At 47.4% G+C, this 104,404-nt stretch overlaps 2 protein-coding genes and 1 non-coding gene across 6 annotated transcripts; 2 read left to right on the top strand and 1 right to left on the bottom strand.

Annotated features, from left to right (window-relative positions):
• The first annotated feature begins 711 nt into the window (after positions 1 to 711).
• Positions 712 to 22,168, top strand: SDR42E2 (short chain dehydrogenase/reductase family 42E, member 2). The gene is made up of 12 exons (XM_055409648.2): positions 712 to 766; positions 1,343 to 1,527; positions 2,008 to 2,103; positions 3,605 to 3,662; positions 4,319 to 4,437; positions 5,105 to 5,180; positions 9,149 to 9,231; positions 11,013 to 11,150; positions 11,681 to 11,746; positions 13,273 to 13,336; positions 15,356 to 15,429; positions 20,386 to 22,168. The coding sequence occupies exons 1-12, from the start codon at positions 712 to 714 to the stop codon at positions 20,623 to 20,625; spliced, it is 1,254 nt and encodes a 417-aa protein (XP_055265623.2). The 3' UTR covers positions 20,626 to 22,168.
• A 2,525-nt stretch (positions 22,169 to 24,693) lies between these two features.
• On the bottom strand, positions 24,694 to 24,775 carry TRNAL-UAG (transfer RNA leucine (anticodon UAG)). Its single transcript has one exon. It is a non-coding gene; the product is annotated as a tRNA-Leu (tRNA).
• Positions 24,776 to 34,179: 9,404 nt separating this feature from the next.
• Positions 34,180 to 104,185, top strand: EEF2K (eukaryotic elongation factor 2 kinase). Of its 4 annotated transcripts, none has more exons than XM_055409651.2 (18): positions 34,180 to 35,091; positions 52,079 to 52,394; positions 68,317 to 68,417; positions 71,259 to 71,319; positions 72,208 to 72,245; positions 72,570 to 72,741; positions 77,289 to 77,438; positions 77,662 to 77,794; positions 78,020 to 78,147; positions 78,819 to 79,017; positions 80,985 to 81,052; positions 85,655 to 85,732; positions 86,551 to 86,613; positions 87,958 to 88,092; positions 88,205 to 88,393; positions 94,593 to 94,717; positions 99,450 to 99,628; positions 100,907 to 104,185. In XM_055409651.2, exons 2-18 carry the CDS (start codon positions 52,155 to 52,157, stop codon positions 101,014 to 101,016), a joined length of 2,169 nt encoding a protein of 722 aa, XP_055265626.1. In that variant the 5' UTR covers positions 34,180 to 35,091; positions 52,079 to 52,154; the 3' UTR covers positions 101,017 to 104,185. The 4 variants fall into 4 exon arrangements, with proteins under 4 accessions (XP_055265626.1, XP_055265624.1, XP_055265628.1 ...); XM_055409649.2 differs by having other exon boundaries at positions 34,233 to 35,091; positions 78,816 to 79,017; XM_055409650.2 differs by lacking the exon at positions 34,180 to 35,091 and adding an exon at positions 46,243 to 46,376 and having other exon boundaries at positions 78,816 to 79,017.
• The last annotated feature ends 219 nt before the right edge of the window (positions 104,186 to 104,404 follow it).

Here is a 104,404-nt window from a genome sequence, read left to right as displayed (position 1 = left end):
GCAGGAGGTAGGGGTTGAGATGATGGTGACAGTGACTGACAGCCTGACTCGCTTTAAGTCTTGAGTGAGGAGGACAGGATCCTCAGAGCCGGACCCCAAGGACCACAGACCTTATCCTGAAGCCCGCAGGGGCTTGGGCAAGCCTTGTGGTGTCAGCCAGCTGTGCTACTGGGGCCTCTGGGAGGCAGCAGTTGCCAGGGCAGAGGTGGTCCAGCCCTTGTAAAAGTTACCAAGGCCCTTTGGATCCCATGTGGCTCCTCCCTTCTTTCCTCCTCCAGGAAGCCCTCCCCATTTCCCCATCAGAAAGCAGTCACCACCTCCACCCCCAGCCCCGCCCCAGTCAGGTGGCACAATTTGATCCATCTCCCTCTAATACTACATGGGAACCGGGCTTTTAAGGAGCTGGTAATGCGTGGTGTAAATCTCAGCCATGTGGTGTGGCTTTGGGCCTTGGGTTCCTGAACTGTGACTCCCAAGGCCTTGGCTGTTTTGTCCATGACTCTCTGAGGGAGGCAGCAGCCACCTTGGAAGTTCTCAAGATTCCAACAGGGATAGGTTTGGGGACTCAGAGGGTCTCTAATGCCCACCAGCAAGTCCCCTAAGCCCCCAGGAGTCTGATAATCCACATGACTCGAGACAACTCTAGAGCATATGCTCTTCTGTTTTTCTCTGCAGGTGGATAGACCCCAAATCCACGTGGCTCAGTAGAAGATGAAGCCCAACCTGGCAGGCTCCTCCCCAGAGGCCTGCAAAGCTGTAGGACAGGGCCAGCAGAGCTGCCCTATCTGTCAGGCCTGGGGTGGGGTCTCAGGCCTGGGGAATGTGTCTGGACCTGGGCTGGGATCTACTGTAGTTCCAGAATCTGTATCAAGACCTGGTGCTGCTACAGAACATGGACCAGGGACTGGGGCAGTGTCAGGCCCTGGGCAGGGGCCTAGTGATGTTCTGGGACCCAGACAAGGGTCTGGAGTAGTGTCTGGACCTGGGCTGGGATCTAGTGTAGTTCCAGAACCTGTATTAAGACCTGGTGCTGCTACAGAACGTGGACCAGGGAATGGAGCAGTGTCGGGCTCCGGCCAGAGGCCTAGTGATGTTCTGGGACCCAGACAAGGGTCTGGAGTAGTGTTGGGCCCTGGGCAGGGGCCTAGTGATGTTCTGGGACCTAGACAAGGGTCTGGAGCAGTGTCAGGCCCTGGGCAGCGGCCTACTGCTGCTTCAGGAGCTGGGTCAGTGCCTGATTTAGAAGCTTCACCTTCCCCTGGCCGAGAGGTAAGGCCTGGACCCAGGCGGGGATCAGGGGCTGGGCAAAGACCCAGTGAGTCAATAACAGTCCCAACACCAGCTCAACAGCAGAAGACTCAGGCCACCCCTGGGCAGGCCTCAAGGCAGAAGGTTGTGGTCACCGGAGGAGCAGGCTACCTGGGCTTTAGCCTGGGCTCCAGCCTGGCCAAGAGTGGCACCTCTGTCATCCTGCTCGACCTCCGCAGACCCCAGTGGGAGCTGTGCCCAGGGACTGAGTTCATCCAGGTGCAGTGATGAGGTCTTGGGGGACGGGTGGGGGGCAGGCTGGCGGTGGAGGTCAGGGGTTGGTGTCTGATGTATAACCGGTGGCTGGTAGTGAAAAGCACAGGCTCCAGAGTCAGACTCTAGCTCCCAGCTGGGCCACCACGGCCCCAGGGCCCCACATCTCTGAGCCTCATGTCTTCATCCACAGAAAGGGGACACCAACAGTATCTGCTTCACTAGAGACGTGGGGAGTTGAGGAGACAGTGTGTGTAAAACTCTGAGCACATTCTCTGTGACTTAGCTCCTTAGAGGGGCTGATGATGATGAAGACGGATGCTCAGGGGAATCATCTAGTAAATCCTGCCCCACAGCTTGTCCGGGCTCTGCCAGTGCTGGGCCTGGGTGGGGTCAGGGGGCTGGCTCTGGGACCTGCCACAGCTGTTATGTCTGATTACCTTGGGCCCAGACCTCCTACCTCCATGTCTTCCTTCACTGTTTCAGGCTGATGTCCGCAATGCAGAAGCCCTGCACCGCACCTTCGAAGGGGTGGACTGTGTTTTCCATGTGGCCTCCTACGGAATGTCTGGTGCTGAGCAGGTGAGACCCCACACACACACACACACACAGAGCTTAGGGCCTGGCTCTGCCTGCCCCCCCAATGCCTGGGTGTTCATTATCCTCTTCACCTTTTCCAGGGAGGATTTGGGCTACACCCAGCCTACATTTGGCCCATGAGACCAAATGCCAGTTCTGCCATTTTCTAGCTGTGTGACTAGGAAACCTCTCTGAGCCTCGGTTTCTTCATCTGTTAAGTGAGGACACAGCTAGAGCTAATATCACAACCTCCCCAGAGAGCAGCATAACAGTGTCTGTCAAAGCACACAACAGCCTTGACTCAGAAACTACACTTACTTATATACTTGCAGCATTGGTTTTAATAACACAACACGGACTAACCAAAATGCCCATCCACTGGGGACCACTTAAATAAATTGTGATATAGCCTAACAATGAAATTCTATGCAGCCATTCAAAAGAAGGTGAAAGAATGAGGTAACTCAATATGTGCTGAGAATAGAACAATTTCCAAGGTACGAAAACAGCATTTGACACTTTTTTTTTTTTAATAAAAGGCATATACTCACATTTGTATTAGAAACGGGAGGGAAATTTCTTCTTCGTTGCATACTAGTTTTACTGTTTGAGTAGTTTTAACCTTGTGATTGGAGAAGGCAATGGCAAGCCACTCCAGTACTATTGCCTAGAAAATCCCATGGATGGAGGAGCCTGGTGGGCTGCAGTCCGTGGGGTCGCTAAGGGTTGGACATGACTGAGCGACTTCACTTTTCACTTTCACACTTTGGAGAAGGAAATGGCAACCCACTCCCGTGTTCTTGCCTGGAGAATCCCAGGGACAGGGGAGCCTGGTGGGCTTCCGTCTATGGGGTCACACAGAGTTGGACACAACTGAAGTGCCTTAGCAGCAGCAGCAGCAGCAACCTTGTGATTATATTACCTGTTGAAAACAACTGCAACAAGAATAAATATAGCTTGAAAATCAAAATGGAACCCACTTCCCTGTGTGGTTGTAGGGATTAAATGAGATGTAAAGGCCTCGCTGTGTCCCTGATACACAAGCAACTCTCACTGTGGCCCAGTTGTTTTAATTTTTCACAGCCCTGCCCTCTCACTTGGGTAGAGGGCAGTATTACTGTCTCTGTCTTATGGATAAGGAAGCTGAAACTTCTAGAGCCAGGAAGCAATCCAACAAATTTGAGGCTCTTTTCTGTGTGAAGCCCTGCATCAGGTCCTCTCATGGGACTTATTAAACCCTGCCAACCATCCAAGGGACTCTTCCCTCACTTTATAGGTGAGGGTGCTGACTGCCAGATGGGGGGTGGAAACTCCCCGGTAGCCCAGGCAGATGGGAGCAGAGAGGGGCACTCCAGCCCAGGGCCCCCACACTACCAGGGGCCCCTCAGAACCCCTGCCTCCAAGCTGCAGCCCCTCACCCTGCCCCACCCAAGCCCAGCCACACAGCCTCAGCTACAGGGCTGAGACAGCACCTCAACTCTTGCACCTCCGTCTTGCCTTTTAGCTGCAAAAAGAGCAGATTGAGTCTATAAACGTTGGAGGCACCAAACTAGTGATTGATGGTAGGCGCTCAGAGCAGAGTGTGATCTGCTGTGTGTTTGCCGCTTCTTTTCTCGCCTGGGCTGCCGCAGGCCCAGCTCGGGGGACAGGGCAGAGGGACAAAGATGGGACCCTCCTCCCACCCCCTGCCCTCCCCCGTGGAGGGCCTGTGGGCAGCACATCCTGCGTGTTCTGCAGGCATGCCCAGGCCCTGACATGGGGCTCAATGTGACCTCAGTGTGTCTGGGGACACGGGAGTGGAGTTTTCACAGAGGGCTTAGCGGTTGGGAGCAAGAAAAGTTGCTGAAGTTCCAAATGAGAAGACCCTCCTCTGGGCTCTCTGGGCATGTCCTGCCTTATCCTCCATCCTGTTTTTCTCTCTGATTCTCGAGTGTGTTTTCCTTATGTCCCCACCGAGTGAGACTTTCTTCTGACCTGTCCCTGGCGAGGTAGCCACGCTGGGAAGGAAGAGTGAGCCAGCCTGGCCCCCAGGGACTCTCAGAGCAGGGGCTTGACCCCTCCCCAAGTTAAGGGAAGGAGGCCCTTCCCTCCTGAGGCAGGATGTGTGCTGGAGGGTTGGTGGAGGACTCATCCAAGGCGGTCCCCATGGGCACCCCTCAGCCAACTCCCTGCTCACATCAGCTGTGTGTGTGTGTTGCTGTGTGACCTGTCACTGCAGTTTGTGTCCGCCAGCGGGTTCCCAGGCTTGTCTACACCAGCACCGTCAATGTTGCATTCGGCGGGAAGCCTATAGAACAAGGCGATGAGGACTCTGTGCCTTATTTCCCACTGGAGAAGGTATCTGGCTTCCGGGAGAGGTGGGCAGGGCAGACCTGGGACCCACAGTTCAAAGGGCAGGGATGGGTAGAGCCAGGGTCAACTTCACAACTCAGGGTGAGACCCAGGAGCAAAGAGTCCCCAAACGACATGGCTCAAGCCCTCTCCTACTTCAGTCATGCCAGCAAGGGCTTTGAAATCACACAGACCTGGCCTTGAACCAGCAAAGCGACTTTCTGCTGTGGGACCCTGAGCAAATCACTTCACTTGGAGGCTCTCCTTCTACAGCTGGGCATGATAATACCACTCTGTGGGGATGTGGAGAGCTGGAAATGAGAGGATTATGTGAAAATGCCACGTGAGCACAAGGATTTCATGTAAACGGTCCATCTGACACGCATCCAGCATCCACATCCCAGTGCAGCCGATGTCCCAGTAAAGGCGATGCGGCTGACGGGAATTGCCATTGTTACTGCTCTGAACTCTCTCCTCTGTTCGTGGCTCCCATCCAGAGAGAGAGGAGCGGCGGTAGGGCTCAGGGCTTGGCCATTTCCCAGTAGGGGTCCCAGAAGTGAACTCCCATATGGTCAGAAGAAAAGTGCAACCCTGGGACCAGGAGGACTGGGCAGTGTGATCAGCAGTGTCCCTGACCCCATCTGGTGTCTCTGTTCTCCCTGTCCTTGAACAGCACACGGACCACTACTCCCGAACCAAAGCCATCGCTGACCAGTTGATCCTCATGGCCAATGGGACTCCTCTCCCAGGTAAGTACTGGGGGGCCTGCTCACAGCCAACATGCGTGTCCCCTACTGCCTCCCTGAAGCACATGAGCAATTCTTGATTTTAGTTGGTATGTTTCTGAGGCCCAGCTTCCTTCTAAACACTTCCCCAGGGCCTTGGACATTCATCATCCAACAAATTCTGAGCACCCACACCCAACAGGGATACAGCCTGGAAAACATCAGACCAGTCTCTGCCCTCACATTGCTCATGGTCTGGTGGGGAGACTCTTGGGTTAGCCCAAGTCTAGCCCTCTTTTCTGCCACATAGGAGGGCATCCAGTTTGGAGGAATCTTCTAGATAAAAAGAGTACAAATTTATGAATATGCAGTGAGGCGTGGTGCTTTGGAAGGGCTTTGCAAGTGAGGGATGCTTCAGGAACTCCCAGAAATATTTGCCTCAGCTGCCCAACTGGATTGCCTCTTCTTATCATATTGTCATAAAGAAATAATAGTAGAATAAGGACAGGTGGCAGCATGGTGCAGTGGCTAAACACCCACATACCGGCATCAGCCTGAACTGAGTTCAAATCCCAGCTCCACCACCTTTCAGCAAAAGTCTCCTATCTCTTGACAGCATCTGCATAAGGTAAGAGGCCCCGTTTCTTTCTGAACTCAGGGGTCAAATATATTCAGGTAAAGTCCTTGCTATCGAAATCATATTTGCTTTCTGAAACTCAGAAACTAAAAAGAATCGGAAAAGCTGGTTTCTCTCACTGTCTAAACTCAGGAGCCAAGTGGATTTAGAGGGTGAAGCTTGCTTGGAATCATAATCCCCAAATTTACAGGATAGAACACTGAGGCTAAGAGGTTAACTGACCTAGATCAAGGTCACACAGCTCTTAGGCGGCAGAGGTGGGGTTTGAAAAGCACCCTGTCTCCCCAGGGGAGTCTAACACCAGAGCCTGGGGCTTAACCACTGTGCTCCACTTAGCTGTGGCTGAGTGGCCTCTGAGCATGAATGCTTTCCCTCCAAATCCTCCCCACCTCACCCCCTCACCCTGGACCTGTCAGGCCTCAGTTATTTATCCCAGTGGGAACATCCAGCTGGGTTTCCCAGGAGTTTGAGCCTGTGCAATAGAACTCTTTTCTCTATCAGGGCCTCCCCTGGCTGGACCAGCACTCCTACAAGTCAGACACCTAATCCTCCAGCTGAGAATTATTTATACAAGCATCCCCAGCTTTCCATGGTCAGGACAGTCATGGATACCCTGGGCCCCACCCCTCTGTGACGTAGGCCGCCCAGTGTCCCGCTGGCCAACGTCAGCTGCAGCCCGAGCCTTCCCCCCGGCCCCCACCCCATGCCCAGGTGACCCAGAGTTTAAAATTAGCTCCAGGCTGTCTACAGAAAAGCTCACTTGATACCTGCCTCGCAGGAGGCCTGCCACAGTCTCCCTGGGTGATTTCCAGTCCCTGCTCCCCAAGCTGGTCCCTGAGAGACTCTGCTTCTAGCCTGGCATGGAGCAGCCTGGGCCCTGTAGCAGGGTCTTGAGACATGCAGACCCCAGCTCCGTGTGAAGGCGCTGTGTCTTCGTGTCTCTGGGTGTGTGAGTGTCCTGGGGCCACCAGCACAAATTACCACTAACCTGCTGGCTCGAAAGAGCAGGAATTTCTTCTCTCACGGTTCCCATAGCTCACAGTCAGATGTCTGAAATCCATGTGTCGTTTGGGCTGCGCTCCCTCCAGAAGTGTGTGGGAGGATCCTCCCTTGACTCTTCCAGCTTCTGTGGCTCCAGGAGCTTGGGGTCCTTCTTTGGTGTGTGGCCGCCTCACTTGGCGTTGGTCTCTGCCTCTGTCTTCACGTGGCCTCTCCTCTTCTCCCGCCGTCTCTTCTCTGTGAGTCTCTTATAAGGACACCTGACATTGGATTTAAGGCTCAACAGGATAATCCAGTACTCTTGCCTGGAAAATCCCATGGACGGAGGAGCCTGGTAGGCTGCAGTCCATGGGGTCGCAAAGAGTCAGACACGACTGAGTGACTTCACTTTCACTTTTCACTTTCATGCATTAGAGAAGGAAATGGCAATCCACCCCAGTGTTATTGCCTGGAGAATCCCAGGGACAGCGGAGCCTGGTGGGCTTCCGTCTATGGGGTCGCACAGAGTCAGACACGACTGAAGCAACTTAGCAGCAGCAGCAGTATAATCCAGGATGGTTTCATGTTTAGATCCTTAATTACATCAGCAAAGACCCCTTTTCCAAGTAGGGTGGCATCCACGGGTTCCAGGATGCAGACATAACTTTTCGGGGGCCACCATTCAACCCACTACACTGGGCTTCATTGTTAAGTGAGGGTGTTGGAGAAGGAACACTCAGTGTGGCTATGGAGCAGTCAGGAGCAGGCTATGACCTGGTGACACCGTCCCTGGCTAATTTATGAAGAAAAGGGAATTTATACTGGAAGGATATGTGATAGCTTCTGGAAAATATCATCCAGAAAAATGACCACCAGTGTTTAGAAATGACAGGGTCGGGGCGATTCCAGGAACCTGGGAGGCAGGAGCTGGTGATCAGTCTCTCAGGGTGAGCCCACTCTTAGGATTTTAGATCCCACGTTAGTGGGATGCACAGAGTTATGTTCCTGGGTGAGAAGATGGCATTGACTCAGCCTGGGTCCTGGAATGCCACCTCAGAGAAGAGAGGTGTATCCAGACTGACCGTGCAAGTGACCCCCAGACGCGGTACAAAGGGGAAGGAGCTCCCAAAGAAAGGTGGGTTCCTGGTCCCAGAGGATGGCATACACTCAGCTCCCCAAACTGGGAGCAGGCTGCCTGGGGAACCTGAGCCTTGGGGGAGTGAAATATCTACCAGGAGGCACTATCTCAGTTAAGGAGATAGGGGTGGGAGTATAATAATTTACAAATAGTAACTGAAAAAAAATTTTAATGAATTAGAATAAATTGAAATTTTTGTATACTTTCTTAAGACTTGAATATGTTTGGGGCAGCCCTTCAGGCTATATACCCCTAGACCTCCCCTCAACAGGGTGACAGGCTCCCATTTACACCAATGGGGACCCCTCAGCAGAGAATTTGGGAAGCCCTGGACCAAGCTCTATCTTAGTCTGGAGACTCTGCTGACAGCAGAGAGGGGGAACAGACCTCCAGCTCTCATGCTGATGGCTCTAGCCTTCTCCTTTCTGGTTGTCTGGAAAGGGTAACTGCAACCACTAGTTACAAAGCATCCGTTTTCCAGGTGAAGAGACCAAGGCTGAGAGAGCTGAGGGTCTGAGAGAGCTGTTATTAGTATTGTGTCACCAGAGGTGTTAGTGGAAAGAGCTTGAACCTGGATCTCCATCTCAGCTCCACTAGGTTGAGCTGTGTGCCCTTAGGCAAATCACATCTCTTCTCTGAGCCTTGGTTCCTTTATCCATAAAACAGGGATAATAACAGCTCCCACCCTATAGAGCTGCCTGGAGAGGAAAATTCCAGGCTTACCAGAGTACCAGATACATAGTAAAACCTCTCTGAGAGCCCTATGGACCTTACCTAATGACTAGAAGAAAGAAAGAGCTACAGCTATTGGCATGAGGGCATGTGGGTCTGTGCACATCTGTAAAATGGGCACAGTAGGACTCTCGTGGGAGTCAAAGGCGATCACATCTATCAGAGCTGGTTAAACTCATGGGCCATGCACATAGGTGTTGCCTCTGTTACTGGCCTGTGAGTTTTGTGAGTTCAGGGACCATTTCTTAGTCCTCCTGGGATTCTTCACAGCATCCATCCCAGGACCCAGTGCAGAGGGAGTGGGGAGGTGGATGATTCTTAATAGTGTTTGTTGAATGACTAGCTGATCTACTGAGAGAATAATTAATTGAATGAGGAAACTCCAAGGACCTGCCTATCCCACCAACCTGTCCAGGTAAGGACCAGGAGATGTGGACAGCCTTTCTATCCCCCTTCCTGCTCATCCACCCCTTCCTAGGCCCCTGACTGCCCTCCTCTGTGTCATAGGAGGAGGCTTTCTGAGGACATGTGTGCTCCGACCCCCAGGGATCTATGGCCCTGAAGAGCAGAGGCACCTGCCCCGTGTGGCGGTAAGTTCTTCCAACCTGAGGCCAGAGGCATGGGAGGAACCTGGCTGAAATTGTGTGAATGAGGACCCATGGTCACCATGTCAGTCTTGGGTCAGTGCCCCAAGCGGGGCACCCTCAGTTCTGGGAGAACTCCTGCCCCAACCAGGCCCACCAGGAACAGAGCTCTTGGGGGTACTCCAGCCAGGCCTGGTACCCATAGAGAAAACATGGAGTTACAACCCCAGAGAGGCAGAAGAAACTGTTGCCCTGCTCAGATGTGGGCTCCCTGAGGGCCAGAGGGCTCATCTCATGCTGCTGGCACCAGGGTCTTCACACAGAAAGCCTCTCTCCAAACAAGGCTGGGTGCCAGGGATATGGCTGCAAGGGGCTCTGGATCCTGTCCTCAGATTTCTCACAACCTAGTCAGGGAGACAGATGCCATAGTCACAGATTCAGGCTGGTAAGGGCTGAGGTGAGAGGGAGAAGATGGGAGGACAGCAGAGAGGGCCTGGCAGGGGAGGTCCAGGAGGGCTTCCTGGAGGAAGTGACACCTGTGCTGTTTGAATAGGGAATAAGCTAACCAAGCAAAGGGGGTAGTGGAAGAAGGTGATCCAAATAGAGGAGAGAGTTTGGGCACAATCCTGGAAATGAAAACGGGTTCTAGGTTTGGGGATGTACTTCCCCGATGGCTCAGACTGTAAAGAATCTGCCTGCAATGCAGGAGACCCAGGTTTGATTCCTGGGTCAGGAGAAGGGAATGGCTACCCTTTCCAGTATTCTTGCCTGGGAGATCCCATGGACAGAGGAGCCTGGCAGGCTACAATCCATGGGGTCACAAAAAGTTGGACACAACTGAGCGACTAACACTAACAGTGAACAAAATAGACAATTCTGCCCCCTTCCTGTGGGCTTTATATTCTCACAGGAAGGGAGACAGAATAAACACCTTACATGACAAGGAATATTCAAAGTTGCTGGGGACTGTAGAGAAAGAGGAAAAGTGCTGTGGGGTGGGGGAAAGCTAGGGTGCCAACAGTCAGGGAGCCTCTTCGAGCAGGGAAATTGAGCACCTTGAGGTGCCCCGGTGTATCACACAGGTAGCAGAACCTTCCAGGCAGAGGGCATGAGAGGTCCAAAGCCCTGAGGTGTGAACCTGCTGGCATGTTCCAGGCAGGAGGCCAAGTGGCTGGAGCTGAATGAGACCAACGACTTCAGTGGGAGACAAGTCAGAGAGTTGCTGGATCCAGAGCAGAATGGTCTCCTTAGCCATCTGACCTGCCGGAAAGGCATCCCAAAGGTTCTGAGCGGAGCAGACGTGGTTTGACTTAGGATTCAAAAAGATCCCCAGCTGCATGGAGAACAGCCCACAGAGGCTGAGGGTGGAAGCGGGGGACCAGTTAGGAGGATATTTCAGTGTCCAGGTGAGAGATGAGGGTGGCAGTCAAGGCAGTGAGGAGTGGCTAGATGCTGGGCTGATTGTAACAGCTGAGACAACTGGGTTTGCAGATGGGTTGGGGCAGAGAGGGAGGGAGGGGACAGCCAGAGGGGGCTGCAGAGCTTTGGCCTTAGCCTTGGGTGCTGTGGGCCAAGGGGAAGCAAGGGTGGCCAGTTGCAGTCAGGCACTCACAGGACAGGGCAAGTCTGCCTTGTCTATCTGGCAACCAAATGGGCAACCAAGCGGAGACGTCTGTCAGGAAGGTTTAGTGGGGCTAGGACAAAGAGGTCTGGCCTGAAGCTAGAAACTAGGGAGTCATCTGCACGGAGACGGAATTAAAAGCCATTCCCTGTCCCCCCTCCACCAGAGCCACATTAAGAAGAGGTTGTTCATGTTCCGATTTGGGAACCGAAGGACGCGGATGAACTGGGTCCACGTTTGCAATCTGGTGCAGGCACACGTGCTGGCCGCCGAAGCCCTCACCGCCGCCAAGGGCCACGTGGCTGTGAGTCTCCTGCAGTGCTCCCCTTCCTTACCCCCAGGCTGCAGGTAGCACCCCCCCATCCCTAGGGGATTCCTGGCTCACACACAGCAGATCTCCCCAACTCAAGTTGCCTCATGGGCTTGTCAGCCCAGAAAAGCTGGGGGGTGGATGACACTTTTTAGAGCATCGTTAGCTCCTTGAAATGACTCTGGGAGGCAGGTGTTGTTGATCCCAGAGTGACAGTCACCAAATGCTAAGTGTCTTACATGCATTGTTATAGTTCACTTTGAGAACAGCCCAAGAAGGAGATCCCATTATTATGCTCCCATTTCTCAGATGAAGAAACTGAGGCACAGAGAGTTTAAGTGACTCCGTCGAGGTCACACAGCTAGTCAATTGGCAGTCCTGGAATCCAAAGGGATTTGTTCAGATCTTTCTCCAGGGCTGCTCGGGAGAACGGGGAGTTGGGGCAGCTGCTAGGAGCCATCAGAGAGGATGGGGTCAGGTGATGGCCCTGTGCCTGACATCCCCCTCCCTGCGTGTCCCCTCAGAGTGGGCAAGCGTACTACATCAATGACGGGGAAAGCGTCAACCTCTTCGAATGGATGGCTCCACTGGTAGGTGCCCAGACAACACCACCAACCCAAGTGAGAATTCCGGGATCTCCACATCTTCTTTCCCTCCTTCCAAAGGCTCAGAAGGTTTCACATTAAAGGCCAGCTCTGGCAACAGTGTCCACTTGGGTGACACTGGAACTGGGTCATGACCACCCATTTAGGAGGCCAGGAACTCCCCGAGTTTGCCACAGTGCCTCTCAGCCTGCTTCCTGATTTATGTTGATGTCTTGTGAAGTTTGGCTTTGGGCCCCCCACCTCCGTACTATATAGGGAGGCCCTGAAAGAGGTCAGCAGGAGGTGGACAAAGCACAAAGGGAGGTGCCGGCCTTCACAAAAGGAGGCACAGCCCCCACCCTGAGAATCCCGGCCTCCTCTCCCAGCAGCCTACAGACTCCTTGAAGGGGTCGACCAGAAACCCCACACTGGAGGCTATATCTTTAGGGCATTCAGGCCCTTTGCATGTCAACTTTTAACAACTTTATTAAGATATAATTTATAGGCCATACAGTTCACCTATTGAAAGCATACAAGCCAATGGTTTTTAGTATTTTAAGAGTTGTGTGACCATCATCGAAACACATTTTTGAACATTTTGTCACCTTCCCCAAAAAGAACCCCTTCAAAAACCATACTCTGGCTGTCATTTCTGTTTCCGTCTCATCCCACCCCACCCCTAGCCACAGGAAACCTCTAACCTCCTCCCTGCTTCTATAGACTTGCCTGGACATTCTATAGACTTTCTGGACATTTCCTATGAACAGAATCATACAACATTTGGGCTCTGTGTTAAGTTTCTTTCATTTAGCATAATGTTTTCAAGGTTCGTCCATGTGGACGTGTCATTTTTTTATTACCAAAAAAAAAAAAATACTCCATTCAGTGGATATTGCCAAATTTTGTTAATCCATTCATCGGTGGATAGAAATTTCAGTTTTCCATTTGGGCGCTGTTATCAGTAATGCTATTATGAACATTTGTGTGTAAATAGTTGTGTGGCCATACGTTCTCATTTCTCTTGGGTCTACACCTGGGAGTGGAATTCCTGGGTCATACATTCCCAGGTGGTGCTAGTGGTAAAGAATCTGCCTGCCAGTGCAAGAGATGTGGGTTTAATTCCTGGGTTGGGAAGATCCCCTGAAGGAGGGCATGGCAACCCATCCAGTATTCTTGCCTGTAGAATCCCCATGGACAGAGGAGCCTGGCGGGCTACCATAAATTCTATATGAGTGCCGTAGAGTGTGTTTGGGTAAAGCAGACGTAAAACATAACTAAACGATGGGAATGAGCCCGAGTTAAAAAACCCACTCTGTGCAGTCAGTTCCCACTTAGTTTTCCAGGTCATAGCGTGGATTTCATTTAAAGGCTGGAGTAAACTTAGGGCTGGCTGTGGGGTCTGCCTGCTCTGATGGGCAGCTGAGGAGGGGCCAGGAGGTGCTCTGATGACTCTGGGGTAAAGGCAGTTTGTGGCCTCTGCACACAAGCCCTTCAGGTTCTGTTTTCTCGCCTCAAGCCATGTTTCCTTGCAGTTTGAGAAGCTGGGGTACAGCCAGCCGTGGATCCATGTTCCTACTTCCTGGGTTTACGTGTCAGGTAAGGAAGGGAGTGTGTGTGTGTGTGTGTGTGTGTGTGTGTGTGTGTGAAAACCCTCCATGTGCCAGATGTACATGGATTGTTGTTGTTGCTGTTCAGTCACCCAGTTGGGTCCGACTCTGTGACCCCATGGACTGCAGCACGCCAGGCTTCCCTGTCCCTCACTATCTCCCAGAGCTTGCTCAAACTCATGTCCATCCAGTCAGTGATACCATCCAACCATCTCATCCTCTGTCGACCCCTTCTCTTCCTGCCTTCAGTCTTTCCCAGCATCAGGGTCTTTTCTAATGAGTTGGCTCTTCACATCAGGTGGCCAAAGTATTAGAGCTTCAAGTTCAGCATCAGTCCTTCCAATGAATATTCAGGATTGATTTCCTTTAGGATTGACTGGCTGGATCTCCTTGCAGTTGAAGACTCTCAAGAGTCTTCTCCAGCACCACAGTTTGGAAAGCATCAATGTATTACCACATTTTAAACCCAGAGCCAGGACCTAGCTGAGATGGGTGGGGCCATGAGGGCACAAAATTTAAGGAAACCTGCACTCTCAGGAGTCAAATGCTCCAAGCCTGATCTGCACTTGCCCAGGCCTGAGGGCAAGTGCCTCCTTAAATTTGCCCTCAAGGCACCTTACTCCCCTCACCCTAGTCCGGGCCCTGTTTAAACCCTATCTCACTTGCCAGGTGGGTGTGATTAGGCCCATTGTAAAGATGAGGCAACTGAGGCTCTGAGAGGTTAGCAGCTTGCCCACAGCGCCATGCTCAGAAAGCAGGAGAGGCAGAATTCACACTGGGCTTGGCTGACTCCATACCCCACTCCCAGCCCCACTGCTGTGCTGGAAGGTGCTAAGCCAGGCAGAGGAGAGGCTGCCCCATCTACCAAGGTCAACCTGGAGTTAAGGCTGCTTTGGGACATGTGGAGCTTCAGTTTTGACCCTGGGCCTTTCCTGGTGGGTCAACCGTAAAGAATCTGCCTGCAGTATAGGAGACACAGGCTTGATCCCTGGGTCAGGAAGATCCCCTGGAGAAGGGAATGATGACCCACTCTAGTATTCTTGCTTGGAGAATTCCATGGACAGAGGATCCTGGCAGGCTACAGTCCATAGGGTTGCACAGAGTCGGACACAACTGAGCGACTGACACTTTCAGTTTGCCCTCCTCACCCTGAAGGTCAGTCTCTTCTCACACCCCAGTGTCTCTGCTGGCCTCCTTCCAGCTGGAATGCTGCGCGTGTGTCAGGCATGCAGTGATCAGCCCCAGGGGATAAGTGGCCCTCCAGTCACAGATAACTGAGTTCCTGGAAAACCTCAGCTGGATCTGTTGCTCTTTAAGACCACTGGGATGCTTGCCATTGAAAGCTGGGGTTTGCAGACTTCTGTCCCCCAGGGCACCGGCACAGAATGGCTTCCCCTGCACAGCATCGCCACCAAGAGTGACACTCCTGACTCCCAGCTGAGAACAGTTCAACTGCAGGTTCTGGCAGTTTTAGTGAATTATCTATAAATTCCCAGTTCCCAGTGAGCTAACTGTAACTCAGTGTTTCTTACCCTTGGCTGCACAGTAGAATCACCTGGGAGCCTTTAAAATCTAGAAATGCCTCAGCCAGATCCCAGACCTATTATCTCAGCATTCTGCAGGTACAAGGGGGTTGGGGAAGCTGGAACATTTTTTAAAAAGTGATCCAGTACAAAGCGCATGTTGAGTTCAATCACTGCCCCAACTTCTTTCTCTCTGACTCAAGAGAGCATACTGGAATAGAAGTGAATGAGAGAGACATGATTGTAGATATCACTTTGAATCCATTCAGATTTATTTTAAGATGTCAGGCTTTTAATATTAATAACAACTTATAGGCTGTGCTGAGAAACTGATTTAAAGGAATCCCAAGGATAGGAAAATGTTGGCAAAGTAAAAATAACCCCTAGCAAAGCAAATAATGCCCCCTACTGCCTTGCCCCTGAGAGCCTCCCTGGAGTTTGTGAAAAGCAGGCACCTGTTCACTGGTCCATCTCTCCCCACACAGCCACGGTGATGGAGTATTTGCATCTGGCCCTGAGGCCCATCTACAGCCTCCCGCCGCTGCTCACCCGGAGTGAGGTAAGCGGGCTGCTGTGAGGGGAGCCCCTGTGCCCTGGTGCCCTTCACTTGCCTTCCTGCCCCTTCTCCACTCCCACTCTGACACCATAACTGGACGCTTGTCTGAAGTCTCAGAACCTCCCATGTGTGTCCAAATCTAGGGCCAGCTCCTTTATCATGTCCCAGCCTCTGGACTTTGGCTTAGGCTGTGCTCTCTTGGTCTGAAGGGTGTCAGCTCCAAGCCCACTGTCATTTCATTCATAAGCAGCTTGCCTTACCAGCCAGACTGGAGGCTCCCAAAGGCAGGTTCCATGACATTCACCTTCTGGAATGTCTCTGCTGCTGCTAAGTCACTTCAGTCGTGTCCAACCCCATAGACGGCAGCCCACCAGGCTCCCCATCCCTGGGATTCTCCAGGCAAGAACACTGGAGTGGGTTGCCATTTCCTTCTCCAATGCATGAAAGTGAAAAGTGAAAGTGAAGTCACTCAGTCGTGTGTGACTCTTCGCGACCCCAGGGACTGCAGCCCACCAGGCTCCTCCGCCCATGGGATTTTCCAGGCAAGAGTACTGGACTGGGGTGCCATCGCCTTCTCCATTGGAATGTCTCTACTTCCCAACAAATGTCAATATGCACACACAGCCTGTTGATTCAAGGCTCACAGTTTGAGGCTCACAATTCCTGCTCACTGAATAAGTATAAATTAAGGACCTACTGTGTTAAGAACATTGTTCTCAAATGATGATGCATTTTCTATTTGCATATAGAGTTTAAAAGAGATGTTTTGTTTTTATTTAAACATTACTTTTTCATTTATTTCTTTCTTTATTCTTAGATCCATTAGGTCTTCGTTGCTATATGCAGGCTTTCTCTAGTTGTGATGAGCGGGGGCTACTCTTCCCGAAGAGCACCGGCTCGAGGTGCAGGGCCTTCAGTAGTTACAACACACAGGCTCAGTAGTTGTGGCTCATGGACCCTAGGGTACATGGGCTCCAGTAGTTGTGGTACATGGGCTTTAGTTGCTTTGAGGCATGTGGAACATTCCCAGACCAGGGCTTGAACCCATGTCCCCTGCATTAGCAGGCAGATTCTTAGCCACTGTACCACCAGGCAAGTCCTAAAAGAGAGGATGTTTTAACGCAGATTGTAAATAGCAAAGCAACACTGGTGTTTGGTGTTACTTACAAAATCCTTCCTCTCTCATTTGACTGTCCCTGATGCACTGCTAAGTTAGGAAGGCCAAAAAGATTAGTATCTTATTTAGTGGTGAAAACTGTTAGCACGAGAGTGAACCAATCACTGATTGGTTCAAGGCTTCCCAGGTGGCTCAGTGGTAAAGAATCCGCCTGCCAATGCAGGAGGCACAGGAGACATGGGTTCGATCCCTGGGCAGAGAAGATCCCCTGGAGGAGGAAATGGCAAACCACACTGTATTCTTTCCTGGAAAATCCCATGGCCAGAGGAACCTGGCAGGCTACCGTCCATGGGGTCGCAGAGTTGGACACGGCTGAGTATGCATACACACACCAAGGTTCCACCATTCTAAAATTGGCTTCACATTCAAAGCTCAGTGCTCCCCACCTCAGAGAATCAAGAATGGGCCATGGAAAGAAGCAGTTCCCTATGGTTTCTCCTTTTAACCATCCGGACTAGCAGAGAGAAGAGAAAAATAAAAATCGGGACCATCTATTGAGTGGTGATGAAGTGCCAGGCACTGTGTTTATCTCATTTAATCTCGACAACCACTATACACCGTGAATTCTGTTGTCACTTCCATGTACAGAGGAGGAAATGAAACACACAGCTAGGGGAGGAGGAGAGGGTAAAATAAACTGCCCATCACCATTTGCTTATGTAGTAGCGCTGAGATTTGAACCCAGACCAGATCTCAAAGATTCCAAGCTTAATCACTAGCTTGTGAAATGTCAGGAATCATATTCACATAAAATAACTGCTAAGGTACTGCTGAATCGTGGTAGGGCTGGGAGCTGGCTCCTCTTTCTCTCCCCTTACTTGAGGTTTCCTTATTCAATTTTGGGGGCAAAGGATCCCTACTTAGTTGTGAAGTTTCTGGGCACCGTGGTTCTGGCGCCCTCTGCTGGCCAGTCTATGACATACTAACCAGCCCGCTGCTGCTGCTGCTAAGTCGCTTCAGTCGTGTCCGACTCTGTGCGACCCCATAGACGGCAGCCCACCAGGCTCCCCCACCCCTGGGATTCTCCAGGCAAGAACACTGGAGTGGGTTGCCATTTCCTTCTCCAATGCATGAAAGTGAAAAGTGAAAGTGAAGTCGCTCAGTCGCGTCCGACTCTTCGCGAGCCCATGGACTGCAGCCCACCAGGCTCCTCTGTCCATGGGATTTTCCAGGCAAGAGTACTGGAGTGGGTTGCCATTGCCTTCTCCGAACCAGTCCTCTAGTTGACTTCATAGCCTTTTTTCATTCATTTCACTTGTATTGAGCACCCACTGTTACAGCAGACATTGTTCTGAGGAATGGAGGTAGGACAGTCCTTACTTTCTATTTGCAAATACAGTTTAAAAGAGAGGATTTTTTAAATTGAAGAATAGTTGATTTATAATGCCTTAATTACTTCTAAACAGGAAAGTGATTCAGTTATATATGCATTCACTTTTTTTAGTATTCTTTTCCATTATGGTTTGGGGCTTCCCTTGTGGCACAGCTGGTGAAGTATCCACCTGCAGTGCAAGAGAACTGGGTTTTACCCCTGGGTTGGGAAGATCCCCTGGAGAAGGCAAAGTCTACCCAAAGTTGGACACAATTGCGCAACTTTCACTTTCTTTCCATTATGGTTTATCATAGGGTATATAATTTGGGGGGCGTTGCGTTGGGTCTTTGTTGCTGCACGCAGGCTTTCTTTAGTTGCGATGAGAGGCGACTACTCATCTTTCTGATGCCCGGGCTTTTCACTGTAGTGGGTTCTCTTGCTGCGGAGCACAGGTCCTAGGCATGTAGTCTTCAGTAGTTGCAGCTCCCTGGCCCTAAAGTGCCGGCTCAGTGGCTGTAGCCCACGGGCTATGGTTGCTCTTTGGCACGTGGAATCTTCCTGGACCAGGGATCAAACCCATGTCCCCTACATTGGCAGGTGGATTGTTATCCACTGTACCACCAGGGATGTCCATATCATAGAATATTGAATGTAGTTCTCTGTGCTATATAGGACCTTGTTGTTTATTAAAAGAGGATATTTTAATGCAGATTGTAAACAGTAATAACCTGTTTATCCCTGGTGGTTCAGCCAGTAAAGAGTCTGCCCACAATGTGGGAGTCCTGGGTTCGATCCCTGGGTTGGGAAGATTCCCTGGAGAAGGAAATGGTAACCCACTCCAGTATTCTTGCCTGAAGAATTCCATAGGCAGAGGAGCCTGGTGGGGTATAGTCCATGGAGTCACAAAGAGTCAGACACGACTAAGTGACTTTCACTTTCATAAGCAGCAAAGCAACAGGTGGTGTTTGGTATTATTTGCAAAATCCTTGCAGTCCAGTCTCTGATTTGACTGTGGTGGCTCAGATGGTAAAGCGTCTGCCTGCAATGCAGGAGACCCAGGTTCACTCCTTGGGTCAGGAAGATCCCCTGGAGAAGAAAATGGCAACCCACTCCAGTACTCTTGCATGGAAAATTCCATGGATGGAGGAGCCTGGTGGGCTACAGTCCATGGGGTCGCAAAGAGTCGGACACAACTAAGCAATTTCACCTAGTTCACCTAGATGCTCTGGTAAGTTAGGAAGGGCCAAAAGATTATAATCTCATTTAATGGAGAGCTCACAGTCCATCCAAAGAGGAAGACAGCCCAACAACCAGGCAACTCAACACACTGGGATAAGGACTATATTGGGGGAAGTGATGAGAAACCAGAGTACGCAGAAGAGGCACATAAACCAATTCTGAGGAAGTTAGGGAGAGTTTGCCAAAGAAGGTGACATCCAAGCCTGAGGTCTGGGACCCCTGTTTACCTGATTCACAGCTGTATCCCCCAAAGCCCTGAACTTGCTAGCTGAGGCAAAAAGAGACAAGAACTGACCTCTCTCCCTCTCTCCCCACACTAGCATCCAAGATCAGGGCCTTGACCCCAGGGGCTGTTACAGAGCCACCGCAGAATCACAGCTAGTGGACTCCTTCCCAGTGCCCAGCTGAGCAACTAGGGCGGAAAAAATGAATCAGGTGGGAGGGTATCCTCCCAGTTCTAACAGCAGGGAAAGGCATGGGCTAGAATTTGGCTCCCTTGTGTGACCCTGGGCAAGTCACTTAACTTCTCTGATCAATTTTCAAGAGGAAACGGTGGTATTAGCATTTCAGAAGATTAATGAGACGAGGCCCACAAGAAATTTAGCACGACAGGCACAGGATGCTAGTTCAGTAGTTGTTAGCTGTCAGTGCTACCCTTGAAGCCTGTGGGCCCCAGGACTTCTGCCAGCAGGGAAGGTTGCTCAGACCCTGGAGAGTCATCACTTCTGCATAACTGAATTCCTCTCTTAGGGAAGCTCAGTTAATCAGCAAGGGAGTAAAGGCTGTGCCTTGGGACCTGCCTGCCCAGACTCGATCTGGGGCTGTGGGCTGAAAAGCCCAGGTTGTCCCTGGAGACACTTGTTTCCGGAGAGCTGCACCCAGCCTACAGTCAGAATGTATCGAGGGCCTCCTGAGCCCCGGCATCTTCTAGACCAGGGAAGGGAGTGCAGAGGTGGGGCCTTTAATTTTGGGGGACTGAGAAATTCGGTAGGGTGAGGAGATGCAGAAAAGGCACCCTGGAGGCGGCGCCCTCAAAGAAAATGGGGGCGGAAGAGAGAAAGGAAGTCCTCCCCATGAGGACATCGAAGGCGCAAGATCCAACACTTTGGGAGGCCCTTTTAAATCGCTGTGCGACGCAAGGGAAATCCCTACCCTCTCCCGTCCCAGTGAAACAAGGTTGCTTCCCACGCCCACTAGTCCCGCCCCGCGGCTGTCCCGCCTCTCCCCGCAGGTGCGCAGTGTGGCCGTGACGCACACCTTCCAGATCGCCAAGGCCCGCGCCCAGCTTGGCTACGTGCCGGACAAGTTCAGCTTCGCGGACGCAGTGGAGCGGTATGTGCAGTCAACAGCCGGGCAGACTCGCGGCTCCACCGCGCGGACGCTCCTGCGGCTGCTGCTCGGGCTGTTGCTGTTCCTTGGCCTGCTCGTCCTGGCCCTGCGCTTCCTAGGCCTGCAGCCGTCCGTCGTCTGACCGTGGTCGCCGGCCCATCCCTGCTCCCGCCTCGCCTTCAGGACTCGGACCAGACCCTGCTCCGCCCTCCGGACTTGGGCGCACCCTTGGAGTCCTGGACCTGTCCCTGCCACGCCCTCTGGGCTTGGGTCTGCCCGGGGCTCAAATGGCAACCCACTCCAGTATTCTTGCCTGGAGAATTCCATGGACAGAGGAGCCTGGTGGGCCACAGTCCATGGAATCGCAAGAGTCGGACACGCCTTAGCTACTAGATCATCAACATCTGGGCCCCAGCGTTCGGGACCCTGGAGTTAGACACGCCCCTGCCCCGCCTCTTGAGCCATGACCACGCCCCTGCTGCTCCCTTCGGCTCTTGAGCTCCCTCTGGCCTGGAGAGGATGCCGCGGGAAGGTCCTAGCCTCACAGCCGGCTCCGCCTTCCAGGCCTTCTCCCCGTCCCTACCCAGGTCTGACCCGCCCCAGGGTTCTCTCCTGCTCTAGTTCCGCCCTCCTCCTGGCTCTACCAGTAAGCTTGAGCCCGCCCCCTGGTTTCTCCCCAGGGAATTAGCCTTGCTCAGCCCTTTGGGTAGGGGCTTCCTAGGTGGCGCTAGTGGGAAAGAACCCGCCTGCCACTGCAGGAGCCATCAGAGACTGGGTTTGATTCCCGGGTCGAGAAGGTCCCCTGGAGAAGGAAATGGCAACCCACTCCAGCATTCCTCCTGAAGAATCCCATGGACAGAGGAGCCTGGCGGACTCCATCGCGCCGCAAAAAGTCCGACACGACTGAGCGAGCAGGCACGCCCTGTCCCTCTGGGTCGGGTCCCTCTCCTCTCCTCCTCGCGATTCGGTCCGAGCCCCGCCCCCTGCCGTCTGGTTCCACCCCCTCCAGTCACATCTCTTAGGCGAGTGCTTGGGGACTGAGCGACAGAACTGAACTGAACTGCAGCCACTTGTGCAAGCTGGGCAGACGTTTGCAAGTTTTCGCTGTCTGTTGTTTCCTCTCTAGGGATACAGACCTTCCTTGCTGCCCTGACTTCCCTGGGCTTGTCCTCAGATTGGGATCTTGGATTAGACCCATTCTAGGAGCACTGTGTTTGATCCTCTGCTTCGCTTGCTTACGTTTTGGGTTCTCTGACTCATCAGATCTGTGTGTTGATAGCCAGGGTTGGAAGGAAACCTGAGCCCCGGGCTTCTGCCTAGCCCTACTTGGCCTTTTGGGGTTTCCAGGGTATGAGTATGTGGATGATTTCGGTACCAGAAGGGACATCAAAAAAGAAAAATATATATATTTTTAGGGTGATAAAAAGATAAAACCTCCCAGTTAAAAGTAAATAAATCCTGCCGGTGTAATATACAGCATGGTTACTATAGTTAATAATGCTATATTGTGTATATGAATGTTGCTGAGCGTAGATCTTAAGTTTTTATCACAAGAAAAATTGTAACTGTGGTGATGGAAGTTAACTAAACATTGTGACCATTTCACAATATACACATATAGCAAATAATTATATTGTACACCAGAAACTAATATAATGTTACATGTCAATTAAATCTCAAAAAAAAAAAAAACAAAGCTTTTTAAAGACCTGAATCTGTTGTATGGCAGAAACCAAGGCAATGTTGTAAAGCAATTATTCTCCAATTAAAAATAAATAAATTAAAAAAGTCTAAAAAAACGAATCGAATCTCTGGGGAAAATAGCAGTAAGTTATAATGGGAGTTTTTAGAAATGAATTGGTCATACTTTCTTTATTTAGTATTGCTTCTATTTGTTCCTGAGGGGGCCAGTAGTGATCACCATAGTCTTTAATGTTTAAACCACAATATTTCTTAATCCAGCCCTGCTCTCCACAGACACAGTGCCTCCCTATTATCTTGGTTTCAATTGTGGATACCAAAATATTAGTGTGTAAATACACCTGTGTATATATCATAATATGTACAGGTGGAACTGGCTGATAAAACCATGGATGCTAGCAGAGAAGGAAACCTTCACAAACCTGAAGAAACCTGTGATGGGGAGTAAATATGTTAGTTAGGGCCAACATGGCCCCAGCATGAGCATCAACGGGGTGTCCTCTGCTGAACAATTAAGAAAATTTGTGAAGTAGTTAAAAAATGTGTGCTCCTATTTACTATGTTGAATTGCATGTGTGTATATAATTTTTAAAAAAAATTATCCTTTATGTTTTGTTTATGCTTCATCCTTTATATTTAATGCTTGACAGTTTGAAAGAGCTTTCATCTATATGCTCTAATACTTAATTCTCAAGACCACTGTTACATAGGGCTTATTATTATTCTCATTTTTAAATGAGGAAACTGGGGTTGTCTAACTTGAAAGAGTGGAGGAAGGTGGGAGTTACTGCTCTGCAGGTGGATGAGCTGCCCCAGGCCCACTGACCTAAACATGACCCATGAGTTATTTCTGCTTTTCTGCTCCTTGACCACGGCTTGGGTTGAGCTCTGGGACATATCTCAATCTCAGATCCCCAAACCTTGGACCAGTTGGGACTGGCCGCCCTTGGGATTTCTTTCTTCTCAGTAACATGCTTGCATTTAAATTCACCTTCCCCTCTGACTTTCTCTGAGAAATCTGTTCTTAGCAGAAGGAAAATAGGCTTTTACCGTTGACATAATCTAAATCTTTTGTCTACTGACAAACCTCAGCTTGTGAAACTCAAAAGCAAAATCAGTTTCTTTGTTTTCTGAATTTCTCTAAATCATCTCTTCCCCTGGCAGTAGAATGTCTAAACCCTGGGCTGGGAGCAGTATGGGTCACTATATCAGAAAGCTTCCTTCCTCTCCAGTGTCTTTAACCAATGGGAAAGGAGGTGGCACCTCCACCCAGCAGAGAAACCAAGTCCCCATGAGAGTTTTAGAGGCTTCCCAGATAACCCACTCTTCGTGAATTTCTTTTTTTTTTTAATACTTTTCATATTTTATTTCATTTTAAATTTTTATTGGGGAATAGTTGTTTTACAATGTTGTGTTATTTTCAGGTGTGCAGCAAAGTGAATTAGTTACACCTGTACATATATCACCCTTCTTAAGATTCTTTTCCTGTATAAGTCATTAGCATACTGAGTTTCTTGTGCTATACAGTAGGTCCTTATTATCTATTTTATATGTAGCAGCATGCATATGTCAATCTCAATCTCCCAATTCATCTCTCCCCCTTTCCCCTCTAATAATTGTAAGTTTGTTTTCTACATCTGTGACTCTATTCCTTTTATTTTTTTAAGCATTTGTTGTTGTTATTTAATGGCTAAGTTGTGACCAGCACTTTTTGGGACCAGGAGTCCATGGAGTGTCCCAGGCACTAATACTGGAGCAGGTTGCTATTTCCCTCGCCAGGGGATCTTCCCGACCCAGGAATCGAACCCGTGTCTCTTTCATCTCTTGCATTGGCAGGCAGATTCTTTACCACTGAGCCACCTAGAAAGCCCACGCCAGGACTATTAATTGCAGGCCCTTCATAAATTGTTGTTGAATGAGTAAATAAACAAGCACGAAAACGAGGTAGGAGGTGGATCAATGAAGCTGAGACCTCTAGGCTGATAAGCCCGGCTGGGGCGGGGATCTCGAGCCCCCAGACCCTCCGTAAGGTCGCCTGACACAGTTTCTACCAACAGGGATCTATGGAGTCAGCCTGAGCTCTCTGCAGACCACAGGAGGCCAGAAAGGGGCCCTTCCTAAGTGAAGTCTTGATGAAAATCACCCCACCTAATCTGTCGCTGGAAGGTAAAGAGGCCCACTCCCTGGGCCTCAGGCTTTGAAGCCTTAAATCAAAGGCGCACAGTCTGATGAGAGCTTCTTAAAGTATCTCAGATGCTTTACCATGAAAATAGGGAGAAGTTTTGCTATTTTTTTCGGTAGCAGGACTGGTGGGTTTGTGTATTAATTAGGCTAAAGGAGTGAGGTGCCCCGAGCTGCAGTTTCCTTTTTTCCCCGTCCCTTCCTCATTCCATTTTTAAAAAAGAAAAAAGAGCGTCAGAAGGTTAAAAAACAAACACGCACAAAAAAAGGCGAAGAGTAACTGAGACAGGATGATTCAGAAGTTGAAAAAAGTGGAACCAGTAAGGTGTGGCAGCGGTGGGATTCGAACCCACGCCATCGAAATGACTGGAGCCTAAATCCAGCGCCTTAGACCACTCGGCCACGCTACCCCCTGCTCTCAGTGTCTTCCGCACGTACTATATTAGTCCAGTGACGCGGCGCCTCGCCCTCTCCAAACCCCGCTTCCACTGCTCCATGTTTGCCAGATATCAACCTGGCGTCTGCGGCGCCAGTTTCCACGTACTAACCTCGTGGCTTCCTTCCGGGCTTCGGAATCGGAGTGCTCTCGTTATCCGCAGTAGTAAAAACAGTCGGGACGCAGCATTAAAAAGGAGAAAAAGGAGTTCCAAGATGTTAACAGTCAGTCGTCATCTGTGTTTGCGTTTGGTTTTCCGTGAGGGCGACATACTGCCTACGACCACGTGGGGGCAGTGCTGCACTGGCGCTTGCTCGGGGCCGCGCGGAACCCGGTTTTCGGGGAACCAGCTGGCTCCCCATCCTGTGGACTCTAGTCCTTCTGCAGCCTTGGGCGGCCCCATGGCCTGGCACTTGCCACTGTGATTCCAGGAAGGAATATCACTGAACGCTTTTACAGATTATTGACTTGTGTAGGCTCCCTCGGTCATCACGAGTATCCACTTTGATTTACTGAGCGGGGAACTGAGGCTCAGAGAGGCTAAAAAATTTGTGTTAGCTGCCCCAGTAGAGCCAGCATTCCTGACGCTTCCAAGATCCAGTGTTCTTCACGTAGAAGTCTATTTTCTGTGAGATTTTAAAAACACAGTAGCCTTTCCTGCCTCTACTGCCGCCATGGAGCCGGTGAAAAAGCCTGTGGGGAAGCGCGTCAACAAAAAAAGCATCAGGTCCTGTCCTAAGTTTACCTTGGACTGTACCAACCCTGGAGAAGATGGAATCAACCGTGCTGCCAATTTTGAGTAGTTTTTTTCAGGAGAGAATCAAAGTGAATGGGAAAGCTGGGACTCCTGGTGGAGGGGTTGTAACAATCGAAGAAGCACAGAAAGCAAAATTATTGTAACTGTGCCTTTTTCCAAAAGGTATCTGAAATATCTCACTAAAAAATATTTGAAGAATAATCTTCGTGCTTGGTTATGTCTAGTTGCTAAAAGCGAAGTTACAAATTGCTTCTTACAGATTAATCAAAATGAAGAGGAGAGAGATGAGGACCAAAACTCAATTATCTGAAATATTTGGTGTAAGATCTTGAATAAATATTGGGAACCAAAATGGTGGTTTTCCTTATGAAAATAAAATGCAGTAAATTCAGAGCAAATGCATAACACATCAACTTCCAGTTCCTGCCACCCAGAATTCATTTTGTTCAACTCTTCTGAAAGATTACCTTGTGTGGCCACAAGGAGGAAGCAGAGATCTCTTTGGGTAAAGTGAGTGAATGTGTTAGTTGCTCAGTTGTGTCCTACTCTTTGGGACCCCATGGACTGTATCCCACCAGGCTCCTCTGTCCATGCATGGAATTCTCCAGGCAAGAATACTAGAGTGGGTAGCCATTCCTTTCTCTGGGAGATCTTCCCGACCTAGGGACCCAACCTAGGTCTACCTGTCTTGCAGGTAGATTCTTTACTATCTGAGCCACCAGGGAAGCCCCTCTTTGAGTAATCCCCCAACAAATGACTCAAAGCCTTCTCCAGTAGTTGGACCATTATGCTAGCAGCAACTGTAACAGTGAAGAACAAACCTGACTCCATATTGAATCTATTCCTTTAGCTCTATTTGTGTTCTGTCGCCTGTGCTTAGTCACAATGGCTCTGCATCTTTTGTAAAAGGTTGTTGCCTACAACCTGAAATATACAGGATATCCCCTTCTCAAGGCTCTGTTCTTTAAAGGTATAACATGTTTCCATTCATATGGCAAGAGAAAGTTGCAGAATAGAGAATAACATTTGTCCTGTTGGAGGTTTACAGGAACTTTGTGACCTGACCCACATGAGCAGTTGCAAGAACAAAGGATTCTGGCACCAAGAAGATTGAACAACCAGCCATCCCCCGCCTCCTCTTTTAGGATAAAAGAAACCTGAATTCTAACTCGAGTAAGGTGGTTCTTTGGAACACTCGTCCACCGTCTTCTCTGCCTGCGGGCTTTCCAAATAAAGTTGCTGTTCCTTGGCCCAGAACCTTCTCTCTCGATTTATTGGCCTGTGTGTGTGTGAGCAGTGTGAACTTGGACTCCATAACACAACCCTAGCCCTTCCCACTCTCTCTCTCCGATCTTCAAGTGAGCATTTATCCAGCACCTCCCAGACCAGATAAGGGAAAAATCAGGTCTTCTGGGAGAAAAGATGTTTTCAGAGCTGCCTCAGAACCTTCATGCTAGTTGCTTCAACAGAACAAAAATCCAGTGGAAGCAAGGCCATGAGCTTGTCTGCTCCAGTGAGCAGGCCTGACACCCTGCAGGCCTCCGCAGAAGTGCCGACTCAGCTTCCCTGGTGAGTTCTGCCTTAAGGGTGAGCCTGGGAGGACAGTTCCTATGCAAAACCCAGGCCCAGGCAGGCAAGGGTGGAGAGGCCATGGAAACCAGGGCAACTGGACTCTGTTTATCTTTTGCTTTTTTTTTTAAGTGACAGTTAAAAATAACTTTTGCTAAAGTAATAAATACATGTTTCTTATTGAAACTCCAGGCTAAAAAAGAAAAGCACAAATAAAAGAATAAAATCATCTTTAATTTCTCCACACAGTTAAACTCTGCCAACATTTCGGTAAAGAAAGGTATTTTTTTGTCTTTTTAAATTTGAAATATCATGTAATGCATGCTCATTGTAAATTTTTTTCAAATGTCCAATCTGTGTAAAGTTAAAGGGAAGTTCTCTTCCTCACCACTTCCCTCCTTTGAAACCAAATCCCACAACTCATTGTAATGAGTAACAGTTTAGCTATATCCTGCTAGATCTTTTCCTATGCAGTGAAAAAAGTAAAAGTGTTAGTCATGTCCAACTTCTGTGACCCCATGGACTATAGCCCACCAGGATTCTCCATCCGTGGAATTCTCCAGGCAAGAATACTGGAGTGGGTAGTCATTCCCTTCTCCAGGGGATCTTCCCAACCCAGGGATTGAACCTGGGCCTCCAGCATTGCTGAAGCTGAAACTCCAATACTCTGGCCATCTCATGCAAAGAGTTAACTCATTGGAAAAGACCCTGATGCTGGGAGGGATTGGGGGCAGGAGGAGAAGGGGACAATAGAGGATGAGATGGCTGGATGGCATCACTGACCCGATGGACATGAGTTTGGGTAAACTCCAGGAGTTGGTGATGAACTAGGAGGCCTGGCATGCTGCGATTCCTGCGGTCGCAAAGAGTCGGACACGGCTGAGCTGCTGAACTGAACTGAACTGAACTCCTGCATTGCAGGCAGACTCTTTACAGCCTGAACCACCAGGAAACCCTATAACGGTACAGGGGCAAATGTATCTAAAGTTCCACACACGCCCCACCCTAATCCTGGAATTTGCCTTGTGCAAGGGAAAGAGAGAAAGACACTGTCCAAAAAATAGAACAGTGGTCATTTCATAGCTTCTGCTAGTCTTTCTGTAGCTACAGGTAGGTCATTGAATGGCCCTGTGATGGCTTTGTACACAGTAGGCCCTAGACCTCCTGAGCCAAGGAGGACTTCCAAGGATTTTTTTTTAAGCTTCTGCTTAAAAGCATCCCATTGTGGTTCTGGGGGGGATGTAGGGGATGAATAGTTGAAGGGTTTTAAGACAGTGAAGCTGCTCTGTATGATACTAAACATAACATTTGATGTATGTCACTATAAATTAGACCAAACTCATAGAATGTACGGGACTTCCCAAGTGGCACAGTGGTAAAGGATCCACCTGCCAATCCAGGAGATGCCAGAGACGTGATTCCATCCCTGGGTTGGGAAGACCCCCTGGAGTAGGAAATGGCAACCCACTCCACTGTTCTTGCCTGGAAAATCCCACAGACAGAGGAGCCTGATGGGCTAGTCCCAGCAGGCTACAGTCCATGGGGTTGCAACCTGCAAAAAGTCGGACATGACTGAGCACACGTGCACATAGAACGTATGCCACCAAGGGTGAATTCTAATGTAAACTGCGGACTCTGCGTGACTGTGCTGCGTCAGTAACTATAACACATGGTGGGGGATGTTGATAATGGGGGAGGCTCTTTTTGTCTTGTGTCGGGGCAGGAGGGATACAGGAAATCTCCATACCTTCCATTCAGTTCCACTGTGAGCCTAAAACTGCTCTATAACTCCTACGGCCTCCTGTGGACAGGGAATCAGAGCAGCCAGCACTTAGAAGCATTTCGTTTCCATGGCATTTGTGGCTGGAGCGGTTCTCCAACCTTCCCTGAGCCTGTGGGCGGATTACTCCCATCCTTTGAAGTGGGGAGCAGCCATGTGCCTAGACTGGGCTAGGGCAATCTTCCTGGTGAGATCTCTTCTGAGTCACACCCTGAAGCACCAGGAAGATACCTTGAGCCCTTTTTTGAGGGTAACAATTTTATCATGATGTAATTCACATACCCTACAAGACCCCTCTTTAAAGTGTAAAGCTCATTGTTAAGTATATTCACATAATTATGCAACCATCCCCACAATCAATTTTAAGATATTTTCATCTAACAAGGAACACCTGTTGGTAGTCACTCTCCATTCCCCACAAACTCCCTTCCCAGCCCCCCAGGCAACCACTAACCTGCCTTCCATCTCAAAGGATTTCCTTATTCTGGCCATTTCATATAAATGAAATCATATATCTGTTGCCTTTTCTGTCTGGCTCCTTTCACTTAGCATATTGTTTTTAAGTTTTATCCCTGTTTAGCATTTATCAGTACTTCAGTTCGGTTCAGTTCAGTTCAGTCACTCAGTCGTGACCGACTCTTTGCGACCCCATGAATCACAGCACGCCAGGCCTCCCTGTCCATCACCAACTCCTGGAGTTTACCCAAACTCACGTCCATCGAGTCGGTGATGCCATCCAGCCATCTCATTCTCTGTCGTCCCCTTCTCCTCCTGCCCCCAATCCTTCCCAGCATCAGAGTCTTTTCCAGTGAGTCAACTCTTTGCATGAGGTGGCCAAAGTACTGGAGTTTCAGCTTTAGCATCAAACCTTCCAATGAACACCCAGGATCAATCTCCTTTAGAATGGACTAGTTGGATCTCCTTGCAGTCCAAGGGACTCTCAAGAGTCTTCTCCAGCACCACAGTTCAAAAGCATCAGTACTTCACTCCTTTTTATTGCTGAATAATATACCCCATTTTAGTTATCCATTCATTGGTTGATGGACATTTGGGTTGTTTTCACCTTTCTCCTATTATGAATAATGCTGCTATGAACATTTTTACAGGTGTTTTTGTGCAGACATATATTTTCATTTCTCTTGGATATATCCTGGGGAGTGAAATTCCTAGGTTATATGGTAACCCCATGCTTAATTTTTTCGAGAAACTGTCAAGTGGTTTTCCATTTTCCATTCCTGCTTGCAGTGAATGAGTTTTCCAGTTTCTTCACATCCTTGCTGGCACTTGTTATCTGACTTTTGATTATAGCCATCCTAGTGGATTCGGTTTTGAGTTGCAGTTTTCCAATGACTAATGATGTTGAGGATCTTTTCATGTGCTTATTAGCCATTTGTACATCTTCTTTGTAGAACTGTCTGTTCAGATTTTTAACCCATTTTGAAATTGAGTTATATTTTTATTATTTGAGTTATTAGTTCTTTATATATTCTAGCTATAAATCCCTCATCAGATATATGATTTATGAATATTTTCTCCCATTCTCTGAATTGTTTTTTCACTTTCTTGACGATATTTTTTGCGTCCTATGGGTTAGTGAGTCCCATAATTACTCTGCTGGAGGGAGAGGGAAAAAGTCCTGTGGGCAGGGAGAGGGGCTTTTCTAATACGAGTGGGGATTTTGTCCTTCAGTGCTCGGAGAGGAGATGTTTGTCCACATGAGAGAATAAAGGGCAGGCTTCAGTACATGGAGTAAGGCTTGGAACTAGAGTGCGCCAAGAAACACTGTTTTCCTCTCGGATGCTTTAAAAAATGAGGGTACTGTTTAATTTTTATCCTCCTATGTTTAATTCTCTTTGTTATTCCACACTCTTCAGTAAAGTCCGAACAGCTTTATGTGGTGGTTAAATGGGGTGATAAAGGATCAAGTGAAAACCAAGAATGATCTGGTTCACATCTCCTTGCTCTGGTTCCTGGGCACCTGAAGCTCCTGGAAGTGGTACCTTCAGTGCTGACTCTTTGTGACCCCACGGACTATAGCCTGCCAGGCTCCTCTATCCATGGGATTCTCCAAGCAAGAATACTGGAGTGGGTTGCCATTTCCTACTCCAGGGGATCAAACCTGCATCTCTGCATTGGAAAGTGGATTGTCCACAGCTGGAGCCACCTGGGAAGCCTTCAGAGTACAGCTCAAATGTCATCTCATCAGAGAATCCTTTCTGACTGCATTTGCGTTTACAATCTCTTATTGCCCCTTAACAGTTCTCTCTCATAGCACACCCTGCAGTTTGTATTGGGAATCATGACTGCTTGAGAAATTTGTTTTCCTTTCCTCCCCAGGGGAGGAAGGAGTTAGGAGTCTTTCCCCCAACTCCTAACACAATACTTGGCACACAATCGGAGCTTAATAAGTATTTGCTTTAAGAACAAATACCCGTAGAAAAATAACAAGGATAGCACAAGGATCTATATTCAACATCTTATAATAACTGATAATAGAAAAGAATGTGAAAAAGAATATATATATATATCACTTTGCTGTATACCTGAAACTAACACAACTGTTACACAAAGTGATTCAGTTATACATACATATATATATATATTATTTTTCAGATTGTTTCTCTATTTTATATATAGTAGTGTATATCTGTAAATTCCTAATTTATCCCTTTCCTCTCAACCAGTCCATTCTAAGGGAGATCAATCCTGGATGTTCATTGGAGGGACTGATGCTAAAGCTGAAACTGCAATACTTTGGCCACCTCATGCGACGAGTTGACTCACTGGAAAAGACTCTGATGCTGGGAAAGGTTGGGGGCGGGAGAAGAAGGGGACGACGGAGAATGAGATGGCTGGATGGCATCACTGACTCTGTGGACATGAGTTTGAGTGTACTCCGGGAGTTGGTGATGGACAGGGAGGCCTGGCGTGCTGTGATTCATGGGGTCGCGGAGAGTCGGACACGACTGAGCGACTGAACTGAACTGAACTGGACCTTAAGTATGTTTTCTATGTTTGTGTGTCTATTTCTGTTTTGTAAATAAGTTCGTTTATACAATTTTTTTTTAGATTCCACCTATAAATGATATCATATGTTTGTCTTTCTCTGGCTTACTTCACTTAGTATGATAATCTCTAGATCCAGCCATGTTGCTTCAAATGGCATTATTTCATTCTTTATTATGGCTGAGTAATAATCCATTACATATGTATATATATGAAAAGTGAGAGTGTTACTCAGTCATGTTCAACCCTTTGTGACCCCATGGACTATAGCCCACCAGGCTCCTCCATCCATGGAATTCTCCAGACAAGCACACTGGAGTAGGTAGCCATTCCCTTCTTCAGAGGATCTTCCAGACAAGACCCAGGGCTTGAACCCAGGTCTCTGGCATTGCAGGCGGATTCTTTACTATCAGAGCCACCAGGAAAGCCCATATGTGTGTATCTATACCATATTCATCTGCTGATGGACATTTAGATTACTTCAAAGAGATTCTCTTTTAAAATGGCTGCTATAAAAGACCCAGATTAGTATCTCATTGGCTTGACTTGGGTCACATGCTCTTTCCAGAACCAATGAACGGGGCAAAAGGGATGGAATGTACTGACTGATCAGGTCTAGTCACATGTTCAATCTTAGAGCCAGGAGAGTGGCGAGAATAGGGTGTACTGGTTCCTTAAAGACAAAAGATGCTCATACACCAAAGAGAGGAAAAAAGAAGCCAAATAACTTGTCCAGAGCTGTAAGTAGAGCAGTCTTTTTTTCTGGCCTTTATTTGGGCTTGAACAGACTAGCTCAAACTCTGCTCTTGTCCAGCTTTCCCATGGTTAAAATTTCCAGGTATAATTTTGTTTTATGCTGAAAGCCAAAGTTTTTTGAAGGTGACTAATGGAACCAATATTTCAAACAAAAATGATATATATCTTCTAGATCTTGCATTTTTCTGAAACTTTTAGTATTTAGGCCAAAGGGTAAAACATTCAATGACCAGTGGTTTCAGGACCATTTCTCTTTTTTTTCCCATTCCCTTCACCACCTTATGAGGTGCTGCCTGAATGTCACCCTCTCCCCAAGCCTCATAAACTTGTACCTACTCCCTACAGAGACCATTGCAGCTGGTAAGCTGAAGGACTTCACTCTCCCAACAGAATCTGAATTTTCAGGGGCCACAAAAACTGAAGTTGCCTTCCCAGGTGGTGTAATGATAAAGAATCCTCATGCTAATGCAGGAGATGCAAGAGACTGGGGTTTGATCCCTGGGTTGGGAAGATTCCTTAAAATAGGAAATGGCAACCCACTCCAGTATTCTTGCCTGGGAAATCCCATGGGAAGAGGAACCTGGTGAGCTACAGTCCATAGGGTTGCAAAGAGTTGGACATGTCAAGCAACTGAGCACACACACACAAAACTGGAGTCAAGACTTACGGACAGGCATTCTAGGGGTTGGTCAGTATATACCGAGACCTGGGTCAAAATCTGCAACTTCCTATGTAAACTTGGGAGAGTCACTTAACCTGCCTTAGTCTCCCTGTGTATGAAGTGGGAACAATAAGAGGATTATGACCAGAATTCAAAAAGATAACGTCTATAAAGCAGTTACCCCAGTGCCTGACACAAAGTGAATGTCCTGTAAATATCAGTTCTTATCACAACTCCAAAAAGGCTCATCAAAGAAGGCTTTGCAAATGACAGGTAGCCCTTGACCACAGAAACATGTTTACAACCTAGTGTTGAGTGGATAGGAGAAATAGGTAAGAGTCCACTCGTCAGGAAAAATGTAAACACTCCCACAATCATACCTAGATAACCCTGTCTCTCTGTTTCTGGCCTGCCTGCATGCATTTGTTTTTCTGTGTTTGCCTGGGGCCCCTACCTTGGAAATCTTCTGGGCAAGTGTATTTCTATAAGCCTCAGTTTTATGATCTGTACAGTAGAGCTACAAAGGTTGACATGAAGATAGTATGAGAAAAAACGCTTGATAAATATCACTGTTGTTTCTTCTTTTCTGTGCCCCCTGCAGTGGAAGCCGAGTCTGAACAACTGGACAGCCAGCGAAGTCTTTTATTTCTAAATTTAAGAGTCATGAAATTCTATATTTCACTAGGAAAATAGGAAGAATATAATATGAACTTGTTCACAGTGGTTATCATTAGTTTTATTTCCTTTTCTTCGTTATATTTTTCCACATTTATTTGTTCATTTCCCAGGTATTTATTAAGCACTTACTAGGTGCCAGGCCGGGAAGGATCCTCTGGTGGAGGGCATGACAACCCACTCCTGTATTCTTGCCTGGAGAATCCCATGGACAGAGGAGCCTGGCGGGCTACAGTCCATAGGGTCACACAGAATCGGACACAACTGAAGCAACTTAGCACGCACGCAGATGTCAGGCCTCGCACTAAGAGGAATACAGCAACGTACTATACAAATAATTACACAAATAATTGCCATAGTCATACACGCCTAAGTTTTTGCAAAGCAGAGGTCAGAAAAAAAGCGATTTCTGATAAAAAAAAAAATATTTTAAGAGATGTACAATGAGAGCGGATCATTACTGATTTTGGAAAGGATTCGAATACAGGAACTAGACAGGCAGAGGATGGAGAATAGGAGGGTGCGGTAGCAGAGGAAGGGGTTAGCTGCCCCCTCTCAAATTACCCGCTGGGAGGGCGCCCCCTTTGCCAATAGGTGGCCAGGCCCGCCCCAGGCGTTAGATCCGGAAGCTCCGTATTCAGCCGGCTAGCGAGCCGCAGACGCAGCGCCGGGAGGTCCACGCGGCGGCAGAAGGAGCCGGGGCGGCCACTGGGGGCGGCCACGTGAGCGCCGCGGCCCCGCCCCGGCCCGCCGCCTGCGGCCGCAGCCCCGTGTGGGGATCCGCCTCCCGCAAGCCGCGCTGCCGCTGCAGCTGCCCCAGCTCCGCCGACGGTCGCCCTCGGAACGCTCCCCTAGCACCCCGGGTCATTCCAGCGGCTCCGCGCACCCCTCGCGCCCCGGGATCGTTCCTGCGGCCGCCGCCGCCTCCCCGGAGCGCCGGCCCGCGCGCCCGGCTCGCCGCCCCCCGGCATTTTCGGGGGGCCCGCCCGCCCTGCACCCTGGATCACCGGGCCACGAGCCTCTGCCAGCTCCTCTGGATCCTCGCGGCCGTGGGCAGCGGCTGCCGCGCCGGTCCGCCCGGGGCAGGTAGGTGGGGCCGCGGTTGACCGAGGGGGCCGGGAGCCGGCGCTGCAAGCCTGCGCGCCCCGGTGCCGCCCGCGCCGGGAGCGCTCAGGGTCCGGTGCTTCAAAGCGGGGCTCGAGGCGGAAGGAGAATGTGAGGGTTCAGCTCTTCGGCTTTCACCGTTTGCTTCTGTAAAATGGGAGCGTCGTGCCGATTAACGGCAGAGCCTATTGGGAAAATACTTGGCACTCGATGGTGTGGGAGAGGCAGCTTGGGGGCCTCCGCCTTGGGGAGGACTGCTCTCCTTTCCCCGCGGGGCCCGAAACCGCATCCCCCACCTGGATCCCCGAAGAAGAGGCCCCAGTTCCGGGAACCTCAGGGGCAGTGTCTACGCACCCTTGCTGCACTGTTGACTGCGAGAACTTCGGGTGTTGGCAGGCCCCGTGGACAAGTGCGCCAAGGGGCCGGGCATCGGTATGCTATGCGGAGTGGCGGGGCTGGGGCCTCCCCGGGTGGGTCCCGGCCTAGATCCGCTGCGCGGGCGTCGGGTTGCGGGGAACCCGCCCAGCTGCGCCCCAAGTGAGACAGATGGGCTGCTGGGAGGAGGGTGGCTAGTCTGCCGGAGGGGAAGTTCTGTGGGAGCCTGACTTCTGGGTCCTCGGCCCTGGAAGCTGCTGCCTGGGGGCCGCTCAACCAGGAAATTGTCTACCCCTCTGATGATACGGAGGAGGAAACTGAGGCCCAGAGTAATCTAAAAACAGGTACTAATGAGCAAGGTGGACTAAGTGAAGAAATACAGAGCAAGCAGGTGGGAGCTGATAATGCCGTGTGTGTGGTGTGGAGGGGGGAGGTCTTGTGGGGGGCCATTGGGGAAGGCTTCCTGGAGGTGGTGATGGAAAGGATGCCTGTGGGAGGAAATGGGATTTAGAGTTTCTTAGGTGTCCTTCTCCCTGGCCTCCACAGCACCTTTCATTTTTTACTCCAATCATTTATTCAACAAATACAATAAAGCTGCTGGGATTTCAGGTGTAACATGATGGTTGGGATTGCCATCCCCCCTCCTCTCCTGTTCTTCAAGAAGGGATGTGGGCTGCTGTCCCAAATTATCTTTTGCAGGGGGTGGGGAGAGAAGAAGTCAGGGTCTGAGGATCCCTTGAAATGCTCTGTTTACATATGATCACTTGTGTACATTCTGGATTTGCAGCAGGGTTTTGTGTCTGTGTGTGTGCATGTATGTGTGTGCGCGCATGCACTTTGGGTGACAGGACAGAACTTTCTGGCTGACTAAGGATGTATCACTGATACGATCTTTAAACATTTCTAATGTATTACGTGGCAGAGATGGCTGTTGGTCACCATGTCCTCTTCTTCCTGGGATATCATCCTGGTTGCCTTTCGTGGGCTCCCTTACAATTTGTTGGGCCACATGACTAAGTTTTGGCTTGTTGGAATGTGAGCAGAAATAGTGTGTCTCCCCCAAGGCTGGACCCTATAATCCTCCCCCATTCTCCCCTTTACCAGCAGAGTTGAGAGGACTGTGAGGTTCTGGCAGAGGGCAGAGCCACAGGCTGGAAGGAGGCTGGGCCCCTCCCTGATTGACGGGAGCTGTCCTTTCCATCTCTCCGGTGGTCTGTGACTATCTGCTGAAGAAATTGGGTTTCCAGGAAGCCCTGTGAGAAGTCTGTGGGTCTGAGAGGGGCTTGCTTCTTGGTTGCAGCTTTCCCCTCGGGGTGATCTGGTGTTCCACTGGGGAGGGTGTCTTTAGGCCCTTTTTCTCACACTGATCAGAATCCCCAAAGAAGTCTGGTCCAGTTTTTGGCAGGGTTGACATCCAGGTGCCAGGATACAAAGAGCAGTGTGGAAGAAAGCTGAGGGTCACCAGCAGAAACTTGAATTTGTTCAGGCTCATTCTCTTATGATTTACTCTTTCTGGTCTGATTCTTAAAGCTGATACAGGAAGTGTTGATGACCAGGACCGCATTCACTGTAATAGTGGCTTGCTGAACTAATGTAAAAATAAACATTTTTGTGCTGGGGAGATCAGTTCTGCTGATCAAGAAGCTGCAGACGTAACCCCAGTGAACTGAGAATATTCTAGAAGAAAGTGGCTATAGTGCCCACCGCAGGGTAAAAGTGGCTTGGCCCTTCAAGTGTTGCTGAATTACACTCCTGCCACCAAGGCTGATGGGCAGAAGAATCAGGCTTCAAACAGAGAAGAAGTGAGTCACTAACAGGCTTGATGATAAAGTAGAAGACAGTCTCTTGTCCCCCAAAGACCCAGGGCTGTGGAACACCCAGAGAAGCATTTCAGATGGCTAGAAAAATCAGAGGGCAGACAATAGTTCAGTTCTCCAGCTGGGACACTTTCTAGCCCTCGCAAGGATTCCACAGGGAGTGGCCAAAAGGCAGGAGCTCAACTGAGAACACGTCTCTGGGCCAGTGGTTCTTGAATTTCGGTGCGTATCCACACCAGCTGGAGGCATTGTTTCAACACGGCTTGCTGGGCCTACCCCCAGAGTTTACTTGAGCAGGACTGTCACAGGGCCCCAGAATTTGCACATGTGACAAGTGCAAAGTGGGACCTGCTAGTGGTCCTAGGAACCACAGTTTAAGCGAGACTGGCACGAGGGCCCAGAATTTGCACATGTGACAAGTGCAAAGTGGGACGTGCTAGGGGTCCCGGGAATCACAGTTTAAACGTGGTGTAGCAAGTCAGGGCTTCCCTGGTGGCTCAGAGGTTAAAGCGTCTGCCTCCAATGCGGGAGACCCGGGTTCGATCCCTGGGTCGGGAAGATCCCCTGGAGAAGGAAACGGTAACCCACTCCAGTATTCTTGCCTGGAGAATCCCATGGACAGAGAAGCCTGGTAGGCTACAGTCCACGGGGTCGCATAGAGTCGGACACGACTGAGCGACGGAACGGAACGGAGCAAGTCAGGGCTGAATGAAACCCTGGGTAGATCTGCACTGGCTGCAAACCCGCCTCCCCCAGCTTCTAGCCGTGTGATTTGGGGCAAGTCACTTCACCGCTCTGTTCCTCAGTTTCCTCATCTGTAGGATGAAGCTAATGGTGCCTCCTGGGGCTCCAGTGAGGCTTCCTGGAGGAGGTGACGTCTATCTAACCTGAGACCTGAGGGATGAACAGAATTGGCTAGGGGATGGGTAGGGAGAGCAGGCTAGGGCATGTGCCAAACAGATGGCACCATGTGGGTGAGCCCAGGGAGCGGGGAACCCTTGTTCTCCAGGGGGCTGAGAGGAGCGATGGGACAGGAGCTTTGTGAGTGGTGCTGGAAAGCCGTGACTCTGTTCTGGGCTACGTGTCTCAGGACAGGATTGCAGTGCAGGGGAGGCTAACCAGAGTGCCGAAAATGGGCCTCAGGGATGGGATGGGCCTGATAGCAGCTCAAGTTACTTCTGTCCGCATTCCACTGGCTCAAATGTAGCCCCCTGGCTTCACCTAGATGCAAAAGGATTTGGGCAGGGGTGCACAGAACATCCCAGGGACGGGGGAGCCTGGTGGGCTTCCATCTATGGGGTCACACAGAGTCGGACACGACTGAAGTGACTTAGCAGCAGCAGCAGCAGCACAGAACATAGTGGACAGCTGGCTTCTGTGCCACAGACCAGCTCTCTCACCTCTTCTCCACCTTGCTCACACTGCCCCGCTTTGGTAGATGAGTGAATTATGCAGATGAGGAAGCCGAGTTTCAGAGAGGTAATTTTCCCGATGGCACTCAGCTAGTAGCGGCAGAGTCCGGACTTGAACCCAGATCTATTCATCTTCAAAGCTTGTTGGGCCCAATCCTGGCCTTGGCTGCTTTTTGAGGGCCTCCCGATGATCCAGGCTTTCCCACACACTCAACTGTGTCTCCCGGCTAGGTAACCCCTGCTGCTGCTAAGTCACTTCAGTCATGTCCAACTCTGGGTGACCTCATAGACGGAAGCCCACCAGGCTCCCCCGTCCCTGGGATTCTCCAGGCAAGAACACTGGAGTGGGTTGCCATTTCCTTCTCCAATGTGTGAAAGTGAAAAATGAAAGTGAAGTCGCTCAGTCGTGTCCGACCCTTAGCGACCCCACGGACTGCAGCCTACCAGGCTCCTCCATCCATGGGATTTTCTAGGCAAGAGTACTGGAGTGGCTTGCCCTAGATGCCTTGTAATTGTAACCTGATAGTCCCTCTATTCCTCCAGGCCTACAATGCCCATTATATCTGCAGAAATGGCCCACTTTTCTCCAGTTACCGATCGTTCATGCAGCCTGCATTTCTAGGGAACCTCGTGTGTGCCAGGCATTGTACTCTGGGCTAGGAGCTAGAAGGAATAAGACATGGCCCCTTTTGTTCCAGACACTCACATGGTCTGGGCACCAAGAGGCTGTGTAAACACAGAGTTGCCCTGAGAAGTGAGACACGCTGTCTCTCTGGTCTGACCCACCAAGAGTACAGAGTGTCCTGGGAACATGAGAAGGGTGCAAATAATTAAAAATTAAAATTCAGGCCCTCTTGTGCATTTTGTTCATTGAAGCTATACCTACAATATTGTGCTTTGTATTCTAAAAGGTATATTTTTGGTTTTTAAAACAATAACCTTTGAATCATAATGGCTTCATATGAACGAAGCACAGTGAACTGCAGTGATATTTTTATGAGCCTTAGCAGGGTGAATGTTGACTTGTCTTCCTGGGTTCAGCTGTGGGTTGCTGCTCTCAGTGAGTAAGCTGATTTCTGGTATGCGTGGAGATGTGTTTGTGAAAGAGAAGAGGAGGGAAGGTGGATGGGAAAGTCTCCTTGGAATACCACCAGAGTCATTCTGGAGCAGGGTTTCTCAGCCTCAGGACTACTGACAGTTTGGCTGGACAGTTCTTTGTCGTGGGAGCTATCTTGTGACAGACAGAGGTGTCTCCAGTCATTGCCAAGTGTCCCCTGCGAGTGCAAAATCGCCCTACTGTCTAGACTGTATCTGTTTCCTGTTGCTGCTGTAACAAATTGCCACAGATTTAGTGGCTTAAAACAACAGATTTCTTTCCTTATGGTTCTGGAGGTGAGAAATTCAAAAGCCAAGGTAGCCAAGTTCAAAAGCAGGGCTATGTTTTGTCTGGTGGCTGTAGGGAAAATCTGTTTCTTTGCCTTTTCCAGCTTCTACAGGGGACATCTGTAAATCAGTCCTTTTACTCTGACATTCTGACATGAACTGTATTATTTCTTGAGATAGTTTTAATAAATGTTTATTTGTGAGCACCTGCTGTATGCTGTGGATACGGTAGACACTGACCTGAATTTTTAGCTGGAGGCTTGACTTAGTAACTTCTGATACGACACGTTTGTTACCATCCCCACCCCCAGCAGATAAATGAAATGCAGACTGGAAAGGCATTTGATGAGCACTTTGGGCTCCTAGCTGGGGAGCCAGGATTCAAGCTGGGTCCTGTGACCGCAGAATGCAGGGTCTTGGGCACAATACTGAGCTTTGTTTTTTTTCCCCAACTATTTTAAAATTGAAGTATAGTCGATTTACAGTATTATATTAGTTTCAAGTGTACAGCATATTCAATGTTTTTTATAGATTATACTCTATTGAAAGTTATTACAAGATAATGGCTGTAATTCCCAGTGCTGTACATATATCCTTGTTGTTTTTCTAGATTATACATAGCAGTCTGTGTCTTTTAACGTGCCTCTCCGTTTTACCCTCTCCCCACTATGTTTTCTGTATCTGTGAGTCTGTTTTGTTTTGCTCTAAACATTCATTTGTTATATTTTTGGATTCCACAAGTAAGTGCTAACACAGTATTCTCTGACTTGTTCACTAAGCATAATAATATCTAGGTCCATCCACATTACTGCAAATGGCAGACTTTCATTACTTTTTTGTGGCTGGGTAATTTTCCATTGTGAATATGTATGTATATATATGTATGTTTTTATGTATTTATATAGGCTTCCCTGATAGCTCAGTGGTAAAGAATCCACCTGCAATGCAGGAGACCTGGGTTTGATCCTTGGATGGAAAACACACACACACACACTACACACACACACACACACACACACACACACACACACACTACATCTTATTTATCAGTTCACCTGTTGATGGACACAGGTTGCTTCCATAAGGCCATTTTTAGCTTTTTGAGGAAGTCTATACTGTGGCACCCCACTCCAGTACTCTTGGCTGGAAAATCCAATGGACGGAGGAGCCTGGTGGGCTGCATTGTAGTCCATGGGGTCGGGAAGAGTCGGACAGGACACGACTGAGCGACTTCACTTTCACTTTTCACTTTCATGCATTGGAGAAGCAAATGGCAACCCACTCCAGTGTTCTTGCCTGGAGAATCCCAGGGGTGGGGGAGCCTGGTGGGCTGCCGTCTATGGGGTCGCACAGAGTCGGGCACGACTGAAGCGACTTAGCAGCAGCAGCAGCAGCATACTATATTCCATATTTATGCAGTCTTTACTGTATTACATCGGTGGCTGCACCAATTTACATTCCCACACAAAAGTGTACCTTTTCTCCACATCCTTGCCAACATTTTTATTTGTAGGCTTTTTGATGATAGCCATCATGACAGGTGTGAGGTGGTATCTCATTGTTGGTTTTTAAAAAAATATTTATTTATTTATTTGTCTGTGTTGAGTCTTAGTTGTGGCTGGTGAGCTGTGTTGCCCCTTGGCATGTGGGATCTTAGTTCTCTGACCGGGGATCAAACCCATGTTCCCTGCACTGGAGGTAGATTCTTATCCACTGGACCACTGGAAAAGTCCCTCATTGTTGTTTTTATTTGCGTTTCTCCAGTGATTGGGCTTCTCAGGTAGCTCAGCGGGTAAAGAATCTGCCTGCAGTGTAGGAGACCTGGCAGACACGAGTTAGATCCCTGGGTTGAGAAGATTCCCTGGAGGAGGGTATGGCAACCTACTCCAGTATTCTTGCCTGAGGAATCCCATTGACAGAGGAGCCTGGTGGGCTACAGTCCATAGGGTTGCAAAGGGTTGGACATGACCGAGTGACTAAGCACACACACACTCCAACAATTAGTGATGTTGAGCATCCTATGTGCCTTTTCATCAGCTTTATGAGGTATAATTAGCAAATAACAGTTGTACATATTTAAGGTATACAATGTGATGAATTGATATACATATATTTGTGAAATGGTTACCACAATCAACCTAATTAATGCATCCATAATCTCGTATAGTTACCATTTGTTTTATTTTGGGTTTTGTGTGTGTGTGTGTGTGTGTGAGAACAGTTGAGATTTACTCTCTTAAGCAAATTTCAAATACACTATTCGGTATTATTGACTATAGTCACCAAGCTATACACTAGATCTCCAGGCCTTAATTCATCTTATAACTGAAACTTTGTACACTTTGACATTCTCTCTCCATTTCCCCCACCCCAGCCCCTGGCAACCACCATTCTACTCTCTGCTTCTCTGTATTCGGCTTTTACAGACTCCATGTGTAAGTGAGATCATACAATATTTTTGTGTGTCTCGCTTATTTCACTTAACATAATGTCTTCCTGGTTATACATGTTATTGCAAATGACAGGATTTCCTTCTTTTTTAAGACTGAGTAATATCCCATTGTGTACATAATACATGAACTTGAACTTAGGCAAATTCCAGGAGCTAGTGAGGGACAGGGAGGCCTGACATGATGCAGTCTGTGGGGTTACAAAGAGCCAGATACGACTTAGCAACTAAACAACAACAACAAATAGATATACCACATTTTCTTTATCCATTCATGTGTCAGACACTTAGGTTGTGTCTAAACCTTGGCTACTGTGAATAACGCTGCAGTGAACACGGGAATGCACCAAGATAAGTTTCTGTTTCTTGTTTGAAGGAAACCAAGCTAGAGTCCAGGGCATCCTTGGAACAGGCCAGGAGCAGTCCAGGGCAGCCTGGGTCTGCTCAGTTTCCCTCCCTGGAGTGGCCCTGTCAGAGGTGGGCAGTCATTTCTCTGCCCAGTGTCACCTGTCATTGCCAGAAGGGAGAGTCCACATTGAGAGCTTAGCATGGTGCCTTGGACACAGTAAGCTGTCCACATGTGTTACTTGTCTGTCTCAGTTCAGTAAACACTGTGCATTTTTGTGGCCAATGGGAGCAAAGGCCTCTTCTGCTTTCTTATCAGCCATTTGCAGCATAAAAACCACATCTGTCTCGGGTTAGATGAACTCATGAGAAACCCATCATTCCTTCTGGTTGGTGGGATAAGACAGTTCCTGGATAGAACAAGAGATCATCATACTAGGTGAAGTAAGTCAGATAGAGCACGACAAATATGCTATGAAATCACTTATATAGAATCTAAAATAAAGATACAAATGAACTTATTTACAAAACAGAAATAGGCTCACATAGAAAACACACTTACCAAAGAGGAAAGGGAAGGAAGGGATAAATTAGGGATTTAGGATTAACAGATACACACTACTATATATAAACTAGGTAAACAACAGGGATTTAGTGTATAGCACAGGAAACTACATTCAATATCTTGTGATAACCTATAATGGAAAGGAATCTGAAAAAGAATATATATGTACAACTGAATCACTTTGCTATGTACCTGAAACTAACACAATATTGTAAATCAACTATACTCATAATAATTTTAAAAAAGAGAGTTCTTGGCATGGTATCTAAAGGATGCAGCAGAAGACCGACCATGGGGGAGGGAAGTAATGAGGGGAAGTGGAACTACAGTTTCATTTATCATATCAGAAAATCAATAGATAACAAATAACAGAGAGGACTTCCCTAGTGATCCAGTGGTTGAGAATCTGCCTGCTCAGGCAAGGCACACAGGTTCAGTCCCTGGTCGGGGAAGATCCCACATGCCACAGGGTAACTAATCCTGTGCACCACAGCCTCTGAAGTCCATGTGCCATAGAACCTGTGCTCCGCACCCAGAGAAGCCACCACATAAGAAACCCACACGCTGCAACTGGAGAAAGCCTGTGCACAGCAGCAAAGACCCAGTGAAGCCAAAACTAAATAATTAAAATTAAGAAAAGAAATAACAGAGAAAGCATATTCCTTAGAGATATGGTGTCATCTACCAAGAGTCACGTCTAGAAAATTGGAAGTGGCTGCCCCTGGAGGTGGGAAGCAGAGCTGCCCATGTACTGCTGCACAGGTTGTTCACTAGAGTTGGGCGTACCTAACCTGTGTGCTCATGCATAGTGGCCCTCATAGGAAAGGGGTGTTGTTTTTAACCCTGTGCTTTAAGGCATGTGTGTCCTCGGTTATGTCCAACTCTTTGTGACCTCGTGGACTATAGCCCTTCAGGTTCCTCTTTCCATGAAATTTTCCAGGCAAGAATACTGGAGTGGATTGCCATTTCCTTCTCCAGTGCTTTAATGAAAGATTTTTTTAAAATTATGTGTAAATAACATACAGAGACCCTAAGTCCTGGTTGGGTTTTGGACTTTTCATATTGCAGATGACACAAAACTTATGTGTAGTCAGCCAGATTGGCCCCCACATGCCCCAAAGGGCAAGGGTTTATTGTGTCATATAATTCAGAAGTCCAGGTAGGCAGTGTGGCTTCAAGCATGTTTTTGGATTCAGGATCTCAAATGTTCATCACTGTTCATTTTTCTCTTCATCTCTTGTTCCTCTCTTCACCAAATGTCAGCTTCACCAAATGTCAACCAGATGTTCTCTGATGACCTCAGCCCTTGTCTCAGATTAACATGCTGAAGGCAATGATTGATCTTCTCTTCTAGTTGCTCAAGCGAAAGCCCCAGGCTTACCTGGGATTGGGCCCTAGTGGTTTGACTTGAGTCACATGCCCATCCCTGAGTCAGTCACTTTGAACAGTACCTGAACGCCGTGATGGGCTTAGCAGGGTCATGTGACACACCCCGTTACCTGGGGCTGAATCCCCAACCCCAACCACATGACCTGAAAGTTGGGGACAAGCAGATCCCCAGGCAGAAATAGGTGTATGACATGAGGTGACCCACAAGTCACCCGGTCCACTGTAGTTCAGTTAAGGACTGGTGAGTTCTGCTGTGCTGGGCATAGACTAGTGCGTATCCTGGCAGCTCAGCATGGCCCATGTTGGCTCTGAGGTGCTGGCTGCCAGGAGTGGTAGGTGGGAGATTCCAGCTCATTTCTATAGCAGGACGTCAGCTCCAGGGGCTGAGGGGATCCCCAGGGAGGGCCGGTGTCACTGTGGCCTGGCCCACAGGACTTGACCTAGGCATTTTTGTCATCATTTCCTCCCCTGTGGCTGCCAGAGAAGCCCTTTATGGCAGGACACAGTGAGCAGTGGTTCGGCGGTCAGAGCCTAAGATAGCCTGCTCCCTGAGGACCCCTGAAGAAACTTGGCTTGGCTGCTAACCAGGCATCCAGGTCACCAGTCTGGCTGGGACCCAGGACTCAGCCCCGTTTAGGGATGGTAATAAAAATGATGATGATAATTATAGTCTTAATGCTTGCCCTGTGCTTGCACTGTCAGGTTAGAGGGATGAGTGCAACTCTGCATCCCAGGTTATACTGAGAAATCTGAGGCCAAGAGGTGAGGTCACACAGCTAACAAGTGGCAGAGTTGGGACTTGAACTCAGGCCTGACTCAGAGCTCTGCTCAGCTGCCTCTCCATAGAAGCATTTCCCCAGGATGTGTCACGGACCAGGAAGGAAAGAAGAGGATGTCTGAGTCAGGGCAGAGGAAAGCTTCTTGAGAATCCTGACATCTTGGGAACCGAGGCTCTGCTCCTGGACTGAGTCTCTCTGCTCACACAGAAGCCCTTTGTGGGCCAAACAAAGCTCAGGTTTGATGGAGATTCCTAGGAGGGTAGGTGTTGAAACAGGCATCATGGGGCTGAGTTATGGGCCAGCGAGGGCTCCGTGCTTGTTTACGGGAATCCAACAGCTGAGGGGGCTCAGTCTTTATGGGCAGATGTAGAAGCAGCTACCACATTAGGACTCTGGACTGAGACCACAGTTTTCCCAGGCTGACCTCCCCAGGCATCAGTTTGTCATAAGAGATATGATATGACTTTTTATGACAGGGAAGAGAAGGGGCGCCTGGACCAGGTAGAATTAGCAACTTGTAGGAAAAAAAGAAAACTATAATATGTTCCATAAGTTTAGATAGCAAACTCTGAAGATTGTGAGTCCAGAATAATTATGCTGCCCCATGATGTAAGATTATGCTGTTCCAGGCTCTCTGTTTCATGACTCTGCCATCCTCAGCACATGGCTTCCTTCTCATGGATAAATTTAGCTGCTTGAGCTCCAGCCATCATACCTGCATTGCAGCCAGCAGGAAGGAGAGAGAGCAGAAAGGTACACTTACTCTCTTAAAATTTGAATTTGTTTATTTTTAACTTGTTATTTTGTGTTGGGATATAGCTGATTAACAATGTTGTGATAGTTTCTCTTAATTTTTAAAAAAAGAATATTTATTTTTTTACTGGCTGTGCTGGGTCTTAGTTGTGGTATGGGATCTGGTTCCCTGATCTAGGCCCTCTGCATTGGGAATGCAGAGTCTTAACCCCCCTGGACCACCAGGCAAGTCTTACTGTGTAGCGCGGGAACTATATTCAATATCCTGTGACAAGAATATGAAAAAGAATTTGTATCTACAACTGAGTCACTTTGCTGTACTGCAGAGATTAACACAAGATTGTAAATCAACTGTAGTTGAATAAAATAAAATTTAAAAACCCTTCCCTAAAGTTACATACAGCCCTTCTGCTCATATCCCCTTGGCCAGAACTTGGTGACATGGTCACCCCTCATTGCAAAGGAATCTGGGAAATGTAGACTTTGTTTTGAGTGGTCACATGCTTGGCTGAAAAGCCACGGTTCTGTTATTAAGAAGGAGAGAAGAAGAGCTGTTGGGGGGCAGTTAGCAGGCGTTGCCACAGCTGCCTTAAGAGCAAATTTATGATCACCAAACAGCCTTAAAACAGATCCCCCTCGCTCAGTTCTGGAATCCATTACAGAATCAAGTACAAGGCACTGTGCCAGCCAGGGTCACAGCTGCTTGTCTGCAGCTCATTTTGTTTCCCAGGACTGAGGGAAAGGTCAGATTGGCGGTGGGACGTGGCCGAGGGCTGGGGTTCTGGTCCGAATTCCCCTGTGAACTACTGTGGAACCTCAGTCCGGCCATTTTCCCACTCAGCTGCCCTCATGGAAGGGATGGGGGAGTTAGTGAGATGAGCTTACATAGTCCAGGTCGCCAGCAGCACAGCTGGAATTTGCACCCTTGGCAGCCTGGCTTCTGAGCCTGGGCTCTTAACTGCTGGACTACACTGCCCGGCGGTCTGAAGCTGAAGCTGTGGTTCCGGGCCCTCCCCTGGCATGGGTGTGGCCCCAGAGGCCAGTGACCTGGCTGGGTGCAGCCCCAGGCAGCCATCTGTCTTGGTCAGCAGGGACCGTGGCCAAGGGCTGACCAGGGCAGAGTAGTAGCCCTTGGGGCTGGGAGCGGCGGAGGGTGGAGAGAAGCGGGCACAGATCCTGGGGACGATTTTGGTAACAAGCAGGATCAGGTGGCTCTGGCGGACTCGGCAGTTGACACTCAGAGCAGCATTTTTCAAACTGAGTTGAGAAATCAGTGTGGGTGGTGCGTTAAGGATAAAGAGTAAAAAAGAAAGAAAAAAGCAAAACAAGAAGCATAGAAAATAGCAGAGTGCATTGTACAGAGTAAGGCTAAGTACAGTTTCCTGACATTTTAACTTACATTTTGTAGGTATGCACTGGGTTAGAATATAAATTTATTTCTTTCTGTGATGACTGTCAAGAAAGTGCTGAAGGGAACTTCCCTGGCAATCCAGTGGTTAAAAATCTGTGCTTCCGTGGCAGGGGGCACAGGTCTGATCCCTCCTCAGGGAACTGAGATCACAAGTGCAGTGCGGTGCAGCCAAAAAATAAATGAATAAAAATAAATTTAAGTAAGCATCTTTAAAAAAAAAAAAAGAAAAAGTGCTGAAGCCTCAGGTCAGTAAGCCTGCCTGTTAATGCAAAGAGCTGTTAAGAAGAATTGGAATTACTGACTTGATCTAAAACATTTTTCTATAACATTCTTTTACTTATTTATTATTTTATATTGAAAGCAACCCAGCTTTATAAAAAGCTAAAACAGTATAGAAGTGTACAAAATGTTAAAAACTTTCCTCCACCCCCAGCTCCCGGTCCCACTGCCCGTCCCAGTGCTGGTAATGCTCTTATGGGCCCTTCAGGGAAGTTTTAACACAGCTACAAATGTACCTCTTCTTTTAGCACAGATAGGGTCACCATAATGTAACTGCTCTTCTGCAACTTGCTTTTTTAATTTACCGGTTTTTCTTGTCTGTCTTGTTTTTTTTTTTCTTTTTTTAACTTTTCATTTTATTGAAATATAATTCACAAACCTTCCAGCCCCCCTATTTACAGTGTATGGTTCAGTGGTTTTTAGTCTATTTAGAGTGATGCAACCAACACAATCAATTTTAGAACACTTTCATCAATTCAGAAGAAACCCTTTGGAGATTGTTCCCCATTTCCTCCCAAGTCTCCCCTCCCCCATCCCTGGGCAGCCACTCATATGCTTCCTTATAGATTTGCCTTTTCTGGAATTTGTCTGTAAATGGAATCATTTGAACTGTCTTCTTTCGCTTAGTATTATCAGTGCTTCGTTCCTTTTCCTGGCTGAATAGTGTTCTGTTGTATAGATAGACCACATTTTATTTGTTGTTCATTAGTTAATCGATATTTGGGTTGTTTCCCCTTTGGGCTATTATGTATAATACTGCTGTGAAATATATGTCACAAGTTTTTGTTGTGGACCAAAAAATGTTGTTTTCATTTCTCTTGTGTATATTATACCTTGGAGTATAGTTGCTGGAGGGCTTCCTAGGTGGCCCTAATGGTAAAGAACCTTCCTGCCGGATGTAGGAGACACGAGTTACATCCTTGGGTCAGGAAGATCCCCTGGAGGAGGGGATGGCAACCCACTCCAGTATTCTTGCCTGGAAAATCCCATGGACAGAGGAACCTGGCTGGCTATAGTCCGTAAGGTTGCAAAGAGTCGTACACGAGCATGAGCAACTTAGCACACAGACATAATTGCTGGAGCAAGTGGTAATTCTGTGCTTTAACTTTTTGAGAGATTGCCAGACTGTTTTCTAAAGTGACTGCAACATTTTACATTCCCATTAACAGTGTATGACGGTTTCCAATTTCTCCACATCCTCTCCAAAACTTGTCAATTTCCATTAAAAAAATTTTTTTTGGCTGCACCCTACAGTTTGTGAGATCTCAGTTCCTTGACCAACAATTGAACCCTTGCCCCCTCCAGTGGAAGTGTGGAGGCCTAACCACTGGACTATCCTACTGCGTGTGACTTTTATTTGTATTCCTCATTGGAAGGACTGATGCTAAAGCTGAAGCTCCAATACTTTGGCCACCTCATGCGGAGAGCTGACTCCCTGGAAAAGACTCTGATGCTGGGAGGGATTGGGGGCGGGAGGAGAAGGGGACGACAGAATGAGATGGCTGGATGGCATCACTGACAATGGCTAATGTTGAGCATCTTTTCATGTGTTTATTGGCCATGTGTATTTTCTTTAGAGAAATATGTGTTCAAATCCTTTGCCCATTTTTATTTGGGTTATTTTTCTTTTTATCGTTAAGTAGTATGACTCCTGGTGCTTCCCAGATGGCTCAGTGGTAAAGAATCCCTCTGCATTGCAGGAGACACAGGGTTTGATCCCTGAGTCGGGAAGATCCCCTAGAGAAGGAAATGGCAACCTTCTCCAGTATTCTTGTCTGGAAAATTCCATGGACAGAGGAGCCTGGCAGGCTACAGTCTGTGGAGTCGCAAAGGAGTTGGACAGGGCTTAGCGACTCAACAACAATAGTATGAGTCATAGTCCCATATCAGACATATGATTTCCAAAATTTTTTTTTCCAATATGTGAGCTGTCCCTCTGTTCTCTTGGTGCTGTCCTTTGTAGCACAAAGGTTTTTTAATTTTGATGATGTCCTATGTATCTATTCTTTTGTTGCTTGTAATTTTAGGATCCTAAGGCTTTGCCTAACTCAGCTTTGCAAAGATTTTCTCCTGTGTTTTCTTCCCAGAATTTTAGCTCTTGTATTTAAGCCTTTGATCCATTTTGAGTTAATCTGTATAATATAAGGAAGGAGTTCAACTTCATCCTTTTGCATGTGTATATTCACTTGGTCTGTCACCATTTGTTGAAAAGATTATCCTTGGGACTTCCCTGATGGTCCAGTCGTCAAGACTCTCTGCTTACAGCGTAGGGGATGTGGGTTCCATTGCTGATTGGGAAACTAAGATCCCACATGCCACATGGTGCAGCAAAAATGAAAAAAGTCCTAATGAATAGATAATTCTTTCCCCATTGAATTGCCTTAGCACCCCTTTCAAAAATCAGTTGGCTGTAAATGTTCATTTCCAGACTCTAAATTCTGTTCCGTTGATCTCTTTGTCTGTCCTCTTGCCACTACTAACTGTCTTAATTGCTTTAGCTTTGAATTCAGAAAGTGTGATTCTTGCAACTTTTACAAGATTCTTTTGGTTATTCTGGGCCCCATGAATTTCCATATGAACTTTAAGACCAGTCTGTTAAATTATTCAATAAAGGCACCGGAGTTTTGATAGTGATCGGGTTGAATTTGTAGACCAATTTGGGGAGTATTTCCAACTTAGCTATGTTAAATTTTCTGATCTATGAACACAGGATATCTTTACACTTACTTCAGTCTTTCATTTCTTCTGACGTGTTTTGTTTTTCACTCTTCAAGTCCTGTACTTCTTTGTCGGTCAGGTTTTTTGGTTTAATTTTTTGGCTGAGTGCCTTCTGGGATCTTAGTTCCTTGACCAGGGATCAAAACAAACCGTACCCCCTGCCATGGAAGCGTGGAGCCCTAACCACTGGACTGCCAGGGAATTCCCTAGCCAAGTGTTTTATTCTTTTTGATGCTATTATAGGTGAAATTGTTTTCTTAATTTCATTTTTGAGTTTTCATTGCTAGTGCATTGAAATACTGTTGATTTTTGTATCCTACAGTGTTGCTGAACTCTTCCTTGACAGTCTTTGGATGTCTTTGTATATCTGTATTCCTTTTTCTTGGAAACAGTCACATAGTATTCCATGGTGTAGAAAAACTAATTTATGTAACAGGCCTCCATTGATGGTCATTGTGGGCTCTCCCCTCTTTATGCTGTTACTGATTATGCTATAGAGAACACTTTCTCAGACCACTCGTCCATTCCGGGGACGTGTGCTGAGGGCCTGCTCTGTGCCAGGCACTATTTAAGGTACCAGGGCTACAGATGATAAAGAAGTAAGTGAGAGGATTTCAGCTTGGGGAAATCTCTGTGAAGAAAACAGAATGAGGTGACGTTCTAGGGAGTGACTGGATGTGCGTTTGAGAGGGGTTCTTTGAATTGAATCAGAAAAGATGTCTCTGGAAAGGTGACTTTTGAACTGGGATCCAAATGATGAGAAAGACCCACTGTGGGGAGATTGGGAAGGTTTTCCAGCCACAGGGGACTGCAAGTACCCAGGCCCTGAGGTGGGAATGGGTGCCCAGTATTCACAGAACACAAAGAAAAAGCCCGTGGGCTGGGAGAGCCGCCAAGACTGGAGGGGAAGTGGACAGGGGCCAGCCTAACCCAGGCCTTGTAGCCTTAAAAGGCATTTGGATTTTGTTAAGAATGTGAAGAGAAGCTGCTGCAGGGTGTCAGGCAGAAAAGTGATTTGATGTAATTTATGTTCTGAAAAGATCAGCTTTGTGACTTAAGAAGCATTTATTTTCTGTTTCAAGCTCTGAGCGCTTCAAAGTGGAATTACTGGGTGGAGGGGTGTATACCTTTAAAATGTTCCTAGCTACTGCCTGCCAAGTGTCTCCCCTGCTAGCTGTCGTTTTCTGTCTGAGGGTGACGGCTCCTTTTGTGCCAGCGGTATTTGGGGTGAGGTGCCCAGCGACCTCTCAGCCCCTGGGCCCCAGCACACCCCTTTCTCTTGCCTCCCTCGCAGGACCCTCGCCTCTGCATCTGCCCAGTAACTCTGGCTGCACCGCCCGGCCCTCGGGTAAGACGGGCGCCCCGGGACCATGGCCGAGGAAGACCTCATCTTCCGCCTGGAAGGCGTGGATGGCGGCCCAGCCTCCCGGGCTGGTGATTCAGACACAGACAGCGACGATGAGGAGGAGGGTTACTTCATCTGCTCCATCACCGATGACCCCGGGGCACACCAGAATGTCAACTTCAAGGTTAATAACTGCCACAGCAACCTAGCAAAGAGCGAACACTATGGCTCTAGCGGGTCCCCAGCCGGCTCCTTCCATTTCAAGGTGAGTGGTCCCTGGTGCCACCCTCTCCACCCCAGCTCAGCCCCGGCTCACCTGCCATAAGGAATGGGGAATTGGGTCGCTGGCTGAGATCGTTTCCAGGCTCTTGCCAGTGCTGTAAATTCTAGATCTGAGGCAGTGTCTGTTAAGTGGGAAGATTTCAATACAAGTTGTTTTTTTGTTTTGTTTGTTTCAATCATTGAATCATTGTTTCGATACGAGTTTCATTCCTTTCCAGCAGTGTTTTACCAATATCTGCACTGGGGAGAAGGAAATGGCAACCCACTCCAATGTTCTTGCCTGGAGAATCCCGGGGACAGGGGAGCCTGGTGGGCTTCTGTCTATGGGGTCGCACAGAGTTGGACACGACTGAAGTGACTTAGCAGTAGCAGCAGCACTGGGCCCACTAGTGTGGGTTGTGGGAACCTTGGCCAGTTTTTTTTAAGACCCAGAATAGAACAGAGTAGAAAATATTGGAGAGGGAAGAAGGAGGGAAAAAAATGTCAGCTCTGACAGTCGTGATAATATTTTAGGGACGTGTATACATGCTTTTACACATACATATGCAGTGACCAAATTGGTTGTTGATAACCAGGTTCTCATGACATAAGGATTGTTAAGTATTTTTATTTCCTCCCTATGTGTGTGCGTATGTGGGTCCAGAGATAAGGTGTCAAATGTAGTGTTTTAGGTTGGTTGTGGTCAAAAGAGCCTCTGCTTAGGGTTGGACATCCTTCTTCTGGATTGAGGAATAGGGTGCTTATTTTATTAGGAATTTGTGTTCGTACCCTGGCAAAGCTGGTTACAGAGATGAAGGAGAAACACAAACATTATTGGACTTTTGTATAGTAACTGGTGGTGGAAAGTTAAAAATGCAATACTGTTATCCTTTTTTAATCGTCACAAACAATAAGTATCAGTTTGTACTGTGAGCAGAATGCCTATTACCACTTTGGGATTTGAAATTGGAGTCGTTCTTCTCTAATTGCAGAATTAGTCTGTTTTTAGAAAATTAATAATTTTAGTTCTCAGACAGTTGGATACTTTTTCCTTTCAGGCCAGAGTTCTAGCTTAAGTCTCTCAGGGGCAAGCAGCTCCAGAAATAGGCCTGTGGGTCCCCTCTGAGGTTGGGGGGCCCCTGCAGGGTCAGGTTGTGGCTTGCCCTGCCTTCCTGTCCTAAGGCAGCTTCTGAAACACACACTCCACCCTCAGAGGGCTGCGTGGGAAGACGGGAGAGCAGCCTGGTCCCCGATCTGTCCACTTGAGTCAGGGAGGCGCACAGAAACCCTGATTCCGTAGCTCCTGTACCATGTGCAAGGGAATCCAGGTGCTAGAGGGGCCTAGAGGGGTCAGAGCTTGTGAAGCAGAAACCAGCTCATGCTAGCTCAAGGGGGAAAAAGAGGAAATCTGTTCTAACAGTCAAGAAGTGTTTCTTGAGACCCAGGGGCAGAAGCGATATCTGGTCTCTGGCTCCTTCCTCCATCTCCTTGTCTATTCTTTATTCTTCTCTGCCCTTCAGTCTACATGGTGGGAAAATGGATCCCCAAGGGTCCCTTCATTACAGACAGAGCCACATGCAAAGATGGATTTGACCCTCTTCCATTTCAACTGCGGGAAGAGAAAACCTGTTCGGTCCTGCCTGAGTCAGGCTTCCACTGTCTCTGGTCCAGTCACCTCTGGCCCAGGGCATGGGGTGGGGGTGGGGATTGCAGAACAGGGGGCTGCTTCCAGAGAAGCAGGACCCTGGTGGCCTCCTAGTGGGGCAGACCCCTCAGAAGGGCTCTACCCACAGCAGCTGCCTGTGGGCCCAAGAGCTGGAGGGTGTCAGACAGTGTGACCTCAGAACGCAGTCTGGTGAATCCTTTAAAGGAAACACAGGTGAGTGATCCAGCAGAGCCAGATCTATTTGTCTATAGATCTGGCTTAGGACGGGAGCTTCATGAGGGCCGGATTCTGTAGCCTGCTCATCACTCATCCCTAGTGCCGTGCACATAGTAGGTGCTTTATTTGGAATCAGTGAAGAGATGGATGAGTGCTAAACTCACTCTCCTGTGGGTGCTGTCTCATCAGAGGACAGATAGATGGTATTTACATAAAACAGAAACCTCTGTGGGCCATTTGACAATCATTATTAAAGTAAAAAGTATCTATATGTCAGAGTTATAGTAAACATAGGCTATTAGTTTCAGGTGGGGACCATTGTTTATTTGGTGGGACTGTCCCTTATATTGTAGACTTTCGGCATGTCTCATCCCAGCTCACTAAATGTCAGATTCCCACTTATTCGTTATGTTATATTCCTCCTTATTTATTATGACAACCCAGAATGTTCCCCACTGTACATTTGCTAAGGCCACATGAGAGGATACCACCCTCAATTGAGAACAAGCAATGAAACATTTGTGCAAGTGTTGAGGTTTACATATTCAAAGATGTGTTTTGCAATATTGTTTGTAATAAAGAATGGAAACCGCTAAAATATTCCATTGAGGAGGGGCCTGTTTAATTATAGACCATGGTCCTAGCAGAATGCTTTATTTACATTAAAACAAAGATGTTTCTATGTGAATTGACTTGAAACAGTGCCAAGATATACACAAGATATATATTTTTTGTGGGGTGAAACCAAAATCCTTGAAAAGCTCTTGGGATAGTGATGGTCCATAATAAGAACAAAGTGTTAGCTATTTTTATTTTTATGTGCTGAGAAGTAAAAAAGCAAGCTGAAATATATAATATGATTCTTATTGTATCAGGAAGCATAGCTACACATATATTAGTATTTTCTTAGCAAACACTTATAAACAAATTTAAAAATTACTAATGAGAAGAGGGAATTTGTATCCAACAGAGAATCAGTGTTGATTCTCTTTGGAGGAGAGAGTGATCTTAAGGGGGACTGCGATTATTATAATACATTGCATATATATATATATATAGTATATATATCTTTTAAACAGATGCTACTTAAAAGTTTTATTTTATTTATTTTTAGCTGCACTGGGTCCTCATTGCTGCACACAGGCTTTCTCTAGTTGCGATCAGCAGGAGCTACTCTCTAGTTGTGGTGCGTGGGCTTCTTGCGGTGGCTTCTCTTGTTGCACAGCCGGGCTCTAAGACACGAGGGCTTCAGTAGTGGCGGCTCCTGGGCTCTCGAGCACAGGCTCAGTAGTTATGGTACTGAGTTGCCATAGTTGCCCCACGGCATGTGGCATCTTCCTCGACCAAGGATCGAACCTGTTTCCCCTGTGTTGGCAGGCGGATTCTTAACCACTAGACCACCAGGGCAGTCCCTACATTGTATACATTTTAAAACATTTGAAACTTATAAAACTACATGTATGTATTACTTGTGTACACGAGGATGTTTTTTGAAGAAGAAAAATAAAGAGAGCAACACAGCTAGGTAACCGCTCCTCCCCCAAAGAAACATCAGTAATTGACTGTCCTTAAAACTCCTGGGCTTCCCCCGATGGTTCAGCAGTAAAAACTTTGCCCGCAGTGCAGGAGACTCAGGTTTGATCCCTGGGTCAGGAAAATCCTCTGGAGGAGGAAATGGCAACCCACTCCAGTATTCTTGCCTGAAAAAATCCCATGGACAGAGGAGCCTGGCGGGCTACAGTCCAAAGGGTCACAAGGAGTTGGACACAACTGACTGAGCACAAAACTCAACACAATTCTGCAAGTCAAAATCCTCACTGAGGATGGGAGCTCATGACCCCCACATGACTGCACCTTTCCCTGCTCCTGCAATAGGCATTGCTTTTCTCACCTCTGCCTGAAACCTCTTTCAGCTGACATCTGGGTCTGTTAAAATGACCGGGCTCCTGGTCCGGCTCCCTTGACATCCTACCCTGGCTATCTCCTCCACATTCCCTGAGGCTCATATCAGACCTTTCTGTACATCTGTCATTCTTGAATGTCATTCTGTTTATGAGTCAGCCCCTGACCGCAAGGCGAGGGCCTGTGTCCAGTTGCACTTCCCATCCCTGTACTCAGCGGAAGGGCCATTTAAGGACAAGATGTAGCTCTTGGCTGCCCACTCTCCTAGGTGATAGAAGGCAGGCTCTATGGGGTTCTTGTTGCCAGTGGTGACTTCAGAGGGAGGCAGCAGCTCAGTTTTCCAAACCTCACTCTCCCTGGTACTCAACAAACTGGACGTGGCTTTTCATTTACTGTCGACATGGTAACTTGGGTTGTTTAATCAAAATGACCACCTGGCGTTCCTCCAAGGTGGCACCACCCTGGCAGGTACCAGGCGTGTATTGTGAACTGGTGAGTCTGTTGTTGTCAAGGCCAGGGAATGTTGCCTGAATCCCCAGGGGGATGGTAGCAGACTCGCTCAGGGGGCCCTGCCTTGGGTAGACTATCCGACAGCCAACAAAAGGATGTTGACAGAGGATGCTATCATAACATGGGAAAGTGCTTCCATTCTGGAGTTAATTTTAAAGAACAGGGTATAGAGTATGATTATAGCTCTGTAAATACACACACACACAGAGCAAAACCCTAAAAGAAAGTACAAGTCTCTGTGTACGCTATTATATAAGTACTTTTACATGGACATATTTTTTCTTCCAATTTTTGCTCACAGTTTGTATATCTATGCTGTTTTTCACATGTGTAGATGTATGTTTATGTATATATGCATATGGTAATATATGTGCTCTCACAGCTACTTGCATATAGACTTGTTTTTGTAATCTTGTTTTGTTGAATGTTTATGTTTGTTATTCATAGTTCTTATTCCATTTTTTTTCATAACTCTGAATGACCCTCTTTTACTAATCAGATTTACTCATATAATATAAAACATTTGCTCTAAAATATATTCCAAATATTTTACCAATAACTTAAAATCATTTATATGTGACATTTTGGTTTGGAAGACACTTGGGCTTTTTTTCTAATGTCCCTTCAATTACTCTAATAATGTTTGTAAAAGAGAAAAAAAAAAAAACTACATCAGGATGCTCACAGAGATTGTCTTTGGATGGGATTATTCCTTTTCTGCTTCTGTTTCACGATGTCTGCATTTTCTAGCATTAACATATGTAGCATATAGTATATTTTCAGTTTTTTAATGAAGTGGAAATTTGTATTTAAAAGAATTGTTTTCCTTGTCTGAGAATATCTTGGAGATTGTTCCTATCAAAACATAGAGATCACCTTTTTTTTTTTAAGTGAATTAAGTTGGATTCCATCACTTGATGTACAGGGGTTTATTTAGCCAGTCCGTCACTCAGTCATGTCTGACTCTTTGCAACCCCATGGACTGTAGCCTGCCAGACTCCTCAATCCATGAAATTCTCTAGGCCTCAACACTTGAGTGGGTAGCTGTTTCCTCCTCCGGAGGATCTTCCCAACCCAGGGATCGAACCCAGGCCTTCCGCATTGCAGTCTGAACCACCAGGGAAGCCCTTCTTCTTGAGGGACATTTGGGTTGTTTCCCTTTTTTTCTATTACAGTGTTATAATAAATCTCCTGTACGTATATCTGAGCAAACTTTGAAATACATGTATTTTGTAATATGTAAATAATATATCTACTCTGTAGAAAGAATTCAACTTGCACAAATGATAAACACTGGAAAGCAATCCTCCCACCTCTGACCCTGTCTCCCTGGGGAATGTCCTTCCAGAAATGTTCTTGTGAATATAAGCGTATGTTTGTATGTGAATCTCTTCCTTGTCTTTTTCGCAGAAATGTTATTTTACCTGTTTTGCACTCCTGTGCCGTCTTCCCATATTGGCACATACGAGCTGACATCAGCTAGAACTTACACAACCTGCTCTGTGGGTCGGGCAGGCCTGCTCTGTATGCGGTTACTCATATCAACTCATTGAATCTATGCAACAGTCCTATGATTGATGTTTTGACATATAGTAAACCCGAGGTTCTGAGATCTTAATTGCTTGGTGCCCTTCCTGACTGCAGTATGTTGTCTTGCTTATTTTGTTTTCGTTTTCTAATGGCTGAATATCTTGACATTATCTGCAAGCACTATCATATATTTAGCCAGTCCCTCGTGGGTAGGTGTGAAGGTCATTTCTAAGCTTCTGCTGCCACAAATGGTGCTTCCGTGAGCATCTCTTATTTGTGTCTCTTTTGTGTGTGTGTGTGTGTGTCCTGGTGCCTACACAGGGTGCACCTGCCAGGCAAATCCCCAGAGGTGGAATGGCTGGAAAAAACGTTCGTGGGTTTGAACTTGGCTGAGCATTGGCCATTGCCCTTCAAAGAGGTTGCACTGGCATTGGTGCTCCCGTGATACATGGGCACGCCTGCTTCCCACGCCCTTCTTGTAGACTTTGGTGATTAAACTGATACTTTCAACCCATCCAGGGTGGCTCTGGCAGCTTGGTCAAAGTACACTGATTACCCCACAAGGAGGTAGATGAACGTCTGATGACTCACTGGGAAGAGAGGTATCCCTGCTCTCCTGAGCCCTGGAAGGCCCTTGCCTGGCAGCTTTTGGTTACTGACCGCAGGAAGCTCTGTGCATACAAAGAGCTGGTGACCATTTTGGTGCTCCACCCACTGCTCTGGGAATACAGAACTGGAAAGGGAAGCTTAGGTGTGTCCTGGGTCCACAAAGATTTGGACTTCCAGCAAAATAAGGGCCAGCAAGCAAAAAGAGATTGCTTCTGTCAATCAGTGACCTGGCATCTGGAAAACGGGAAGAGGCTGAGGAGAGTCAAAACTGGCTGGAGGGACTCATCTTTTTGAAGCACGTGACCATTTATGGAAATATGCTAGATATTCATTAGCGGGGGTCCCCCTTCTTTAACTTTATTTTGTAATTTTTTAGAAGCTTTATTGAAATATAGTTCACATACTATGCGGTTTACCAATTTAAATTGTTCAATTCAGTAGCTTTTAGTGTATTTATAAAATTATGCATCCACATCACCACAACCAATTTTAGCTCATTTTCATTACCCTAAAAGACACCCCATACGTCTTATTCCACCCAGACCCTAGTATCCACCAGTGTATTTTCAGTCTCTGTAGACTTGCCTCTTCGGACAATTCATGTAAATAGAATTATGTGATATGTGGCCTTTTGTGTCTGGTTTCTTTCACTTAGCATAGTTTTATTGTTCTGTGTTTTTTTAAATCTGTTAATTAATTAATTTATTGGCTGTACTACATGGCATGTGGGATCTTAGTTCCCAGATCAGGGATCGAACTCACACCCTCTGCTTTGGAAGCATGGAGACCTAACCACTGGGCCACCAGGGAAGCTCCAGCGTAGTGTTTCCAAGGCTCATCAGTGTTGAAGTGTGTGTCAGTCCTGCATTCCTTTTTATTGATGATAGACATACCAGTTTTGTTTATCCATTTGTCAGCTGATGGACATTTTGGTTGTTTCTCCCTTTTGGCTGTTACAAATAATGCTACATAAGTCTTTGTGTGGGAATGTTTTCATTTCTGTCAAGTAGGTACTTGGAAATGGAATGGCTGGCATATGATAACTCTATGTTTAGTCCACCTTCTTGCAACTGGGGCCTGACAGACTTGGATTTGAGTCCTGGGTTTGCCATGTCGTGGTTGCTGCAGGTCCGTAGGTGAGTTACTTCCATCTTCTCTGAGCCTCTGGTACCGCATCAGTGGATCAGAAAACTAACTTACCTGCCTGTCTGTCCTTGGCAAGGTTGTCAGGAGGTGCCGGCCAGGACGCTGTCTGAGGAAAGATTTCCAGGAGAAGAGGGCATTTCGTAATCATAGGGAGTGTTATGACTTTGCCGGTTATTGCTCCCACTCTTCTCATCCTGTCTTCTGAATCCCTCTGGTCAGGGGAGATGAACTGAAGCTACTGTTTTCAACAAAGATTCCTTGAGGATTTTTAACTTTTTTTTTTAATACTTATTTGTTTGGTTACTTATAAAAGTAATGAATCTTCCTTACAGAAAACGATGAAAGTGCAGATACTGTTGCTATTAAGGTCTTAGTGTGTATTTCAATATACAGACATGACTAAATAAATAGGGACATTTTCTTACAATAACAGGATTATGCCATGTATGCTTTCTAATAACAGGTTTTCCTCAGCAAACAAGAAATGATGCATATTTTTCCACATCAGTAAATGGGGATCTAGTCCATTATTATTTTAGTGGCCCCATGGCAGCCCATTGTGTAGATATGCCATGGTTTCTTTAAGTATTTTCTTTTGTAGGACCCTGAGGCAGTTTCCAGGTCTTTGCTGTTACAGTCAATGCTGCGTTCCATGGAAATTGTACAAAACCTCTAAATGAGTGTGGCCCAGAGTGGGGCAGCCACACAGCACAGAGGCCTCTTCCCATCCCGGAGCGTGACTGTGCGTCCCCACTTCTTCCCACTTCTTTTATTTGCCCTTGGCTGTGGTTTAAGTATTTTTACTGTTGGTTAGGAGGGGCAAGTTAAGGCTGACTTAGGGCTGTTATTCTTAAACTCTACAAAAGTGATGATGGGGAAAAAAAACATTTTATAACATTCTCTTAGTGCTCATTTTATAACATTCTCTTAGTGCTCACTCTGATGGCTCAGATGGTAAAGAATCTGGCTTACAGTATAGGAGACCTGGGTTCGACTCTGGGTCAGGAAGATCCACTGGAGAAGGAAGTGGCTACCCACTCCAGTATTCTTGCCTGGAGAATCCCACAGACAGAGGAGCCTGGTGGGCTACAGTTCATCGGGCTGCACATAGTTGGACATGACCGATGGACTAACACTTAGTGAATGTAACAGTTGTTTCAAGAACAAAGCTTCACACAGGGAACTCTATTCAATATCCTGTACTAAATCACAATGGAAAAGAATATGAAAGAGAATGTATGTGTGTATAACTGAATCACTTAACTGTACAGCAGAAATTAACACAAACTGTAAGTCAACTTCTTTATACTTCAGTAAAATGAAATTTAAAAATAAAGATAGAGAAAAACCTATGTGAACGTGGGTAAGGCAAGATTTCCTGGATGACACGAAAAGCAAGATCTATAGAGGAACAAATTGATATAAGTTGGACTTCAAAATTTTAAACTTCTGCTCTTTGAAAAAAAACACTATTAGGAGAATGAGAATACAAGACATAAGTGGAGAGAAAATATTTATTAGTTATATATCTGATAAAGGAGCTTATATTCAGAATATGTAGAAAAACTCTCAAAACTCAATGATAAGAAAACAAATCATATTTGGCCAAAAAGTTTGGGTTTTAACCCGAACAAAGTTTTTGGCCAGTCCAACACACAAGTTTGAGTGAACAAAGGTTTTCCTTTTTCTTTGGTAATATCTGGGAGTAAAATAAGTGAGTCATAGGGTAAGAATAAAATTTTCATTAATTTTTTTTAAAAGGGCATTCCCTGGTGTTCCAGTGATTAAGAATCTGCCCACTAATGCAAGGGACATGAGTTCAGTCCCTGGTCCGGGAGGATTCCACCTGTGGAGGAGCAACTAAGCATGTGGACCGCAGCTACTTAACTCACACTATAGGGCCCCTCAGCCACAGCTCCTGAGCCTGTGCTGTAACCAGAGAAGCCACCACAGTGAAAAGTCTGCACATCCACAACTTGAGAGTAGCCCCCGCTCACCAGAACTAGAGAAAAGCCCGAGCACAACAGCAAAGACCCAGCGCAGCCCAAAAACTTAAATCTTTTTTAAAAAAACAACCCAGCAGCAATAGGGACTTCCCTAGGGGTCCAGTGGCTAAGACTCTGTGCTCCCAGTGCAGGGGGCCCGGGTTTGATCCCTGGGCAGGGAACTAGATCCCACCTGCCACATCTAAGAGTTAGAATGCCACAACTTAAAGATTCTGAGTGCCACAACTAAGATCTGGCACAGTCAGTAAATACTTAAAAATAAATAAATAAACCTCAGCAGTAGTTGATAACATCGCTTGTACAAACACATTACCCACACAGCAGGAAGTTTTTTTTTATTATCATTATATTTGTATTTATTTATTTTTACTTTGTACTTTTGGGCTTTGAGGAACCAAAGCCATTTTGTTCTCTTTCCAGGATTATGTTTCCCTCTTTATGAGAACGCCTAGGCCTCTGTTTTATAGAAGAGTAATTAGTCCACTCAACGGAGTTTTAGGATCTTTGCAACTAGAGAGTGTTAAAGCTGTCAGAACCTTAAGATCATCTAATCCAGTCATCTTGGTTTATTAACATTGACTTACACCTGCAGTGCCTGAAGACATTCTCATGGTAAAAAAATTCCAACAATGTAGATGAAGCTGAATTCACCCTGTTCAACCTCTTATTCCTCTTCTGCTCCCAGAGACAACCGTTATTCAGCTTAGTGTAAATAATTTTTGAGACCTTTTAAATGTATTTTATTTTAAACATTTTATTAAAGTATTGTTTATTTACAGTATTGTATTTCAGGTGTACAACATGTGAGTCAGTATTTTTGTAGGTCATGCTCCATTTAAAGTCATTATAAATATTTGCCATATTCCCTGTGCTGTACGACTTTCAGACCTTTTAAAATACATTTATATGTAAATGTACATTTTTGCATATATCTACACACACACATCCTTAGAAATCTAATAGTATTTTTTCATATATGTATATATACATATGGTGGTGGTGGTTTAGTCGTGTCTGACTCTTGTGACCCCTGGACTGTATGTAGCCTGCCAGGTTCCTCTGTTCATGGGATTCTCCAGGCAAGAATGCTGGAGTGGGTTGCCATTTTCTTCTCCAGGGCATCTTCCTGACCCAGGAATCGAACCCGGGTCTCCTGCATTGCAGGCAGATTCTTTACTGATTGAGCTATGAGGGTGGAGAAGGCGACGGCACCCCACTCCAGTCCTCTTGCCTGGAAAATCCCATGGATGGAGGAGCCTGGTGGGCTGCAAGTCCATGGGGTTGCTGGGAGTTGGACACGACTGAGCGCCTTCACTTTTACTTTTCACTTTCACGAATTGGAGAAGGAAATGGCAACCCACTCCAGTATTCTTGCCTGGAGAATCCCAGGAACAGGGGACTTTGGTGGGCTGCCGTCTTTGGGGTCGCACAGAGTCAGACACGACTGAAGCAACTTAGCAGCAGCAGCAGCAGAGCTATGAGGGAAGCACATACACACATATATATATTTTATTGAAGTATAGTTGATTTACAATGTTGTGCCAATCAGTGCTGTACAGGAAAGTGGCTCAGTTATACACATATATACATTATTTTTATATATATTCTTTACTGTTATGGTTTTTCCCGGAAGATTGGATATACTTCCCTGTGCTATACGGTAGGACCTGTTGTTCATCCATTCTAAATGTAATAGTTTGCATCTGCCAACCCCAAGTCCCATTCCATCTTTCTCCCCTCCTCCCTCTGCTGCTGCTGCTAAGTCACTTCAGTCATGTCTGACTCTGCGCGACCCCATAGACGGCAGCCCACCAGGCTCCCCTGTCCCTGGGATTCTCCAGGCAAGAACACTGGAGCGGGTTGCCATTTCCTTCTCCAAGGCATGAAAGTGAAAAGTGAAAGTGAAGTCGCTCAGTTGTGTCCGACTCTTCGCGACCCCATGGACTGCAGGCTACCATAGCTCTGCTGCTGCTCCTTCATCCGTGGAATTTTCCAGGCAAGAGTACTGGAGTGGATTGCCATTGCCTTCTCCGCCTCCTCCCTCTAGGCAACCACAAGTCTGATCTCTGTCTGTGAGTCTGAGAAAGCTATGGTATTGATTAGTGGTTTCCTCCACCAGTAAATGGTGTCATACTGCTTGCTTTATTTGGCACTTTGTTTTTTTCCATCCAAACAATAGCTTTTAGAGATTGCCCGTATCAGTGTCATCATCTTTTTAATGCTGCATAGGATTATGCCAAGTGTATGTAATCATCCCACTGTGGATGAGCAGGTTGTTTGTAGTGTTTGCCAGTTACATAGCATTATGAGCACCAGCCATCTTTGGGCCAGCTCAGCGGGGCACACCTGGTAGGTGATCAGAATGGGTGGGTCAGAAGTCAATGAAGAAGGTTCATTATTACTGGCCTACCATCTAAGCATAAGCAGATGGCCCTCAGAGGTGGCGATACCTGCTTCCACTCACAGTGTCTGAGAGCATTCACTTTCCAGGCCACAGTTACCACCTGTTTTTCCTAACATGATGGGATTAAACAGGACCAATGATTTCAGCTCAGCTGAGTTTGTTCACCTGTAGAGATCACTCCAGCCTCAGTGAGACAATATTTCTAGTGGGAACATGTCTGTCCCCAGGGTGGGGACAGGAAAGAAGTTGACCACTAGTAGAGTCAAAACATTCTTCCCTGTCTTTTGTAAATGAGGAAATGGAAGTTCCTCCAGTGGGTCAGCAGTGGGCCGGAACCAGAACTCAGGGAACTGAGTCTTAGTACCGGACATTTTATATTGTGCTTTTAAAAAAAAAGTCAGTTACATTAAACATACCTGTTGCCAGTAAGGTGTGGCTTGATTCTTTTTTGGATTATTTTTTTAAAGGGTAATTTTGACCTTGTGACATATCATGCCCTCCAATTCTGAAATACTTTATTCTTTGACTTTTTTTTGTTTTGTGTTACAACACCCAGCCAGCACGTAATTTCTGTTGATAATACTCATTGATTGAGGGGCCGTGTCTTAGGTGGCTTAGGGCATGTCTTAGTCACTGGTTGAGAGAAGTACATTTAGAAAGTCGTGTGTCTCAGGCAGAGGAAAGGGTACCTGTACAGACATGCTCAGAAGGGTGGCCTGCATACTACACAGAACTCTGCGGGCTTCTTGGCAGGTGCAGGGATCAGAAAGTCGTTCCTGCCATTCACGGCAGCTGGAATACAAGAGGGGACTGTGGCACATTTTTAAATTACAGAAATCCAGAAACTGCTTTTCTTGTAAACATGTCTTCTGCAGGGTTATGTATAATAGGAAAAAATCAGTGACAAGCTCAAAGTCTCACTGCAGAGAACCACAGGTGAATGAAAAGTTAAGTCAATAATGATAAACCCTCACAGTGGATTACTATGCAGCTGTTACAGCTAACTTGTAAATTCTTGATGTAATGTTTGTGTCAAAAAATTTGAGTGGTTTGTTCTCCACTTCTTGGAGTGTAACCTAGGAGAATCTTTCTAGAAGAGAACTCCAAACTTCTAAATTTTAAATGTGATCTCGCAATTGCATTCCCATGAAATATGTCCTACTGAGCTCTTGCACAAGCACACAGAGATTTAGATAAAGGAATGTTCTCTTCAGCACTGTTTACACTACAGATCGTTGGAGAGAATCCAAATAGCCGTCAACTGAGGTCTGAGAAATACCTTAAGTTCTCCCTCATTGCAGGCGAATTCTTTACCAGCTGAGCCATAAGGGAAGCCCTACCTTAAGGTACATTTATACAATTATATTGTATCCTACAACCAAGGAAGAGAAATGAGGTCAGCCCAGCCTGTCTGCACATATGACATGGAAAGACTAGATCCAAGATCCAGTGTAAAGTGGAGAAAAAAGGAAGATGCAGAAAACTCTCCTGAAAGGCTGTAAATTATATCTGCAGTGTGATTCAATTTTATTAAAAAATGCACATAAGGGATCTGGAAATGAATTAATTTCCAAAGTATTGATGATGGTAACAGTTGCTCTGAATGGATGGCCTGTGGCAAATTTGAATTTTGTTTGTCTTCTGTATTTCATTCATTAAGTGTGAATTATTAGCTTCCAAGTTTTTAGACTGCTGAGATTAGAAAGCCACAGTAGGGGAGCCTTGGGCTGTGTGTGTGTGTGTACTTGTATGTGTGTGAGTTTCTTTTTTTTTTTAATATTTATTTATTTGGCTGTGTTGGATCTTAACGTGGGATATTTGTCAGGGCTCACATGCTTAGTTGCTCTGAGGCATGTTGGATCTTAGTTCCCCTACCAGGGATTGAACCATGTCCCCTGCATTGCAAGGCGGATTCTTAGCCACTGGACCCCCAGGAAAGTCCCTCTGTGTGAGTTTCTTGATGAGCTCAGCCCCTCTACCTCCTCTCCTCTGAGCAGCTCCCAGGGGTGGAGCTTAGGCGGGGCCATGGCTGGGGAGCTGTCCTGTTTGAACCCAAGTCTGTGGAAGAGCTCCTAAGAGCTGGCTGGGGAGGCTGAGGGAGGCTGTTGTGGGAAGAGGAGGTCTAGAATCTTCCTGGCCCAGACAGTAGCCAGCCCCTTCCTGTGGCTCAGACCTGTGGCCTGCAAGGGAGTTTTGGTCTCACGGATTCTATAGAGGCTGTCAGGCAGAAGTTCAAGCTCTAGGAAAAGATGGAGAGGGGATTACTATCCAGTGTGAGTGTCAAGAGTGTTTGTTTGGAGGGGAAAGGAGAGGATTCCACCTTGGGATTATAAAAGCTTTGTAAAATGAGCTTTTTAAAACAAAAAAAATGGGGCTGTGCTGTGATGCTGTTGAGACTCAGCATCTTCTCTCCATCACGTGCCTTGGTCATCTTTCCCAGGTAGTGCTCAAGAGGCCCAGTTCTCAACAGGGTTAGACTATTTGGGGGCACGTGTTTTGGGGCAGCACAGCAGTGGAGGGCACTGAGGCACTGGTTGGGTGGAGGGCAGGGATGCTGAACCCTGGAACGGAAGAGCAGATCTGCACAAGGAGTGGTCCTGCACCCCAGGACCTTGGAACGTCTCTTGGGAATCTGTTCATAGTTAACTGAGAATTTAGCCCTTTGTTAATGTAAAGTTAATGTATATTTTGCATAGTTTGATCTACTCTTGAGATTGAGAAGCTGATATTGTCTCTAAATTTCCTTGGGGACAGTAAAATGGGGTGTATTTATGATTTATATAATATTTATAAAAAGTGACATTGGACCGGGTAAGAGTCCAGAATTCTCACCACAGGGCTATTTAACATTTTAAATGAATATAGTCAAAGTGTATTAACCAGTCTCCACAGACATTTGGGTTGAATTCAGTTTGGTACAATCACAATACCCCGCATACACAAGTGTGAACACTTACGTTTGTATTTCTTTCTCTTTTTTTTGTATTTTCTGGGTCTTTGTTGCAGCATATGCACTCTTCCTTGTGGCACGTAGGCTTTCTCTAGTTGTGATGTGCAGGCTTAGTTGCCCTGTAGCATGTAGAATCTTAGTTCCCCAGCTGGTCCCTTGCATTGGAAGGCAGATTCGATTCTTAACCACTGGGCCACCAGAGAAGTCCCTATGTTCGTATTTCTATACGGTACATTCCTAGATATAGGATTGCTGGATCAAAATAAAGGAATATAGGGACTTCTCCTGGTTGCCCAGTGGTTAAGCATCTGCCTGCCAATGCAGGGGACAGGGGTTCGATCCCTGGTCCAGGAAGATCCCACAGGCTGCAGGGCAACTAAACCTGAGCTCCATAAGTAATGAGCCTCTGCTCGACAACAGGAAAACTCACTGCAATGAGAAGCCTGTGCACCATGACTAAAGAGTAGCCCCTACTTGTAGCAACAGAGACCCAGCACAGCCAAAAATAAAAATTAATTAATTAAGAAAATAAAGAAGTACATTCTTTTCCCATTTTAGTACATTGCCAGGCCACCTTTAGAAGAGGTTTATACCCACTGACGGTATATGAGAACTCATTTTCCCACATCCTGGTCAGACTCCTGGTTTCCAGCTGTTAAAATGTCTTCCAGTCTGAACAAAGGGGTGGGGAATAATATTTGCATTCTCAACTCTTTGGTAACAAGCAAAGCAGGATGTGTTTTCTATGTGTATTACGTTTTCTTCTTCAGTTTTATAGTTGAGGCAGGTCACTTCTGGCCGTGGGAAGGCTATGCCCCTGTGAGGTCTTTTGGGAACTGTGTTCCTACAGGGATAATAGGTGATTATAATTCTGGCTGAATAATGTTGTCTGCCTCCCAAGAGGGTGGAGACACCTGGGAAATCGCATGGTGGGAGAAATTGGTCTGCACTGTCCCAGAAGCCTAACACTCTCCTTTGCTTCTGCAGGAAGCTTGGAAGCATGCAATCGAGAAAGCCAAGCACATGCCTGACCCCTGGGCTGAGTTCCACCTGGAAGACGTTGCCACGGAATGCGCCACGCGCCACAGGTCAGCTCCTTGTCTGCAGGTGCTGTATGACCCTAGTTCTCTAGGTGTCCTTGGGGGTTGGGTCCTTTTTGTGCTTGTAATCAGTGAGGCTTAAGTACCCCTGGAGATCAAGGAAAAGGGAATATATTAATAATATTGGTCAATATTTGAGTATTTACACATGTTTTGGCACTGTGTGGGGCTTCCCTGGAGGCTCAGACGGTAAAGAACCCACCTGCAATGCAGCAGACCTGAGTTCAATCCCTGGGTTGGGAAGATCCTCTGGAGGAGGAAATGGCAACCCACTCTAGTGTTCTTGCCTGGAGAATACCATGGACAGAGGAGCCTGGTGGCCTACAGTCTGTGGGGTTGCAGAGTCGGGACATAACTGAGAGACAAACATACATACACAGACAAGCACTGTGTATTATCTTATTTAATCCTCACAGTGTTCCTATAAGATAGTATTCAACAGGCTAGGGTGAGCTATGCTGCAGTAACAAAAAGCCCAAATGCAAGTGATGGAAACCCAATTCACAGTGGCTTAAGCAAAGAGGAATGGTTGACTTATCTATGTGGACTTCAGGTATAGCTTATTCCAGGTGCTCCAAGGATGCTTTTGGCTTTGACACCAGATAGACTCTCTTGCATTAATGGTACTGATGGCCTCTGGGAACCCCATGTTTCATCTCACCAAATGGAAAAGAATCTTATTCTGTTTTTAACATTTGAATCTCATTGGCCTGGCTTTGGTTATAGGCCCACCACTAAACCAGTCATTGTGCCAGGAGCTTTGCTTTGATTAGCCAAGTCTAGATCACATACTACACACCAGAAAGTGCTGGGGGATCAGCTCCACCAAGTCCATATATTCTGAGAATGGTGGATGGTGGTTTCCCAAAGGAAAATTGGGGTGCTGTTACCAGAAGAAAGAAGAGTGGATGCTGGGCAGGCAGAAACAGTGGCGCCCTCTCCACCTTTCTGCAACATATTCCTACTCACACCTTGTGAGCAGATGGCTTAGAGCCTGGTGTGCACCCCTTACCCATTTTGGAGGCTGACCTCTTAGCAGGCTCTGGGGTCTATGCAGGCAGCTGAGCATTGCGGGTCCCCAGAAGGCCAGGATGTGGACTCTGTTTCTTCCTGCCTATAAGAGCAGTGTGGTGGCTGGTTGGTGACATGTGACCTCTAGACTGAGGACACCAGGCCACCAGGGAGGCCCTTGGGAAGCAGGACTCACATGCTAGGCTAGTTCTGTGTATCCCAGAGCTCCTCAGGAACAGGGACCAGGGGCCACACCAAACTATGTTGATTTCCTGACTAAACTTTCTGATTTCAACTGCTCTGACTACCAGCAGAGGGAGGTCAGACATCGATGCCCAAATGTCCAGAGATTTCTAGATTGGAGGCTTCCTCCTCCACTCCTGGTCTTTAGAGAGCTCTGCTGCAAGCTGGCCCTTTATTGGGACAGATTTCCTACTCACGTGAGTTGTCCCCAGACTGGTTAAGCGCAAAGGTCAAATTGAAACTGATCTGGGTTTGAATCTTGGCTCTCAGGAAGGTTATTTCACCTCTCTGAACCTCAGTTCTCCCATCTGGAAAGTGGGCACAGTATTTGTCTGGCTCTCATTGGGCTGAGTGGTGGTTCTTGAGGAGTTCCATGTAAGCACTCAGCATACAGTGCATGCTCAGTGAACTTAGGGCACCTCTGTCCTCTCTGAGGTCAGTGGTTGTGAGGGACAGCTAAGATCCTTCCCATGTAGCATGTCTCCACCCTCCCCCACCTTCTGGGTGCCTCTCAGCTTTCAGTCTACTTGGAAGTGAGGGAAGACTGTTTCCTTTACCTTGGCACCTACATGGTAATAAAATTAATAATAATGATGGCCATTATTTATTGAAGACAATACTTGCCATGAGCTCGTTGCCAGCAGGTGTGCGGCTCTGACAAGCCTTCCTCCCCCACCCCCCCAGGCCTGGGGCAAGTTACCTGCCAAGCCTCTGCTTGTTTGTCCTGGTAGAGGTTTCAGGCTCTGAGGAAGCTGTTCTCAGGAGCTGGGAGGTACTGGAGTCTGTCCCCACAGAGGGTGGACCAGGGAGGCATCTCCTAAACTGAGAACGCCTCAGCCCTTGGGGGAGGTTTTCGGGATTTACTGAGCTGGAGAGCTTTCCACCAGACAAACCTGTTAAGGCCCAGGCAGGCCTAGGGGCAGATTTGCTGTGGGAAAGAGGATCCCTGGGAAAGAGAGAGGTGGAGATGTTCTGGAACCCTCTCCATGCCTCTCTGTCTTGGGTGTGTAGCCAGCGGCCCCTTTCCTGGCTGGACTCAGAGGCAGGACCCTCCACCACAGGCTTCAGGAGACTGGCCTAGCAGCCTGGGCTGGGCCTCACACTGGCAAGACCGAGGGTGCTGCAGCCTTCCTTCCTTCCTGGGACACATCATTCATTATCTAGACCAGTTATAATAAAGAAATTTATTTATTCAGTTGTTCATCCAGCATGCATTTATTAAGCAACCCCAGTATCAGGCCCTACAGTACACAGCACAGACATGGCTTGTCTTTGCGGAGTTATAGTCCAGTGGGGGAGCCATAGCCTTCACAGAGCACAGCAGTAGCATAGTGGGGGGACATGGGGAAGGAACAGCTGCCTTTGAGGAAAGGGAAGGAGGCCAGCGTGGTGGGAGCCTGGGAAGGAAGGAGCGTGTCCACAGACCAAACCCAGGAGGTCACTTGGGCCTGTGGGTAGAGAGTGCACTTGATCCTGAGAGCAACAGGAAGCCCAGAAACGTCTTCTACCCTTAGCCAGTGAGTGACGGGCTCAGGTGATGGACTTTGCGCCCGGGGTGGGTTCCGGTCTCTGCAGGTACAACGCTGTCACTGGCGAGTGGCTGGAGGATGACGTCCTAATCAAGATGGCGTCTCAGGTGAGCAGAACCTCGAGCCCAGCGCGGTCAGGACGACCAACTGAAGTGCCCACTCCCTCTCCTCCACGTCCTCTTCCTTTCTTTTTTTTTAAGCTTTAGAGAATTCTCTGTTGTGTATTTATCTTTTATAACAGCTTTATTGACTATAATTCACACACCATACCACATCCCTATTTAAAGTGTACAGCGCAGTGCTTTTTAGTATAGTCAAGAGTTGTGCAGCCATCACCCCGATCAGTCCCAGAACATTTTCACCATCTCTAGAAGAAACCTCATACATACCCATTAGCAAGTTAGTCTCCAATTCCCTCATCTTCCCCAGCCCTGGGCAACCACTAATTTAACTTCTGTCTCTGTTTATTCACCTATTCTGGACATTTCATATATAGATGATATATATTAAAAGATTCTTCTTGACACTCTTGTGGAAAATCAATGAACTGTGAATGTGTATATCAGGTTTCAAAAATTGCAAGTCACCACTTAATACTGTTCATCTAACAAGATGAACTCAGTGGGTTGCAAAAAAAAAAAAAAGAATCAACTAGAAAATAGAGAAGTTCCTGCGTAGGAAGCAGCAGGGTCGGTTGTGAAGCATTTTGTAGTGTGTTGCACACTCAGAAAAGTGTATGGCTTGATACACTTGATACCACGTGAACACACGTGTAACAAATACCCATATCAAGACACTGAAAATCACTGGCACCCCCAGAAGCCCCAGTTACTCCTCCTTTATTCCCAAGGGTAAGCACTGCCCTGAATTCTGTTACCTGAGATTGGTTTCCCTATTTTGTACTTTGTATAAATGGAGCTCCATACACATACAGTGCATGTATAGCTCACCATTTTGTCCATGAGGTTTGTACATATCTGTGTCATGTCTTTCAGCCCTTCGGCCGGGGAGCAATGAGGGAGTGCTTCAGGACGTAAGTGACTCAGCCTGCCTCTGGGGGCGCTGCCCGATGCCCTCAGGCTCCTGAGAGCAGGGGGTCTGTGGCATTCTCTTCTTGGACCACACATTGGGCCAGGCTGTAGGGATGGGCCTGGGCAGAACAGGGAGTCTATCCCTTGACCCCCCTTCCCAGATCTCTGAAGGAGGCTGCAGGGTGGGGAAGCCCCTCCCACCTCCTACATTTTATTCCTGAGTCTGTCAGCCAGATCAGGCAGGGTCTCCCCGTCCTAAGGACTAGGGCTGAGGTCCCAGTGAGCCCCAGAGCATTGGACAGGCTCCCTGATGCCTCTCCCCTCAGGAAGAAGCTCTCCAACTTCCTGCACACCCAGCAGTGGAAGGGGGCCTCCAACTACGTGGCAAAGCGCTACATCGAGTCCGTGGACAGGGACGTGTACTTCGAGGACGTGCGTCTACAGATGGAGGCCAAGCTCTGGGGAGAGGAGTATAATCGGCACAAGCCCCCCAAGCAGGTGTGTGGCACCCCTGCCTTCCACATTCCCACACCAGCGCAGCCCAGGACAGTGTAGCCCAGATCTGGAACTGAGGGCAATGGAGGTGCTGGTCACAGGCCCCCTTCTTTGCTGTCTTAGCAGCAGCTAATGAAACCCATTGTTTATGGAGCCTGACAGGTCAAATACTCTGTATGCCAAAAGTTATTTATTCTTCAAAACAGAACTCTGGAACTTCCCTGGTGGTCCACTGGTTAAAACACCATGCTTCCACTGCAGTGGCCACGGGTTCAAACCCTGGTTGGGGAACTAAAATCCTGGATGCTTGCACAGTATGGCCAAAAAATAGGAGAAAAAGAAAATTAAAAAAAACGGAGCTCTGGGGTTGGTAGAAGTTGGAATGTTTTTATTTCATTTACACATGGGGTCTATTAGTCAGTATTTTTGTTTGCAAATGACAGAAATCCATTCAAACAGGCTTAATCCAAAAGGGGAATGGATTGCTTCCTATCATTGAAAAATAAGGCTGACTGCAGGCACAGCTGGGGCTTCCCAAGTGGCACTAGTTGTAAAGAACCTACTTACCAATTTGGGAGACATAAGAGACCCAGGTTCAGTCCCTGGGTCGGGAAGATCCCCTGGAGGAGGACATGGCATCCCACTCCAGTATTCTTGCCTGGAGAATCCCATGGACAGAGGAGCCTGGTGGGCTATAGTCCATAGGGTCGCAGAGAGTTGGACATGACTGAAGTGACTTACTCCTTGGAAGGAAAGTTGTGACCAACCTAGACAGCATATTAAAAAGCAGAGACATTACTTTGCCAACAAAGGTCTGTCTAGTCAAGGCTATGGTTTTTCCAGTGGTCATGTATGGATGTGAGAGTTGGACTATAAAGAAAGCTGAGCACCGAAGAATTGATGCTTTTGAACTGTGGTGTTGGAGAAGACTCTTGAGAGTCCCCTGGACTCCAAGGAGATCCAACCAGTCCAACCTATAGGAGATCAGTCCTGGGTGTTCATTGGTAGGACTGACGTTGAAGCTGAAACTACAATACTTGGGCCACCTGATGCCAAGAACTGACTCATTTGAAAAGACCCTGATGCTGGGAAAGATTGAGGGCAGGAGGAGAAGGGGTGACAGAGGATGAGATGGCTGGATGGCATCACCGACTCGATGGACATGGGTTTGGGTGGACTCTGGGAGTTGATGATGGACAGGGAGGCCTGGCGTGCTGCAGTTCAAGGGGTCACAAAGAGTCGGACATGACTGAACGACTTAGCTGAACTGAACTGAAGTGACTTAGCATGCATACACATAGACACAGCTGGATCCAGGACCAAATTGAGGTTGTTGGGATTCTTCCTCCAGCTCTAGCCTCAATGTTGTTCTGTGTTGGCATCACTTAGGCATCTTTTCAACTTGTAGTGACATGTTGACCCCAGTAGCTGCAGGCTCCCTTTCTATTTCTTAGCAACCTTGATGGAATGACATGTTTTCTCATAAGTTTCTATGAAAGTCTCAGAACTGGATTTCATTGGCTTGATTAGGTTAGATGCCTATCACTGAGCCAATCATGATGGCCAGGAGGCAAGAATATGCAGATTGGGCAGGCCTGAGCCTTGTACCCACCCTTAGAGCCAGGGTTATGGGCCCTTCCTCTTAGACTAGGTGGGCTGAGATTGGCGTCTCCCAAGAAAAAGCAGGAGAGGGCATGGGGAATGGATTCCTTATCTGTCCCTGGGGAACCTCGGGCACAAAGGGGTAAAGTTTCTTCCCCAAACAGGCAGGGATGGAGCCAGGGCTTATTCCTGGAAAGCTCAGACTTTCCAAGCCCATGCTCTTGGCTTTTTCACTTGAGCCCCCAGGGTATTGGTGACCTGAGGCCAAGCAGAATTTCCTGTTGCCTGCATGCATTTGAGGAAATAGCTAGAAAATAGAGAGAGGCCTTCGCTCTGCCTAAATTCCCAGCTCAGCTCTCCTACTGTTGGTGTACCTGCTAGCTATAAGGTACCATCTTCTGAGTGCCTCAGGAGAGCCGCATTTCCAGGCAACCAGCAGAATTTATTGAGTGCCTAGTGTTTGCAGAGCCCTTGATTAAGCATTCTTGGTGTGAACACAGGAAGCCACGTTCCCACCCTCAGGGACTGTGACTTCATGCACTCAGGCCTGGCCACTTTTTCCTTCTTCCCTAAGCTTGTTTCTGCCTCAGGACCTTTGAACTGGATATGCCCCAAGGCTGCATCACTGGATCTCCTCAGTCCTTACATTTCAGGTTTCAGCTCACATCACCTCCTCAGCTAGGCTGTGCTGGTGGTGGTGGTTTAGTTGCTAAGTCATGTCCAACTCTTGCGACTCCATGGACCGTAGCCCACCAGGCTCCTCTGTTCATGGAATTTTCCAGGTAAGAATACTGGAGTGGATTGCCGTTTCCTTCTCCAGGGTATCTTCCCGATGCACGAGTCAAACCCGGGTTTCCTGCATTGCAGGCAGATTCTTTACCTATTGAGCTATGAGGCTGTGCTGCTGCTGCTGCTAAGTCGCTTCAGTCGTGTCCAACCCTGTGCGACCCCACTGACGGCAGCCCACCAGGCTCCCCCGTCCCTGGGATTCTCCTGGCAAGAACACTGGAGTGGGTTGCCATTTCTTTCTCCAGTGTGTGAAAGTGAAAAGTGAAAGTGAAGTCGCTCAGTCGTGTCCGACCCTTAGCGACCCCACGGACTGCAGCCTACCAGGCTCCTCCATCCATGGGATTTTCTAGGCAAGAGTACTGGAGTGGCTTGCCATTGCCTTCTCCAATGAGGTGTGCTAGACCATCCTAAATGAAGAGGAAGTAACTCTTCCACTGCTGCACCCTCTGACATGTCATTTTGTTTGTTTTGGTTTCTTTTTTTCAGAGCAGTTGGCAGTATCTGAAAGAGTCTTATTCATGTGTTTATTCATGTATATTTTAGTTGCCTCTCTCCCCTGAGGACAAGGATTTTATCTGTCTTGTTTGCTCTATCCCACTGCCTAGGTGTTCAGTGAATAATAAGGTAGTTGAATTGATGAAGGGAGAGGAATGTGATTGTTTGAGGAGGAACTGGCCATCGCCTTGAGAATGTGTCTCTGCCACTGACCCTCACCCAGTTGCCTCCTGGCCAAGCCAGTGGCCCTGCCGCATACTTCCTTGTAGGGGCAGAGCCAGTTTTGGGGGCAGGAATCCACTGGGAACCAGCTGCTCCTTCCCCTCTGGCTGGTTCTCAGAACTGAGGCCACGTTTGGGGAGGTTCTCAGCTCCCAGCTCTGCACCCCTTTGGCCTCTGCAGCTGTTGTCTTCCTTGACTCAGCCAAATAGTTTCCTGGGTGGTCCTTTCCTTGGGAAACCCAGACCTGGCTCCTGTTGTGGGTGGCTTCAATGGGGACAGGGTACCATGGGTGTGACCTTGTGTAACAGGTCAAAGTTAGAGTCCCAGCTCTTCCCTATCTTACTTTACAAACATACACAGTACTTAACACAGCTTCTTCTGAGTACAAAATTAAACATATACTTGGTGCAAAATTTAGCAGGGAATGTCTGAGTTCCCTGTGACTCCCCTTTGTAGGGAAAAAACCACTGTTATGGTTTGGTATGTATCACTCTAGAATTGTGTCTGCTGATAATAACGATATCAGCAAGCATTGGCAGACTGTTTCCTGTACCGGCAGATTTCATCCTTATACCCATTCCACGGGTGAGGAAACTGAGGCACAAACTGGGGAAATAACTTGCCCAAGTTCTCTGTATTAGCAGAAGGCGCAGGCTAAGTTGCTTAGCAGACAGACTGACAGCTGTGTGCTCACTCAAAATGGTTTCCTTCCATCTCATTGAATAGCCTCGCTTAGATGGCGCTCAGGGTGGGCTGCTGCTTCACTTCCTTGTCATCCAGAGGCCTGGTTCCTTCTGTCTTATTGTTTGCCATCTGCCAGGAGTTGCCCTGGACTGCATGGTCATTTCTGGCTCACTGGCAGATGTCCACCTTATAGCCTCAGGAAGGCCAGAGAAGGAGAGGGCAGGCTGGGGTTGCATCATCCCTGCTGCTTGCTTCCTATTGGCTGGGCTTAGTCACATGGCCACATCTAGCTGCAAGGGAAGCCAAGCCATGTCATTGCTGCTGGATGGCTGTGCATTGTGTTACAACTCAGGTTATCTTAGTCCATTTGGGCTGCTGTAACAAAATACAGGAGAATGGGTTTATGGGTTCATGCTGGCACCTTCTTGCTGTGTTCTCACAGTGTGTATGGAGTGAGGGAGCTCTCTGAGGTCTCTTTTTTCAGGGACTAATCCCATTCACAAGAGCTTTTCTCTCCTGACCTTATCACTTCCCAAAGGCCCCACCTCCTTAATATCATCACCTGTGAGCCTGAGATTTCAACAGATGAAATTTGGAGGGATCCATTCAGGCCATAGCAGGGGTTTTCATTCTAAAGAAAAAGGGGAACGGATTCTGGGGGAAATCAGCAGTTTCAACCTTTCTGCTCCAGCCTCTTATCAGAGGAGGGTGCCACCTGGGCCCTGCCCTTCCCCTGACTCTTCCCGCCCTCCCGCCAGGTGGACATCATGCAGATGTGCGTCATAGAGCTGAAGGAGAGACCGGGCCGGCCGCTGTTCCACCTGGAACACTACATTGAGGGCAAGTACATCAAGTACAACTCCAACTCGGGCTTCGTCCGTGATGACAACGTGCGCCTGACGCCACAGGTGAGGCTCCTGCAGAGCCCCGTGTCCATCTCAGCAGACCTTGGGCCCCTCCGAATTAAATAGGCCTTCTTTTTTTGTCCTTGACTCTGTACGCTCCTCCCTGCAGAGAAAGGCCCCCAGTGTGGGCAGAGCTGGGTTACCACAGCCCATCAGAGCCTGCCAGTGTCCACGCATCCCACAGCCTGGTCTCTGCGGTCACCTTTTCCTTCTTCTCGCCCCACAGGCCTTCAGCCACTTCACGTTTGAGCGTTCCGGCCACCAGCTGATTGTAGTGGACATCCAGGGCGTAGGTGACCTCTACACCGATCCGCAGATCCACACCGAGAGAGGCACTGACTTTGGAGATGGAAACCTAGGTAGGCTGGGAAAGCCAGCATGGCCCCAGAGACCGCGCTTCCCTGCAAAATCTCCAGGCTCTTTGTTCACCCGGGCAAGCAGGCCAAGGTGGTATATGGGCCTGCCCTAGCCTGTGGAGATGGGAGCTTGAGACGTCTGGCCCCTGCCATATTTAGGGTGCTCAGCGCTGCCCTGCCCCCACCCAAAGCAGAGCAATGCTCCAGACCCCCCCACTCTGTCTGCAGGTGTCCGCGGGATGGCTCTCTTCTTCCACTCGCATGCCTGCAACCGGATTTGCAAGAGCATGGGCCTCGCTCCCTTTGACCTGTCCCCAAGAGAGAGGGATGCAGTGAATCAGAACACCAAGCTGCTGGTAGGTATGAGCATGCGTGGACTGGCAGGACCAGAAAACTGTGCTTCCTGTGCGCTGGTGTCCCAGGCCCTGCGATGCTTAATTGAGGAGTATTGTGGCTGGAAGAATCTTAGTCCTGTCTGTGTCCCTCACCCCTTTTGAACCAGTGTACGCAGCCATCCTGAGTATCCCCACTAATAGAGGAATTGGGGTCTGCTTGATTTGGGCCCATTTTTGCCCACAGTGGGGGACCAGGTGTGTACAGAGAGTGAGTGGGGTGTGTGGTATGTGGTTTGTGTGATTCATTGACAAATGAGACTTGAACTTGGCTCACTGAGCACCTCTCTGTGTCTCTGTTGAAGCCCCATCACCACCCCTAGTACGTGGACCAGATATAAGGCCCTGTTGGCAAAGACCAGCTTGGGATTCTGCAGGACATCCCCCAGCTCAGGGCCATGAACGGTGGCCATCGCTTTGGGAGTGCTGGCCCTCTGAGCTCCTATTCCAGATGCCCCTTCTTAGAGGCCTTCGGGTTAATCCCCCACTGATTATTTTTAGATTTTCTGCCAGTCCCTAAGGCCTCTGTGGCTGAAGGGGCATCAGGTTTTGAGGGACCAACAGGCAACAGGAAGAACCCCTTGTTCCCAAAAGGTGCCTATTTGATGTGCATGTCCCTGTTAAATCTTCAGCAGTCAGCCAAGACCATCTTAAGGGGGACAGAGGAAAAGTGCGGGAGCCCGCGGGTGAGAACCCTCTCCGGGAGCCGGCCCCCACTGCTCCTTCGCCTCTCAGAGAACTCCGGAGATGACAACATGAGTGACGTGACCTTTGACTCTCTCCCTTCCTCTCCGTCTTCAGCCACACCACACAGCCAGAAACTGGACCACCTCCGTGAGTGATGGTTTGGCCCCTGGTTATTGTGATTGGAGGGGGCAAGCACCAGGTAGAACAGGGCTAAACTGGCTTTCACTTCTGTTAGAAAATCAGACATGCCAACCAAAGAGATTGATGGCCCAGATGACTTTATAGATAAGTTCTTTTAATAAACTTTCAAGATGCAGTCATCCAAATGCCGTAAAAACCACCTGTATTGTAGAAAACAAGGTAACGTTTTTCAGAGTGATTGAAATTTGCAAAAAGTTTTACACCAAAATTTGAAAAAACACCGAAAAAGAAAACTTTTATCCCAACCTCACTTATAAATATACGAGGCAAAAATTCTAAGTAAAGTATTAGCAGATAAAGACTAGTATCTTAAAGTCTGTCACAGCCAAAGAGGGCTTTTGCAGGAACCTGAAGGTTGTTCAGGGTTCAGAAACCAATTAGTATCATGTGATTAGGTCACAGGAGAAAAACAGCAATCATTATTTCTGAAGCTGAAGTGACAGTTTACTCATGTTATGGACAGACTTTACTTATGATATGGATGTGGGAACTGCAGGAAAGAGGAGAGGCAAGGCTGACTCCATGGTTCTGAGCTGAAGAACTGGCGGGACTCTGTGGTCAGTTATTCAGCTGAAAGAAGCCTCAGGGGAGCAGGAGAGGATGATCTTTTAATACATCACCCCCAAAAGGCCTTGGGAATAGTCTGGAGCAGGAGTTGACAAACTCTTTCTTAAAAGGCCAGAGAGTAAATATTTTATTCTTTATGGGCAATATAAACACGACCATTGACAATATTTAAAACAAATCAGTGTGGCTGTGCTCCAAAAAACTGTATGGTGGCTGAATTTTAAATTTTGTGTAATTTTTACATGTTACAAAGTAGGTTTGATTTTTTCAACCATTAAAAAATATGAAAAACTTTCTTAAAAACTATCTAAGAGGGCTTCCCTGGTGGTCCAGGGGTTGGAAGCCCACCTTGCAATGCAGGGGAAGCCGGTTTGATCCCTCTCTAGGAAGATCCCACATGCCACAGGGTAGCTGAGCCCACGTACCACAACTAGTGAGCCTGCGCTCTGGGGCCTGCTAGCCGCCACTGCTGAGCCCACATGCCACAGCTGCCAAAGCCTAATTGCCCTAGAGCTCATGCTCCACAGCAAGAGAAACCACTGCAGGGAGAAGCCCTCACTCTACAACCAGAGAGTAGCCCCCACTTGCAGCAACTGGAGAAAGAGCCCGCACGCGACCACAGACCCAGCACAGCCAAACATAAGTAAATACATTTTTTAAAAAGATTATTTTTAAAAAAAAGCATAAAAACAGCAGACAAGCCAGATTTGGTTAGTGGGAGTTTAGGACAGGAGATAAAGACTGGAATCTACCAGAATATTGTTGGGTTTTAAACCATCTAAGGCTTATCCCATTTGTAGCTACCTCCCATTTGTACCCCAAATGGACAAATGCCTTTTTTTTCATTCACAACCGCATCTCATTGATGGCTGACCGTGGGTCAAGCACATGATGCTGTTCAATACATTACACAATTGTATCACTGTTTGCATTATGAAAACCCCAAGGCAGCACAGCAGCTAAGCTACTTGCTCAGGACAAGTACAGGCAGCTGGCAAGTAGAGAGTCTCGGTAAATTCTCAAAGAAGAATCGTGGCCTCTCAGGTGCCAACAGCATTCTTCTCCCGTTTTTGTACTTTATAAATGTCAAAGAAAAAAGCCTTGGAAACTCCCTAGTGGTCCAGTGGTGCTTTCTATAGGACTCTTTGCTTTCACTGCTGAGGTCCTGGGTTTCATCTCTGATCAGGGAACTAAGATCTTGCAAGCCATGTGGTGTGGCCCCAAAAATAAGTAAATATAAATCTAAAATAAGAAAGGTTTGGTGGCAGTTGTAGATGGGTTAGATGGATCCTGTGAACTGTTCCAGCCGTGAAACTGCTGCCTTCCTCTGTTTTCTCCCTGCCCAGATTGGCCTGTGTTCAGCGACCTCGATAACATGGCACCTCGAGACCAGGACCCTTTGGACAACCATCGGGTGAGTGGAGGGGGGTGGGGAGCAGGGGTGGGTAGGAGTGGATGCCCTCCTCTGGGAACTGAGGGTGAGTCGTCCGATTCAGAGGTGGGCAGCCCAGGTCTGCTCGGGGCACTGGCAGGAGGGCACAGGCAGAAGCCTCTGGGAAGAGCAGGGTCCATTCCAGTTTCCGGAGGTGGTTAGAGCAGAGAATCCAAGTCAGCAACAGTGTGACCTTCTGGTACATCCTGGGCTCGGCCCTGGGTTTGGTTTGCCGTGTGTGTGTGTCTTAGGGGAGAAGGGGCTATGCTGGGTGTCCAGTGTGTAACGCACAGCACAGGCAGCTGTGATGCTCCCAGGTTGGATGAGCAGAACTGGCTTCCTAAGCCTCTTTGTGATTCAGCTGTAAGACACCAGAGATGATTTGTATTCAGAGGAACATATGTTATAGTGTCAAATTAAAAATTCATTAGAGGGACTTCCCTGGCAGTCCAGTGGTTAAGCCTCCACACCCCTACCATAGGGGACACGGGTTCCATCCCTGGTTGGAGAACCAAGACCCCACTTGCTGCATGTTGGGGCCAAAATAAATAAAAGTGGTTTTTTGTTGGTTTTTTTTTTTAAAAGACTTTGACATCCACTGAATAATTTACACTTACTAGCATATCTCAATCTAGACCCTTTATTTCATCAGAAATACTTATTCTGCATTTGGAGTTCATAGAATTTACAGTTGAAAGAGTAGATTCACATATGCCTGTTGTTATGTGACATAAGAAAAAGAGAAGTTATGTGAAAAAAGAAGTTCATCAGAATTTTTTAAACAGACTTCACAGAAATGTCACACTTGCACAGGCCAATAGCACCTTAAGCTGCCCTCTCAGCTCTGAAGGTTCAGCTTCACTCCTGACTGCTTTGCAGAGTTCTTGAGTGACAGAAAAAAGTAGAAAGAGCTGCACATATGGAATTGTCATTATGGGCAGACAGTTTTAAGACTCTGATAGATAATTCTCGGAGAAGGCAATGGCAAGCCACTCCAGTACTCTTGCCTAGAAAATCCCATGGATGGAGGAGCCTGGTAGGCTGCAGTCCTTGGGGTCGCTAAGGGTCGGACATGACTGAGCGACTTCACTTTCACTTTTCACTTTCACACATTGGAGAAGGAAATGGCCACCCACTCCAGTGTTCTTGCCTGGAGAATCCCAGGGACGGGAGAGCCTGGTGGGCTTCTGTCTATGGGGTCACACAGAGTCGGACATGACTGAAGTGACTTAGCAGCAGATAACTCTCATTTAATTCTCACATAACTTGTGAGGTAAATAATAATTTCTACTGCTCTCAGAATAGCTTTTATGTTTTCCTCTAGAATTAGGAGGGCTTCCCTTGTGGCTCAGCTGGTAAAGAATCCACCTGCAATGTGGAAGACCTGGATTTGATCCCTGGGTTGGGAAGATCCCCTAGAGAAGGGAACGGCTACCCACTCCAGTATTCTAGCCTGGAGAATTCCAGGGACTATATAGTCCGTGGGGTCGCAAAGAGTCGGACACGACTGAGCAACTTTCACTTTTTTTTCTAGAATTAGGATGAATTTTAGAAAATTCAGAGTAGGTTGAAAAGGAAAAGCTTCAGAAGATTAGCAAGGTGAAAAGTCTCCCTCCCACCTGTTGCCTCGGCCACTTGCTTGTCCCCAGCTCTGCTTGGGCAGTGCTCTCATTATCCCTGATTTAGTGATGGGGAAACTGGGGCACAGAAAGGTAAGCTTCTGGCTCATGGTTAATCAGTGATGGAGCCAGCATTCAAACCCAGGCCATCTGGCCTTGAACCCTCTGTGTACTGCTGTCCTTCTTGTTATTCTCCACCATTCTCAGATGAGAACACTGTGTTTTGGAGAGGTTGGCAGCCTTGCCCAGGGTCCCAGAGCTGGAACGTACAGAGCTGGGATTTGAGTGAGGCACCCTGTTGCCTGGCTTGGGGGTGGTTACCAAGGATGGGACACGTAGCCCAAGGTCTTGCAGAGAGTAGGTATGAAGAGGGGGCTGCCTGGAGCTTTTGAGTGTAGCCTGTGATCTGATTTCAAAAATAGCCTTTCATTCAACACACTGAACACTTCAGTTTAGCTGTCTGTAAATTGCATCTCAATTTTAAAAATTGAAATAGTTTAAAAAAATAGAATAGCTGTTTGACTCACAGAGAGCAAGGCCTGGGGGAGGGCAGTGGGAAGCCTGGGGTGCATCTAGAAACCAGGGCAGAGGCCTTTATAGGGTAATACAGCTTCTTGGGGTGGAGCGGATTCCTGGCCAGACCAGAGGCCAAGGATTCCATTGTGTGTGTCCCATGGCTCCCATCTGTCTTGGAGACTGATCCAAGTTTTATATTCATGGTAGTGATACCAAGCTGCTTTTAAAAATATATTAAGTAAAATAAAATGGCTTATTTAAGGAAAAATTATAAAAGAGAAGTATGAATTCGTGAGAGTTTTATTTCAAGGAAGAAGAGAATGGAGTCAGGAGGAGACTCATAAGAATTCTACATTTTAACAGAAATGTTTCAGTTCCTTTTAGAAATAAAAGATCTAAAGTAACTAAGGCCTAGTGTTAAGAGCTGTTGGAACTTAGCAACAGGGGCACAGGAGTTCATTTTAGAATTGTCTATTCTTATTGGTGCATTTGAAATGTCTCTAAGTGGAATAAAGAAGAAAAAAAATAAAAGTTTTAGCTGAGCAGTGATGCAGGTGACATGCAGATATGACCAGAATAGTGATAGACAAATGACTGAAGTTATAGAAATTCTAAATTATACCAGATTCCTTTTTACAATTAAATTCAGATCTAGAAGAATAAAAAATATGCCAAACTGACCTGTGCAGTTTTTGCAGAAGGCTTTCAGTTCAGTTCAGTTGCTCAGTCGTGTCCGACTCTTTGCGACCCCATGGACCACAGCACGCCAGGCCTCCCTGTCCCATCACCAACTCCAGAGTCCACCCAATCCCATGTCCATTGAGTTAGTGATACCATCCAACCATTTCATCTTCTGTCACCCCCTTCTCCTCCTGCCCTCAATCTTTCCCAGCATCAGGGTCTTTTCAAATGAGTCAGCTCTCCACATCAGGTGGCCAAAGTATTGGAGTTTCAGCTTCAACATCAGTCCTTCCAATGGATACTCAGGACTGACCTCCTTTAGGAGACTGGTTTGATCTCCGTGCAGTCCAAGGGACTCAAGAGTCTTCTCCAATACCACAGTTCAAAAGCATCAATTCTTCGGCCCTCAGCTTTCTTTATAGTCCACCTCTTACATCCATACATGACCACTGGAAAAACCATAGCCTTGATTAGACGGACCTTTGTTGACAAAGTAATGTCTCTGCTTTTTAATATGCTGTCTAGGTTGGTTATAACTTTCCTTCCAAGGAGTAAGCGTCTTTTAATTTCATGGGTGCAATCACCATCTGCAGTGATTTTGGAGCCCCCCAAAATAAAGTCTGACACTGTTTCCACTGTTTCCCCATCTATTTCCCATGAAGTGATGGGACCAGATGCCATGATCTTAGTTTTCTAAATGTTGAGCTTTAAGCCAGCTTTTTCGCGCTCCTCTTCCACTTTCATCAAGAGGCTCTTTAGTTCTTCTTCACTTTCTGCCATAAAGGTGGTGTCATCTGCATATCTGAGGTTACTGATATTTCTCCTGGCAATCTTGATTCCAGCTTGTGCTTCTTCCAGCCCAGCGTCCCTCATGATGTACTCTGCATATAGGTTAAATAAGCAGGGTGACAATATACAGCCTTGACGTACCCCTTTTCCTATTTGGAACCAATATGTTGTTCCATGTCCAGTTCTAACTGTTGCTTCCTGACCTGCATACAGGTTTCTCAGGAGGCAGGTCAGGTGGTCTGGTATTCCCATATCTTTCAGAATTTTCCACAGTTTATTGTGATCCACACAGTCAAAGGCTTTGACATAGTCAATAAAGCAGAAATAAATGTTTTTCTGGAGCTCTCTTGCTTTTTTGATGATCCAGTGGATGTTGGCAATTTGATCTCTGGTTCCTCTGCCTTTTCCAAAACCAGCTTGAACATCTGGAAGTTCATGGTTCACGTACTGCTGAAGCCTGGGTTGGAGAATTTTAAGCATTACTTTACTAGCGTGTGAGATGAGTACAATTATGCGGTAGTTTAAGCATTCTTTGGATTTATCCTTGGATCTTATCCTTTAAACCAGCCCTTGTTTTTCTGCCTGTGAAATGGGTGAGTCACTTAATAATAGCACTTACTGTGATCCACACTCTTTGAGTGTGACACCTCATTTCATCCTCAGAGCCCCTTGATATAGGTGCTATAGTGAATCCCCACAGCTCAGGAAACCAAGCTCAAGAGAGGCTGAGCAACTGTCCAGGGTCACAATTGGCAAGTCACAAAGCTTGGATCTGAGCCTAGGCAGTCTGTGTGTAGAGCCCACATTCTTCGCCACTATTTCTTGCTGCTCCCTTGTTACCCAGCCAACATGAGTAGGAGGAAGAGAATGTTAAGTAAGGAGATGGGGCAAAGAAGAGAGAGCAAAGGATGAGATTCCAGGTATCACCAACAGACATTCAGAGGACCTCTGAGACCCTAGGACCATCTTCTCTCCACAGGACTCTGAGAACAGTGGGGACAGCGGATATCCCAGTGAGAAGCGGGGTGACCTGGATGACCCAGAGCCCAGAGAACATGTAAGGGACCCCCAAGAAATGAGAACAGAGTCCCCTGTTGCCTAGTTGTCCAGAAGGATAGAGAACTAGGGGGGAATGTGAGTGGGTCTTAAGAGCATAAAGTAAATTAATATGTAAATCATTTCAGATAAATGCAGGGCAGAATATAAAACAGGTAATGGGGACTAGTAAGTTTAGTAAAGGGACAAGCATGGGGGATTAGACACAAGGTTGAAAATGGCAGGTACATCGCATGGTGAAGCTGGGACCTCTGGTTGCTAAGCAGAGAGGATGCTGGGCAGTGGGCCAGAATGGTGCTGGTATAGGTGGGCGGGCCCAGCTTAAAGGCACAGGATTCTGGCAGTCCCTCGGGAGGGCTCCGGAGGACGGAGAATGCCCTAAGTTGTCTTCCCAGCAGCATTCAGGTGAGGGCGATTTTAGGTAGGATCAGCTGCTTAGGTTTTGCCCAGTGCCAGAATGTAGCATGGGCATCAAGGCAGCCTTGCTGGGGGCCTCTGGTCTCAGCTTTGATACTGCGAATATAGACCGGTGATGGGAGCTTTGGCGAAGGGAAGAAGCACTTGGCCCAGTGTTCTCAGTGCCTGCCTACCAGGATCCTGTGCCTTTGAATCCATTTCATCTATGCACATGTGAGACCAGCACATCAGTCCTGCCTGTCTCCCAGCATCCTCTCTGCTTGGCAAATGTGCCCGCTTCCTGGGGGGGCCAAGCCAGTTCCCTGAGGAGGGCCCCCTGGGAGGGCTGGGCCAGTTCCACAGGAGGCGGCTCTTGGAAGGAAGGGCCTCTCTTTGGATCACTCTAATCTCTGCCTCCATCAGGGCCACTCAAACGGTAACCGGAGGTACGAATCGGATGAAGACAGCCTGGGCAGCTCCGGACGGGTAATGCACACCCAGGAATCCTCGTCATGGCTGCTGCTTATCTTTTCCATGCTGTCCGTTTCTCCCGCTTCATGTCACATCATTTCTGCTTGCCTGGGCAATTCATACATCCCCTAAAAGAAGATTTTGCAAAGGAGCCAATCCCTTTGGCAAATACTTTTCTTGCCCTGGGTGGGGTGCTGAGGGATCAGCAGGGAGGATTAAGGGAGATTAGGATGGCCCATCCTAGAGGCCACGCCCCTCAGCTCCTTCCAGTGTACATTAATTTATGAACACTTCTTGCAGCCACCCAGTGAGACAGGCTAACCCTATTCATCCCCTTTTGATATATGAGAAAATGAAGGTCTTAAGCGACTCTCCCCAGGTTACCTGGCTAATAATTCTAAGCAGCAGCTCAGGTGATCATCATCAAGCAAGTGTGGGAAAGATGAGCTTCAGGAACCCTCCTCTCTAGCTGACTCTGAGCCACACTTTGAACCTCTGGGCCTCCAGCCTTTGCTAAGGCGAGTCTCTCCCGCCTGCAAGGTTCTTCCTCCTCCCTGGTTGTATCTCCTCAAAGCCTGTCTGCTCTCCCAGGCTGGACCCCCGTGGCACCTCTCCCAGGAGCCTTCCCTGATAACTAGGGCAGGCTTGCCTCTTGCTGCTTCCAGAACACAGATTATTTATCACGTGGCATTTACTTACCATGCAATACATGCAGTATTTACTTACCACAAGGTATTTGTCAGTCAGGTCAAGGCCGCAGCGTGGTGTGGAGTCAGGGTTGTTCAACCACAGTGCCACTGATACTCTGGGCTAGGTCATTCTTTGTTGTGGGGGCTGCCCTGGGCACTGTAGGACATTTAGCACATGCGTGCACACACACTCATGTATGCACACAGCAGGCAGCCTATCTCTGTCCTTTGAGAATTTGGGACAAGGGTGTATTTAGCTGGGAGACATGATGTGTTTTCTAAGCCCAACAGCAGAAGCACCCGGGGCTTGTGCAGAGAAATCACAGTGGATTTGCTGACGGCTCTGAAGTCAGGCTCTTCTGGAGCCTTGTGTGGGGAGCAGCTCAGGGTCGAACCTCCCCGACCAACTCAGATGGTTAAGTGAAGGGACCCTTCTCTGAGCTGCTCAGTGTGTGGTGCTAGCCTCTGTGCCCTATTGCTTCAGCTTTGCTTCAGTGCCCACGAGCTGGCATCATTTAGGAGAGTAGAAATAGGCCCCGTTTGTCCAAGAAAACTTGACACCACATGTGTCCATGCCCCCTAACGTGCCAGGCCAGCTTTCGTAGCTGGGAGGGTGCATCCAGCCCCAGCCCCTCGCTTCTCTGGCCTGTAAGTGCCCGGTCCTCCCCAGGTCTGTGTGGAGAAGTGGAATCTCTTCAACTCCTCCCGCCTCCACCTGCCAAGACCTTCGGCCGTAGCCCTGGAAGTGCAGAGACTCAACGCTCTGGACCTTGAGAAGAAAATCGGGAAGTCCATTTTGGGGAAGGTATGGTGATGCCCTCTCTGCACTAACCTGGAGCTTCCCCAGCTGGCTGGGGGGCCCTGGGCTGTGGCTGCGACCTGCAGGCAGCCAGGCCCACCCACCATCTGTGTGGCAGGTCCATCTGGCCATGGTGCGCTACCACGAGGCCGGCCGCTTCTGCGAGAAGGACGAGGAGTGGGACCGGGAGTCGGCGGTCTTCCACCTGGAGCACGCGGCCGACCTGGGTGAGCTGGAGGCCATCGTGGGCCTGGGACTCATGTACTCGCAGCTGCCCCACCACATCCTGGCGGATGTCTCTCTGAAGGTGAGCAGGTGGGGGCTCAGTCAACCCATCACCCTTCCTTTCCTGAGTTTGTGAGCTTCCCTGGTGGCTCAGATGGTAAAGAATCTGCCTGAAGTGCAGGAGATCCAGGTTCGATTCCTGGGTCGGGAAGATCCACTGGAGAAGGAAATGCAACGCACTCTAGTATTCTTCCCTGGAGAGAGGAGCTCAGTCAACCCATAACCCTTCCCTCCCTGGGTTTATGCCCGGGAAATTTCCTGAGCATCACTTTGGGGCTGGGCTAACTTCCAAGTTAGCTGACACCGATAGAATTGGTCTCCGGTCTTGGGGACTGAGTACAGATGACAGTCACTTCCCAGGCAATTACAACATGGTGCGATGGGAGAAGCAGAAGATGCAAACAAATGAGGGAAGGGCCTCGGCTGGGGTTTCCTGATTGTCATTCCCAAGTGGCTAGAACGGACCTGGCACAGACTCCATATTCAGCATTCACTTGTGGAAAGAGTGAAAGAAGTGATCCCTAAAGCAGACCTGAAGACCCAGTGGAGTCAGCCAGGCACAGGGTGGGAGGAGCAGAGTGGGCAGAGGGAACAGCGTGGGTCTAGGCCCTGGGGAGACAGGCAGGGTGGGGTTTGGAGGACAGGAGGCCATCAGTGTAGCTGGAGGATGGCGTGTGAGGAGGAGGTAAGGAGATGAGGCCAGAGGGGGCCCAGACAGGACAGGTGTGATAGGAATCCGTGAGGGTATCTTCTCCCTGTTGGCCCCCCTGCTCTGTGGGCACAGTGGACAGGACCTGACCAGGCCTAGGGAGTGAGATTCTGTACTTGGAGAAGGGGAGAGGCCCTTGGTGTGCGTGTGCTTCCAGCTATCTGTCCCCATCCTCTCTGTCATGTAGGCCAGGCTTGTGGCTGGATGAGGCTGGGCTTGTCATGGACACAGGGTACCAGGCCCTCTTTGTGGGCCTGGCCATGGCCCAGAGGGTCGTGGGTCTCAGACTGGAAGAGGGTATGGGAAGACTCCCGACAGCCCTGTGGCTGAAAAATGTTTTTTTTTTAATATAGAAACGTTTACAGTGAAAAAGCCCCCTCCTACCTTTTCCTGCATCTTCGCATTCTCACATGTAATCGCAAGAGGGTATTCATTTCCTAGGGATAACCACCGACTGGATGGCCTAAAACAACAGAAATTCATTCTCTCATGGTTCTAGATGCCAGAGTCCAAAATCAGGTGTCCACATACCCATGATTTTCTAGCTTTGGTGGGCAGAGGCAATCTGGGGTGTTCCTTGGTCTGTGGGAGCGTCACTCCAGTCTGTTTCCATCTTCACATGGCCTCCTGTCTGTGTGTCTGTGTCTCTGTGTCTCTTTTCTTACGAAGACAACAGTCCTGTGGAGTTTAGGGCCCACCCTACTCCAGTATGACCTCATCTTCACTGATTAAATCTGTCTATTTGGAAAGACCCTGCATGCTACAGTCCAGAGAGTTGCAAAGAGTTGGCCATGACTAAGCAACTGAGCATGCATGCACAGGGATAACTCAAAGCCTTTTTAAAAGATATATTTATTTATTTGTCTTATTTTTTTGGCTATGGTGGATCTTCATTGCTGCACACGGGCTTTCTCTACCTGCGGTGAGTGGGGGCTACTCTTCTTTGGGGTGTGCAGGCTTCTCATTGTGGTGTCTTCTCTTGTTGAGGAGCACAGGCTCTAGGGCGTTCAGGCTTCAGTTGTTGCAGCACATGCTCAGTAGTTGCGGGTTGCAGGTGCTTTGTGGCATGTGGAATCTTCCTTGACCAGAGATGGAAACGAGTGTCCCTTGCATTGCAAGGCAGATTCTTAACTACTGGACCACCAGGGAAGCCCCTACAGCCATTTTTATTTCCTGTTTTAGATGGTGAAAGAGCAAGTTTGGTTGGGGGGAGGGGGTTTTGACAGGTAGATGAATTGTCCCGCATTTTCTAGTCTCCATGCTCCCTGAGGGCTGGATTGAATATATCTCATTTAGCCAGTGGTATGCTGGCAAATGCTTAAGGACTGGTTCTTGCAGGTGGGGAGGGCATGTTTGTTCATATATGTATGTAAGCTTATTAGACATTTAGTGATAAAGTGGAGCATACAGTTTACAAACAATAATAAAAATATCCTATTGTGAATTCCATATGGTCAATTTATCCTCACAGAATTCTTTCGCTAATTTTTGTGGTGCTCATATCTGTAGCCTCCTTCTGGTTGTGGTTGATGAAGGAGTAAAGTTCTGACGTGGATACTGGTTGATAATTTCACTTACTTTAGTGAGTAAAATGGAATTGAAATAAACAAGTTCTTTGTCAGAGTTGGAACTTCATTCAGTTGCTGCTGACATGAGCAAGACTCTTTTGCTGAATCAGATGATAGTATTAAATACTGAAGAGACTCCAGTTTCTTGCGCTCATCACAATGCAATGGCTACAGACACAGCATACTTTTAAATGAATCTGCACTATTAATATTTTTGCCATCTCTTGGTGTAAATGCTCCCACTGTGGCCAATGTCCAGGTACTAACATGACATCACTGAGCACAGAGTTGGAAGGAATGCATAGCAGTACACCATTATATAGCACTTCCACTATGCAGATTCCATAGGCCAGGGCTCTCAATCAGGCATTTTTGCTTCCTGCTTTTCCATGGAATGCTTAGCAGTGTCAGGAGATACCTTTGGTTGTCACAGCTCTGGGAGTTCAGCTGGTTTCTAGTAGACAGAGACCAGGGATGCTGCAAATATCTACAGCACACAGACCAGTCCCCACACAACAGAATTATCCTGTCTAAAATGTCGTTAGTGCTGAGTTTGAGAAGCCCTGCAATGGATATTAATAACCTCAAGAGCATAGATAACAGTAAAGCAGAGTTAAATAATTAGGAAGTGATGAGCTTTGGGTGTCTGTTACCTTTCATTTAACTGTAAGTTAACGTAATTTAATTTCTAATAAAGTCTGAGTTTTATGAACCCACTCGAGTACTTTTGCCTGGGTAATCCCATGGACGGAGGAACCTGGTAGGCTGCAGTCCACTGGGTTGCAAAGAGTTGGACAACTGAGCGACTTCACTTTCACTTTTCACTTTCATGCATTGGAGAAGGAAATGGCAACCCACTCCAGTGTTGTTGCCTAGAGAATCCCAGGGGTGGCAGAGCCTGGTGGGGGGCTGTCTGTGGGGTCGCACAGAGTCAGACACGACTGAAGCGACTTAGCAGCAGCAGCAGCAGCTGTGTTTTATAACTGGTTTGCTTTCACATCATTTTTCACAAGCTTGTAGAGCCAGCTCCAGGATTCCTGCCACATTTGGCCTGTTCTCCCAGCATCTGGGGCAGAGAGGACACTTAGGAGTGTCTGAGGCCTAAATAAAGGAATGCCGAGGCCCAGAATGAGTGGTGAGGGTCCAGGACTGGGGAGACCTTCTCTCTGAGACTCCCTGGTAACTCTTCTTATGATCTCAGGCTATTTACACCAGTCACACCCAAGCCCCTTTGTAAAGGGATGTAGAAGCTATTTTAGTTTTCTCATCTGAAGGCATCTCAAAGGCCTTTCTCTCTAGGACCGGCTCTGGCAGCCAAAAAAACATGGGTAAGTGCCCTGAAAAGCTACTAGCCCATCTCTCACTTTCCCCACAGCCCCCATTGTTTGCACCTTTTCGTATTATCTTGCTAAGACATTCACTCACCCACGCTAAGTGCATGCTAAGTTGCGTCAGTCATATCCATCTCTGTGTGACCTTATGTACTGCAGCCTGCCAGGCTCCTCTGTCCATAGGAGTCTCCAGGCAAGAATACTGGAGTGGGTTGCCATGCCCTCCTCCAGAGGGTCTTCCCGACCCAGGGATCGAACCCATGACTCTTATGTCTACCTGTGGTGGCAGGAGGGTTCTTTACCACTAGCACCACCTGGAAAGCCCACTTATCCAGTGCACATTTTTGAGCGCTCCTACACTCTGGGCAGTGTCCTAGGTTATTATGGACAACAGCAAACCTTTCAGATGGAAAAGAATGTAAATACAGGTAATAATTAACAAATGAAAATATTCCCAACAGAAGTAAAAATAACTGACCTTTATTGAGCACTTCCTGTGCCAAGCATTGTTCTTAAGTGAGGGATGGGATAATATGACAGGGAATGAGTAACTGGATAGGCCTCCTTTCTTGGAGGTTAGTTCCCTGACTGAACATCCTGGCATCACTGACTCTATGGACATGAGTTTGAGCAAGCTCCGGGAGTTGGTGATGGACAGTAAAGCCTGGCGTGCTGCAGTCCATGGGGACACGGCTGAGCAACTGAATTGACTGACTCCCTGACTGAACCTGTGCCCCCTGCAGTGCAAGTGCAGAGTCTTAACCAGCAGACTGCCAGGGAAGTCCCAATGGATAGGCCTCTTGTTATTAAGAGATTGATTCCAGGCACAAGGGGGGCTGGGAAATGTAGTTTTTAGCTGGTCAGCCATGTGCCAGCAAAAATATGGCAGGGGATAATGGATATGGGGGACAACTGGTAGTCCCTGCCACACTTCTTGAAGCTTGAAGGTTGAGAAGGGCCTCATAGACTGATAGGAGAGCTTTGTATTTGTCTCCAAGTGAGAGCAGCTTTCAGAGAAGGCAATGGCAACCCACTCCAGTACTCTTGCCTGGAAAATCCCATGGACGGAGGAGCCTGGTAGGCTGCAGTCTATGGGGTCACACAGAGTCGGACACGACTGAAGAGACATAGCAGCAGCAACAGCAGAGCAGCTTTGATAGAGTAATATGACCGACTTGAGCTTAAAATCTCTCTCTGGATAGGAGAAGCATAATAAAAGCAGACGGGAATATACACTGGTGTAGCCACTGTGGGAAACAGTCAGCTCCTCGAAAGGCTAAACAGAATTATATGTGATCCAGAAGTTCTAGGTTTGTGTGTGCATGCTCACTTGCTCAGTTGTGTCCAACTCTTTGCAACCCTCTGGTCTGTAGCCTGCCAGGCTTCTATGTTCATGGAATTTTCTAGGCAAGAATACTGGAGTCAGATGCCATTTCCTACCCTGGGGGATCTTCCCGGTCTAGGAATCAAACCTGCGTCTCTTGTGCCTCCTACATTGGCAGGCAGATTCTTTACTTCTGTGTCACCTGGGCTTCCCTACTCCTTGGTATGTGTGCTTAGTCGCTCAGTCATGTCCGACTCTTTGTGACCTCATGGACTGTACCCCGCCAGGCTCCTCTGTCCACAGAGATTCTCCAGGCAAGAATACTGGAGTGGGTTGTCATACCCTCCTCCAGGGGATCTTCCCAACACAGGGATTGAAACCAGGTCTCCCCCATTGCAGGCAGATTCTTTACCAGCTGAGCCACAAGGAAGCCCACTCCTGGGTATATAACCCCCCAAAATAGATACATACATCCACACAAAAGTTTGTAGGCAGGTGTTCATAGAGAATAGCTATAAAATGAAAACAACCCAAATGTCCATCACCTGATGACTTATGAACAGATAAACAAATTGTGGCATATTCATACAATGGAATGTTTTTTGGCCATAAGTAAGAATGAAACACTGATAGAAGCTGTATGAAATGAACTTTGAAAACTTTATGCCAAGTGGAAAAAGCCAGACACAAAGGACGACTTGTTATATGATTGCATTTATATAAAATGCCCAGAATAGGGAAATCTCTAGAAACAAAATGTAGATTAGTGGTTGTCCAGGGCTGGGTGGGGGTGGATGGGGAGCAATTGGGAGCTCATAGTTAAAAGGTGTGGTGTTTTGATTTCTTTTTGACTTAATGAAAATATTCTGAAATTAATTATGGTGATGGTTGCACAATCTGTAAATATACTAAAAACTGCTGAGTTGTACACTTTAATTGAATGAATTATATGAATTATATCTCGATAAAGCTGCTAAAAATTTTAAAAGAATTGGAAGCTGGGAGCCCCTGTTGGAAGTGGACAGATGATGTGTCTGGCAGAATCACATCAGATAGAGGTGGGAGTGGACTAAGCTTCCATTTCTCCCTGCCTGATGGGAACCTCCAGGGAGCTCTTTGCAGCAGGGTAAGCCCTGTTCTCTTTCTCACAATGTGCAGTTCTACAGCAGCCCCAACCTGAAGCTCTCAATTCAAGAAACAAGGAAAAGATTGACGTATGAGATTCTGGCAGCCCCTCACATATAATGCTCTTTTTTTTTTCTCTCTCCCTCTTTGGTTTGTATTAACAGGAAACAGAAGAGAACAAAACCAAAGGATTTGATTACTTACTGAAGGCAGCTGAAGCTGGTGACAGACAGTCCATGATTCTGGTGGCACGAGCCTTTGACACTGGCCAGAACCTCAGCCCTGACAGGTACTGTGGCCGTGGCTCAGGTGGAGCTGGTGGGAACCTGGGATGCAGGTGGGAGCCTCCCCTCTGGAATCAGAACAGACCTGGGTTCCAGGTGTGCCTCTCCCGAGTACCAGCCCTGTGATCGTGGGCAAGTGGATTTACCTCCCTGACCTCAATTTCTTCATCGTGTCAAATCAGAATACCCATGGAACCTGCACCCTAGGGCGGTAGTGTGTGGCAGTGTGACGGTTAAATGAGATGATGCCTGTAATTTCACTGGCACATAAAGTGAGAGAGAAGTGGCATCTTAGCCATTTTATGTAAAGATTTGTCTGAGAAAGTGTCTGAAGGGATATGGAGCATCAGGTCCAAAGCCAGTTGTCTCTAGATGATAGGACTAGGGGTGATTTTAATTGACTCTTCCTATTTTTGTTTTTACTATTTTCACTTCTAAGAGGGAGTGGAGGGAAGGAAACAAACTCTAGGGGAGTTCAGTCCTGGTGTGAGTTTTCCAGAATGGTTTGGGCTTCCTTGGTGGCTCAGGTGATAAAGAATCTGCCTGCAATGCAGGAGACCCAGGTTTGGTCCCTGGGTCAGGAAAATCCCCTGGAGAAGGGAATGGCTACCCACTCCAGTATCCTTGCCTGGAGAATTCCATGGACAGAGAAGCCTGGCAGACTAGTCCACGGGGTCGCAGAGAGTCAGACAAGACTGAGCAAGTAACACTTCGACTTTTTTTTCCCCACTTTTTTGAGACCCCTGGCAGCTACAACCCTACAGGTGTTAACAGCTTTTCCCTTATGCGTCTGGCAGAGATGCCGGGATTGGATTCTCTGGTGGCAAGAGAGGAGAATGGCATGTTCATCTCGGGTCTTTGGCTTGGCTTGTGGGAGGTCCCAGAAGTCCAGGAGCAGAGGACGGTTGAGGGAATTCAACTCTCAGTGGGACCCACTGCTCACTGGCTCCCAGTGGATCTCAGCTTCCCGCTTTGTTCTCAGGCGCCTGTGGCTTTGTGGAAGGGACAGTGTCCGAACCTCCAGGATTGGGGCAGCTTGGCACTTCCCTCCTATGTGGGTCATGTTTCCATCTCCCTCTCACTGAGATTAAAAGCAAAGTCAAGACTGTGGCTCTGTCATGTCAAGCTCTCAGGGTCTAAAATGTCTGAATTACATATCATGCAAACGTTTGTCCGCTGCCTGCTGTGTAGCTGTAATACGCCTTATATTTGGGTGCGCTTTCATGTCTGTGATTTTATCTCACTGAGAACTGGAATTGGGTCTCCCGCATCTCCTCAGTGCCAGTGCTTAGCTCAGGGCCTGGCTCAGTAGTTGTTTGAATGAAAGAATCAGCACTTCTCCTTGACACAGACCAGGCAGCATTTAGGGGCTTATTTTATGGATGTGTGGTTCTAAGAAGTGAAGGGGCTTGTCCGCAGTTAAGTGGCCAGTAAGTAGCAGGGCCAAAACTTAGGTCTTCTCACCCTTTCTCCAGTGGACTGTATATTAGCCTGCTTCTTAGGGGGCTCAGAGTCACTGGCATGAAGCGGAGGCGAACAAAACAAACATGACATGATTTTGTCCGAAATCAAATGCCAACATCTGTGATGTCCTTTGAGACTTCCCTGTACCTCAAATGGTAAGGAGTCTGCCTGCAATGCAAGAGACCAGGGTTCAGTCTCTGGGTCTGGAATATCCTCTGGAGAAGGGAAAGGCAACCCACTCCAGTAACCTTGCCTGGAGAATCCCCTGGACAGAGAAGCCTGGCAGGCTATAGTCCTTGGGGTCGCAAAGAATCAGACACGACTGAGCGACTCACACACACACACAGGATGCCCATTGAGTGCAGTGGGGAACGACCATGTGGGTGTGGGGATCTGGTACTGGGCATTGAATATCTGTATCTGAGGCCCTTAAAAAGATCTTTACTATATGTGTTTTCTCTTTATGTTCTCTGTCTACTTTCTCTTTTTATTTGAGATGATCGGTTTCTTGTTGTTGATGTGTTAATAATTATATATATCATATATATATTATATATATATATAATATAATATATATATTATATATATATAGGCTTCCCTTGTAGCTTAGCTGGTAAAGAATCTGCCTGCAATGCAGGAGACCCCAGTTCAATTCCTGGGTTGGGGTGATCCCCTGGAGAAGGGATGGGCTACTCACTCCCAGTATTCATGGGCTTCCCTGGTGGCTCAGACGATAAAGGATCTGTCTGCCAATCCAGGAGTTGTGGGTTTGATCCCTGGGTTGGGAAGATCCCCTGGAGGAGGGCGTGGCAACCCACTCCAGTATTCTTGCCTGGAGAATCCCCAGGGAAAGAGGAGCCTGAAGGGCTACAGTCTGTGGGGTCACAAAGAGTCGGACACAACTGAGGACTCAGCACAGCTGCTGCTGCTGCTGCTGCTAAGTCACTTCAGTCGTGTCCAACTCTGTGTGACCCCATAGACGGAAGCCCACCAGGCTCCCCCATCCCTGGGATTCTCCAGGCAAGAACACTGGAGTGGGTTGCCATTTCCTTCTCCAATGTGTGAAAGTGAAAAGTGAAAGTGAAGTCGCTCAGTCGTGTCCGACCCTTAGCGACCCCACAGACTACAGCCAACCAGGCTCCTCCATCCATGGGATTTTCTAGGCAATAGTACTGGAGTGGCTTGCCATTGCCTTCTCCGCTCAGCACAGCACACATATATATTTTGGCCTTGTGGAATGTGGGATCTTAGTTCCCCAATCAGGGATCAAACCCATGCCCTTTGCAGTGGAAGCGTAGAGTCCTACCCATTGAACCATCAGGGAATTCCCTGTAAAAATTTTTATTTTTTTCAGGCTATTAGCTCTTTGGTATATGAGTTGACCTAAAGCCTTTTTTCAGAGATGGCTACCATAGATTTGGGGCAGCAGGGAGAACATGTGCCACACAGTGCCCATTTTCTATTGGGTCTGGAGACATGCTTGTTTTTAATATCTGTGTAGTTAAATCAATCAAGATTTTCTTCCGTAACATCTTCTAAAGTCTTACTCTTCTTCCACATTCCAAGCAGCCCCAGCCTCTTACATTCAGGGAGCATTAATGAGAGTCAGCTATTTGCACTTAAGGGGTTTTCCTCAGAAGTTACCATCTCGTAGGAGAAAGAAAAGTCATTGGAAATTTCAAGGCAGGGTGGACATACTAACCACTGGGTGTGGAGTTGGATGAGGTGGGTGGGGAGAGAGTAGGCCCTTTCCCTTCTTTTACATTTAATGTGTTGGGAGCAGTTCTGCCTTGCCTTTCAAGACTAGAGAGGGTCAAAGCTGAAAGAATTGACATCAACTAGTTTAGTGGTTTCCAATCCACTGTTCAAACCCCAGTCTTATGGATGTGCCACAAATAATTTTCAAATAACTTCCTTTCTTAATAAAATAAAATGGAGTCAAGATTATCTCCTGACATCATCCCAGCCAGCCACTTCAGCAGACATTTATAGAGGTTGCGCTGTCTGCCAGTCACTGGGAATGCAGCTGTGAATAAAACAGACAAGCTTCCTGCCTTCCTAGAGCTTCCATTCTAGCCAGGGAAACCATAATAAACAAGTGACTAACAGGAGAATTACAGATTGAGGTAATGGTAAGAAATAAAGTGTTTGGGGCCAGCGTCTCTGAAGAAGCTGAGCTGAGGTTGGAGAGGTAAGGAGCCAGGTATGGGAAGAGTTAAAGGAAGGATGTTCTAAGCAAAGGGAGCAGCAGGTGCAAAAGCCAAAGGGCGGATAGGAGCTGGCACGTTTGAGGAGGAGAAAGTGACCCAGCGAGTCTGGCATGGCTGACGGGAGCTAAGACTGGAGGGTGAAGCCGGGTCCATATATATGTGTATATACACAGCTGTAGCTCCAGGAACATTTCATGAGGCACGCCAGTCTTCTTATCTGTGTGTCTCTTTGCTCTTTCCTGATGTGCTATAGTTACTCACATGTTTGGTAATAAGCATTAATACACCCCAAGGAAAAGAGCCCACTGCCCTGTTTACTCTTTATTTTGTTTTGCTCAGATTTGGTTGGAACGTGTGTCTGTCCTTGGGGGATTTGGCCACTGTGCGGCCGTAGGAATAAGAGTTGAGGATGAAGAGTTGAGTCAGAAGGGGGAAGTCAGCTATTCTGGGGTAAACCCTCCATTTTCTGGAGGAAAGCCAGAGCTGGCCAGCAGAGGCAGAGAAAGGGCTGAATGACTTCTGTCAGAAGGTTCTGGGGGCTTTGGTGAAGGGTACCCCACCCACCTCTTCTCCTGCATGAGTTATAGGGCAAATTGGTTGGGATACCACCCACTGCTAATGCAAACCCATAGAGTGGTTTTTTTTGTCTTTTTTGGCCTCCCTGTGCAGCTTGTGGGATCTTAGTTCCCCAGCCAGGGATTGAACCCAGGCCATGGCAGTGAAAGCACCAAGTCCTAACTGGGACTACCAGGGAATTCCTATAGGGTGATTTTATGCAGACTAGGAAAATGTTCCCCTTCCTCAAGATGCTCAACTTCCATCTGTTGGAAAATTATTGTACTATACCAGTTTTGTTAGGGAAAACTACTTGACCGCTATTGTAATAAATATATAGATCTACAATGTGAATGACAGCCCTTAGGTGGCATTGGATACTATGGGTCCTGAAGCATAGGTGGTGGCCGCACTGGGATCCCTGACTTGCCCCTCCTGCTGATGGGCCTCCTCCTTCCGGCCCTGTTGCCATGGTAACTTCCTCTTTTCCTTTATATCTCCTGGCAAGGTCCCAGAGCTGGCCAGAGGCTCTCCACTGGTACAGCACTGCCCTGGAGACAACTGACTGTGATGAGGGTGGGGAGTATGATGGGATGCAAGACGAACCCCGGTACATGCTGCTGGCCAGGGAGGCGGAGATGCTGTTCACAGGCGGCTGCGGGCTGGAGAAGGACCCGCAGAGATCAGGTAGGGCCTGGCTGACCTGCCCCTGGGGTGGGACAGGGCTGGATAGTGAAAGAGACATAATTCCTCTCTCACTGGGAATCACAGCAAGATGCAAGACTCTCTTCTTTCCATTCTGGTTGGGAGAAAGATTCATACTGGTCCTATATTTTGCTAGGCTGGATAGCCATATGATGCTTAGAAAGGGGCTTTATGAAGTTGGTATGCAGATGAACCTTTTTAATAGTCACATGCTAGAAATTTGGGAGGTTTGTTTGCAATTCAAAAATTGAGCTGACATTTTCATAAAATTCACCATTTTAAAGTGTATAGTTCTGTGGTTTTTAGGATGTTCACAGTGTTATGCCGTCATCATCAGTTCAGTTCAGTTCAGCCGCTCAGTCGTGTCCGTCACCACTACCTAATTCCAGAACATTTCCATCATGCCAGAAAGAAACCTGGTACCTATTAGCAGAGACTCCCTATTTCCCCTTCCTGCTGTCTCTGGTGACCACTAACCTACTTTCCGTCTTTATAGATTTACCTGTTTTGGTCCTTTCATATCAATGGGCTCACAGTAGGTGACCTTTTGTGTCTTCCTTCTTTCAGGGTTCATTCATGGTGTAGTATGTGGCAGTACTTCATTCCTTGTTATTGCTGAATAACATTCCATTTTATAGATACTACATTTTGTTTATTCATTCATCAGTTAATGCATATTATATGTATTAAATAACATGATAGGCATACTGAACTCCTGGTTTCGCAGGGATAGGATGAGGCTAAGTTTAAAAGTTTTTTTTAAGGTAGTATAACAAAATCAAGCAACTAATACTGTAATTCTGTAACCTTTTATTCGAAACTTCTAAATCCAAAAGCACTGATATGTTCTCCACAAATTCACACTCATTCATTTGGTGGCCAAACCTGTCTAGATACTTCATCCCTTCCACTTTCATATAGCCCCAGTTTGTCCAATAGAAGTCCTCAGCCTGATTCTCAATGAATCAGTTGGAATCACCCACGGCCCCTAAACAAATCACTGTGCTTACTGGGATGGCTTACTCAGGGTGGCTGTGCCTAAGTCCCAACCAATCCCAGTGGCCTGGTGAAGAACAGGGAAGGTGCTTTGATTGACCCGGCTTGGATCACGAGCACACTCAGAGCCCCACCCAGGTTATGTGCAGGGATAGGCTGGAAGGAGTCACCTCCGTGTGATCTTCCTGGAGAGGGGTCAGGGATCCCGGGCAGCAAAAACAACAGGCTCTTCACCGCTCTGTGCCCTTCTTTGCTTTCTTTCAGGCGACTTGTACACCCAGGCAGCCGAGGCAGCGATGGAAGCCATGAAGGGCCGGCTGGCCAACCAATATTATGAGAAAGCGGAGGAGGCCTGGGCCCAGATGGAGGAATAACTTGCTGGAAAAATCCACTGCCAGCCAGCCCCAAGTTACAGGGCTAGGAGAGGGGGGAAGAAAAAGACTTCTTATTTAGGGTTGTTTGGGGGCTGGAGCGGGCAGATGTTTTTAGTAAATCAACTTTTGTATATTATTTTTTAACTCTTGAAAATGTCTTTGCTACCAGTGGAGACACTGCAGCTGTCCCCTAGGGCACTGGGGATTGAAAGAGCAGCCTAATGAACCAATGTATCTTTCTGAGGTTCTTTTTCTGTGTTTTGTTGTGGTTATTGTTGTTGTTGTTGTTTGTCATGAGATGTAAGAAAATGTATCTTTTCTGCCCTGGATGGAAAATATTAAAGCTTTGCTCATCAGTCTTTTCAGGCTGGGCTGAAATCTCAGGCCCACAGAGCCTGTGTTTCCCGAGTCAGGATGAGGTAGGCAAGAGCAGAGCTGCATGTTAGCTTTCCATGAGGTGTGTATTGTCATGTCTGTCTTAGAGCAAAGCTGTCTTTCTCAGAGCATTTGGAAGAGTGTGTGTGAGACTGTACATCTCCCAGCCCCCCTTCTGCCATGGGGGAGGGCCCACACACTGTTTTCTTATCTTTTAATTTCCTTCCTGAAATGCAACTGACTTTGTGGAATACAGCCAAATTACATTCTGAAGTGTGTTTTCCACAGTGGGCTTTACAAAACAGGTTTGATTTCTATATGCACACTTTTACTACCTCTAATTCCTGCCTCAGCTCGTGTGGAAGTGGGTGCACCTCAAAGCTTTTACATATAAGGGCTGTGGCTTGGAAGGTTGAAGCCTTTCCTCCAAGCAGACATGTACTCTGCATCTCAGTGGCAGCATCCACAGTATGACTGAAGTACCCCTTGTACAGTATTCCTCTGTATTTTCTTAGCATCTGACGTTCTTATGAAGAATCTGCTCCCAACTCCCATCCTCGGCATTTTCTGCTTGAAGCTTGGCTGATTTTCTTGTCATTTGCAGTAGGATGCTTTCAGCAGCAATCCCTTGAGATTTGTTTAAGCTGTTGGAGAATGAGAGGGCAAGAACTACAAACACTCATTAATTCCAATGGTTTCCCCAGGGCCAGGCTATGGCTATCTGTATTTAATGAGCGTTCTCTTTAGAAGGATTTCAGATTTAACATCAGTGTGATTTCAACTGATGTTTCAAATAGCAAAGAAAACAGACTGCTTTGATCAACCCCAAGTGCTAAAGCAACATCTCTTTGTTTAAAAATCAAAACATAAATAATAACAGAGCGTAACATACAAACCAGTTCATTAAGACAGGTCCTTCAGCATGTTAGTGTTAAGTAACTGTGGAGTCATGACCCTCTGCATGTATTCGGTTCCAAAGTTTAAGAGCGTGCCCTAAAGAAAAAATCAAGCAGAGTTAAAATTACCCTTGAAAAATCCTTTGGATCACCTATAAATGACAGGTACCCCTGTTTTTGTATTTGGACTCACCATAACCAGTTTCCTCCAAAAGCTGGAACTAATTACCTTTTTGCCGTTTGCACAAATCAAGTCGTTGGCTTGCCTTAAGTTGTTTGTGTGTTTTAAACCAGTGCATATAGTTATTTTGCATTTGTTAAATGTAAGCTAGAAGCAACTTTGACTTTTCTCTTCAAAGTTATCAAACCTCATTAACTGATGCTTTTGTTGTTGCTGTTGTTAGTTCAACCAGTCTCCTCGCTCTCTGAGATTTATTATGCAAATCACTTATGTTCCTTGACCACCTGTCTCATTTCTTAGTTACATGTCAGTGCTTTTCTGTAACACAGGGATCGGCAACTTTTTTCTAAAGGGTCAGATAGTAAATATTTTAGGCTTTGTGGTCTCTTGCAACTACTCAGCCTTGCCGTTGTAGTGCAGAAACATTGGTGAATGATACCTAAATGAATGAGTGCAGCTGGTGTTCCAATAAAACTTTATTGACAAAAACAGCCTGCCTGGGCTATAGTTTGCCAGCCCCTGCTCTAATCCTGACTAAGCCTTACTATATTAAACCCTGAAGCTGAGCATTATCTCAATTTTTCTTCAATCTCTAGTGCTTAAAATCACAGTGCCTTGGCACCGAGTAAGCACTCATTAAATTCATAAAAATGGAGTATTTGTGGCTCTGGTTCCTCCAGCCTGTCAGGAATGGCTTGGTCACCTGTGCAATTCCACCCATCCAAATGGCTTTATGGTGGTCCCCTTCTCCTGTAGGAGACTGGAATGGCCTGGATATACTACAGCTAATCAAATGCTTCTTTAAGGACCAGTGAGAGCAAAATTATCTGCAAGACACAAATCCTTCTGAGCCAACAGAACTTACTCCACCTTCAAAAGATAGTTCTGTGCCTTCTAAAATTGGTTAGGGCATCTTCTTTTTCCACAAATGCTGGGCATCCAAAAAGCAAAAAAACCTCAGGATATTCCAGCCCAACTGGGAAGATATCAGAGACTATCTTCAAGTACAAGAAGCAGGTGAAGGTCCAGGAGATTAGCCGAGTCAAGGATATAATCAGTATCTTCAATCACAGATGGAAAATCCAAGGTTCTGAAAGGTAGACTCTTTCCAAATATACTGCTGGTTAGAGGCTAAGCTGAAGCCAGGATCTGAGAGCTACTCTTAGTTAGAGGATCCTGGGAATAAAATTTAAAATTAAACTGGAGTGAACTGGATTGTAATGTCTCTCAGTTTTGCTATAGGTTTAAAAAGAAAAAAAAGCAGGCTTTATGGATATAAGTAGGAAAAAAAATCCCTAACCCCCAGTGCAGCTGGATGTCCTTATTCCCTCCTCACCTGAGGCCCTATGGGAATTTATCCTCAAATGCAACCTTGATGAATCAAGCCAGGTAACTTACTGTTGTTGCTATTTTAATGACTTCCTTTCCTTTCATCCCAGCACATTTGTCTGCAGTACTAGACATGTTTTACAAATCAACAAAATGTTTACACAAGTATGTGCAGCTTGTGGGCGGGGGGGCAGGGGGAAGGAGACAAAATATGCATATTCTCTGCAATTGTGCCTGTTACTCATTTTTTCTAATCTCTGAGGTAACCGTTTAACTTAGACAAGGTGGACACTGGGTGGGACCCAGAGAAGTGGCTTGTATTATAGATTTATTTTTGCAAATGTATTAAGTTCAATTTTGCCTTTCCAAATAAAGTGATTTCTTTCTTTCTGGTCTCAAATGCAAGTGTCTTCTGGTAACAGATCAGTGAAGGAGCTGAGTGGAGACAGAGTGGATTGGAGGCCTCAGTCCCACCTCAAAGAAGCAGCTCAGATTCAGCTCCAGATGGTTGTCTGCATGGGGAGTGTGGGCTCAATGTTGCTCCGTTTTCCAGTTTTTCAAGTTGCTGAAAATTGGATTTTTTTAATGTTTTCTCAATTTTTAATAT

The sequence above is a fragment of the Moschus berezovskii genome, chromosome 27, assembly GCF_049115385.1.
Source record: "Moschus berezovskii isolate FMDL1 chromosome 27, NW_MosBer_1.0, whole genome shotgun sequence".
NCBI classification, from domain to species: domain Eukaryota; kingdom Metazoa; phylum Chordata; class Mammalia; order Artiodactyla; family Moschidae; genus Moschus; species Moschus berezovskii.
Note: the sequence above shows the minus strand (reverse complement) of the source record. Positions and strands in the feature narration are given on the sequence as shown.

Bases quoted from the DNA above. Each gene is read 5' to 3' on its own strand.
- EEF2K (XM_055409649.2), top strand. From the start codon at position 52,155: ATGGCCGAGGAAGACCTCATCTTCCGCCTGGAAGGCGTGGATGGCGGC. The intron at 78,148-78,815 runs GTAGGTATGAGC...TTAAATCTTCAG, and splicing joins ATCAGAACACCAAGCTGCTG to CAGTCAGCCAAGACCATCTT. The intron at 86,614-87,957 runs GTAATGCACACC...GGTCCTCCCCAG, and splicing joins GCCTGGGCAGCTCCGGACGG to GTCTGTGTGGAGAAGTGGAA.
- SDR42E2 (XM_055409648.2), top strand. From the start codon at position 712: ATGAAGCCCAACCTGGCAGGCTCCTCCCCAGAGGCCTGCAAAGCTGTA. The intron at 2,104-3,604 runs GTGAGACCCCAC...CTTGCCTTTTAG, and splicing joins GAATGTCTGGTGCTGAGCAG to CTGCAAAAAGAGCAGATTGA. The intron at 11,747-13,272 runs GTAGGTGCCCAG...GTTTCCTTGCAG, and splicing joins TCGAATGGATGGCTCCACTG to TTTGAGAAGCTGGGGTACAG.